This window comes from Phalangium opilio, unplaced genomic scaffold (genome assembly GCF_054372755.1).
Source record: "Phalangium opilio isolate 3A_F unplaced genomic scaffold, DU_Popi_V2 ptg000013l_1, whole genome shotgun sequence".
NCBI lineage: Eukaryota > Metazoa > Arthropoda > Arachnida > Opiliones > Phalangiidae > Phalangium > Phalangium opilio.
Genome location: NW_028324148.1, coordinates 15,366,478 through 15,505,592, shown reverse-complemented (window position 1 = coordinate 15,505,592; position 139,115 = coordinate 15,366,478). Strand labels below are relative to the sequence as shown.

The following is a 139,115-nucleotide window of genomic DNA, read 5'->3' as shown; positions in this document are numbered from 1 at the left end:
AAAAAGAACAACTGTTGTACTTGAGGAATCTCGGCGCTTACGCCGGCAGAATAGATGACACTAAACACTGGGCATTTTTCCTCACCAAAAGCATCGTACTCTTGGTGGGACCGGACTTGCTCGGTCTGAGCGAAACTGACAAGGTCCACGAGGGACCACCCATCTTCACGGTCAACTTGGGACCCGTGCACTCGCCCAATTTAACCGCCACTTGCAAGGAACAACTCAACCGGAAGTAAGCGATAGTTGCATTGTCAGTCACAGCTAGGTTTCTTCTAACAACATTCGCGTATAGGTTAATCAAAGCTCAAGAAATTAAGTTGATTGAAAGTGAGACAAAAGAGGCAGCCTACAAATTGGACCAATACACATTCCGTCCAACATTGGAGCAAGATGCGGAATCTGTTCTCAGTTTTTACGAGGCAAAATCAACACTGGTCATACTGGCCATTGGATACGTCGCCTCGATCACTTATTTCACCGTTCATTTAATATTCGCGTCTAGAAACGCTCATCAAAATCGTTCTAAAGTTTGCCGGGCTAGAAGACGACGACCTGTACTCCCACTACATAATTGGTCAGCTTGTTAGGGTCAATTCTTTGGAAAATGTAACAACTTGTCAAATAAAAAAAATATTATTAAAGACCTTTTCAAACGATGCAATTTTTGACTCAAGTAGATGGGTCAAGTGTTGAGACAGCAAAAATTGGTCAGTGATCAATTTATAATTTGGTGATTCAACTAGTCCAATAAACTCCTGTTCAGACGTCCCAACTATTTTTCTCAACTCTAGTTGACTCATCTAAATAGGTCAAAATGTTTTATCGTCTGAAAGGGCCTTAAGTTGGCGGTTTAGAACTTCAGACTCAATTCGGGAACTGACGAAGAGAAATGCATCGATACCAAACTGTGCTTGAACTTTGACACAATATGGATTTTAGTATGCAGCTTAAACTAATTGTATATTTTTGTAAAATCAAAAGTTTGAAAAAAATAATAAACTTCGTTAATGAACATACATGCTTAACTAAAATATTTATTTTTAAAGTTGAATATAGGTATCAATTTTAATTAGTTTTCTGATTTTCAAATTTCGTACGCCTACTTTTCGCTTCAACCAAAATATTGTATTCCAATCGAAGTTCATTACGTCTCATAAAGACGTATTGTCTCGTGTAAACAAGAGAAACTTGCGTTCCTTTCGAAAAGTAAACGAAGGAAATTCGCGTGTGATACACATTGAATAAAATCAGAAGGGGATAATAGAAGAAGGATGACACTCTGTATCCTATTAATACATTAGGATGATTCTTCCCAGGCTGACCCCCTTTTTGTTTGCTTTCCCGCTCATCAAACTTCAGATGGGTAGCTATCGCACCGTGATAGGGTGAATTCCCTAACTGTTTGGTACTAAATCCTCTGCAATCAACCCACAATGAACCTCATCTTGACGTGGGAGAAAAATCTGCAGAAGCGCATGCGCCTTGGCAAATAGTTAAGCAGCGCTAATTGAGTAATGATGAGCTAGGAACTCTTTATCGCGTATGTGATTCGGTTTAGTAACCTAGCTTGTGCACTCCAAATGTTTTAGCTGATGTTGGGAATAATCATGTTACAATTACCCCTCCCGCTTTGTGGTGGTACACTTCTCCCGAAGAAGAGAAGTATTACACACTTATGATAAAAGTCACGTATTTGAAAGGGTAAAAGTCAATAGTTCGGACCAAAGTCATAGGTGTACTTGAACATTTAATATAAACAGTGTTATCTGTTTGTTACTAAGAGAAAAATAGTAGTGGCCATACAACCTTAATTATAACTTATTTACTCGAGAAGGCAAACTTGTGAATTTTTGTCCAAGTATCTTGTAGACTTTTGCGTGAGGCAGTTATTTATTTTAGAATCAATATCTAATTACGCGAGTAACTTAGCTGAAAATTATTCCCGCCGTGAATGAAGTTATTCGCAACGTCGTTAGCTTCGAGAAATGTCTGCCGTTAACTCCACCTTCTACATCGGCGTTAGACAGGTAAAAGATAATAAACCTTTTCGATGTAATGAAAGTGGATTGACAACACTCAGTATCGGGACGTACAAGGAGGGTCGATACATTTCCATCCGTCTCTGCGCACTCTCATGAGAAAAAAAAGACTACGGCGCAGGCGTCAAAAAGCGAGATGGAAGGCAAAGTTTTACCCTCGTGTCTTTCACTTTGAGTTACATCGAAATGGTCTATAAGAAATTAATGTTTAAATTGATCAATTTTTGATTATGGATTTTTTATACATTGCACCCGGTTCACTATTAATGCAAAAACTAACTCGATTACATTGTTGTATTATTTCTAACTTCATTGCGAAATAGAATTTAACTATTGTTGGTTTAACTGTGCAGCAACCAATTTTGTTCCCAGGTTCTTTTGGATTACTTGCCCGCCTACAAGAAATGCGTCAACTACGCTAAGGAGTGGGTCACCACTTTGTGTCACCGAGAGTAATTGTTTAAATATACTCGTGCGGTTCAAGAGGGCACTTGATACTGAAGTTGACGCGGAGATAAGATGAGAAGGCTCAACTTAGCGTGTCCTCTAAGCTTCATTGGTGGATCAAGTGTCCTCTCCCTCCATACACAGATACCGACCAAGCTCGGTTAAACCAAACACTTTAATTTCAATAGGGTCGAGGAGGTTTTTTATGAAATCGAAAATGTGGCTTCTGATTTACTGACAATTAAGGACAAAAACATCGTAAGTTAATTGAACAGGTTTAGGTGAAAGGAGAACGATTCCCGAGATGGACACGGAGCACGGTCATGAAAATTTAAATTCTAATTTATGTTACTCTCTCGTAGACGGTCAACTTTTTGCTGGACATGTGGAATCTTAACTTCAAAGTTTTTTCGAAGGTGGGCATGTTCTTCCCATTTGAAACCAGTTCCGTGTTCATATTCAGCAAAAACCCCATCAAAGTTGAAAAAAACTCGTTCCACAACTTCTTACCCATTCAAGGAAACGTAAGACACCAACACGAAAAGGCGCCACTTAATCACTTATGGATCAATCTATCTATAAACTGTATATTACAGGTTTATCTGTCGTTGTTGGGTCTTATGACTCTTGTTTCTTGTATCTTGGTCTTTACTAACAATCCTATTATCAGTTACGCCAAGGTAATTAGATCTGAGACGAGCGAGTTGGCCAACATGGCTGCCATTCTAATTAGACAAGGTAAGTATCCCTCGAGGGATCCGTCACTGGTGAAATCGGTGTACAGGAAATCAGATATTGATTAGCTTCTCGCCACGAAAACAAATTATGACAATATATTGATCTAATTCACAAACAGGCGAAATCAAGTCTGGTACTTCTCTGTCGTACAAAGTTCTCTTCGGTTCGTGGCTCCTGGGTGCCTTTCTCTTCTCGGTTATGACTCAAACGTATCTGAATTGCGAGTTTGCCAATGTCCAGTATATCCCGATGGACAGCGTGGCTGACGTGGCCGACAATTTGGACATAGTGGAGCCCTTGGTGTTTGGAAATACCTTTATTGAAACGTTCTTAAATGTACGCCCTAAATTTCACGACACCCCAATACAGTTGCATTTTGCCTGACGAGAGCTGGTGTTTAATTGACAGACGTCCTTAGACCCGAAAGCCCGCTTTATATGGAGACACTTGAAGGAAAAGGATAAACTGTTGCACATGAATAATCTCAGCGATTCCCTCGACAGAGCATATAACGCTAAACACTCCGCGTTTTTCATTACGAAAAGCGCCGTACTCTTGCTAGGAAAAGAATTGCTCGGTCTGAGTGAATCGGACAGGCTCCACGAGGGACTCCCCATCTTCACTACTAATTTGGGACCCCTACACTCGCCTGACTTATCCCCCGCTTGCAAGGAACAAATCAACAGGAAGTAAGCGATAATTGCATTGTCAGTCACAGCTTGGTTTCCTCTATTAATATCCGTGTACAGGTTAATCAAAGTTCAAGAAATGAAGTTGCTAGAAGGTGAGACAAAGGAGGTAGAGTTCGACTTGGATCAACACACGTTTCGTCCAACATTGGAGCAAGACGAGGAATTTGTACTCAGTTTTGGTGAGGCGAAATCAACGATCGCCCTTCTGACCATCGGATACGTCGCCTCGGTCACTTATTTCACCGTTCATTTCATAATCGCGTCCAGAAACGAACATCAAAAACGTTCCAAGGCTCGCCGGTCAAGAGGAAGACAACCCTTATTCTCATTGTAAAACTCCTATACTACTATAATTTGGTCAGATCTTTGGGGTCAACTTTTAGAAAAGGTAGCAACTTAATGAAGGGGGAGAGTCTGGTTATTACCTTTCGACGATTTACAAAGAGAGTTGTACCGACACCAAACTGCGCTTCAATATCAATAACATAAATTATGTACTCGTGTAAAATCAGAGATTTAAATAAATATCCTCCGTCAATTATAAAAGCGTAATTAGAAACTTCTTGGGCTCGACATTAATTCTCACTTTCATCAAATACATTCAGCGGACGATTCTTTCGACTTAGCCGAGCGGATTTGGACTTGCGACCATTAAAGGGATGTACAACGTGTTATGTAGGGGCGGGACCTATATCAATATTATCTTCCATCAAGTAGAGCTCTACTGGGCATGAGTGGATAACTTCGATATTATCAGTGCATAGAGAATGGGCCTCGTCATTTCCCTTGACGCTGTCCGCCGAGTCGATACACGTTTACGGTCAAGTGACATTTCCTAAACACTACTCCGGGAAAGCTACTACTTCAAAATATGGTTCTTGACAACGGATTGTACAACCCTTTAAGAACTTAACTACCAAGTTTCCAAAGTGTCATATCAGTACTACGTCACGTCAGTTCTTTGTCATGGTAGGAAACCTACTACCTAGCAGAAGGGATAGTTCATTCTAGTAAAAATTTATCATAAATATTAAAGTTAATTTTCTCAGTCTGTAATACCAATACTGTAGTCAAAATAATCGTGAATAGACCAAGTCATTTACGAAAAAGGCTGAATATCATATAATACTTTTTCTAACCCAGTAGAAAATCCATAGAGTTTCGTAACCCATTATTGCAGTAAAAATCCATACTATCTCATGTCCAGGCACAATTAACTCGCGCAATCTAGACAACCTGTTTTTTTTCCTTTCAAGACACGCATAACCCACCTGATCTTGAGCTCAAGACTGCGAAATACTAGAGTATTCAATCGGTCAAGGAACTAGAACACAGGATTATATCCGGGAAATTCAAGAAGTACGGAAATTATTATTTCTAGTGGTCCAAAAGCATTGCAATTTTAAGGAGAGGGGCATTTCAGCGTATTATTTTATACTAAAAGCGTATATAAGTTTCACAGGTACTTTGAAATTGCAAACTAATTTTCACGAGCGCACGAACGAGTGGGCTATGAGTGTAATTTAACATAGAAAATTCAATAATAGTCATGCCTTGCATTTGGCAAATTCAATAGTACCGACCAAATCTACGCCGGTACCTGAGCACATGCTGAGCAATAACGAGAACTGTTACAGTTTCACAGCCAATATTATTCAATTTACTCGAGAAAGGTGTATTTCGTTGGAATATTTTATCGCTTTTTCTTCTTGGGAAACTACCTAGTGTCATTTCGTTGACAGTTAAAACCAAAAAGGGTACACGTAGGTTAAAAGTAATTATTCGCGGCGTCGATAGCTTGGAGAAATGTCCTCCAATAAATCCACCTTCTACATCGGCATTAGCGAGGTAAAAGCCAACTAGAGAATTAAAGCTAATATCGTATTATCACTTGCAAGGAAAGTCAATAGCAACCAGAATCGTAGTCGTCTGACGACGTCCCCAAGAGACGTTACGTTTTAAAACTTTAAAGATTTAGCGACGCAATCTGTCTTGGACAATTATTCTTAACACAAAATTAACTGGGATGAACGAAATGAAGACTAAAAAAAATTAACTTTCTTTAAAATTATTTGAGGAAATATAACATTGTAGTATTATTTTTAATTTGATTGCTCAAGAATTTTAATATGTCTGCATGATAGCACCCAATGTGTACAGAAATTAATTTTCCAGATTTATTTGAACTTAATGCCAAGCTACAAGAAATGCGCCGACTACTTTACGGAGTGGGTCACCACGTTGTGTCACCGAGAGTAATTGCCTAATTAGATCCGTGTACTTCAGGAGGGCAGTTGACAACACTGAATTTTGTTCCGAGACGGGATGAGAACGCTCATTTTAAAGTGTCCTCTGAACTTGACGAGTGGATCAAGTGCCCTCCTTGCCCGGACAGCGACTGACCTTAGTTAAACGCGACTCTTAATCATTCCAATAGGGTCCAGGAGGTTTTGTTTGATACCGAAAATGTGGCTCCCGATTTACTGACAATCAAGGACAAGAACATCGTAAGTTCTTTATAAGATTTTGAGAGATGGTTATCCGCGTTGTCACCCTCTCTTAGACGGTGAACCTTATGCTTGACTTGATTCACCATAACCTAAAAAAATTTTCGATGGTGGGAATGTTCTACCCATTGGAAACCAGTTCCGTGTTCATATTCAGCAAAAACCCCATCAAAGTTGAGAAAAACTCCTTCCACAACTTTCTGCCGATTCAACCAAACGTAAGACACCAAGACGAAGATGCGTCAGTCATGCGACAATTGTTGAATTATATATTACAGGTTTATCTGTTGTTGTTCGGTCTAATGGTCCTGGTTTCTTGTATCCTGGTCTTAACTAACAATCGAATTAACAGCTTGGCCAAGGTGATTAAGGCTCAGACGAGCGAATTGGCTAACATGGCTGCCATTATAATTAAACAAGGTAAGTATCCCACGAGGGCAATTTAATGATGTAACTCAAGCACTGTGCATGTGCAGGTGAAATCAGTTCGAGCAGATCTTTGTCTTACAAAGTCCTTTTCGGTTCGTGGCTCGCGGGTGCTTTTCTGTTCTCGGTCATGACTCAAACGTATCTGAATTGCGAGTTTGCCAATGTCCAGTATATCCCGATGGACAGCGTGGCTGACGTGGCCGGCAATTTGGACATAGTTGAGCCCATGGTTTTAGAAGATACCTATATCGAAACGTTCTTAAATGTACGCTTTAAATCTCGTGACGTCCCAATACAGTTGCATTTTAACCGACGAGAGCTGGTGTTTAATTGACAGACGTCCTTGGACCCGAAAGCCCGCTTTATATGGAGACACTTAAAGGAAAAGGACCAACTTTTGGACATGAACGATATCGGCCAAACCTTCGACCGAGTAAATAACGCCAAACACTTTGCTATATTCCTCACTAAAAACGTATTGCTCGTTCTGCAATCGGGATTGATGGGTCTGAGCGCATCGGACAAGGTCCACGAGGGACCACCCATCTTCACTGCCAGCTTGGGACCCTTGCATTCGCCCGACATATCTCCCGCTTGCAAGGAACAAATCAACAGGAAGTAAGCGTGACCTCAAGTGTAAGCTTAAGTTGGTGTTTGCTAATGCAAATTTCCGCGGACAGGTTAATAAAATTGCAAGAGATAATGTTTCTTGAAATGGAACGAAAGGAGTCAATCTACGATTTGGACAAATGCACATTTCGTCCAACATTGGAGCAAGACGCGGAATTTGTTCTTAGTTTAGGCGAGGCGAAATCAACACTGGGCATACTGGCCATTGGATACGTCGCCTCGGTCACTTATTTCACCGTTCATTTAATATTTGCGTCCAGAAAAGATCATAAGAGACGTTCCAAAATGCGCGAGGCTAGAAAACGGCAATCTCTATTCCAGTTACGAACCTCAGATCCTGTTTAACATTTCTAAGCTCGGGAGGCTCAATCTTTCGGACAAGGTGGCAACTTAAGAATTGGTCTGGGTCTTATCCCAGGCTATCTTTATTGATTTACGCGGCTAGATCCTGTGATACTAAACTGCGCTTGAATTTCGACACTACACGATTTGTTATCTGTAGCCATTTAAAATCTAAATAAATATAAATGATTTATCAAAACCTTTATTTTTGAAATCTATCGGTAATAATAACCACGAGGATGTATTGTAAGATACAAACTCCGCGAAATAACTGTAGAATTCTGTCGAATTTGATGAATCGTTGGAAGGGCACCAAGGTGACAGCAGTGAGCACAAATTGAAGTAGGCTCGGAGAGAGACCAAATTCTTCGTCATCCCCCCTTCAGGGAGGGAGGTCCTAAAAGGGGATTAATCTCTTGGAAATATTCTACTTACAGGTCAGGTAGATCTATTCAACTTTAAAATTCTGGAAAGGTAACGTGGTTAGGGGAGACAATTTTGGAGAGGTGACTGATAAATTCCTTTTTCGCGAGAGGCAAGTAGCCCCACGATGTACCCGTAATCCTTACTTCGATAAATTTATGTTACAAGCTAGTGTGTATTTTCTTTTGCTTTTCAATTTTCCACTTGATTTCTGGAGAAATAGACGTAACTTCGAATAATAAACACTGCCTTAAGACTATTCTAAAAATAACATCAGTATATATTTGCTTTTGCCATTAAATTTCCCTCGATTTCTACGAATGTTGAAATAGGGGAGCGGGAATGAAAGCCTAAAATCCTTTGTCGACGGGTGAGAGATACTTTAAATTGAGTGTTACAGCTTGTATTTAAATGAGGTCAATACTATAATCCTCTCTCTCGCTTTAAATATATCCAGCAAACGAAAAACACAAGTCACAATGATAACCTTACTAGTACAATTAAATGCAATGCTTAAACTTACTATTCTAATCCCCATCCTTTTAAAATACACGAACGAAAAATATCACTTTCACCACAATTCACTCTCCCTACAAAAACGAACGAAAAATTTTATACTGCCAAAGGCGCTATTGTGACACCCCTACTACTACAACAACAGGGCAGGTCAAACTAAGAGCCTCATCGTAGATGTACATCATATACGATGAGGCTAAAAAAAGTGTTCCCCCTTAAGTGAATGAAATTTATCACGAGATTTGATAAAATTTTCGCGCGACGTGACAATCTTGGCGCGAGAATTTTTTTAAATAAAAAGGCAGGGCGTTACGCGATTGGTCGGACGTCCTTGTTTAAAATTATCCATAAAATCGGAACCTAATTTGAATTTTAAAATCATTCGGCAGTATTTCCCGAATGTTTCACTATGCAGACAGGTCTTGTAATTAGTAGAAGAACCGATAAAAAAAAATCACTTGATTTTCTACTTCACCCTCCCTTCAAGCACTTACTATAGTAAAAATCCATACCATCTCATGACCAGGCGCAATTACCTCGCGTAAACTAGAAAACCTGTTTTTTAGCCATATCGTAGTATACGATAGGCTCTTAGTTTGACCCGAGCCGTAATAGTAGTAGTAGTAGTAGTAGTAGTAGTAGTAGTAGTTGTGGCCGGAGTTTTCGCTTCGTTATCGTCAGATTTTAGCTTAAAAGGAACTTTATATTATCACAACCCACCCATAGGGGTTACTGGGCTCGGTTAGAGATTTAATTTTAATTAAAATTTTTTCAGGTCAGACCCGGGATTCGAACCCGGGCCTCTGGCGTGGTAGACAAACACTCTACCCACTCAACCATAGAGACTTGATAAAAACCTCGACTTTTTTATTATTTATTCTTATCTCTAAAATGTCGGGGTGATGTGGGGTGGGGTACCTCTTAATCTGTGGGGTCGGAAACTTTTGAATTTTTATCTGTGGGGTCGGATACTTATGAATTTGTATGTTTGGGGTTTTTATATTTATTTTTTTTATGTATGTGCTAATTAAATAGATAACGATTTTCCCCGTTTCCTACCTCGCTCCTCATGTGTTTCGTTCTCGTTCGGTAGCTATCGTCATCTATGTTATGTTTGACTGGAACGTTTTGGCGGTTAATTCAAATGTGGGTTTAGATAGAGCTAACATAGTGTTAAATGGGCGTTATGCGTCTGATCATTTTAGCATTGCTAAAGGTAATTCGAGGGGATAATCACTAAAATGCGTAATCACTATAACTAAACTTTCTCTTTCAAATGTTTCTGGGCATAAGTCCTTGTTAGAAATTTATAAGATGCGATAAGTGTGCATCGGCATAAGTCTATGTTGTAAACTCATCGAGGGGATTATCACTAAAAACTATCTGTTCTTCGATTCGCCGGAATATTAGAATTACAGCATAAGTAAATTTATACGGTTATAATTTAATCACTGTTTAGAGTAGGGAATCGAGGGGCTATTCACTCTGATTTTATGCACGGTAAATCATTTAAGCATTGAAAAAGATAGCGCTATTCACTCATTAGGGTAAGGTATAGAGGGGTTATCCACTCGTTAGGGTAGGTATAGAGGGGCTATTCACTCGTACGATATGGCTACTATTACGAGCCCTTGGGCCGTCTTGTTGTGTGTGTTTTCGCAATTACGTGTAGCCCACTCGATCTCGCGCAACATTTTAATCACTTTATTTTGACAATATCTTCGGTTCTACAGGCTCAATGTCCCGTAATTTTCATCAGAAGCGTGTTTCAATATATTCCGTGAGCGCGAGATTGAGAGGGCTACGCGTAATTTAACTAGGCATGTTCGCGGTACATGAGCACTTTATGAACGGCATGCATGGTGACAGTAAAATTCAATAGTCTCGGTCAAAGCTAGACGCGAACCCGACCAATATTGTAAACAGTTAGAGTCTCGCAATGCAGTGGCGATATAATCTTTGATTGTAATGAATTTACTCGAGAATGTAGGTGTATTTTTGCCAAAATATTATCTATATTTTGCTTGGGGTACTTAGTAGCCTTTCGTTTACAGTCAATATTTAATATAGAAGAATATTGGAATTGTTCGAAACCATAGTTAGCTTGGATAAATGTCAGCCAATAACTCCACCTTCCGCTTGGGAGTTAGAGAGGTAAACAAGAATTTAAAGCCATATTCGATTACCATTTTTAAATACGGTCGACCAAGACTATAATTGTAGCCAAAATTGTTGGGGTAACAATGTTGTTTCCAGGATTATTTGGATTTCTTGCCAAGCTACGGGAAAGGCGTCAACTACGTTAAGGAGTGGGTCACCACGTTGTGTCACCGAGAGTAATTGTTCAATTAGACCAATGTACTTCAGGAGGGCACTTGATCCTTTGATCAGCCATAAGAGCACAAAGTATTCCGTTAAAAGATGAGATCAAAAGGATAACATTTTGCGAGAAAATGAATCGTAACACCTTAAATTTAGCTTAGAGCTTGATGTCTGGATCAAGTGCTCACCTGACCCCCCGATGATCCGAAACCGAGTGAACCCGTTTAAACGAGACCAAGGGTGCGATTCAGCAGGCATGCGTTATGGCTTTAACGCAAGAAAACTGGCGTTATGATATCACTTTGCGTTAAATTTCAAAAAACGCGATTCACGTGTCGGCGTTACGATATCACGCGTAATCATAACGCCAAATGTCGGGGATACCGTATCGCCATCCGTTTGCTGGCGTTATAGGTTTATCACGAACGTTATAAAACGTTTTCCCGATATTTTACCAGCAAAAATTCAAAATGGCTGCCCTCCGTGATGCTTGTTCATTTATTTCGCGCTGATTAAATTGAGGAAAAAACAAATTTAAATAGAGAAAGAGTTTTTAGAGATAATACCCAAGCGTTTGAACTGCCGGAAAAAATATTTTCGGTTAACTACCACTGACCATAGTTTAATTGAGGCTCTGCGAGAGTCTTACTGGGCCAAGGCCCACAAGTATTTCAATCGATAATAAAGAAAGCATTTGTTTTCTGCTTTTATTGAAGAGTAAGTTCAATACTTATAATAGATTTAAAATGTTGCTATTTTATTATAAGAAGCTATTTATTATAGTACTGAATGCGCATATTACATGCAGGGAAACAAACTACCAGGGGCGAGCCTCCATACTGGATAATTACCCTCACGCCTAGAGAGACACCGCTAGAGTTGGCTAGCCTCTCACATGCAGTGACCTTGGGCTCCCTCTAGTGGTGTCTCGTGGCGTGAGGAATATTGCACAGCATGGAGGCGTGTTCTTGAAAGTTTGTTCCACTGCACGTAATATTAGTATTGGCATAAGTTTATAAGATATGTTCCATAAGTATGACACTGCCTATACTTCGTAAAGCTTACTGAGAGGTAGTTCGAGAACAACGTGATAATTCACCAGTTTAGAGTTTCAAGCTGCGCATGACCAGAGACTGCAGCACCCCTATCGGTGAACGTTTGAAGCCCTTAGTATGTAATTTGTGGCGTCTGCTAAATTTGGCATCGAATAGATCTCTCCCAGTCAATAGGTCATAGACTTCATTTTTAAAGAATATACACGCGGTTTAGCAGTCAATCTTCCTTTTTAGTCTGTATTAAGCCTTTGACAGCCCTTCACCGCGTCGCTTTACGAGAATCTATGACGTTTCCCCTACTTCACTTCATGACAAACTCTCAGTAACCAGTGACAAACTTATAGAACATATTTTATGAGCTTATGATATTGGTCAATGGCATACTTTTTTTCCACTGTTGCACTACCTTCGTGCCGCGAGTTTCGTTGCGGCATAAGCGGCTAAATGTGCGTTTGTTTTTGTTCAAGTTTTATCAACGGAATAAATTTCCCCTTTTCCAATGTATTACTAAATTGGATATTTTTTTACCCTTTAATGTCGCTACATTTTCCAAATTAATGCTAATTAGCTCATTTATTGCAACCCTTTCCACAATATTGCTATTTTAGTTCCTTTTTACACTAAAAAGAGGCGCACTTTTAGCCACTCGCGTTGCGACTAGCTGATTCCAACTTTAATCATAATTAATTTTCGAGAATTTCAAAGTTCCTATTTTCCTCCCTAAAACTTAGCAACATATTCAGTTGCTCTTCATAAACCATTTTCCCACTTTTTCTAGGCATTGTTGGCATTTTTAAATGTGGTTTTTCCCTCAATATTGTTGAAATTTTCGCGAGCAGACGATAAAATTCAAATTTTTGGCGCCAAAAACTATTTTCTTTGTTAACGCTTTAAATTATCCCCGCTAGATAGCGCAAATGTCGTTGAATCGCATTTCGGAGTGATATTTAAAATTTGCGTTATGAGATTTGCGTTACGAGCGTAACGCTGAAAAATCATAACGCGTGATACAAAAAATTTATCACTGTGCAGATGAATCGCACCCCAATTATTTTAAACAGGGTCGAGAAGGTTTTGTACGATAACGAAAATGTGGCTCCTGACTTACTGACAATTAAGGACAAAAATATCGTGAGTTGTTAAATGGGTTTTGGAGAACACTTCCCGAGATGAAAATTGAAATTATAATTAATGACACTCTGTCGTAGACGGTGAACATTATGCTGGATGCGTGGCACTATAACTCCAAAACATTTTCCAAGGTGGGCATGTTCTTCCCAATAGAAACCAGTTCAATGTTCATATTCAGCAAAAACCCCATCAAAGTTGAGAAAAACTCGTTCCACAACTTTCTGCCGATTCAAGCAAACGTAAGACACCAATACTTGGCGAAACCAGTTACGGGTCAATTGATCTGTTATATATATTACAGGTTTATCTGTCGTTGTTGGGTCTAATGGTCGTTGCTTCTTCTATCCTGGTCTTAACAAATAATAAAATTATGGGCTTGGTCAATGTAATTAAATCTCAGACGAGCGAATTGAGCAACATGGCTGCCATTATAATTAAGCAAGGCAAGTATCCTTTGAGGGACACGTCACTCACCGCAATCGCTGTACAGGGAAACAGCTTCTCGCCACGAAAACAAACTATGACAATATATTAATCTAATTCACATACAGGCGAAATCAAGTCGAGCAGATCTTTGTCTTACAAAGTCCTTTTCGGTTCGTGGCTCGTGGGTGCCTTTCTCTTCTCGGTTATGACTCAAACTTATCTGAATTGCGAGTTTGCTAATGTCCAGTACATCCCGATGGACAGCGTGGCTGACGTGGCCGACAATTTGGACTTAGTGGAGCCCATGGTTTTCGGAGATACCTACATTGAATCGTTCTTAAACGTACGCCCTAAATTTCACGATATCCCAATACAGTTGCATTTTAACTGACGAGAGCTGGTGTTTAATTGACAGACGTCCTTGGACCCGAAAGCCCGCTTTTTATGGAGACACTTGAAGGAAAAGGACCAACTCTTGTACATGAAGAATCTCGGCGAAGCCATCGACAGAGTGCATGACGCTAAACACTGGGCATTTTTCATCATCAAAAGCGCTTTACTCTTGGTAGATACGGACTTCCTGAGTCTGACCGAAACCGACAGGGTCCATGAGGGACCACCCATCTTCACGGCCAACTTTGGATTCCTACACTCGCCCGACATATCTCCCGCTTGCAAGGATTACATTAACCGGAAGTAAGCGAAAATTGCATCGTCAGTAACAGCTAGGTTTCCTCTAATAGCATTGGCGTACAGGTTTATCAAAATGCAAGAAATAAAGTTGATTGAAATTGAGACACAAGAGATGCAGTGCAAATTGGACCAATACACATTTCGTCCAACTTTGGAGCAAGACGCGGAATCTGTTCTGAGTTTTTACGAGGCAAAATGAACATTTGCCCTCCTGATCATCGGATACGTCGCCTCGGTCACTTATTTCACCGTTCACGCAATATTCGCGTTCAGAAACGAACGTCAAAAACGTTCTCAAGTCCGCCGTTCAAGAAGACGGCATGCAATTGTGAAACTTTGAAACCGTTTTAAATAGGTCAGCTCTTTAGGGTCCACCATTTAGAAACGGTAACCGTCTCCTTTTTGGGTATTTACAAAGAGAGATGCACCGACACCAAACCAAACTCTGCTTCAGTTTTAACACTATAGCTTCAATAAATTATGTATTCGTGTAAAACTAAGAATTTAAATAAAAATTAACTGTCATTAATGAATATAAAAATCTGTCATCAAATACACTAAGCATACAACTCTTTATAGCGAGTCATTTGGACTAGTGACCTTTAAAGGTCATTTTAAAAATGTAAAATATAATTCTTCCAAAGCGACGATTATTTTTCTCAATTGTGAGGCTCTTGGTAGTACTACGAAAAGCTACCAAAAGGGGGAGGTCACAAAAGGGGCCGATTTTAGTAAAAATTAAAAATATTTTTTTTTGGTCTATAATACTGTAGTCTAAATAATCGAGAATGGGTCAAGTCATTTACGACAAAGCCAAAATATTGCAGCATTTGAATAACAATACTATAACACAAATAGTATATATTGTTAACCCAGTAAATATTCATAGTCTTGCGCAGCGTAACTCCTTGTAATAGTTAAAAAATCCATACCAACTCTTGCCGACGTATAATTATCTCGCGTGAACTAGACAACCTGTTTTTTCCCAATTTGGCATAGCCCACCTGATCTTGAGCTAACGATTGCGAACTTCTCGCCTATTCAATCGACAAAGAAGTCAGAACCTCGGCTTATCTCCGGGAAATTCAAACGTTTCAGAAATTACCATGGGAGGAAGTGGTATTTATGATGACTCTGGTGGTTCAATAGAATCAAATTTTAAGGTATTATTTTAAACGTATCAAAGCTTCAAAAGTATTTTTAAATTGGAATCGAACTTTCACTAGCGCTAGAACGAGTGGGCTATGCGTACAATGAAAATTCGCGTGCATACAATATTCAATAACCGTCATGCATTGCAATTGGCAAAGTCCATATTCTCGACCAAACCTACGCAGGAACTTGTGCAATAATGTGAACTGGAGTAACAGCTTCACAACGCAGTGAAAAAGCTAATTGTAATCAATGTATTACGTTTAAATATGTTATCACCAGGGATAGATTTAATTTTAGAAGTAGGAATGGAGTCTAACGGTTAGTATTTACTTCAGTCCCTCCGACTCATAGCCCACCCAGGATAGAGCCCCTCCCTCCGTCCAACACGTAACGAATAGTTTAAATTATCTTATTGGCTTAGTTTTAAACTACGTTTTGATGACGTTGCTGACGGGGACGGCGAAAAATACGTAATTCCTTTTTACCTCTGTCGCTATGACCCTCTCGCCTCTTCTTTCATACCCCCCTAACCTCGTCCCGTGGAAGGGGGTCCGGGACTTTGACGCGCGCCCCCACATTACTCTGTTCTCCATTCCTACTTCTAGTGATTTAATAATAAAAATAAATGCTTAATTAAAACATTTTTGAAATCTCATTCGTACAGTAATTTCTATCGATAATAAGGGTATCGTATCATACATACTCCGTGTAATAACTGTAGAAATTTTAGTTAAAGCCTTTTCTCCCTTGACTGACGAAAAATGATTAAATTTGAAAATAATTTTTCCCGATGTGATCTAAATTGTAGTCAGCCTGAATGTTAATTGCACCATTTTGAATGGCAATTTAAATATTTCAAGAACTCATTTTAGTCGACCTTGTTTACAGAAACGTTTTTAACCCGAAAATGGTGAATAGAATGGCTATCCAAATAAAATAATCCATAACGTTTCTTGACCACTTATTATGGCAAAAATCCATACTATCTCATGACCACGGGCGATTATCTCGCGTGAACTAAACAAGCTTTCGTTTGTCCTTTCGCAATTACGCGTAGCCCACTCGATCTTGCGCTATAGAAGCTTTCACAAATTTGGATAATCAACTATAATAAAAAATATGTAGCCGAGTGAAAAACAAAGAGTGAAGGCATTTTCCCCTACCTTGGGAACTAAATTTTAAAATTTCCTAGTTCAAAGGTTACGAAAATTAATATTGGAGGTATGTCACTTAACGCAATGTCTTCGGTTCTACAGGCCCAACTGCGCGAGATTGAGTGGGCTATGCGTAATTTAACGAGGCAAATTCGCAGTACATAAACACTTAAAAACCGTCATGCATCGCGGGTGGAAAATTCCATAGTCTCGAACAAAGCTAGGCGAAAACCCGGACGACAATGTAAACAGTTACAGCTTCGCAATGCAATGGCGATTGTAATCTTACTTGTAACGAATTTTCCCGAGAAGGTAGGTGCATTTTTGTAGAAATGCTATCTAGATTTTGCTTCTTGGGTACTTAGTAGCTTTTCGTTCACAATCAATACCCAATTTAGAAGAATATTGGAATTGTTCGAAGCGCTCGTTAGCTTGGGAAAATGTCAGCCAATAGCTCCACATTCTACTTGGGAGTTAGAGAGGTAACGAAGAAGTGTTCAAAATTGAATATCGCTTTAAAATATAGTCCATGCGAGAAGTGAATCCCTCTTGCATTATAAAACACTACAGTATTCTAAAAATAAACGAGATTAAACTTAAATTACCGCCCTTCTATAATCATTTTTGCAGTAATTTTAACTAGATTACTAAAGTATTTTACAAACATTAGGGTAAAAGCAGAAGTCCATTGCTAATTTAATGGACTTCTGGTAAAAGCCACGTAAACGCGCAATGTGTTGCCATTTTGGTTTTCCAGGTTTTTTTGCACCTCTTGCCAACCTACGGGAAAACCGTCGACTACCTTAGGGAGTGGGTCACCACGTTGTGCCACCGAGAGTAATTGTCTCCGTGTAGTTCAGGGGGGCACTTGACACCGAAATTTGTTCCGAAAACGCGAATTTCAACATGCCTTCTGAAGTTGATGGGTGGGTCAAGTTAAGTGCCCTCCTTGTCCTGACACCGATAGAACTTAATTGGTAAACAAGATTCTTAACATTTTCCAAAGTGTCGAGGACGTTTTGTTTGATCAGGGAGATGTGGCTCCGGATTTACTGACAATTAAGGAAAAAAATATCGTAAGTTTCTTCACGGTTCTTTTAGTTAGAGTTCATTCGCGATGACACTCTCTCGTAGACGACAACCGTGATAATGGACGTGTTGCATTACAACTTCAAAAGATTTTCGAAGGTGGGCCTGTTTTTCCCAATGGAAACCAGTTCCATGATCTTGTTAAGCAAAAACCCAATCAAAGTTGAGAAAAACTCGTTCCACAACTTTCTACCCATTCAAGCAAACGTAAGACACCAAAACTAGGAGACAAAAGCCACTTATAGGTCATTTGACCTATTATAAATTACAGGTTTATCTGTCGATGTTGGCACTAATGGTCCTTGTTTCTTTTATACTGGTCTTAACTGATAATAATATTAAGGGCGTGGGCAAGGTAATTTGTTCTCAGACGAGCGAATTGACTAACATGGCGGCCATTATAATTAATCAAGGTAAGTATCCCTAGAGGGCAGTTGAGGACATTTTCATGATATAATTCAAGAATACTGCGCATGTGCAGGGGATATAAGTTCTAGCAGATCTCCGTCGAACACGGTCCTTTTCGGGGCGTGGCTCTTGGGTGCTTTCCTCTTCTCGCTCATGACTCAAACGTATCTGAATTGCGAGTTTGCCAATGTCCAGTACATTCTGATGGACAGCGTGGCTGACGTGGCCGACAATTTGGACACAGTGGAGCCCATGGTTGTAAGAGATAATTACATTGAAACGTTTTTGGAAGTACGTCCTGGATTTCATTACGGTTTAATACAGTTGCATTTTAATGGACGAGCTCTGGTGTTTAATTGACAGACGTCTTTGGACCCGAAAGCCCGCTTTATATGGAGACACTTGAACGAGACGGATCAACTCTTGACCATGGATAATTTCATTGACCACGCACAAGAGGCCAAACACTTCGTTATGTTCATCACCAAAAACATCCTGCTCGTTTTGGGGCCGGACTTGCTCGGTCTTAGTGAATCGGATGGGGTCCACAAGAGCCCACCCATCTTCACTGCTAATTTGGGACCCGTGCACTCGTCCGACTTATCCCCCGCTTGCAAGGAACAAATGAACAGGAAGTAAGCGATAATTGCTTTGTCAGTTACATCTTGATTTCTTCTATTAATAACGGTGTACAGGTTTGTCAAACTTCAAGAGATTAAGTTTGTTGAAAGCGAACGAAAGGAGACAGCCTACAAATACGATCACCACACATTCCGTCCAACATTGGAGCAAGACGCGGAATTTGTTCTCAGTTTTTACGAGGCGAAATCAACTTTAGCCCTTCTGACCATCGGATACGTCGCCTCGGTCACTTATTTCACCGTTCATTTAATTTTCGCGTCCAGAAACCGTTCTAAAGTCCGCCTGTCAAGAAGACGGCGACCTGTAGTCCCATTGTGAGACTACGATACCATTATAAAATGGTCACCTCTTCGGGGTCAATCTTTTAGAAACGCTCGGGAACAACATATTAAAGGGGGAGAATCAGGTTGCAATGTAAGCGCCCTTTTAGGGGTTTGCTAAGAGAGATGCACCGGCCGGCACCAAACTGCGCTTGAATTTGGACACACGCTTTAATCAATTATGTATTTGTGCAAAATCAAAGATTAAAATAAATAATCAGCTTCATTAAAGAACATAAACACTTGATTAAATGATTTATTTTTTAAGTTGACTATATTTTGAAGAAGTAGAGTACCTCGACCACGTCCCTACCCTTCGGTAGGCGATTGTGAAGTACCGCCGAGTAGCGCCATTGTATCTGTATGAAAACTAGCTTATTTTTTTTAAGACAGATGGGGCGTTCTTTACGATTTCGTACCACTACGACCCTACCTAAACGCCCACCGAGGATGCTGAGAGGGCTTCGCTCATGTTCCGTAGGTGTTGGTTTCAGAGGCAACGTCATAGGTATGGGGGTTTACGTGCCATGCCCGGTAGAGCCCTAATTGGTGGAAGGTAAGCTTGATATCGGGCCCCGGGCCCTACATAACGGATTGTATATCCCTTTAAAACTGGACCGTGCAAGGGACTACAATCCTTTCTAGTATATCAAGGTCACTTCCAAGAAATTAATTTAAAGTAACAGACACTTTCTTAAGGATGAGGGGGTTCCAGTATCGTCTGCATGATAGGGTTGAGACGGAACATCGATTGGGTACGTATGATAGGGGTGTTCAAGGTTACCAGTTCCGCCCCAAAGTCCCTTTTCGTTTGAAGTCATATCTGCCGTCTACATACCCAATCGATGTTAAAAAAAATTCTTTGCAATTGTAGACCGCCCGCCATTTTTCCAGGCGAACCACTTCCACCGGGCCTAAGTTTTTTCGGAAATATATTGGTATGACAATACCTTTACCTGGTATTTCTACAGAGCTAACACGAGAACGACGGAAACGAGAATTGAAGTCGACTACACTCGGTGGTGGTTAATTTTCAGTCCTTCCATCAAGCTCCTATTTAGTCTGCATTACTAAGCCCCCTTTGGCAGCAGCGCCCCCCTCACCAGGCGTCGCTTTACCCAGAATCTATTACCTACCTCACTTACTTCAAGTCAAGCTCTAAGTATCCAGTGACTAACTAACTTATGGAATGAACATATCTTATGAACTTAAGCTAATATCAAGGCGATTGTTACATACATATCTATCAGTATATCATTTGTAATTCGTTTATGGGTATCAAATTTCTTCCGCATTTTTTTTATTCGATTGAACCAAAATATTGTAAATATAATTTCTATCGAAGTAAAAGTTCATTAGCTTTCGTAACGACGTATTGTCTCGTGTAAACAATAGAAACTAGTGTTTCCTTTCGAAAAGTAAGAGGAAATTCGCGTGTTATACGCGGTTAATGAAAGTCACCTATAAGAAAGGGAGAAAGTCAATAGATCGGACCAATAGGTGTACAGGAACGATAATATAAACAGTGTCGGTTACTTAACGAAAAATAGTACATGGTTTCATAACATAGACGCGATACAACCTTTATTATAGCTTATTTACTCGAAAAAGCAAGTTTTTTTCTCGTTCCAATATCTTATGGGCTTTTGCGCAATGCAGTTATTTATTTTACAATCAATATCTAACAACGCACGTAACGAAGTCGAAAAATATTTCCATTGTAAATGAAGTTATTTGTAGCGTAGCATTGGAGATATGTCCGCCGATAACTCCACCTTCTACATCGGCGTAAGAGAGGTAAAAGCTAATTAGAAATTTAGCCAAATTATTTAAATTTGTCAAAGTAGAGCTAGCGATGGGTTACTTATACGCTGCATCCCGTCTACTATTAACGCAAAAATTAGCTCGATAACATTGTTGTATTATTACTTCATTGCGTTAGAATTTAACTATTGTTGGGGCATCTATCAGGCAACCAATTTTGTTCCCAGGTTTATTTGAATTTCTTGCCAAGCTACGGGAAGTGCGTCAACTACGTTAAGGAGTGGGTCACCAATTTGTGTCACCGAGAGTAATTGCCTAAATTGACATATGTACTTCATAAGAGCACTTGACACTGTACCCTCTTTGCTTGATGGGTGGATCAAGTGCCCTTCTTGGCAAAATAAAATTAGTCTTTTTAATTTTAATAGAGTCGAGGAGGTGTTGTATGACAACGAAAATGTGGCTCCTGATTTACTGACAATTACGGACAAAAATATCGTAAGTTGTTTTGAAGAAGGATACCCAAGCTGAACGCCGAGCACGTGCGTGAAAGATAATAATCTAATTAATGTCACTCTGTCGTAGACGGTCAACTTTATGCTGGACATGTGGCATCTTAACTCCAAAATTTTTTCGAAGGTGGGCATGTTCTTCCCATTTGAAACCAGTTCCGTGTTCATATTCAGCAAAAACCCCATCAAAGTTGAGAAAAACTCGTTCCACAACTTTCTGCCGATTCAAGCAAACGTAGGACACCAACACGAGGAGGCGCCAATTATGGGCATTTGATTTATTATATATTACAGGTTTATCTGTCTTTGTTGGGTCTAATGATCCTTGTTGCTTGTATCCTGGTCTTAACTAAAAATGGAACTAACAGCGTGGTCAAAGTAATTAAATCTCAGGCGAGAGAATTGGCTAATATGGCTGCCATTATAATTAAACAAGGTAAGTAAAGCTCGAGGGCACTTGAGGACATTTTCTTGATGTCATTCAAGCACATTGCGCATATGCAGGGGAAATCAAGGCAAGCAGATCTCCGTCGAACACAGTCCTTTTCGGGGCGTGGCTCTTGGGTGCTTTCCTCTTCTCGGTCATGACTCAAACGTATCTCAATTGCGAGTTTGCCAATGTCCATTATATCCCGATGGACAGCGTGGCTGACGTGGCCGACAATTTGGACTTAGTGGAGCCCATGGTTTTTGGAAATACCTTCATTGAAACGTTCTTAAACGTACGTCATAAATTTCACGAATCCAGTTGCATTTTAACCGACGAGAACCGGTGTTTAATTGACAGACGTCCTTGGAGCCGAAAGCTCGCGTCTTATGGAGACACTTGAAGGAAAAGGACCAACTCTTGTACATGAACGAAATCGGCAAAGCCATCGACAGAGTACAAAACGCTAAACAACCCGTATTTTTCATCACCAAAAGCGCCATACTCTTGCTGGGAACGGACTTGTTGGGTCTGAGCGAAACTGACTTCGTCCACCAGGGACCGCCCATCTTCACGGCCAACTTCGGACCCGTGCACTCGCCCGACATATCCCTCGCTTGCAAGGAACACATCAACAGGAAGTAAGTGAAAATTGCACTGTTCGTTTCCAATAATAATGATATCGGCGTACAGGATAATCAAAGTTCAAGAAATGAAATTGGTTGAAAGTGAAATGAAAGAAATACTCTACGACATGGGTCAACACACGTTCCGTCCAACATTAGAGCAAGACGCGGAATCCGTTCTCAGTTTCAACGAGGCGAAATCCACACTGGTCATACTGATCATCGGATACATCGCCTCGGTCACTTATTTCACCGGTCATTTAATAATCGCGTCCAGAAACACCAATCAAAATCATCCCAAAACGGCTTACTCTATTCCAATTACGAACCTCTGATACTATTTAAAATTTCTTCTTTCTTCTATCTTTCGGACAAGGTGGCAACTTTTATTAAAGAAAGTCTGGGTATAATCCAAGGCTCTCTTAGGCGATTTACTGTGATACCAAACTGAGGTTGAATTTTGAAACCATACGATTTGTTGTCTGTAACTTTCATTTATTGTGTAGTCACGAAGAATCAGAAATTTTGAATAAATATAAATAATAATAACAACTGAGACTCCAGGAAATTACTGTACAATTCTGTCCAATTAGCCGCATGGTTGGAAAGGGCACCAAGCTGGGAGGAGGTTCCGAGAGAGACCAAATTCTTCGTCATCGGCACCCATTCAAAAGCGGGACTGGTGATTGGCGCATTTCGAATGACAATTCAAATATTTCATTCACACTGGTCATACTAGTCACTGGATACGTCGCCTCGGTGACTTATTTCACCGTTCATTTCATATTCGCGACCAGAAACGATCATCAAAAACGTTCCGAGGCTAGAAGGGCTCGAGGACGGCGATTTGTTTTCTCAATATTAAAATCCGATCCGGGGTCAATTTTTTGGAAACGGTAGGGAGCAAGCAACATATTAAGGCTCCCTTGGGGCTTTACGAAGAGAGATGCACCAACACCAAACTGCGCTTGAATTTGGACACTATCTTTAATCAATAATGTATCTGTGCAAGGCCAAGATTTAAATAAATAATCCGGTTAATTACAGCATATAAATACTCGATTAAAATATTTATTATTAAAGTTGACTTGTGGCTGTCTAATATCAAGGCGATTACCACCCAAATTAATATCGGTGTTAATTCTAATTAGTTTTCCTATTTTTAAATTTCTTTTACCTATTTTCCGACTCAACCAACATATTCGACTAAGTCTCATAACGACGTTTCATTTGGTAAACAATATAAACTAGGCCTAGTGTTTCTTTTCAAAAAGTAAACGAGGAAAATTCGCGTGTTATCCACATTTAATTAAAGTTCCCTTTCAGAAAAAGTAAAAGTAAATAGTTCTGACCAAAGCAGTAGGTGTTCGTGAACAGTAATATAAACAAGGAGGATGTATAAGAGTGGAGACTCGTTCTGGAAAGGTGGGAGGTAAACAACACGAGGCAGATAGCGCATTCAGCGGCGCGCAAGCTGTTGGTAAAGGCGGGCGTTATTGGAAACGAGGGGTATTCAAAATTTTAAACAAGCTCGTGAGGCTAGAGCAAAGAGGCTTGAACGCATGCCCGAGTTTGTACGTTCTCTTGCCGTGAGGGGGGGTAGCGGTAACCATGGTAACCCCGGGGAACGGCACAGTATCGTTTTAGGAACGGGGGGACTACGTGCACGGTGCATTTTGTCTGACTCCCCCTCTTGTACATTCTCCTTGATATTAAATTTTCTCACTTATATTATGGTGAGCGAAAAACAATAGTTAATAGTTTCGTAAGATAGTTTCCATGAAACCTTAATTATATCTTATTTATTCGCGAAGGTAGAATTTTGCGTGAGGCAGTTATTTATTTTACAATCAATATCTAACTATGCAGTACGTAACGAAGTTGAAAAATATTTCCATTGTAGATGAAATTATTCTTAGCGTAGCGTAGCATTGGAGAAATGTCCGCCGATAACGCTACCTTCTACATCGGTGTTAGAGAGGTAACAGCTAATTAGAAATTAAAGCTAATTCGATAATTGCGCTTTAAAATACGGCATAGACGACAACTATCATTTTGGCCAAAGCATTGAAATTTTTCAAATAAGAGCTCTTGACCCCCTTTATTATTATTAACCAAAAAAATTAACTCGATTACGCTTAAAATTAGTATCGTCTGCTAAATCGAACCATGCACTTACCCCTAAGGGATTGGTTGAATTCTTAGAGGCTAAGAGAGGTAAGGGTAATATAGGGGTATGAGGTTCGCTTTAGCAATTACCACTCGGCTCGAAACTCGACCGAGTACTCGCACACCACTGTACTTTTACTATCGTATATTTACCTAGATTGCGGAAATAGTACATTGTTGTATTATTTATAACTACATTTAGAATTTAACTATTATTGTGGAAACTGTCAAGCAAGCAATTTTGTTTCCAGGAATTTTTCGGCTATTTGGAAAGCTACAGGAAATCCGTCAACTACGCTAAGGACTGGGTTACCACGTTGTGTCACCGAGAGTAATTGTCCCATTAGACCCATGTACTTCGGGAGGGCACTTGACCCGTGTCAAGATGAGATGAAAACTTTAACATTCTGCCAGAAAAGGAATCGAGCCACCTTAAATTTTGCTCTGAGCTTGATGTCAGGATCAAGTGCCCTCCTTGCATTGACTATTTGACACCGATTTAAAGTCTGTTAAACGAGACTTTTAATTTGTTCAATAGGGTCGAGTTAGTTTTCTTCGATACCGAAAACGTGGCTCCTGATTTACTGACAATTAAGAACAGAAACATCGTAAGTTGTTTGAGAAGGTTTTGCAGAACGATTCAAGAGATGTACACGGAGCATGGGCAAGAAAATTCAATTTCTAACTTATGCCCCTCTCTCGTAGACGGTCAACTTTATGCTGGACATGTGGCATCATAACTTCAAAACATTTTCGAAGGTGGGCATGTTCTTCCCATTGGAAACCAGTTCCCTGTTCATATTCAGCAAAAACCCCATCAAAGTTGAAAAAAATTCGTTCCACAACTTTCTGCCGATTCAAGCAAACGTAAGACACCAATACTTCGCAAAACCAGTTACGGTTCAGTTTTACATTTTTTCATCTATGTATTACAGGTTTATCTGTCATTGTTGGGTCTAATGGTCCTTGTTTCTTTTGTCCTGGTCTTAACTAACAATCAAATTAAGGGCGTGGCTAAGGTAATTATATCTCAGATGAGGGAAATGGCTAACATGGCTGCCATTATTATTAAACAAGGTAAGTATCAGATATTAATTTGATTCTCGCCACGATGACTTTTCTTGACTTAATTCACATACAGGTGAAATCAGGTCGAGCAGATCTCCGTCGTACAAAGTCCTTTTCGGTTCGTGACTCCTGGGTGCTTTTCTCTTCTCGGTCATGACTCAAACGTATCTAAATTGCGAGTTTGCCAATGTCCAGTATATCCCGATGGACAGCGTGGCTGACGTGGCGGATAATTTGGACATAGTGAAGCCAATGGTTTTTGAAGATAATTACATTGAAACGTTTTTGAACGTACGCCCTAAATCTCATGACGTCCCAATACAGTAGCATTTTAACCGACGAGAGCTGGTGTTTAAATGACAGACGTCCTTGGACCCGAAAGCCCTCTTCATATGGAGACACTTGAAAGAAAAGAACCAACTCTTGGATATGAACAAATTCGGTGATTCCGTCGACAGAGTACACGAGGCTAAACGCTGGGCATTTTTCATCACCAAAAGCATCGTACTCATGGTGGGAACGGAATTGCTCGGTCTGAGTGAATCGGACAGGGTCCACGAGGGACCACCCATCTTCACGGCTAACTTGGGACCCGTGCACTCGCCTGACTTATCCCCCGCTTGCAAGGAACAAATCAACAGGAAGTAAGCGATAATTGCATTGTAAGTCATAGCCAGGTTTCTTCTAATAGCATTCGCGCACAGGATAATCAAAGTTCAGGAGATGAAGTTAATTGAAAGTGAGACGAAAGAAGCACACTACAAACTGGACCAATACACATTCCGTCCAACATTGGAGCAAGACGCGGAGTCTGTTCTCAGTTTTTACGAGGCAAAATCAACATTCGCCCTTCTGACCATCGGATATGTAGCCTCGATCACTTATTTCACCATTTATTTAATATTCGCGTTCAGAAAGAAACGCCCATCAAAAAGCATCTAAGTTCCGCCGATCTAGGACGACCCACGCTTCTATTGTGAAACTCTGATACTGTTATAGGGTCTTTGCGCGTGACGTCAAGTTACCTACCCCCTTTCCTCTCCCCTTGCCGGCTGCCCGCCCTGGCCACGTTAGGACGCCATGTTGACATCCCCTGAAAACCGGTTTTCGCCCCCTATTTCTTCTCCCTTTTTACTCTCGCGCAAAGACCCTATAAATTGGTCAACTCTGTAGGGTCTATCTTTAGAGGGAGATAATCAGGTTGCCTTTTTAGCACCTTTTGGGGATTTACAATTAGAGACTCATCGACATCAAATTGCGCTTCAGTAATTAATTACGTTTTCGTGTAAAGTCAATAATTAAAATAAATATTCACCGTCTTTAATAAATATAAAAGCTTAATTTTCACTGCCGAGTGGTTGTAACTTTTGATGCTTTAAAATGATGTACAATGCCTTAATTAGGGAACGGGGCTTATCTTCCATTAAATAGAGCTCTACTGGGCATGCCCAATCACTACTCCAGGAACGCTACTACTTAGTTATATATAGTTCTTGACACTCTCCCTACATAAATATTGAGATTTCATTTTAAAATAATTTAAAATAAGGCTTCCAAAGTGATAACGATTTTTGCTCGATAGTGTCTTGGTAGTACTATGCCAAGTAACGTACGTAACGTCACGCCTATATCTAATTTTTCAAGGTGTAGCCTAAATAATCGTCAACAGGTCAAGTCACTTACGAAAAAGTCAGAATATTTCAGCATTTTAACGACAAATTATAACACAAATATTATAAATATAATTTCAGGTAAAATCCATAGTGACGCCTAGCTCCAATTTGCTTAAAATATCCATAATGTTTCATGTCCGGGTATAATTACCTTGTGTAAACAAAACAGCCCGTTTTTGCCTTTTTGTAAATACGCATAGCCCACCTAATCTTGAACTCACGATCGCAAACTACTCAGGTCCTCAATCGACCAAGAAACGAGAACCTCGGATTATATCCCTTGAAATTAAAAGGTTGCGGAACAAAATGGGTTCATTTACGGTAATTCTAGTGATCCGCATAGTTGAAATATTAAGGAGAAGGGCGTTCCATCGTAAAATTTTATACTAAAAGCGTATCAAAGTTTCAAAGATATTCTGAAATTGAAAAATAATATTCACCAGCGCAAGAACGAGTGGGCTACGCGTATAACTTAACGAGGCCGATTTGCACGCGTATACATTTTTAAAAGCGTCATGCATCGTGTCTGACAAAGTCAGTACAATAGAGTTTACGTGGGTTAAAAGGATTTGTTGGCGGCGTCGTTAGCCTGGTTGAAATGTCCGTCAATAAATCCATCTTCTACATCGGCGTCAGCGAGGTAAAAGCTTATAAGAAAATTATCGATTATCACTTTCAAGTTAAGTCGAGATCGACCAGAATAGCCGTATGACGACGTCCCTAAGTTAGCGACAGGATCTCTTAGCGCAAAATTAACCTGGACAAACGAAATTAAACCTAAAATAAGCCTCAATTTAACGTCTTTTTAAAGTTAATCGAGGAAATATTACATTGTTGTATTATTTTTAATTAGATTGCTCAATTAGTTTAATAATTTTCGGGTAACAGTCAAGCACCGGTGAGATAGCGTCACGAATTTTTTTTCTAGGCGTTTTTGGACTCAGTTCCGAGCTACGCGAAATGCGTCGACTACTTTACCGAGTGGGTCACCACGTTGTGTCACCGAGAGTAATTGCATAATTAGACTCGTGCAGTTCAGGAGGGCACTTGACACGGAATTTTTTTCCGAGACACGATGAGAAGGCTCACCTTAAAGTGTCCTCTGAGCTTGATAGGTGGATCAAGTGCCCTCCTTGCCCGACCTACCGATTGAACTTGGTTAAACGAGACTCTTAATCATTTCAACAGCGTCGAGAAGGTTTTGTACTCTAACGAAAATGTGGCTCCTGATTTACTGACAATTAAGGACAAAAATATCGTAAGTTGTTCGAAATGAACAGAGAGCACGGACATAAAAATGTACAAACCAATGTTACTGTCCTTTCGTAGACGGTCACGATTATGCTGCACATTTATAACTATAACCTAAAAATTTCTTCAAAAGTGGGCCTCTTCTTCCCATTTGAAACCAGTTCAATGTTCATATTCAGCAAAAACCCCATCAGAGTCGAGAAAAACTCGTTCCACAACTTTCTACCGATTCAAGCAAACGTAAGATTCCATGTTGCCTTAAGCTGCTACTTATAAAATATATATTACAGGTTTATCTGTCGTTGTTGGGTCTAATGACTCTGGTTTCTTGTATCCTGGTCTTAACAAAGAATCCAATTAGTTGTTTGGCCAAGGTAATTAAATCTCAGACGAGAGAATTGGCTAACATGGCTGCCATTATAATTAAACAAGGTAAGTATCCCTCGAGGGACCCGCCACTCAGCTCCATCGTCGTACAGACAAACAGATATTAAATTCTCGCCACAAAAATAAACTATTACATTTTCTTGAACTACTTCACATACAGGCGAGATCAAGTCGAGCAGATCTTTGTCTTACAAAGTCCTTTTCGGTTCGTGGCTCGTGGGTGCTTTCTTCTTCTCGGTCATGATTCAAACGTATCTGAATTGCGAATTTGCCAATGTCCAGTATATCCCGATGGACAGCGTGGCTGACGTGGCCGAGAATTTGGACTTAGTGGAGCCCATGGTTTTTGAAGATACCTACATTGAAACGTTTTTGAACGTACGTCCTAAATCTTATGACGGCCCAACACTGTTGCATTTTAACCGACGAGAGCTGGTGTTTAATTGACAGACGTCTTTGGACCCGAAAGCCCGCTTTATATGGAGACAATTGAAGGATAAGGACCAACTGTTGGACATATATAATTTTGTCGAATCCCTCGACAGAGTACATGACGCTAAACACTTTGCATTTTTCATCACTAAAAGCACCCTACTCTTGCTGGGAACGGTCTTGCTCGGTCTGAGTGAATCGGACAGGGTCCACGAGGGACCACCCATTTTCACGGCTAACTTGGGACCCGTGCACTCGCCCAACATATCCCCCGCTTGCAAGGAACAAATCAACAGGAAGTAAGTGATAATGGTTGATTATAGCCAGGTTTATTCTAATAGCATCCGCGTACAGGTTAATCAAAGTTCAAGACTTAAAGTTGTTTGAAACTGAGACAAAAGAGGCAGTGTACAAATTGGACCGATACGCATTTCGTCCAACATTGGAGCAAGACGCGGAATTTGTTCTGAGTTTTGGCGAGGCAAAATTAACATTCGCCCTCCTGACCATCGGATACGTCGCCTCGGTCACTTATTTCACCCTTCATTCAATATTCGCTTCCAGAAAAGATCACAAGAGACGTTCAAAAGTCCGCTGTTCAAGAAGACGGCAATTGTGAAACTCAGATTCCACTATGAATTGGTCAGCTCTTTGGGGTCAATCTTTTAAAAAGGTAGCCTTCTCCTTTCGGGGATTTACAAAGAGAGACGCACCGACACCAAACCAAACTCTGCTTCAATTTCGACACTATAGCTTCAATAAATTATGTATTCGTGTAAAACCAAGAAATTAAATAAATATTAACCTTCATTAATGTACATAAATTTTGTGTTTAAATTTTAAAATAATTTAAAATAAGGCTTCCAATTCCAAAGTGATAACGACTTTGCCTCGATAGTGTCCTCGATGCCAAGTAACGTCACGCCAGGTCCTCGTCATGGTAGGAAACCAAGCTGAAGGGGGGGGGTGTCATAAAAGGTGCCAATTCTAGGATAAATTAATAATATATCTAATTTTTCTAAGTGTAGCCTAAATAATCGTGAACGGGTCAAGTCAGAATATTGCTGCATTTTGAACGACAAATTATACCACAAATATTATAGATAGAATTTCTATTCAGGTAAAATCCATAGTGACGCCTAACCCCTATTTGCATAAAATATCCATAATGTTTCATGTCCTGCTATAATTACCTTGCGTAAACAAAACAACCCGTTTCTGCTTTTTCTGTAAATAGCCCACCTGATCTTGAACTCACGATCGCATACTACTCAAACTAAGAAACAAGAACCTCGGATTATCTCCCTTGAATTTAAAAAGTTTCGGAAGTGGGTTCGTTTGCGGTAATTCTAGTGGCTCCAAAGAATTGAAATTTTAAGGAGAGGCCGGGTATTCCAACGTATTATTTTACACCGAATCAAAGTTTCAAAGGTATTTTGAAATTGAAAACTAATATTCACCAGCGCAAGAACGAGTGGGCTACGCGTATAACTTAACGAGGCCGATTTGCACGCGTATACATTTGTATATGCGTCATGCATCGCGTCTGACAAAGTCAGTACAATAGAGTTTACGTGGGTTAAAAGGAATTGTTGGCGGCGTCGTTAGCTTGGTTGAAATGTCCGTCAATAAATCCATTTTCTACATCGGCGTCAGCGAGGTAAAAGCTTATAAGAAAATTATCGATTATCACTTTCAAGTTAAGTCGAGATCGACCAGAATAGCCGTATGACGACGTCCCTAAGTTAGCGACAGGATCTCTTAGCGCAAAATTAACTCGGACAAACTAAATTAAAGCTAAAATAAGCCTTAATTTAACGTCTTATTAAAGTAAATCGAGGAAATAATACATTGTTGTTTTATTTTTAAATTAATTGCGCAATTAATTTAATAATTTTGGGGTAACAGTCAAGCACCGGTGAGATAGCGTCACAAATTTTGTTTCTAGGTGTTATTGGACTTTGTTCCGAGCTACGCGAAATGCGTCTACTACTTTACGGAGTGGGTCACTACGTTGTGTCACCGAGAGTAATTGCCTAATTAGATCCGTGTACTTCAGGAGGGCACTTGACAACACTGAATTTTGTTCCGAGACACGATGGAAGGCTGACCTTAAAGTGCTCTGTGAGCTTGATGGGTGGATCAAGTGCCCTCCTTGCCCGATTGAACTTGGTTAAACGAGACTCTTAATATTTTCAACAGCGTCGAGAAGGTTTTGTACTCTAACGAAAATGTGGCTCCCGATTTATTGACAATTAAGGACAAAAACATTGTAAGTTATTCGAAAATGTTGGGAGAACGATATTTTCAAACCAATGTCACTGTCCTTTCGTAGACGGTCAAAATTATGCTGGACATTTATAACTATAACCACAAAATTTCTTCAAAAGTGGGCCTGTTCTTCCCATTTGAAACCAGTTCAATGTTCATATTCAGCAAAAACCCCATCAAAGTCGAGAAAAACTCGTTCAACAACTTTCTGCCGATTCAAGCAAACGTAAGACACCAATTGGTTCCATGTTGCCTTAAGCTGCTACTTATAAAATATATATTACAGGTTTATCTGTCGTTGTTGGGTCTAATGACTCTGGTTTCTTGTATCCTGGTCTTAACAAAGAATCCAATTAGTTGTTTGGCCAAGGTAATTAAATCTCAGACGAGAGAATTGGCTAACATGGCTGCCATTATAATTAAACAAGGTAAGTCTACCTCGAGGGACCCGTCACTCAGCTCCATCGTCGTACAGACTTTACAGTTAAATTCTCGCCACAAAAATGAACTATGACGTTTTCTTGAATTACTTTACATACAGGCGAGATCAAGTCTAGCAGATCTTTATCTTACAAAGTCCTATTCGGTTCGTGGCTCCTGGGTGCCTTTCTCTTCTCGGTTATGACTCAAACGTATCTGAATTGCGAATTTGTCAATGTCCAGTATATCCCAATGGACAGCGTGGCTGACGTGGCCGAGAATTTGGACTTAGTCGAGCCCATGGTTTATGGAGATACCTACATTGAAACGTTTTTGAACGTACGTCCTAAATCTTATGACGGCCCAACACTGTTGCATTTTAACCGACGAGAGCTGGTGTTTAATTGACAGACGTCTTTGGACCCGAAAGCCCGCTTTATATGGAGACACTTGAAGGACAAGGACCAACTGTTGGACATATACAATTTTGTCGAATCCCTCGACAGATTACATGACGCTAAACACTTTGCATTTTTCGTCACCAAAAGCGTCGTACTCTTGATGGGAACTGACTTGCTCGGTCTGAGTGAATCGGACCGGCTCCACGAGGGCCCACCCATCTTCACTACTAATTTGGGACCCCTACACTCGCCTGACTTATCCCCCCTTTGCAAGGAGCAAATCAACAGGAAGTAAGCGATAATTGCATTGTCAGTCACGCTTGGTTTCCTCTAATAGCATCCGCGTACAGGTTAATCAAAGTTCAAGAGATGAAGTTGATTGAAACTGAGACAAAAGAGGCTGTGTACAAATTGGACCGATACGCATTCCGTCCAACATTGGAGCAAGACGCGGAATTTGTTCTTAGTTTTGGCGAGGCGAAATCTACATTCGCATTTCTGGCCATCGGATACGTCGCGTCCGTCACTTATTTCACCGTTCATTTAATATTCGCGTCCAGAAACGCCCATCAAAAACGTTCTAAAGCCCGCCGGTCAAGAGGACGGAGACCTGTATTCTAATTGTGAAACTCGGATTCCATTATGAATTGGTCGGGGTCAATCCTTTAGAAAGGTAGCCGTCTCCTTTCGGGAATTTACAAAGAGAGATGCACGGACACCAAACCAAACTGGGCTTCAATTTCGACACTATATAGCTTCAATAAATTATGAATTCGTGTAAAACCAGGAATTTAAATAAATATTGACCTTCATTAATGAATGAGAAAGCGTGATTAGAAAATTCTTGAACCCGACTTAAATTCACACTGTCATCAAATACACTAAGCATACAACTCTTTATAGCCGAGTAGTTGGGACTTGTGACCTTTAAAGGTCATTTAAAAATTATGTAGTTTTTCTCAGTGTGTAATATTGTAGCTTAAGTAATCGTGAATAGGTCAGGACATTTAGGAAAAGGTCAGAATATTGCAGCAGTTTGATTGACATTATAAATAGAATTTCTGACTAGGTCAAAATCCATAATATCGCATTGCATTAATAATTCATAGCGTCTCATGTCCAAGTATAATTACCTCGCGAAAAACTTGACAATCCGTTTTTGCCTTTCCGTAAACACGCAAAGCCAACCTGATCTTGAGCTCACGAACGCAAACTAAATTTACTACTCGAGTATTCAATCGACCAAGACGGACAACCTCGGGTTATCTCCCTTGAAATACAAAAGTTACGGAAGGAAATGGGTTTATTTACTGTAATGCTAGTGGTTCAAAAGCGTCAAAATTTTAAGTAGAGGCGCATTTCAGCACGTATAAATTTATATTAAAATCGTATCGAAGATTTAAAGGTATTTTGAAATTGAAAACTGATTTTCACGAGCGCAAGAACGAGTGGGTTATGCGCCTTATTTAACACGCAAAATTCGCATGCATAACCGTCACGCATTGCAGTTGGGAAATTCAATACAATAACTGCACGTTGCGGTTAAAAGGAATTATTCAAGTCTCAGTTAGCTTGGAGAAATGTCCACCAATAAATCCACCTTCTACATCGGCGTTAGCGAGGTAAAAGCCAAGTAGAAACTTAAAGCTAATATCGATTGTCACCTGCAAAAAAGTCTAGATCGACCAGAATGACGACGCCCCTAAGTTAGCGACGGGGTCTCCCTTTCATTATTATTCTTATATCAAAATTAACTAGGATAAACGAAATTAAAACTAAAATAAGCCTCAATTTAACGGGGATTTTTAAGTTAATGGAGGAAATATTACATTGTTGTATTATTTTTAATTAGATTGCTCAATTAATTTAATAATTTTCGGGTAACAGTCAAGCACCGGTCAGATAACCACTTGCAGAGGTTAACGGTAATAGTTAGCATAGGGCGCTGTCGGTTAGCTGTGGCATAGGGGCTAGCCACCACCCCTCTATGCATTGTAAAGGCGTTAGATAAGTGGCAATAAGTCGCAAGATGACTTGGTCCAATTAGCTAGCTGAACTTATAACGTCACGAATTTTTATTTTCTAGATTTACTTGGACTTAATGCCGAGCTACGCGAAATGCGTCGACTACTTTACGGAGTGGGTCACCAGGTTGTGTCACCGAGGGTAAATGTCTAATTAGACTCGAGCAGTTCAGGAGGGCACTTGACACTTAATATGGTTCGGAGACGCGATGAGATGGCTCACCTTAAAGTGCTGTGTGAGCTTGATGGGTGGATCAAGTGCCCTCCTTGCCCGGACAGCGACTGACCTTAGTTAAACGAGACTTTTAACCATTTCAATAGTGTCGAGAAGGTTTTTTTTGATAACGAAAATGTGGCTCCTGATTTACTGACAATTAAGGACAAAAACATCGTAAGTTATTCGAAAATGTTTGGAGAACGATATTTTCAAACCAATGTCACTGTCCTTTCGTAGACGGTCAAAATTATGCTAGACATTTATAACTACAACCACCAAATTTCTTCAAAAGTGGGCCTGTTCTTCCCATCGGAAACCAGTTCGTTGTTCATATTCAGCAAAAACCCCATCAAAGTCGAGAAAAACTCGTTCCAAAACTTCTTGCCTATACAAGCAAACGTAAGACACCAATTGGTTCCATTTTGTCTTAAGCTGCTACTTAATATATATATTACAGGTTTATCTGTCGTTGTTGGGTCTAATGGTTCTCGTTTCTTTTATCCTGGTCTTAACAAACAATAAAATTAAGGGCGTGGTCAAGGTAATTAAATCTCAGACGAGCCAATTGTCTAATATGGCTGCCATTATAATTAAACAAGGTAAGTATACCTGGAGGGACCCGATACTCAGCGCAATCGGTGTAAAGTGAAACAGTTATGGATTAGATTGTCGCCAAGAAAAAAAAAAAGATTACATTCTCTTGAATTAATTCACGTACAGGCGAAATCAAGTCGAGCAGATCCCCGTCGTACAAAGTCCTTTTCGGTTCGTGGCTCGTGGGTGCCTTTCTCTTCTCGGTCATGACTCAAACGTATCTTAATTGCGAGTTTGCCAATGTCCAGTACATCCCGATGGACAGCGTGGCTGACGTGGCCGACAATTTGGACGTGGTAGAGACCTTGGTTCCAGGAGATACCTTCATCGAAAAGTTCTTAAACGTACGCCCTAAATTCCATGACGGTCAAATACAGTCGCATTTTGACTGACGAGATCTGGTGTTTAATTTACAGACGTCTTTAGACCCGAAAGCCCGCATTATATGGAGACACTTGAAGGAAAAGGACCAACTCTTGTACATAAACAATATCGACGATGCCATCGACAGAGTACAAAACGCTAAACACTTCGCCTTTTTCGTCACTAAAAGCACCATACTCTTGCTGGGAACTGACTTGCTCGGTCTGATTGAATCGGACAGGGTCCACCAGGGACCACCCATCTTCATGGTTAACTTCGGACCCGTGCACTCGCCCGACTTAACCCCCGTATGCAAGGAACAGATCAACAGGAAGTAAGCGATAATTACATTGTCAGTCACAGTTAAGTTTCCTCTAATAATATCGGCGTACAGGTTAATCAAAATACAAGAGATGAAGTGGGTTGAAAGTGAGACGAAAGAGACAGTCTACGAATTGGACCAATACACATTCCGTCCAACATTGGAGCAAGACGCGGAATCTGTTCTCAGTTTTGGCGAGGCAAAATCCACGATGGTCCTTCTGACCATCGGATACGTCGCCTCGGTCACTTATTTCACCGTTCATGCAATATTCGCGTCCAGAAACGAACATCAAAAACGTTCTAAGGTCTTCCGATCTAGACCGAACTGTACTTTTATCGCGAAACACTGATGTTCTTCTAAATTGCTCAGCTCTTTAAATAAATAAATAATTTAGAAAAAGTAGCAATTACTTATTTAAGCTTCTTTTACCGAAAAATTATGTATTCATGTAAAGTCAAGAATTTAAATAAATATTCATTTATATATAAACATTCTTGAAATCGATTAAAATTCACACACTGTCACGAAATAGATTAAGGGTGGAACTCTTTAGAATTAGCCGAATGGTTTTGACTCGCGACCTTTAAAGGGATGTACGAAGTGTTACGTAGAGGACGGGGCTTATATCAAGTGTACAGGGTGTTTTTGCAAAGTCCATCAAAAATTAAGGGGGAAGTTCTTTGGGCGAAATGTTCTACGACATTTTGCAGTCCGGGCCACTGTTTTCGAGTAACGATTTGAGTGCAAAACCAAGAATTAAATAAATATTCACCTTCATTAATGAATACGAATACTTAATTAAAATGTCAGTGATTTTTAGAGTTGACTCTAATGTCCACCAATATCAAGAAAATTGTCACCCCTAATTACAATCGGTATTATTTACCGTACACTTTTTCAAATTATCTTAATTGCAAGAGGCAAGAACCCTTAGAAAGTACAGATATTTTTAACTTACATTTTCAAGTTGTTAAGCCAAATTTCCCACGATGCGCGACTAATACCACTTAATCATTAACGATAATCCGTAATTATAGACTAAACGCCACAATAAAAGCGGCATTTTTGGGGCGACTGAACCGGGACCGAGGTCGACCGACGTCTACTGAACTTGAAAATTGATTTTAATTGGAAGGGTGCCAAAAAGAGTGGGAGGGGCTCCCTACTGCTTGACATAAAAAAGTGAAGTCAGTTGTTGAAACATTATAGGCCTATAGGAAAGAAAAAAAAAATTCATTTTCGACCTTCTTAGAAATAGTTCAAAAAATTTGGTTTCCAAGCAACATGGATCTTATAATTATTCCCTAGAGGGGACAGGCAAGCTGGCTAAGTGATAACCTTTGTCCACACAAAAAAAATAACGCGTTATGAATGGAGGGGGGGGGGGAGGGTGTCAAGAACCATTACAAAAGTGACGCATGCCCAGTAGAGCTCTCTGTTTGATGAAATATAAGCTTGATACACACCCCGACCCCCTACATAACGGATTGTACAGATACATCCGTTTAAAACTAGGCGCGTGTAATGGGGACGGACGTAAACAAGGGTCTGCATCGTTTCTGGTATATCAAGGTCACTTTCAAGAAACAAATTATTTTTTAAGGGGAAGCAAATAATGTTTTCTCTTTATAATTATACGAATTTCGTTTTTGCTGGTCCTCTTCAGAACTACGAAGTCCATGATATGACCGCGTTTCTTCGTTTGTTGACTTACTTCCCGCGTGTCACTGACAAGGTACTTGTTGTCGTGTAAAAGTAATAGACAGTCTCAAAGTGTTTTAGGGGTCTAAATGGGTCAAATATTTTTAAAGTTGTTAACAATTATCCGAATAGACCAAAACTGAGCCAATTCTATCTCTCCCCCCCCCCTTCGCGGGTCCTCCTTTCAGATTCCGTTGCCAAAGTGTTTATTTTACATTGAAGAACAGAGTGATAACGTTGCCTCTGTAACCGCCCCCCCCCCACATGTAGCCTGGCCTCCTGGTGTAAATGGTATCCATCCTCCTAGTCTGAAAACTACGTAACTGGAATTCCCGTAACACTTAATGATTAACACCTAATTAAGCTTGAAATTTTTATTGAAATTCAAAATTCAAAAAAAAGGTTAGTTTCCAAAAACATAATCAGAGGAGATGTTTTAGGGTTAGTGTGATACCATAGGTTTATAAGACATGTTCCTTCCATAAGTATGACACTTCCTATACAAGTTCGCAATGCTACTGAGAGACTTACAGCTCGAGCTAGTTCGAGAAGGAGAACGACGGAAGCGAGTCAATTGAAGTCCTACACTCGGTGGTGTGGGACTTCCATTTAGTTCCTGTTTAGTCTGCAGTACTAAGCCCCCTTTGGCAGCAGCGCCTCACCAGGTCTCCCTCGCTTTACCCTGAATCCACGACCTACGTCACTTCATAACAAGGTCTAGTTTGTAACTTATGGAACATATCTTATGTACTCAGGGTGATAGGTAGATATTAAACTTCCCCTTTGACGCCGGGTCCTTTTGATATATTGAAAAATACTTCAATACTATCTCAAGGTGCGTTTTCAAAGGCGCGTGTTGAGGGTATTTTTTAGCGAGAAGCGGACCGCGCGATTTTTTTTTCTCGCCAAGAAATTTTCTTTTTTCTCGCTATCGCTTGCGCTAGCGATACTTTTTTGCCAACCGTTTTCATGTGCGCGATAAACGTGCATAGAGAGATCGTTAAGCCTAATTTTTCAGTAAATGTTTTACATTCATTTTCTAAATAATAAACATTTAAGCTGAAGAAAAACACCTACCTATATCACAAAAAAACGTACTATTCATCTCCATTTTCGTCGCTACATCCATCCATTTATTCTCTTTAAATCTGTGTGGCGATAAGCTCCATATAGGCCTAATGTCTCTTTTTCCAACTAAATTACCAATTTTTCTTTCTTTTCATCTAAAACTCTTTTATTCTCAGCTCGAATTAGTCATATATTTTCGTTTATTAAGAATTGTTTACCCATTTTTATATTCACTTTTAAAACTCGGAATAATTAGGCTTAAAACGTAGACTTTTTAAGTCTCGCGCTGCACTTAAAACACGCGCCAAAGTTTTCGACGCTCCCATTGGCTACGAAAAATATGACATCACAAACATTAAGCGAGAAAGAAAAACGCTTAGCGAGAATATCTAATTGAATCTGATCGGAGCGGGTAGCGATTTTTTTCCCCGCTCGCGGTTTTTACTCGCACCCGCAAAAAATATCGCTTTAATGAAAACGGTTGCTCGCGGAGCGGGTGCGAGAATTTTTAGTTTTTTCTCGCACCCGCTCGATTTTTACCCTCAACACGCGCCTTTGAAAACGCACCTTTAGGATCGTTTACGAAAAATACCACTCTGTCAAGGTTATTTCAAAGAGCCGTTCAACTGGTTTCGAGTCACGTGTTTAGATAGGTACCGATAGGTACTCATACTCTATCGTAGTATAGTTTCTTTCTTTCTCTCTCTAGAACCCTAATAAGCTCGGATGATTGACGGCAAAGTCCAATCAATTATTTTCAATTTAAATAAACAATTATAACCCGAGCTATTTGTTCTTGACCCACTCTGCGGGGCGACGACTAAAACCTTCAATTCTACCACGTTATTCCGGAGTGACGTGGGAAGGTTAAAAATTGAATCGTTTTCTTTTAGTTTACGTTACATAAACATTCTGGTAACTTAACCTTGTCAGCCTTACTATCTAATCGGAACTACCAGAGTTCTTTAGCAAATGGTTAAATTGCCAATGTATTTCAAATAAAAATACATTTCATTATTTCCGTTGATATCACGAGCGCTTAAATACTCAAAACACACGTGACCGTTAGGTTCATACAGTGTCAAATACCGTGTTACCACAAGGGTGTTACTGATTGAGCCAACAAACGAGCTGCGAGAGAGTCGGAGGTTGTTTTTTTAAAGGGAGAACGAAGTGTTCACCCAACAATTTTTTTTATTTTATTCGGTACTAGCTGTTATTCCCGCGGCGTCGCTCGCGTGTCATAAGAACTTCCATCAAAATGTTATAAAGAATGGGTAGATTTTACTGATTCGACTAATATTTTTGTAGCACCCTAGGAGCGAAGGCACTCGGCGTTGCCCGTCAGCCTTTTCCAACGCTAAGCGTAACTCTCGTTTTATTGAGAAACGAATACTGGCCCCTCCCCTCTCCCCCAATAAAAATCGTAGTGAACAATAGTACTCAATTAGCAACCATCACCTCACGTGATTTATTCCAAGTTTCTCTTCGTTAGACAAAATTATTTTTCTAAAAATTTCAGTCTCCCTTTAAGACACTATACCTTTATGTTCCTATGGTATCAAATACACTATTGATGACAACCAACTTCTTGCGTTGGGAAGTTAGTTTGGTTGTCGTAAATAATATTTAGCATAATTAAATGAAGAAATTCATCTTCCTTATAAATTGTGTTTTGCTTTTAACCATTTGTCTTTGAACACTAACGTAAATTAGCTTTAGTCGCCTTGTTCAAACGTTTATTTGTAAGAAGCGTAGTAAATCTCCGTATATGTTTCGCAGCAATTAAACATTCGCAGATCGTGTGTGGCAATACAAGCGTGTCTAAGCAGCAGTCAGTAAGCGTCGCTCAAACACTCGTCCTAGCATTCAAGGCAAGTGTCGAGCGGGCTGCTTTTTTTGACTTACCACGTGTTCATCAGTTTTTCAAACAGCTGGTATGGCTGATTAAAAAGTTTAGTTTTTGCTTTTGTCGGCGTTTAAAAGCGTCATTCGTTCGCGATATGGCGGTCGGATGCAAATGGGCACTCGCGACTCTCGACTTCGTATTAAGTCGGAATTCCAAATTAGATTCCATTTTTTCATGGTTTATCGCCGTTTGCGCCTGTTTTTACGTCACTTTCACATCCGGGTTCTTTCTGACGTCAGGAGTGCTTTTCGTCTTGATTCAAGATCGCTATGACGTCAATAAACAGCGGGCTTCCTATCCAATCAACGGGCTTACTTCGTCCCAATCTATCTTTGGTAATTATAGCGTTTGAGAGCCTTGGATCATCTCCCCAAAAAGAAAACTGTTTTTAATTTTGATTTTTGGGGTTTTGCAAGTCACTTAAAGACACGTGACAATATATATTTTGGTAATTATAGCGTTTGAGCGTCTTGGATCATCTCCCCAAAAGCAAAGATTATTTTTAAAGATTTTAGTTTTTGGGGTGACATTATATATTTGGTAATTATACCTCTTGAGCGGCAAAGATTTTTGGGAGTTTAGCAAGTCACTTAAAGACTAAACTTATTCGCAATATATATTTGGTTATTTAATTATAGCGCATGAGCGGCTTGAATTACTTCTTAAAGTATTTTCCAATGTTGTTCATGGGGTATGGCAAGCCACTTAAACACTCTAAACTTCGTCGCAATATATACTTAGTAATCATTGCGCTTGAGCGGCTTGGATTACCCCAAAAAACTGACTTTATTATGTTTTTGGGGTATATTTAGCAAGTCACTCACAGACTATAATAAGTTTATTTCCCTTAAGGGGCTAGGGAAAATTCCACCCCCTCTCTCAGCTTAAAGTTTAGTGCAGTGTTGTCAGTAAGTTAAGTTGGTCAAGTACTTTGGTCGAACTGAACTGAGCCGCAATATCTTGACTCACAAGCGACCTGGCAACACTGGGGGAACGGAAAATAAAACCCCCTTTAAGTTGATAATTTGTTTTAAATAAACTAAGTTTATTTAATGTTAATGTTAATTTTAATTTTACAGGTTTCTTAAGCGGTCCCATTTTGCACCGCTTAAAAACTCGCAAAACTTTGATGTTATCCGTTGGACTGGGAATATTAGGGTCATGCCTGGCAGTTAAGAGCCCTTTTGAGGACACCATTTCATGGCTGACCTTTTGTATGGCCATCAGAGGTTAGCCCCTCCCCCTTCTAATTGTTATTTCATTCTTAAACACGATTAAAAATATCTTTAGGATTTGGTTCGAGCTTATCCTACCCCGTCATAATCCAAGCTATATCGTCGCATTTCACGCGTCATCGTGGTAAGGCCTTCATGGTCTTGAGTCTCTTCATTCCATTGGGCGGACTAGTCTTGCCGTCAACCGTCCGTGTGTCCGCGGAGGAATACGGCTTAGAATCTTCCTGGTTCATACACGCCGCTTTCTACGCGCAGGTCTTGCTCCTGGCCTTCATCATCAAACCACGTGACGCAGTTCAACCAATCATCGAGAAAGAAACTCAACAGGAACTTGAATCTTTCATTAAAAACGAAACTCCGCCAGCGGAACGTCAGGACACAAAATCCACGCAAACTTTAACGGATTTATTCAAAGGTGAGATCATGAGATGTCCTTAGTTTAAAATTCAGTTCTGGCGCTAAGCAACTGACTGTCCCACGCAGGTTTACTGTTAGACAAAGCCTTCCACGTTCTTTGGTTGGCGCATTTGATCATTATGTTATCGAACATATCTTTCCGGACGACCATAGTGGACTACGGTCGCGACACCAACCTGAATCCGTCGTTGAACAAGTACATCTTGGAGATGATGTCATTTTGCGACATTATTCGCATTCCGACTGCTATGGCCATCGATAAGAGGTTCGCCTTTGAGGAGACCATCTTGACCTTCGCCACCGTTGTCGCTTCAATGTCTTTATTGATTCTGACGCAAACTTCGGGTGGATTATACGTCATGGCTGTTTGTCTGTACTCAACGTGTTACGCCGTCAGTGCCTCGGTTATTTACCCCATTTTCGCCACTCTGGGAACCGCGCGATTGGCGCTCTCTTTCGGACTTGCCATGGCTGTTTATGGACTCGTTCAATTGGCACTGCCATCTTTAATAGGTAAGCAACTCTAATTGGTCCGGGAATAGAGCCTTTTTAATCAGGGAGTTTGAAAATGGGCGTGACCAGAAGTATATAATACTTCTCTTCGAGAGAAGTGTACAACCATGCACAAAGCGTTGTAATTGTAACATAATTCAACATTATTCCCAACATTTGGAGCAAGGTTACTGAACCGAATCACATACGCGACCTAAATAGTTCCCTCATCATTACTCTATTAGCGCTTAACTATTTGCCAAGGCGCATGCGCTGGTGCAGATTTTTATCCCAGCACGTCAAGACAATCAAGGTTTGTGGGTTGATTGCTGAGGATTTAGCACCAAACCGTAATTAAAGAATTACCCCTAACACGGTGCGAAGTTACCCATCTGAAGATTGATGAGCGGGACAGCAAACAAAAAGGGTAATTCCCTCGCCTGGGAAGAATCATGTTACATAACTAAATTATTAAGAGGATACAGAGTGTCACCCTTATTCTATTATCCGCTTCTGGGGACGAGTCAGGAAACTGGTCAATGAGGAATTGACCATTTGTTTTCTTTCAGGTTTCTTTCGTGACGTTCACGGAAGCTACGATTATTTATTCTACACGTTCGCGTCACTGAACATTGTTCTAGCCTTCGTTTTGGGACTGAGTCGAACACGACGCTGGTTTAACCATCAGGACTAATTCTTCGTTAGACTTAATTTTGCTCTCAATAGAATGTTTTTAGAGTTTTAGTCTTTTTAGAAAGAAACCGAGACCGACACGAATCCGTCACGTGTTTCAAAATGGCCGCGACAAATATTTTTATAAGAAATGACTTATTTATTTTTATATAAAAAAATTATTAGGAATATTTGAAAGGCGAACAAAGATTTCTTAGAGACGTTATCCAACGTTAGATAACTTTGTTTATATTTTGTTTTGATAAAGAGATAAAGCCACTGCGGAGGGTTACATAATAATATTTCAAAACAGTACTTACCCTGGACGTAGAAACACGCTGGAATTGTTATATTAAAGATACTGGGAATAAATTTGTCCAAACCATTTTAATTTAACCACGGAATTCTCACTCACACATATCACAACAAAACATCATTGACGATCGTTTAAATGTTTTGTAGAAAACTAGAAACCCCGACTAAAAGCCAACTTCTTAGCCAAGGCTTAATTTACACCGTTCCGACAGAAGCAGACGTGAGTCACGTGAGCCATTTTCGCTCCCAAAAGCCAAAATCACAAGATAAAAATAGTGCTAACAGGGCTCGACATAAGGATATTTTTTTTAGTAGTCAGCCTGACTAGTGAGCCCCCTATCCCAATTTTTTTTAGTAGTCACTGACTAGTGAGACGCATGGTTTACGAATATTTGGGACATTTTTTTTACTAGTCAAGTTGACTAGTGAACCCCCAGATTTCGATTTATTTTAGTAGTCAAGGCATTTTTTTTAGTAGTCAAATGCCTTGACTAGTGCCTTATGTCCAGCCCTGTGTGCTAAACCGGAAGTGTGTAAGTTAATGCGCGTGGGCGCTAAAAAATGGGGTAACTATTTCTTTGGGAGTTAAGCGGTGTATGAATCCGCTGAGCTTTACGGCGAAACTTTGTTGTTACGGGCTTTTTAACCAGTTTCGTACTTCGGGTTATTATGAACTCCTGATTACATTATACGATGTGGCTAAAAATGGCAAATTCTAACCAAAACAGCGAGGCTCGCGCCCCGAGTTGCGCAGTAGAGATTTTACACGCATTTCCCCTCTTGGATACAATTTAGTATTTACCACTCCTTGTTCAATGTTCATCCTCCTAGTCCTGCCCTAACCATATTTTGACCAAGGCTTAAGTTAGTAAGCCAGTAGGCCTAAATTAGGGGTAATAAATTATGATTTATGCCTATGTAATCAACTTTAATTAATAGGGGGTCAATAAATTTCAATGAATAAATAAATAAATTGCAATTTTTTTTTTTTCAATTTATTACAACTTAGAGAAAAGCGCTTCTAAAATAATTGACCAAACACAAAGACTGATTAATTTTCGATTGAAATTGCGTCCATTTTCTGGACTGACTCTCTTCAAGGTCAGCCAAGGCTTGGCGCAATTTCGGGGAACTACTTAAGGTACCACCGTGAAGCTATGAATGAGGAACACGAGTTCATAGTTTAAAACAAAAACGGACAGTGATATTTCAGTAGGGAAGGGGGCGGGGCCTTACCTTTAAGAATAATCCCAAATAGGCTTGAACCAGTTCAAAATCTTGGCTGTGATTTAAACCATAGTCCAGGGCCAGTAGGAAATATTCCATCAATTCCTCCGACCCTCCGCTATCAGGGGAAAGGGTGCGGATTTCAAGGTCAATCATGGCCGGACCCATCTCACGCAGCTTAATTAGCGTTGCTTCATCTAAAAGGCCACATTAAATAGGAATATGGTAATAGGGCCTAATAATTAATGTTCTAAACATAATAATTGATAAATATAGTCCAATTAGGTCTAAACATAAGCAATAGTAGTCCAATTGGGTCTAAACATAATAGTAGTCCAAACATTGAGTTGAGAAAATTACCACTAGAGTGGCCTTTCATCCGCAAGCATGTAGACCGAAATGAACTCTATCACGCGCTTGTGGCGCCATCGTGGTGCAAAAAAGGGAACTAAAACAAAAGGCGGGAATTTTGACTAATTTCAAGAATACATTTTCAATTCAAAGTTCGTTTTCGAGATGGCGACACCATCGTTTGATAAACTTGGTGCCTGTCCGTCCGTCCCATTGCTTTAAAAGTTGTCCCCCCGTTTCCCCAATAGGCAGGTTAACGCAAAGGCCACTCTAGTTTTTTTTTTTTTTATATTGTGGAGGTTTCAAGGCAAGTAGGGCACATAAGCCGCGGCCAGGATGTGATTATTCAGGGTCCAGTATGAGTTTAAGCAGGGAAGGAATTGAGGTTTACTTGGGAGGCGACGGAAGGGGAGTGGGGGTCAAGTCGCCTCCGGCGGACACGGGGCAGTCGGCACCTGTAGGGTAGGATCGCCGACATGTGTCGTATTCCCTCAACCTTTGCCGCCCAGAAGCTTGGCTTACAGGAGTGCGCCACACTCCCGGCTTACGCAAAGGCCACTCTAGTGGTAATTTTCTCAACTCAATGGGTCTAAACATGAGTAAATATAGTCCAATTAGGTCTAAGCATAAGTAAATATAGTCCAATTAGGTCTAAGCATAAGTAAATATAGTCCAAATAGGTCTAAGCATAAGTAAATATAGTCCAAATAGGTCTAAGCATAAGTAAATATAGTCCAAATAGGTCTAAGCATAAGTAAATATAGTCCAAATAGGTCTAAACATAAGTAAATATAGTCCAAATAGGTCTAAACATAAGTAAATATAGTCCAAATAGGTCCAAACATAAGTAAATATAGTCCAAATAGGTCTAAACATAAGTAAATGGTCTAAACATAAGTAAATATAGTCCAATTAGGTCTAAGCATAAGTAAATATAGTCCAAATAGGTCTAAGCATAAGTAAATATAGTCCAAATAGGTCTAAGCATAAGTAAATATAGTCCAAATAGGTCTAAGCATAAGTAAATATAGTCCAAATAGGTCTAAACATAAGTAAATATAGTCCAAATAGGTCTAAACATAAGTAAATATAGTCCAAATAGGTCTAAACATAAGTAAATATAGTCCAAATAGGTCTAAACATAAGTAAATATAGTCCAAATAGGTCTAAGCATAAGTAAATATAGTCCAAATAGGTCTAAACATAAGTAAATATAGTCCAAATAGGTCTAAACATAAGTAAAAATGTCTAAAAATGCAAAAATATTATAATTTCACCTAAAAATTAAAAATATACCGAATACAAAACTTACAGTTTTGGGTTTGACCACATTGTAATAGAAGTTGACCAAAAGCGGAAAGAACACTGAATTTTGATAAATTCCTCCCTGTACCATCTTGATCCTAGTTAACCCCCCAATTATTACAATTTAATTTAATTAAATTTAAAATTAAATTTAATTAAATTTTAATTACCTCATTCTGATTTTGGTTGACGTCAAACTTGGGCGTTAAACCCGCGATAGTTGGCAAGAAAAATGGAACATTTGTTGGCGTTTCAACCGCCTTGGTCGGTTTGTTACGTTGCTATAATACCAATTAATTATTAAACAATTAACGATTGCTAATTAAGAACACGCAAATAAATAAACATTAATATTTACTTTAATAACGTCAAGATTTAATAAATTCCTCCAATGAGAATGCGGAAGTAAGGATAGGGTAACCAAATCATCAGAAATCTCAGCTAAGCCTCGTGATTGGTTCCCCTTTTCAATATCCCGCATTTCTTCGTCGTCCACGTTGTTGGTATCCGTGGTCTCCTCCGCTCCTCCTTAACAATTTAATTTAATAAGGGGTCACTCATAAAACACTTTGTCTTTTGACTCAAAATGTCCCACTGTCTTTGAAGCCCCACTGGATTTTGAAGAATTAAACTAATCTTACCATCAATAACTACGAGTGGTAAGCGGGCTTCGGTGGGCACGTAATCATCTGGCAAGGAATTTAAGGAAACGTGAGAGTACAAGGTCGTGTTGCACCATAAATAAATGCCCAGGTTATCCACGTGTGTCGTGGCCAGGAAATCGCCAATGGGGGACATTGATAAACTAGTGCACGTACTTGGAACCATGAAACAATCCACTAATCTATTATACGCAAGTATAATAAACACGCGCCATAAATTTAGATAACGTTGACGAAAATGGAATTAAAATTAATTATTTTCTCTTTGGTTAATTAAGCTACGGGCTAATCAAGATGACCAAAGTATTTGGCATCGTATAGAGCGTAAATGGTCAAATTTTGGTTAAAATTGACAAAGCCAATTCTGAGAAAAATCGACTTTTGTTATTTTTTTTTTTGAGACCCAATGAATTAACATTGGCGTAAGTGATATTTAAAATAACTAATTACTTTTAAACAAATTAATTGATCATCTAACTATTACGACAGAAGTATTTGGCACATTATTTAGTATGCATGATCAATATTTGGTCAAATTTGACCAACCAAATCCCGAGAAATAAAGATTTTTATGAGACCCGTAAAATTAACATGGGCGTCAATGATATTTAAAATAATTAATTACTTTTAAACAAATTAATTAATCAGCTAGAAGTACTTAGCATGATATGTAGTATACATGATCAATATTTGGTCAAATTTGACCAACAAAATCCCGAGAAATATGGATTTTTCTGAGACCCATAGAATTAACATTGGCGTTTATACAATTAAAAATAATTAATAACTAATAACCTAATTAACCGAGCAACTAATTATGATGACTGAAGTATTTGGCATGTTAAGTAACATAGCTGACCAGATTTTGGTCTAATTTGACCAATAAAATTCCGAGAAAATCAGACTTACATCAATAGACAATCGCAAAATACAAAAAGTAAAGCAAAATCACTCACCTTCCAGTTGGCAAGTCCCAGGTGCGTATTAACCTATCCATCGTGGCTGTAATTAGCCATCTCGAATCGGGACTAAACGTCTTTTAATTAAATGGTTTAATTACGAAATTAACATAATTAAAATTAACCTTGAAATTAGTGCTATATTGTATTATACCATATCATTAATTTTGCTGGTTTGTTCCATAAATTTCCTAACAACTTTGCGGGTTTCATGATCAATGATAAAGATACTCTGATTATCTTGCGACACCGCAATCATACCACTAATTAATTACATTTAATTTATGTTAATTAAGTCTTGGAAATTAACTTATTTAATTAAAAACGGGAAATGAGTTAATTAACTTTATTAAAAACGGGAAATGAGTAAATTAACTGGATTAAAAACGGGAAATGAGTAAATTAACTGGATTAAAAAACGGGAAATGAGTAAATTAACTTGATTAAAAAACGGGAAATGAGTAAATTAGCTTGATTAAAAAACGGGAAATGAGTAAATTAACTTGATTAAAAAACGGGAAATGAGTAAATTAACTTGATTAAAAAACGGGAAATGAGTAAATTAACTTGATTAAAAAACGGGGAATGAGTAAATTAACTTGATTAAAAAACGGGGAATGAGTAAATTAACTGGACTAAAAAACGGGAAATGAGTAAATTAACTTGATTAAAAAACGGGAAATGAGTAAATTAGCTTGATTAAAAAACGGGAAATGAGTAAATTAACTTGATTAAAAAACGGGGAATGAGTAAATTAACTGGACTAAAAAACGGGAAATGAGTAAATTAACTTGATTAAAAAACGGGAAATGAGTAAATTAACTTGATTAAAAACGGGAAATGAGTAAATTAACTTGATTAAAAACGGGAAATGAGTAAATTAACTTGATTAAAAAGGGTAAATGAGTAAATTAACTTGATTAAAAAGGGTAAATGAGTAAATTAACTTGATTAAAAAGGGTAAATGAGTAAATTAACTTGATTAAAAAGGGTAAATGAGTAAATTAACTTGATTAAAAAGGGTAAATGAGTAAATTAACTTGATTAAAAAGGGTAAATGAGTAAATTAACTTGATTAAAAACGGGAAATGAGTAAATTAACTTGATTAAAAACGGGAAATGAGTAAATTAACTTGATTAAAAACGGGAAATGAGTAAATTAACTTGATTAAAAATGTAAAATGAGTAAACTACGATAATTAAAATGTAAAATGAGTAAATTACGATAATTAAAATGTGATTACCTTTCTCGGTGCATTAAAATGGCGGAAATCGGGCTTTCCATGGTAACTGATTCTATAAGTTCACGAGTTTTGAAATGCCAAAACGACAACAATTTATCGCTACCTCCCGTAACTGCTAATTGGCTGAGACCATCAATGGCCACACCCCTAACAGGTCCCGAGTGCGCTATCATTTAAAAAAACCGATTCTATCAGAAAAACGGATACTAAATTGAATTAAAATTAAATTAAATGAACCTTTATCTTTTCCGTAACTTCCTCGAAATATTCCAGATTGAATATTATATTTTTCAACTTCCCCGCCACTGTAGCCAATCAGAACAAAGTTCCCGCAAGGGCTAAGTGTAATACACTAAGCAAATAATTGCCAGAACATGAAATTACTATTAATTAAGTTTCAAAGTGTGCCCCGTTTTCCCCGAATTATTTTTAGGACCAATTAAAAGCTAAGGCCTAATTGAAGAATATTATTGTTTATTATTAACTACCTTCACTAATTATAGTTGTATCTTCCCGGGATTCTATAATAGAGTCATGTGACCGTATTCAATGGATAGAGGGATATTCAATCTACAAGATGAGCCCTTAAACTAATCATTTGAAGCTCAAAAACTTAAGTTATGTCCATTTTAAGGAAAAGTGTTCCATATTAGACACCTGTTCCAACTAAGGGCTACTGACTCTAGGCCTTTGCCGGATTATATCTTACCCGTCCATTTTTCAAGGAAGTAATTAAGGGATATTCAATCTACAAAATGAGGCCTTAAATTAATCGTTTGAAACTCAGAAACTTTAGTTATGACAATTTAAATAAAAGTATTCCATATTAGACACCTGTTCCAACTTAGGGCTTCTGTCTCTAAGCCTTTCCCGGGATATATCTAACACATTAACTTTTCTAGGAAGTAATTAAGGGCTTTAAAAAGGTCAAACATAACTATTATTATACACGGGTGTGAAGTAATTTAGAAGATTAGAGAAATTTACGGAGATAAACCACGTGTAATTAGAGTTAAATAATAATTTATTTAAAACATCAAATTAAAAATGAGACGTTTCGAGCCGCGGCTCGTCGTTCAGTCTAGTGAACCATAGTGAGTTTCACATTAATAAGCTATACACTAAAAAACAATATATCTAATTAAGGGCTATTCAATCTACAAAATGTGCCCTTAAACTAATCATTTGAAGCTCAAAAACTTAAGTTATGTCCATTTTAAGGAAAAGTGTTCCATATTAGACACCTGTTCCAACTAAGGGCTACTGACTCTAGGCCTTTGCCGGATTATATCTAACCCGTCCACTTTTCAAGGAAGTAATAAAGGAATATTCAATCTACAAAATGTGCCCTTAAACTACTCATTTGAAGCTCAGAAACTTTAGTTAACAATTTTAAGTGTTCCATATTAGAGCTGTTCCAACTTAGAGCTACTAATCCATTCCTAAGCCTTTCCCAGGTTATATCTAACCCGTCCACTTTTCAAGGAAGTAATAAAGGAATATTCAATCTACAAAATGGGCCCTTAAACTACTCATTTGAAGTTCAGAAACTTTAGTTAAACAATTTTAAGTGTTCCATATTAGAGTTGTTCCAACTTAGGGCTACTAATCCATTCCTAAGCCTTTCCCACGTTATTTCTGAACCGTTATCAATTCGAGGAAGTAATTAATGGTTATTAAATCAACAAAATGAGCCCTTAAACTACTCATTTGAAGTTCAGAAACTTTAGTTAACAATTTTAAGTGTTCCATATTAGAGCTGTTCCATCTTAGGGCAACTAATCCATTCCTAAGCCTTTCCCAGGTTATTTTTGAACTGTTAACGTGTCAAGGAGATAATTAAGGACTTACCAAGGCCACATTTTTGTTACTTCTATCAGTCTGGCTATTGAGTTTGTGTTCCCCCATCCTACATTTCTCAAATGACCAAGTGGTCACAACATTCTTGCTTCGATGGCACGCGGCCACGCTGTCCCATTCCTTTTCCCTCGTTGTTTCTAAAAACTCAGATTATCAAGCCGCCTTAGAAGAAACATTTCACCAAGTGTAGCTAAGCCTATTTACCGCAAGTAAAGTCCGTAATGGGGGTCAACTTGAGAGGGTCATGGGCTATTCCTTTTTTCTTGGCCAACTTGCGATTATAAGAAGCTTGTCCCAAATTCTTGTTCAAGTTATCTCCTTTGGTGGAGAAGGCCCTGAGTGTGCTGTCCAATCCGGCGCTTAGAATATGGTTTCCATTGGCGCCGTAAAACCTGATCTTTGTGGGCGTGGCCGAATGCCCCTCCCTCTGTTTTAGCAATCGTCCACTGCCATCCGATTGGTCAAATATCCAGATTTTAAGGGAATTATCCGGACTGGATGTGGCCAAACAGGGTTCATTCGCCAGGAATTTTAGACCAGTCACGGCTCCCTTATGAGCGTCACGGATTTGACTGTGCAGTTTTTTGTTTTCAAGGTCCCAGATGGCCACGTGACCTACTGGACTGGCCGTCGCCATCTGAGGGGTGTTGTCTGTAGAAATTTGCAGTAAAGTTTTGTTAGGCTACATTTCAGAATTTCTTGAAAAAGGTTAGATCATTAAATTCCCTGACTTTTCACATAACCTTTTTGGCCTATTTATATTTTACCCGTCTTTACCATAACCTTTTTGGGCTATGTATATTTTACCTGACTGTCCCTGACCTTTTTGGTCTATTTATATTTTACCTGACTGTCCCTGACCTTTTTGGCCTATTTATATTTTACCTGACTGTCCCTGACCTTTTTGGCCTATTTATATTTTACCCGTCTTTACCATAACCTTTTTGGGCTATTTATATTTTACCTGACTGTCCCTGACCTTTTTGGTCTATTTATATTTTACCTGACTGTCCCTGACCTTTTTGGTCTATTTATATTTTACCTGACTGTCCCTGACCTTTTTGGTCTATTTATATTTTACCTGACTGTCCCTGACCTTTTTGGTCTATTTATATTTTACCTGACTGTCCCTGACCTTTTTGGTCTATTTATATTTTACCTGACTGTCCCTGACCTTTTTGGTCTATTTATATCTTACCTGACTGTCCCTGACCTTTTTGGTCTATTTATATTTTACCTGACTGTCCCTGACCTTTTGGCCTATTTATACTTTACCTGACCTTTTAGGCCTATTTATATTTTACCTGACTTTCCATGACTTTTTTGGCCTATTTTTAAATTCCCTGACTTCAGCCTTATCTTTTTGGCCTATTTTTAAATTCCCTGACTCCACCCTTGTCTTTTTGGCCTATTTTTAAATTCCCTGACTCCACCCTTATCTTTTTGGCCTATTTTTAAATTCCCTGACTCCACCCTTATCTTTTTGGCCTATTTTTAAATTACCTGACTTCAGCCTTATCTTTTTGGCCTATTTTTAGATTACCAGCCTTATCTTTCACCTTTTTTGGCCTATTTTTAGATTCCCTGACTCCACCCTTGTCTTTTTGGCCTATTTTTAAATTCCCTGACTCCACCCTTGTCTTTTTGGCCTATTTTTAAATTACCTGACTTCAGCCTGATCTTTTTGGCCTATTTTTAAATTCCCTGACTCCACCCTTGTCTTTTTGGCCTATTTTTAAATTCCCTGACTCCACCCTTGTCTTTTTGGCCTATTTTTAAATTACCTGACTTCAGCCTTATCTTTTTGGCCTATTTTTAAATTCCCTGACTCCACCCTTGTCTTTTTGGCCTATTTTTAAATTCCCTGACTCCAACCTTGTCTTTTTGGCCTATTTTTAAATTCCCTGACTCCACCCTTATCTTTTTGGCCTATTTTTAAATTCCCTGACTCCACCCTTATCTTTTTGGCCTATTTTTAAATTCCCTGACTCCACCCTTATCTTTTTGGCCTATTTTTAGATTACTAGCCTTATCTTTCACCTTTTTTGGCCTATTTTTAGATTCCCTGACTCCACCCTTGTCTTTTTGGCCTATTTTTAAATTCCCTGACTTCAGCCTGATCTTTTTGGCCTATTTTTAAATTCCCTGACTCCACCCTTGTCTTTTTGGCCTATTTTTAAATTCCCTGACTCCACCCTTGTCTTTTTGGCCTATTTTTAAATTCCCTGACTTCAGCCTTATCTTTTTGGCCTATTTTTAAATTCCCTGACTTCAGCCTTATCTTTTTAGGCCTATTTTTAAATTCCCTGACTTCAGCCTTATCTTTTTGGCCTATTTTTAAATTACCAGCCTTCTCTTTCACCTTTTTGGCGTATTTTTAGATTCCCTGACTTCACCCTGATCTGTTTGGCCTATTTTTAAATTCCCAGCCTTCTCCCTTGACCTTTTTAGGCCTATTTTTAAATTCCCAGCCTTCTCCCTTGACCTATTTTTAAATATTACCTGTTCTGAAGGAGATTCCAATAACAGGGCCATACTCCTGCGTGAATTTCACTACCGTTTCATCAAATTTAAGATTATGTAAGTAAATATCACCAGATGCCAACCCAATAGCGACAACATCAATTGCGGGCGCCTAAAATTAAATTCAAAATAAAATATCACTAATTATTAATTATTAATTATTAATTATTGAAATTTAATTTTAATGAACACTAACTAACCTGTTCTAAAACAAGTACTTGACTTTTCCATCCTTTGAACGTGTAAAGAAGAGTTAAGGTTCTGATGTTCCATAATTGCAACGAACCTTGTAAACTACCCAGTAATATCTTATTCAAATATGTACTAGGATGCAATATTGCCGTTACTTTAAAGACTTTCTTTGGCAAATGCCATTCAGTTACACATTCTGAACAAAAATAAATAGTGATAAATTTAATTAATTTATATTAAGATCAATTTAAAACTAAATATAAATTAGAATCTACCTTCAGAGTCAATATCCCAAATTCTAATTTCATTTGACTCGTCTACTGATAACAGATGAGCCGCGAACGGCAATAGTAAATGAACGGGTCTTTGGTGACCAGTGTATTTATGTTCCAACTAAGCCATTTTGGATCGTTTTAATTTGTAAATACGCGTAAACAAAGTGTATCTTTAATTAAAATTAATCTACGAACCTCAGTTCCCCTTCTCCACGCGTAAACAGTTTTGTCACAAGCTGTGAAAACGAATCTGTTGTCCCCAGCGACACACGTAATATCAGATTCGTGTGGATTACTTATGCTTAGTAGCTTTAAATGATCGCTCTATCAAATATTAGGCGTTAATTGGGATTATTACAGACTAATTTTAATTAAATTTGGGTCTAAATAATGTGGATAATTAATAACTCACCCCATAAGTGTGAAAACATCTATCAACAACCGTTGATAATAAATGTTCTTTGCGAATTTTCACGAATCTTACGACTAAAGGAACGTGATTACTAACGTAACCCAACGCTCTATAACTCTGAAATATTTTACTCGCGTCCATTTTGTGTTAATTTACAATAATTTCATTATTAATTCGTAACTACAAAGATTGAAATTGATTTAAAGGGACTTATGCCGCCGAACACGTGCTTATCGAGCCTAAAGTTGGCAGACAATGTAGCAGACGACAGCTTTAGAATTTATGCGGAGTAATCTTATTGGAGTGGAAGTAAAGGTTCCTTGAATATTGCATTAAACATAGCTATTTCTCTTTTGATACTACTCCATGGGAGCAGATGGTTAGCAGCCAATGGAAAACTTTATTACTAATAATGGGAAATTGCCGGGAGTGTGGCACACTCTAAGCCAAGCTTCTGGGCGGCAAAGTTTGAGGGAATAAAGGCCGGTTCAGACGACACTATTTTTCTTGCTACGCTCGCTGTGCTGAGCTCATCAGATTTTCTGGCTTCACCAGCCTTTAGAAAATTCACTGTTCACACGAACAAAATTTCCTCACCGAGGTCAACAGTGAGAAAATTTTGTCCGTGTGAACAGTGAATTTTATAGAGGCTGGTGAAGCCAGAAAATCTGATGAGCTCAGCACAGCGAGCGTAGCGAGAAAAAGAGTGTCGTCTGAACGGGCCTTAAGACACATGTCGGCGATCCTACCCTATAGGTGCCGACTGCCCCGTGTCCGCCGGAGGTGACTTGACCCCTACACCCCTTCCGTCACCTCCCAAGTAAACCTCATTTCCTTCCCTGATTATTCACATACTGAAACCTGAATAATTGCATCCTTGTCGCGGACCCTTATAAGCATAGATGGGCACTATCATATCATTTGATAGTTTTACCACTTGATACGATAGAAAACTAAATCTGCCCCTATCAAAGTATCAATTTTGATAGTTATTTTCGAGAAAAATTTGAATTATAATGATCGATTGAGTTTGATAGCTTAGAAAGTGCACTCGAAGTTGATATGATTCATTGATTCGTTGAAATCTTCTAGAGAAAAATATCGATTCTCAACGTGATCTGGCTACTAACCCCATCTTTTAGAAATCATAAAAAATGATAGGCATTAATCCTTGAGAAATAAATTGATTCTTTGAGTGAGTTTATTTGGCGACATCTGTTTTCTGATTTCATTTTAAAAAATTATGTGCTAATCTTTGATAGGCAATTTTGATAGTTATGAAAATTTCTGGAAAGATAAGTCGTTTTTTGAATGATATCGAAGTTTTTAATATATTTGAACGTTAGCAAGTGTAGGTTTATTCTATAAGAAGATTCTGTACTTGGTGGTCGTTATAACCCTCTCAAACAAATAAATAAAAATAAAATAAACGATGGTTCAACAGTTCAAACTGTGAAGACGGAGCTTCTTGTATATAGAAGCTCCGTGCTGTCACTGATGTGAACGACTACTCGAGGAGGAAGAACGATTCCACGAAATCATCCAAACGTAGAATTAGATAAATTAAAGTGTAGATTTTCTGATTTTTATTACCCACAGTTTTAATTGCAATTTTTGCCTTTAATTATTATTAGTTAACCGTTTATAGTAGATGGTTTAGATTAAATCAAGGGCGAATAATTTGAAAAAGTTTGGATAGTAGCTTTTGAACTATAGACAGTTAAAAGTCAAACTTGATAAATGAGATTATGGAAATTATATGAATATATGAAAATATTAGAAATTCTACAAAATCAGGAAATATCAGGAATCGATTAAACAGAGTAAAAGTAGGTAGAGCCCAAATCAGTTTGATCGAAAACAATCAAATTTAAAGTCCGGAAATTAAATAATCGATTAATTTAGTCGTTCCTAAAGATTTAAATTTGATTTGATAGGCAAAAAATCTATCTAACAATGAGAGCCAATCTAACATATTGAAGGAAGATTTGATAGTTTCACCATCTATGATTTGTTGAGAGGGAAAAAATCTATCTAACAAATAATGCCAGTCTAAAATATAGCTAGAAGAATTGATAGTTTCGCCAAATATGATAGTTTGAGAGGAAAAATATCTATCTAACCAGCAATGTCAGTCTAAAATATAGTCAGAAGAGTTGATAGTTTCGCTATCTATGATAGTTTGAGAGGAAAAATATCTATCTAACCAGCAATGTCAGTCTAAAATATAGTCAGAAGAGTTGATAGTTCCGCCATCTATGATAGTTTGAGAGGAAAAAAATCTATCTAAGAAGGAGTTCCACTCTAAAATATAGCCAGAAGAATTGATAGTTTCGCCATCTATGATAGTTTGATAGGAAAAAAATCTATCTAAGGAGGAGTGCCCAACTCTGCTTATAAGGGACCCAAATTACATTGAAACCCCTCAAAAAAAAAAAAATGGGAAATTGGGCATCATTCAAAACAGAGACGGTGACAGCTTGAATCATTTAAGATTGAATAACTTTCTTAATTGAATTGAAAACCATTTGTTAAACTTTCATAAAATTTCAATTTAATAAACGAAAATATTTCACATAAAATGAGAAATTAAATTTAGGCCCAACTAGGCTTTGGTCTTAAATAATCCGACAAGTTAATAATAGGGTGACGTAATGTCGGCGTCATTATTGTCAAGACCTGATGGCCGAGTTGTAAAATCAGGTGCATCAGTCAAGTCATTTGATGTTGTAATGTCCCATTCTTCGGTATAGAAATTCGGCCTTGAAGTAATGTCCCATTTTTTGGTATAAAATTCAGGCTTTGTTGTAATGTCACCTGTTTCGTCTTCGGTTGTAGTCATAGGTTTCTTGGTAGTTGTAGTCGTAGGTTCCTTGGTAGTTGTAGTCGTAGGTTCCTTGGTAGTTGTAGTCGTAGGTTCCTTGGTAGTTGTAGTCGTAGGTTCCTTGGTAGTTGTGGTCGTGGGCTCCTCGGTGGTTGTAGTTCTAGGTTCATTGGTTGTAATCATAGGCTCTTCAGTTGTAGTTGTAGGTTCCTCTGTTGTTGTAGTCGTGGGTTTCTCGGTAGTGGTAGTCGTGGGTTTCTCGGTAGTGGTAGTCGTGGGTTTCTCGGTAGTGGTAGTCGTGGGTTCCTCGGTAGTGGTAGTCGTGGGTTCTTCGGTAATGGTAGTCGTGGGTTCTTCGGTAGTGGTAGTCGTGGGCTCCTCAGTTGTTGTTGTAGTAGTAGTGGTAGGTTTTACAGTTGTTGTAGTAGTGGTAGGTTTTACGGTTGTTGTTGTAGTAGTGGTGGGTTTTACGGTTGTTGTTGTAGTAGTGGTAGGTTTTAGGGTTGTTGTTGTAGTTGTGGATTTTCGGGTTGTCGTGGTTATTGTTGTAGTAGCAGGCTCTTCAGTCGTCGTTGTAGTTGAAGCTTCATGCTCTTAAACCCGCGCGCAATAAGATCAGAAACTATGACTTAAATTTGGTTGTAGTTGAAACGAATCTTACTCGGAACACATTCTTTACGACCATCATCGAGAAGTTTTACTACATATTCATCATCGATGGTCCCTACGGTAACGTTAACGCAAACACAACCGTTCTCTTTGCAACTAATCCTTTTATAATTGCCATCACTGCTACACCTAGCGTCTTAAATTCAAGCAAATATTACGCGACCCTATGAATTTTTAATTACGATTTACCTCGAGATCCGTGCCAACGGAAACACAGTTGATTATCGTCATAAAACTCTAAATGCAAATTCCAATTAACCTTTATAACTCTCAAAGGATAGTTAATCTTAACTCTAATTTTTAAAATAACTAAAAAGGGCCGGGCTTTGAGACGAAACAATACTAACTTGGTAGGCACGTTTTTCTATCGTTATAGAATTTAACTTCGTAATCGGGGTCCGGTATTCCAGTCGTAATGTTTACGCAACGACACGGACTTGAAGTTGAAACGCAATTAACCCTTTTGTAATTCCCATCTTGACTACACCTCGCGTCTTAATTATGATAACCAATATTAATTAACTTCTTCCATTTTTAATTATTTTACTACACGCGGTTTACCTCGCGAACCATGCCATCGAAAACATAGTTGGTTATCTTCGTAAAACTCTATAAACAACTTGACTCGGTAAGTCCAATTTAGAATGGTGGTTCAATTGGGTTCACCATACTTACTTGGCAAACAAGTTTGTTTATCGTTATAGAATTTTACATCGTAATCGGGGTCGACCTCACCACTGGTAACGATAATGCATTTGCAATTCTTTCCCTGGCAAATAATCCTTCGAAAATTGCCATCGGAGCTACATCTCGCGTCTTGATTCGAATTTTAATTACAATTCGTACAAATTATAAAGTTTTCCAAAAAGGCAGGGTCATTATAGGACCGAAGTAAAACGATTTTGGGTAGAAAATGTAACATATTTGTGACAAAATGTCATAGGAAATTTTCGACTCAAAACTGATTCCCCATAGAACCATCCCACTGAACTTCGGCCCTATAATTACCCTGCATTTTCAAGGGATTACCTCGTCGACCAAAGCTTCTAAAACACTTTTTATCACTTTCCGCCGTTAATGAATTTATACTAATTAAGACGATAATTAAAATTAACAAAAACGAAACGCCGCTACGACTTAAGTTCGACATTATTTCGCGATTAAAATTTGCATTTCAAATAACCGATTTTTATATTTAGTAATTACAATGGATGAATAAATTAATTTTTAAATAACATTATGATAAATTTGACAGCACATTCGGAAAGAGCGTAGGCGTATTAAACCTATACTCTGTTGAAACGCATTCAAATATTTGACAGTGATACCAGAGAGAATTAAGTAGGGAGCGGAAGCTATAGCCTTTGACAGTGCAAAACGGGATGTAGCGCAAAACAAGTGGGCTACGTTGCTATTTTCTCTGTTTCTGTACAATCTCTTTTCCGGTCACATGACTTTGTTTTAAAAGCAAGTGTTTTACTGGTTGTAAAGTGTTGGGGGTGTGGCACTGTGTGAACCAACCAGCAGCAGCCTCTGGCAGTAGCAGACCTGAGCGCGTAACCATCGAAACCTGTCGGTTCGTGTTTCAATCACATTTAATTTCTCAAATGTTAAAACTAACGTTTAATTGTAACAAGTACTATTTAGAAGATAAAAGGTGACGTTGTAATTACTCCTTATAAAAAGAAGTTAATATTTAATAGTAATTCTAACAGGGGTTAATCGTTGGAAAAAGGTTTTGTAAGAAGTCCAAGGCTTAGAGTAGAGGCTTCTGACAGTGACAGAGAGTGTCGCGATATTTGGATTTTTGACACGGAATAACGTTAAAACTTACGTTTAATCGTAACAAGTACTATTTAGAAGATAAAAGGTGAAGTTTTAATTACTCCTTATAAAAAGAATTTAATATTTAATAGTAATTCTAACAGTAGTAATTCTGACAGTGACAGAGAGCGTCGCGATATTTGGATTTTTGACACGCAATAATAATGCGAATTGTTTGTAAATATGGCTCTTGCTCGTCTAAACAAACTTCAAGCATTAGGGAGGTTAGAGGAGCGCCTGGAGTGTTTTTTGTGAAGTTTCCATCTTTAAACAACGAAAAAGAAAAGTGTCAACGATGGGTTAATGCCTGTAGTCGAAAAGATTTCACCATAGACAAGGTCTCTCGTGGTTCTTATATCTGTTCGAGACACTTTTATGGTTTCAGAGGTCCAACTCCCGAATATCCAGATCCTATTCCGTTAGCATCTGTTTGGGAACCCATTCAAGTAACCTAGTTTATATTATTTGTTTATCTCTGGAGTATTGAAAAACATATTTTTCAGGAAGAAATAACACTTATCGCAGATGTTGAAGAAACACAGGAAATTAATGATACACAAGAAGCTTCTAACAAAGGATATGAAGAATGCAATGTAAGCAGGGATTTGCAAATAGTGAAAACTGCAAGTTATTTACATTATTGTCATATAGGTGTCTGATCAGAAGGGATCCCAAGATATCTTAGACTTGAAAGTATTATCACCACCAATGTCTTGGTCGATGGAAAAAGTAAACCAGGGTGTTATGTTCATAAAACACATAAATGGGAAGATAGTTTTATCATGTTCATTTGTGGGAAATGGACCTGTTACTGTGACAATCACTGCGTTGGGTAAAAACATACCGAGTGATAAAATTGAAAAACATCTGGACATTAAAACAAATCGTGACGTTTACAACTATTTATCACAACTTGATAAATTTAAGATCTGCCCAGGAAATAATGATGGTGAACTTGTCAGGCTTTACAATGTGAGACGCCCAAATAACCACAAACGAAATAGCAATTATTCCAGTGCTTTAAAAGCTGTTTACAGCAATAGATGCGAAGGCCTAGTTCCGGTTAGTAAGAATCGTTGTGCTTCATGCCAACAATATCGGTCAAGTTTAAGAACATTGCGTTGTCGTTACCAAGCAATAAGTAAAAAAGTAACTAAAGATATTACAATAAAAGACAAAACTAAAAGGGCATCCAAGACGAAATTACTCCTATCTGAGAAAGGTAAACAAGACTTATCAACATTGAAGAGACTTTTCAAAGAGAAACTTAAAAAAGAGAAGCCAGGATCCTTCATGGCTCTTTTTATTAAACAACAGTTATTAGCATTGGAGAGATCTAAATATGGCATGAGATGGGACTCATTCTTCCTTAAATGGTGTTCCTATATAAAAAACAAATCCAAATCAGCCTACAAAGCTTTAGAATTGTCTGGAATTATAAAGCTACCCACGACAAGAACATTGTATCATCATGAGCACACTATAACAAACAAATCAGGATTTAATGAAGATGCTATCAATGAAATGATAAATATTACAGACATTGATAACCTTCCAGAACATAAGAAGTACTTTGTTCTTCTTTTGGATGAAATGGCTATCAAGCCAGACCTAATTTGTCATAAAGATACTGGGTACGTCACTGGTTTTATCGATGTCTTGGACCATCATAACTCTCTTAATGACACTGTGATGAGAGAAAAGGGAACAACTGTGCCACCTTTAGCAACAAGCATTCTTCAACTTATGCTTCGTGGCATAACAAGCAATATTAAAATTCCATTTGCCCATTTTCCAACAAAAGGAGTAACGAGCGCTGAATTATATTCAATTGTTTGGGAAGCCATTTCTTTGTTGGAAAACAATGGATTTAGAATTTTAGCGGTTGTTGGAGACGGAGCTTCAATAAACCGTAAGGTTTTTCGCATGTGCGCTGATCACCAAGGAACCAAAAATGTACCTTTTGCCACTAGTAATATACACGCTGCTGATGAAGAAAGGGACATATACTTCCTGTCAGATGCACCTCACCTGATAAAAACAGTGCGTAACTGTGTAAGCAACAGTGGGGCAAATTCCAATTCTCGTAGCCTATGGATAAATGGCGAAGATATTTCCTGGAAAGTTATCTTGCGCCTTTACTACACGCAATTAAGAATGAAAGGCCAATTTAAAAATGTTTCCAAGCTAACATACAGTCACGTTTTCTTGAATGCATATTCAAAGATGAAAGCCAATTTAGCTTGTCAAGTTCTGAGCGAGACAGTTGCGTCTGCGATAGAAGTCCTTTTCGGAGAAGATAAATACCAAGAAACGGTTAAATTTATTAGGACATTTGACAAGTTTTTTGACTTGTGCAATGTTGGAAATTGTTTTGAAGCCTTGGCAAAGAGAAAACCCAACAAAAGAATATATGAGCATGAGCATGATGAACGATTGCAGGTATTAAAACTAATCATGGATGGTTTAATCAAATAATCATGTTATATAATTTGTCATTAAGTGGTTAGAAGTTGACTTTATAAAATACTTGGATGACTGGGAGAGTGATGTATTAAATCGCCCAGGAGACTATTCTAAAACAGAAAGGAGCAACATGCTTTTATCCGCAACAACTATTGAAGGGCTACGAATGACAGGTAATTAATACGCTCTGAATGTAATATAAGCCACATTTAAATATTGTCAACCTTTTCTATTACAGCCCTTTCAACAGTCCAAATAGTACGATTTCTTCTGAAGAAAGGTGCGAAATATGTTTTAACCCAACATTTGAACCAAGACCCCCTGGAACAGTATTTTGGAAGGCAGAGATGCTCAGGAGGTCGAAACTGCAATCCATCAGTTTCACTATTTGAAGCGAACATGGATAAGCTGAAAGCCTTAAAGGGTTTGGTTGTAGAAGCAATTCATGGAAATACAACTATTTCTGAAAAGACGGTTCTTTAAACGTTTATTAGTTAATAAATATTATTAAACTTGTTTGTAACCAGATTTTAAAGTTTAAGAACATGTATCTTGATTTAATCACCAATTTTTGACCATATTAATGCACAAATACAACATAATGCACTGATACAATCATGGAATAGGAACACAATTATAATACTGTTGGTTTACTACAACGAAATCAGCCAATTATTGCTGTGATTACCTTCAATTTTGAAAACTAACGTAGTGTTATATCACTTACTCTTTAAGGCAAATTAAAAAACAATTTCATGAACCGTATCACATTTGTTTTCCTAGATATATAAATTATGTACATTTGTTTCAAATTTATGCTAATTATTCTAAATAATAACAAGTTGTGTGTGAGTTAAAGGGTTGCATGTTTTAGGAACATTTGGTCACGAATGAATTGAAGTGAATATCACATTGGCTTGCTTATTGAGGTAAAAATTGCACAAATAGATCAAGGTCAGGATCATTATTCAGAAATGAATACTCTGAATGTTCATTTATGTTAACTAATGTCTTTGTTGATGTGTCAGTATCGGTAATCTGAATAGTTGGGGTTGGATCTTCTGGTGGTATGAATTGTAGGAATAGATCTAGATCAGGATCACCATTTAAAAATTTGTATTCAGAATGTTCATTGAATTTAACTAATCTCTCTGATGACATTTCAGTATTAGGAATTTGAATTGTCGGGATTTGCCTTTCTAGAACTTTTACTGGTACTGATAATCTTGACTTTTTGATATTTGGTTTCATTGTACTTGTGGGTTGAATTTTAGACTCCTGACTTTTTTCGAGCAAAGATTTTCTTAAAGCTTTCTTAGCTTTGAGTGTTTCTTTCGTTTCGTATTGGTATTGCTCCAATAAGTCACGAACTAACACTTTACCCCTCGTGTTTAAAAAACAATCCACAAGTTTTAAAAGCCATTTTCTACTGTCATTTTCACTGTACATTGAATTCCAGAGTTCATTGATTTCTGAATTTTGAAAAATGTGTTGGATAGTTCGGGTTTTTAAATTTTGGTTCCTAATTTTTGACACATCAGTCACATAGATTAAGTCCGATATCTTTTTAATTAATTGGATTAGGTTAAACATTTCATCTGTAACTGAGATTAATCCCCCCCTAGATAATTTAACAATCCAAGCCCCTGTTTTGTCTGGTTCTGTAACATCGAGAGAAGACGGGATTTTGTCCTTGACTATCATTTTGACTAGGTTTGGTGGACATTTTTTGTTCTTAACCAACTGAAAGGCACAGTACCCTGCTACATATCTTGTCACAGGAGTATTTTCAGTAATTACTTTACTGTTAGTGATGTTGGCAAAGGGGTTTCGTTTCCGATGTTGCGATCCAAGCAGCTCCACCTTTTTCCTTTCCCGTTCCACTTTAGCATTTTCCATGCTAACAGCATTGTCAACCCCAACTTCCATCTTGACCATAATTTCGAGAAAGAAGTATTGAAGAATGCGACTTACAACATTCCTTTTCATTGGTTGTGGGAGATCGTTAAACATAGGGCAAATTGTACATAATAGATGCCCCATTTCTTGTTCCTTCCTTTCTATTTTCATTAAATCATGCGTTTGTTTTAAAAATTCTTCCCTAGTAGATTTAAATTGTACGCATTGAACCTTTGTCACAAGGTATGGTATAAACTGCTCTCTAATGCCAGCGCTGTCCAGATGAGAAAAAAACACTCTCACAGCTTCTTTTTCAAAGCGAAATACGAACATCTGGGTCCTGATCTTCTTTACAGTTAATTGAAAACAATGGTTTACAACACCTAAGTATTGTAATAATTATGAATATTTATAGGACCTATAATTAAAGTAACAAAAAAAGAATAATTACCTTTCAACTGAATACCCTTTAGGGAAGCCATGGCTCCAGCAGGGTAGCGCTAGCGCGTGGCACCAGCGCGCTTGAAATTTGAAATGATTTCCCCCGCAATCCCCAGCCCAACGGTCTTATTAAACCCGCCCATAAAGGAGGTGCCTGTCTACGTCAAACCGGAAAACGGTTTGTACTACAATTTAAGTCACGTGGTTTTTAGAGCTACATTTTTCAACCAGCCTTCCGCTCCCTACTTAATTCTCTCTGGTGATACCTTGACGACACGTAAATTTCCAAAGGAAAATTAAGGCCAATCCAATTTAATTATATATTTTGAAACCAAGTTGAAAATTTTCATTATCAGCGCAATGTTGATACCTGATTTTGAATAAGTTGACATCAGACGAGCTACCTGATAATAACAAAGGCAAACAAAGATAACGGGAAGTAAGGCGCGTAGAAATAGAAAATAGGAGGTCGTTGAGATTAGAAATGAAGTGGGTCACTGATAGGCCGAATGAGAATGAGAAGCTAAAGAGAAAGGTTAACATCATACTGGGTACTACAGAAATCTTCCATCCACTCCAGTACCACACTCACTTTGTCATATTTCTATTTGTCTTTGATAATAATCGTCAAATCATCTTAATTCATTCTTAATCTCTAGCTAAACAAATCAAAGAGTAAATCGTGTTTCTATTCTTTATAAATGTAAATTTATGTAGAAGTAAAAACTGCTAGGTACCTAGGTATAACGAATATATTTCAGTTGAAAAGTATGGCATATTTTGAAGCAAAAATACATACAGTTACTAGGAATCATTGCGTAGCTATTTTCATTTAACGTATCTAGACGGATTTTGTGGGACGAGCTATAGACTAATCATTACGCGTGACGAATAATCACTATCTCGCCTCACGTTGAACCTACCAACCAATGAAATCGGAGTTAGAAAGAGTACGCCATCAGACTTACGAAGCGTGACGGATAGTAAGTTCTCAAGCCCGGTATACCCACAAGACCCGAATTCATAGAAATTTACATGGGAGCATAATTATTCCTAGTAGCTGAATGTATTCCTGGTTGAAGTATTATTTAGACGAGTCAAGATTTAAAAATAAAAAGGAGTAAAAATACGGAAATATTATTGCAAACATCGCGGTTCTGGCTGAAAAGTGAAATATTTCTTCTACTTTATCCCTAGTCATGGCTAGACGTTACAAAGCGATACTATAACGCTACACCCGAACCAACCCAAGTAACGGCTTGGATCAAACGTAGATTACGTAGTTTACTTGTTGTGTAAGAATACATCACACTCGTAAATCTATCAAGTGTCTTTCTGCGTTCGATGGGACACTTAAACATAGCTATACACGCGTCAACTCTTGTTTAGGTTAACGGTGTCCTTTCTTCATAGTAAATAAAGACAGTTTAAGTACGACTTTACATTCTCAATGTTACGTCGTACACCTGTAATCATAATTCCACGAGTAACAAGCAACTCCCTATCTAAGGAGTACCCGTTTTGTTAAAGAACGCATGGGCGGGTGAAATACGTCACAGGCACCACGTGACGCCAAGATACAAACAGTCCACGTGTAGGGACACCTAGTCTTTGTTTTTAGCGAGATTGCGGCGCCAATTCCCTGACTTGATTGCTTTTCAAATATAACGAACGAAGCTTCGTTGAAGCACGCCTTTCCTCAGTCACGTGACTAAGACGTATTTCAAATAAGTTTGCCTTCTTTTGAGTGATTTAAACAATGTTTTAACGGATATTTTAGGCGAGTCATAAGTTCGCACTTGATTTACGATAACCTCTGACAAGATTTAGAATTGGGTCATGGATAATCGGGTAACTTGATGACGTCACCATTCCTCCTGATCCCCACCCTGGAAAAATCCTGATGTGGTAAAGATTTCGTGGCCGCGAAATCAGTGCAATTCCATAATTAAAATGTTTTAAATCAGCTCATAAAGACCACTACGAGCTCTGCCTTTACTGCGACTCTAGGCACGCACTCCTGGGAAAGAGAGTGGAATATCTATTGCTCCTAGTGTATAATAGCTCGTGTTTTACCGTGACACAACCGTATATTTACGTTTACCTTTTTCATAGTTCAGTATTAACGGTTTTGTCAAAACGTATAGTTTCCCACTGTAAACGTTATCGTACAGACCATTCTTGAACTAAAATGAATGATGCTTCTGCACGTTTCTGAATAATAAAACATTATTATCTAGAGATAATCGTGTATAATTAACGATAATTTTTTTATCCATTATCTTCGGATTATTTTTAGTTATCTCGAGTAGGAAGCGAACGCTCAAGAGAGAGTTTATTGCGGTTTTCCCGCGCTCTAAATCTCGTACACATAGTGGACGAAATGGCTAAAATCACGTTTTCAGATGCGCCCAAATGTAAGTCATCATTTACGAAATTATATTTTAGTAGAGTGAAGAAAGGGTTACGATTTAAGACCAAGACGGTCAAAATCGGACCATAATGAACAAAGTTAACGAGGGTAAAGTATTTAGATTAAACTTAGAATTAAAATTAAAGATGACACACGTTTCATGCAAATTTCTCAATTTCACGTGATGAGCGAAAAATCAGCAGAACATCTACCTACATTTTCATATTTTCTTCAAAATGAAAACAAAACGCATTTACACTGAGATGGAAATCAAATTGGAATTAAATTTGAAATTGGATTGTAATTTAACTTAGTTATTTCTTGTCCGATATTGACCTAATCAGTCTCATTTTGAAGCCCAAATTACGCTCTACGCAAGACCACATCCAAAAATGTTTTAATTATTTTAATTTAATTTTAATCAGGGGTTTTTCGTCAAATCGGTGTCCGGCATTTCATAGTGATGTTAAACTTCTTGACCAATCTGTACATGATTAGTTTTCGTTTATGCATGAGTGTCGCCTTAGTGGCTATGACCACGAAACCAAGTAGGGCCCACTTAAGTCTAAATGACACTACTGACCATTGCCCGACATTGTCCGATGCTGCTAACTCAACTGACGATTTAATACCGGTAAATATAAAATAGCCGCGAGTATTATCATAAGTTTGTAAGTGATATGTTACATCCATAAGTATGACACTACCTATAGAAGTTCGTAATGCTACTGAGAGACTTACAGCTCGAGATAACTAGTTCGAGAATGAGAACGACAGAAGCGAGTCAATTGAAGTCATACACTCGGTGGTGATTAATTTTGCATGCAGGACCAAGTTCCATCTAGGTCCTATTTAGTCTGCATTACTAAGCCCCATTTGATAGCAGCGCCTGACCAGGCCACCCTCGCTTTACCCTGAATCTATGACCTACCTCACTCACTCACTTCAAAATTACAAGCCATTCAGTTTCTAAGTTACAAGTGACAAACTTATGGAATGAATATATCTTATTAACTTATGGTATTTTAAATGAAATTCTTCTTGGGTTATTTAACTCGAGCCAAAAAGCGCCGCTAGAGGCGTGTAGTGATTACTCGGGAGTTGCCTCTTAGTTGGCGCCAAGGAAATGACCCAATAAGGTGACCTTAAACGCCCCTGTGGCGTTGGCTTCTCTACAAGTACTTAATAGAATGGTCTATTGATGTTTAAGATGAAAAAAGAGTTTCATTGGAACAACTACGAACAAGGCGTGATACTCAGCTCGTATTTCTACGGGTTCATCTCGACTCAAATATTAGGGGGCGTATTGTGTCAAAAATGGAGCGCCAGACACACGATGACCATTTCAATAACTCTATCGGGATTATTGACTTTATTGACACCTACAATCGCTCGTTATGGAGGCTACGAGGTTTTTGTGGCCAGTCGCGTTGTCTTGGGACTATTCTCGGTCAGTTACTAGATTTACAGGGTGGTTCCGATAATGGAGATTAATTAACCGGAAGTACAGTGGGATGGTTCTATGGGAAAGTCCAAAATATTTTGACCAGCCGATTTTGCCACCACAGTATAGAACATTTTCGACCCAAAATTGATTGAACCAACTGCACTTCAGTTAATTTGCCACCATTTTTTGTTAGGCCTTGTAGATTTAAATTGGGTTGTTTCAGGGTTGCATTTTAGCAGCTGGTTATTCGTACATGGGTTTTTGGATTCCGATTAACGCCCGTTCGTTCGCGGCTTCCGTCATATACTCCGGAACTAATTTCGGAGCCATTTTAACCCTTGGTATTTCCGGTTATTTGAGCAACCTTGAAGAAAACGAAGCCGGATGGCCGTACATCTTCTATTTCATTGGTAAGTTGCCAAACAGAACCCACAGATTTCAACAAGTTTTTAGAAAAGCATTTTGAAACTCCGTGACCTTTTTTTGGGGTCATTTTTAAATTCCCTTACCCTGGTCAAATATTTGTTCCCGTGCAGGTACCATATCAATATTATTCATTCCCGTATGGCTGATTGTTGCGTTCGACCACCCGGAAGACCACCCTTTCATATCTCAATGGGAATTGGATTATTTGAAAGAAGCAATTCCAAGCACTCACTTAGTTCAATACGTAAGAACAAAGTTATATTTAAACTAAATTTTAACAAGAAAATGTCACCTAGGACATTCCGTGGAAACGGATATCCGTCTCTCTTCCATTTTACGCAATGGCAATTGCCAATTTTGGGCATAATTGGATTTTAGACGTGCTTCAACTTCAAATACCGACATACATGGCGCAAGCTCTCAACTATAACATTGCCAGCGTAGGTCTTAACAAAGCGTTCAATGGCATCTTTAAAATGAACCAGGGATAGATTTAATTTTAGAATTAGGAATTGAGAACAGAGTAATGTGGGCGCGCGTCAAAGTCCCGGACCCCCTTACCCGGGACGGGGGGGGGGTTATCAAAGAAGAGGCGGGTCATAGCGACAGAGGTAAAATGGAATTACGTATTTTTCGCCGTCCCCGTCAGCAACGTCATCGAAACGTAGTTTAAGTGAGCCACCAATAAGATAATTCAAACTTTTCGTTACGTGTTGGTTGGAGGGAGGGGCTCTATACTGGGTGGTCTATGAGTCGGACTGAAGTAAAAAATACTAACTGTTCCGTTCTCCATTCCTGCTTCTAAAATTAAATCTATCCCTGAATGAACCAAATAACGTTCAAATCGGACCAAAACCAAGAAAGTTACGAGCATGCAATCTTTGAAAAGTTGCCAATAACATTGGACCGAATTTGGCGTTGTTCTTTGGTTTCATTTTCAATGTATATTTCCAACCCTTCTCTAAAGTTGATTAATTTTAGAACGCTTTGCTATCAGCAACTCCGTTTGTCCTGAAAGCCTTCATGAACTTCTTTTCCGGATTTATATCCGATATCTTATATAAAAGATTGAACTGGAGTACTAACTTCATTCGAAAGTTTTTCAACAGTATTTGTAAGTACTTATAAGATCATTCTCGAGTAAACATAAGGCCCAATATCCGACTCTATTCTTATATGCAGCATTTTTCGGAGGGGCGATATTCATATTGGCCTTAACACTCAGCGGATGCGATGGTCCACTCAACGTGGCGCTTTTATGCCTGGCCACTTTCTTCACTGGCATGTGCAGCGCAGGTTTTATCACGACCTACGTTGATTTGTGCAGAGAATTATCGGGTAACTCCATTAAAGCAATTGCCAATTGCTGGCAATTATTAAACGAGCAACTAAGTACGTCGTTTAATTTGACCCACAGGTTTGATGTTGGGACTAAGCAACACTATAGGCAATATTGCCGGTCTTATATCGCCGCATTTAGTCGGATACTTGACCAACGAAGGGGTACGTGAGTGTGTACAGGGTGCAGTGTTCCAATAACGGAGGGTGTTAGGACAGTGGCATATGGTTCTTCTAAGGTCGAAATTGCTCAAGGGACAAATCTCAAATAGAACCATGTCCCATCCCACTGTACCCGGTCCTATAGTGACCCCCCTTTCTGGAGCACACATTAGGGACAACTTAGCAAAATAAAACCTAAACCAGTCTTGCTTATATTTACGCAGAGTTCCCTAAGTCAATGGCGAACGGTGTTTTACTTAACAAGTGCAGTATTTGTGGGCACGGGAGCGTTTTTTCTCGTATTTGGTTCGTCGAATGACCAAGGTTACTTAAAAAAGAGGCGAAATAGCGCCTAAGGTCATAGGGTCAGAATAAATTTAGTTTCGTTTAATTAAAGTGTCGTTACCAAAGAATATGTAATTATAATATTTTTTCATACAAGACAATATACTCTTAGTAAAAGTAGGGATAGATTTAATTTTAGAAGTAGGAATGGAGAACGGAACGGTTAGTATTTACTTCAGTTATTCCGACACATAGACCACCCATTATAGAGCCCCTCCCTCCAACACGGATGACGAAAAGTTTAAATGATATCTTATTGGCTCAATTAAACCCTACGTTTTGATGACGTTGCTGATGCGGGGACGGAGGGGAAAATAGTGACGTAATTCCTGTTTTTACCTCTGTCGCTATGACCGTACCACCTCTTCTTTCATCCCCCCCTCGTCCCGTGGAAGGGGGTCCGTCCGGGATTTGACGTGCCCCCAGATATTACTCTGTTAGTAACTCCATTCCTACTTCTAAAATTAAATCTATCCCTGGTAGAAACTAGAAAATGCCTTGTTCACACACATATGTAAATCAACAAAGTACTATAAGTGTAAATACGTCACGTGATAGGCCTATGAATGTTGTTAATAAAGAGAGACAAATGTTTTGGAAAAATCATGTTATTATTTCAACTATAAACAATAATTTCGTTGCGAGTATAATAAAAATACTATAATTTCGTTTGGTTTTTTTATCGAAATAGGTCAGGTGATAATTCTTTCTTGGCGGGAAAACTCATTTGAGTTCCTTCGCTCTGAACAGAGACGCTAGCGACGACGCAAGCCCGCCTGGTCACCTCCTCCAAGGATAACTGACCGTAATTGACCAGGAAATAGGCGAAACTCCCCATAAAGGCGTCACCCGCGCCCTGAGACAAAAATCACCGCCATTTTTAGATCGCGAAATTGCTGAGTCACCCTTAAAGCTTTGTATTTTCATTTCATTTCCTCTAATTATCAAAACTTTCAAAAGCTATAGCTGTCGATGTTAAACCGGTATGTTTAAATGACCTATTGACCTAGTTGTGAATTCCCTGATCATTTTGGTTTATTTTTAGATTCCCTGACTATTTCCGCCTATTTTTAAATTCCCTGAGACCCTGACCATTTGAGACTATTTTAATCTTCCCCGAATTTTTGGCCTATTTTCAGATTACCTGACCATTTTTGGCCTATTTTTAAGGTCATTGACCATTTTTGGCCAATTTTTAAAGTCCCTGACCATTTTGGCCTATTTTCAGATTACCTGACCATTTTTGGCCTATTTTTAAGGTCATTGAGCATTTTTGGCCAATTTTTAAAGTCCCTGACCATTTTGGCCTATTTTCAGATTACCTGACCATTTTTGGCCTATTTTTAAGGTCATTGAGCATTTTTGGCCTATTTTTAAGGTCATTGAGCATTTTTAGCCAATTTTTAAAGTCCCTGACCATTTTGGCCTATTTTCAGATTACCTGACCATTTTTGGCCTATTTTTAAGGTCATTGAGCATTTTTGGCCAATTTTTAAAGTCCCTGACCATTTTGGCCTATTTTCAGATTACCTGACCATTTTTGGCCTATTTTTAAGGTCACTGACCATTTTTGGCCAATTTTTAAAGTCCCTGACCATTTTGGCCAATTTTTAAAGTCCCTGACCATTTTGGCCTATTTTTAAAGTCCCTGACCATTTTGGCCTTTTTAAATATCCCCTGACATTTTTGGCCTTTTCAAATATCCCCTGACATTTTTGGCCTATTTTTAAGGTCACTGACCATTTTTGGCCAATTTTCAAATTCCCATACATTCTCATCTTCTCCCTGAGCTATGGCCACCCTAAATACAGTTGCGCAATCGCACACGCAAAGTCCGAGCGCAAAAGGCAAATAATTGTCGTACTCACCGTGGTATCAATGGCCTTGACCTTTGGAGCTTGGACGTGAATTGGTTCTGGGTGCTCTTTGGACAAAACGAGAGCTCCGTTTCCGCCCAAGGTTAGAATCAAGGCTTTGAAACCTCCCCGGGCGAAAAGGGACTTGGCCGCGACCTCGGCTTCATCTTTTGTCGAAACTTTTTGACCGCAAACAAATTCAGCTTCGATTTCGTTAACGCACAGAATGTCGATGAACGGGTACAGTTCTTCGTAGGGTTCAGGACCGCATGGCGCCGCGTTAACAACCGTTTTCACTGGGGAGAGGACAAGTATCGGACAACACCAAAAACTTAATCTTTAAAGGATATGTTCAGCTAACAGCAACCTTACATTCTACCTTAATTAAAATAAAGGCCCTTCTTTTAAGGTATAATCTGTTATATTAAATAATTAAACTTTTCCTTTAAAAAACGGGGCTTTGGATGGAGGGAACTTAGTTAAAAGGACTGCTAATCCTAGATAGATGAATTTTCAGAAGATTTTGCTTAATTACTTGGGACCTAATTGTCGTAACCACGAGTCTATAGTATGGTTTGATGGGGGGCAAATAGGACTAAAACATACTCAAAGGGCATCCCCGTATCTCTAGTAGAACCAGAGTTATTAGCCTCCAAAGTTAGGTGTAATGTTAATCCTATGGAGGGTATGTTTTATTGAAGATTTTAGTTAATTACTCGGCCCCTGTTTGTCGTAGCCCTAGGTTTTTAGTATGGTTAGATGGGGGGCAAATAGGACTAAAACATACTCAAAGGGCATCCCCGTATCTCTAGTAGAACCAGAGTTATTAGCCTCCAAAGTTAGGTGTAATGTTAATCCTATGGAGGGTATGTTTTATTGAAGATTTTAGTTAATTACTCGGCCCCTGTTTGTCGTAGCCCTAGGTTTTTAGTATGGTTAGATGGGGGGCAAATAGGACTAAAACATACTCAAAGGGCATCCCCGTATCTCTAGTAGAACCAGAGTTATTAGCCTCCAAAGTTAGGTGTAATGTTAATCCTATGGAGGGTATGTTTTATTGAAGATTTTAGTTAATTACTCGGCCCCTGTTTGTCGTAGCCCTAGGTTTTTAGTATGGTTAGATGGGGGGCAAATAGGACTATAACATACTCAAAGGACATCCCCGTATCTCTAGTAGAACCAGAGTTATTAGCCTCCAAAGTTAGGTGTAATGTTAATCCTATGGAGGGTATGTTTTATTGAAGATTTTAGTTAATTACTCGGCCCCTGTTTGTCGTAGCCCTAGGTTTTTAGTATGGTTAGATGGGGGGCAAATAGGACTATAACATACTCAAAGGACATCCCCGTATCTCTAGTAGAACCAGAGTTATTAGCCTCCAAAGTTAGGTGTAATGTTAATCCTATGGAGGGTATGTTTTATTGAAGATTTTAGTTAATTACTCGGCCCCTGTTTGTCGTAGCCCTACGTTTTTAGTATGGTTAGATGGGGGGCAAATAGGACTAAAACATACTCAAAGGGCATCCCCGTATCTCTAGTAGAACCAGAGTTATTAGCCTCCAAAGTTAGGTGTAATGTTAATCCTATGGAGGGTATGTTTTATTGAAGATTTTAGTTAATTACTCGGCCCCTGTTTGTCGTAGCCCTAGGTTTTTAGTATGGTTAGATGGGGTGCAAATAGGACTATAACATACTCAAAGGACATCCCCGTATCTCTAGTAGAACCAGAGTTATTAGCCTCCAAAGTTAGGTGTAATGTTAATCCTATGGAGGGTATGTTTTATTGAAGATTTTAGTTAATTACTCGGCCCCTGTTTGTCGTAGCCCTAGGTTTTTAGTATGGTTAGATGGGGGGCAAATAGGACTATAACATACTCAAAGGACATCCCCGTATCTCTAGTAGAACCAGAGTTATTAGCCTCCAAAGTTAGGTGTAATGTTAATCCTATGGAGGGTATGTTTTATTGAAGATTTTAGTTAATTACTCGGCCCCTGTTTGTCGTAGCCCTACGTTTTTAGTATGGTTAGATGGGGGGCAAATAGGACTATAACATACTTAAAGGACATCCCCGTATCTCTAGTAGAACCAGAGTTATTAGCCTCCAAAGTTAGGTGTAATGTTAATCCTATGGAGGGTATGTTTTATTGAAGATTTTAGTTAATTACTCGGCCCCTGTTTGTCGTAGCCCTACGTTTTTAGTATGGTTAGATGGGGGGCAAATAGGACTATAACATACTCAAAGGACATCCCCGTATCTCTAGTAGAACCAGAGTTATTAGCCTCCAAAGTTAGGTGTAATGTTAATCCTATGGAGGGTATGTTTTATTGAAGATTTTAGTTAATTACTCGGCCCCTGTTTGTCGTAGCCCTACGTTTTTAGTATGGTTAGATGGGGGGCAAATAGGACTATAACATACTCAAAGGACATCCCCGTATCTCTAGTAGAACCAGAGTTATTAGCCTCCAAAGTTAGGTGTAATGTTAATCCTATGGAGGGTATGTTTTATTGAAGATTTTAGTTAATTACTCGGCCCCTGTTTGTCGTAGCCCTAGGTTTTTAGTATGGTTAGATGGGGGGCAAATAGGACTAAAACATACTCAAAGGACATCCCCGTATCTCTAGTAGAACCAGAGTTATTAGCCTCCAAAGTTAGGTGTAATGTTAATCCTATGGAGGGTATGTTTTATTGAAGATTTTAGTTAATTACTCGGCCCCTGTTTGTCGTAGCCCTACGTTTTTAGTATGGTTAGATGGGGGGCAAATAGGACTATAACATACTCAAAGGACATCCCCGTATCTCTAGTAGAACCAGAGTTATTAGCCTCCAAAGTTAGGTGTAATGTTAATCCTATGGAGGGTATGTTTTATTGAAGATTTTAGTTAATTACTCGGCCCCTGTTTGTCGTAGCCCTACGTTTTTAGTATGGTTAGATGGGGGGCAAATAGGACTATAACATACTCAAAGGACATCCCCGTATCTCTAGTAGAACCAGAGTTATTAGCCTCCAAAGTTAGGTGTAATGTTAATCCTATGGAGGGTATGTTTTATTGAAGATTTTAGTTAATTACTCGGCCCCTGTTTGTCGTAGCCCTACGTTTTTAGTATGGTTAGATGGGGGGCAAATAGGACTATAACATACTCAAAGGACATCCCCGTATCTCTAGTAGAACCAGAGTTATTAGCCTCCAAAGTTAGGTGTAATGTTAATCCTATGGAGGGTATGTTTTATTGAAGATTTTAGTTAATTACTCGGCCCCTGTTTGTCGTAGCCCTAGGTTTTTAGTATGGTTAGATGGGGGGCAAATAGGACTATAACATACTCAAAGGACATCCCCGTATCTCTAGTAGAACCAGAGTTATTAGCCTCCAAAGTTAGGTGTAATGTTAATCCTATGGAGGGTATGTTTTATTGAAGATTTTAGTTAATTACTCGGCCCCTGTTTGTCGTAGCCCTACGTTTTTAGTATGGTTAGATGGGGGGCAAATAGTACTATAACATACTCAAAGGACATCCCCGTATCTCTAGTAGAACCAGAGTTATTAGCCTCCAAAGTTAGGTGTAATGTTAATCCTATGGAGGGTATGTTTTATTGAAGATTTTAGTTAATTACTCGGCCCCTGTTTGTCGTAGCCCTACGTTTTTAGTATGGTTAGATGGGGGGCAAATAGGACTATAACATACTCAAAGGACATCCCCGTATCTCTAGTAGAACCAGAGTTATTAGCCTCCAAAGTTAGGTGTAATGTTAATCCTATGGAGGGTATGTTTTATTGAAGATTTTAGTTAATTACTCGGCCCCTGTTTGTCGTAGCCCTACGTTTTTAGTATGGTTAGATGGGGGGCAAATAGGACTATAACATACTCAAAGGACATCCCCGTATCTCTAGTAGAACCAGAGTTATTAGCCTCCAAAGTTAGGTGTAATGTTAATCCTATGGAGGGTATGTTTTATTGAAGATTTTAGTTAATTACTCGGCCCCTGTTTGTCGTAGCCCTAGGTTTTTAGTATGGTTAGATGGGGGGCAAATAGGACTATAACATACTCAAAGGACATCCCCGTATCTCTAGTAGAACCAGAGTTATTAGCCTCCAAAGTTAGGTGTAATGTTAATCCTATGGAGGGTATGTTTTATTGAAGATTTTAGTTAATTACTCGGCCCCTGTTTGTCGTAGCCCTACGTTTTTAGTATGGTTAGATGGGGGGCAAATAGGACTATAACATACTCAAAGGACATCCCCGTATCTCTAGTAGAACCAGAGTTATTAGCCTCCAAAGTTAGGTGTAATGTTAATCCTATGGAGGGTATGTTTTATTGAAGATTTTAGTTAATTACTCGGCCCCTGTTTGTCGTAGCCCTACGTTTTTAGTATGGTTAGATGGGGGGCAAATAGGACTATAACATACTCAAAGGACATCCCCGTATCTCTAGTAGAACCAGAGTTATTAGCCTCCAAAGTTAGGTGTAATGTTAATCCTATGGAGGGTATGTTTTATTGAAGATTTTAGTTAATTACTCGGCCCCTGTTTGTCGTAGCCCTACGTTTTTAGTATGGTTAGATGGGGGGCAAATAGGACTATAACATACTCAAAGGACATCCCCGTATCTCTAGTAGAACCAGAGTTATTAGCCTCCAAAGTTAGGTGTAATGTTAATCCTATGGAGGGTATGTTTTATTGAAGATTTTAGTTAATTACTCGGCCCCTGTTTGTCGTAGCCCTAGGTTTTTAGTATGGTTAGATGGGGGGCAAATAGGACTATAACATACTCAAAGGACATCCCCGTATCTCTAGTAGAACCAGAGTTATTAGCCTCCAAAGTTAGGTGTAATGTTAATCCTATGGAGGGTATGTTTTATTGAAGATTTTAGTTAATTACTCGGCCCCTGTTTGTCGTAGCCCTACGTTTTTAGTATGGTTAGATGGGGGGCAAATAGTACTATAACATACTCAAAGGACATCCCCGTATCTCTAGTAGAACCAGAGTTATTAGCCTCCAAAGTTAGGTGTAATGTTAATCCTATGGAGGGTATGTTTTATTGAAGATTTTAGTTAATTACTCGGCCCCTGTTTGTCGTAGCCCTACGTTTTTAGTATGGTTAGATGGGGGGCAAATAGGACTATAACATACTCAAAGGACATCCCCGTATCTCTAGTAGAACCAGAGTTATTAGCCTCCAAAGTTAGGTGTAATGTTAATCCTATGGAGGGTATGTTTTATTGAAGATTTTAGTTAATTACTCGGCCCCTGTTTGTCGTAGCCCTACGTTTTTAGTATGGTTAGATGGGGGGCAAATAGGACTATAACATACTCAAAGGACATCCCCGTATCTCTAGTAGAACCAGAGTTATTAGCCTCCAAAGTTAGGTGTAATGTTAATCCTATGGAGGGTATGTTTTATTGAAGATTTTAGTTAATTACTCGGCCCCTGTTTGTCGTAGCCCTAGGTTTTTAGTATGGTTAGATGGGGGGCAAATAGGACTATAACATACTCAAAGGACATCCCCGTATCTCTAGTAGAACCAGAGTTATTAGCCTCCAAAGTTAGGTGTAATGCTAATCCTATGGAGGGTATGTTTTATTGAAGATTTTAGTTAATTACTCGGCCCCTGTTTGTCGTAGCCCTACGTTTTTAGTATGGTTAGATGGGGGGCAAATAGGACTATAACATACTCAAAGGACATCCCCGTATCTCTAGTAGAACCAGAGTTATTAGCCTCCAAAGTTAGGTGTAATGTTAATCCTATGGAGGGTATGTTTTATTGAAGATTTTAGTTAATTACTCGGCCCCTGTTTGTCGTAGCCCTAGGTTTTTAGTATGGTTAGATGGGGGGCAAATAGGACTATAACATACTCAAAGGACATCCCCGTATCTCTAGTAGAACCAGAGTTATTAGCCTCCAAAGTTAGGTGTAATGCTAATCCTATGGAGGGTATGTTTTATTGAAGATTTTAGTTAATTACTCGGCCCCTGTTTGTCGTAGCCCTACGTTTTTAGTATGGTTAGATGGGGGGCAAATAGGACTATAACATACTCAAAGGACATCCCCGTATCTCTAGTAGAACCAGAGTTATTAGCCTCCAAAGTTAGGTGTAATGTTAATCCTATGGAGGGTATGTTTTATTGAAGATTTTAGTTAATTACTCGGCCCCTGTTTGTCGTAGCCCTAGGTTTTTAGTATGGTTAGATGGGGGGGCAAATAGGACTATAACATACTCAAAGGACATCCCCGTATCTCTAGTAGAACCAGAGTTATTAGCCTCCAAAGTTAGGTGTAATGTTAATCCTATGGAGGGTATGTTTTATTGAAGATTTTAGTTAATTACTCGGCCCCTGTTTGTCGTAGCCCTACGTTTTTAGTATGGTTAGATGGGGGGCAAATAGGACTATAACATACTCAAAGGACATCCCCGTATCTCTAGTAGAACCAGAGTTATTAGCCTCCAAAGTTAGGTGTAATGTTAATCCTATGGAGGGTATGTTTTATTGAAGATTTTAGTTAATTACTCGGCCCCTGTTTGTCGTAGCCCTACGTTTTTAGTATGGTTAGATGGGGGGCAAATAGGACTAAAACATACTCAAAGGGCATCCCCGTATCTCTAGTAGAACCAGAGTTATTAGCCTCCAAAGTTAGGTGTAATGTTAATCCTATGGAGGGTATGTTTTATTGAAGATTTTAGTTAATTACTCGGCCCCTGTTTGTCGTAGCCCTACGTTTTTAGTATGGTTAGATGGGGGGCAAATAGGACTATAACATACTCAAAGGACATCCCCGTATCTCTAGTAGAACCAGAGTTATTAGCCTCCAAAGTTAGGTGTAATGTTAATCCTATGGAGGGTATGTTTTATTGAAGATTTTAGTTAATTACTCGGCCCCTGTTTGTCGTAGCCCTACGTTTTTAGTATGGTTAGATGGGGGGCAAATAGGACTATAACATACTCAAAGGACATCCCCGTATCTCTAGTAGAACCAGAGTTATTAGCCTCCAAAGTTAGGTGTAATGTTAATCCTATGGAGGGTATGTTTTATTGAAGATTTTAGTTAATTACTCGGCCCCTGTTTGTCGTAGCCCTAGGTTTTTAGTATGGTTAGATGGGGGGCAAATAGGACTATAACATACTCAAAGGACATCCCCGTATCTCTAGTAGAACCAGAGTTATTAGCCTCCAAAGTTAGGTGTAATGTTAATCCTATGGAGGGTATGTTTTATTGAAGATTTTAGTTAATTACTCGGCCCCTGTTTGTCGTAGCCCTACGTTTTTAGTATGGTTAGATGGGGGGCAAATAGGACTATAACATACTCAAAGGACATCCCCGTATCTCTAATAGAACCCGAGTTATAAGCCTCCAAAGTTTAGCGTCAATTGTGTTTGTGAGAACTGTCACTCTTTTGCTATTTTACTTAATCAATGACATCTATTTATAAAAAGTGTCATCACTTACATCCTGGAACAGTCTTGGCCAATTTAAGAGCGTGTAGTAGCGTTTCTCGGGGACACTCGTAAGTGCAGATTAGTATTTTGCAGCCTTGAAACAAATCAGCGGCCTTATCAATATCAGCGGGAGACAGATAGTCAATGGCCCCAAAGACATTAACGATTGTATTTTCCCCTGATAAGGTAACCGCGATGTTAGCCGTACCAGTGTGAGAGCTTTTCTCTACAGTTAGATGATCTAACAATAAAATATTCAAAGAAACAATCCACGCTCTTTGTTAAAAGAGCAAAAGACACGAAATTTTCAGGTTAGGCTTAATGTAACTAAGGCTTAGCAACGTGAACAACGTACGTGGTGACTTACAAATTAAGCTAGAGCTAAAATTACAATTACAATTACAATTACACGTGAGGTAAATCGAACATTAGCTAATTAAGACTCACCGTGATTAATTGAAAGAGATTTGAAAAGAGTATAAAAATCATCGGCAAAACTGTCATTTCCAACCTAAAAAATGATCGGCCATTTTTCACTATCTTTTGTGTTAAGCCTAACTTCATTTAACTTCTCGAGTCATTTTAAAGAATAAAACAGATTATATATTTAATCCCCAATTTACTTGGCTTTAAAATTACTATTTTCGTTAAAATTCCTAGCATATAAATTGACCAAGGCTTAATGACTAAGGGTTTCTTTTTCTTTCAAAGAATCAAAGTTCAAACTAATTTTTGACCAAGGCTTAGTAGGTTTTCTTTTGTCATTGGTAATTGGATGGTAAAGCTAAGCTAAAGGGTTTTTTATTTCGGAATAGACAAAGGCTTACAAACCGCGCGAAGATTTTTCTTTTTCGTTTTTAATTTTAAAATAATTTTCTTCTAATTATAAATTATAAATTAAATAATTAAATTTCTTACCTTAGCAATCATAGCAACTGGTTCTCCGAGTAGTGCAACCATAACACATTGATTAGCTCCTTTTCCGCCATTAGCTTTGTGAAATTTCGATCCAATTAGAGTTTCACCGGGATTGGGGAACCTCGTTACGTAACTAGAAATAAAATTAACAAAACAGTTAGCATTAATTAGCACTTAAATTGCGCATAACCGTTTTAGAAATATGAATTTCAAACAAGAAATTGATGTTTACCTGACTAAATCAACGATGCATCCACCGATAACAATAACGCTAGGTTTAGAATCGGTACTTGAACTATCAGAACTCATTTTTGTATTGATTTTAATTATATTAATTAGATTTTGCTAATAACCGGTAATTGCAACTCCACTCTCACCGGCCAATACCGTCCGAATCTCGCAGAAAAAAGAAATGAATTTAAAGTCGTCTGCTATTCAAGCCCAATGCCAAAAACTAGTTCAGTTCACCTCAGTGCGTTTACGGACACACAGGAAGTTCAGAACTTCAGGGCAGGGTGAGAAATAAGGCACTGGCACTGGCCAAATGACCAGTTTAAAAATTGCTTATACCAGTTTATTTATTAAATGCCTGGGGGTCCAGTGGTCACCGTGACCACTTTTTAAATTCCCCTTCTTTAGTAAAAAATAATTCCCAGTAGTGGGTTATAGAAATTAATGCTTAAAAAACAAATAAACATTATATAAAACCATCCCTAGAGCCATTTCAGTGCAGCTCTGACAGTATGTAGAAATATTAAGTGGTAATTGACCAGTTTTTTAATTAAAACCCTTTGGGCTCTACTGGTCAAATGACCAGTTTAAAAAATTTCCTTATTTCTCACCCTGCTTCAGGGTACAACCGTTGTCCCTTGTCTGCTAGAAATCTCCACTTTGGAAATGGAGAAATAATACAGGAGACCTAACTAAAACCTAATGCACTTTCATAGAAAATATAACTGCCACAACCATAATACTACTCCATGGTAAAATTTTATTATCAATAAAACCATTGAACTCAATGAATAAAACTGGCTTGACCAAGGCTTATTCCTCAACATAAAATTATAGTTCGCGTTTTTGCAGACGCCTACTTTTTCGGTTGTATTTGAAAGTTTTTTGCGGGAAATTAGACAGTTCTTGCAATTGCAATTAGTAATTAATTTAGAAAATAAGCTGAAAAGCCGCTGTATCATGACAAAGAGGGGACATTCCGATGACGAGGGAGATAGTTTTCTACCACAATGCAAATGGCATGTTGGAGTTAGGGAAGCAAATGCATCTAGTTCTGAAAGAATGCAAAGAGTTTATGGTAATTAATAACTTTTAATTCAATTAAAATTAATTAATCTTTGTTTTAATTGCAGATAGAACTCGTCGGCTTTTAGTGGAGGGTACAAAATCGCTATTTAGAATGCCAGTGAATCCTGAGATTGGCAATTCTACTTTGAACCCGAGTAATTAACATTGCCTCTAATTTTGATGTTAATTAATTGACTTAATTTTAATTATTTTCAGTCAATTCTAATTGCCAATCATGTAGCAGTTTAAGCAGCGCGCATAATTGCTCATTTTGCGACCATTTTGTTTGCAATTCTTGCATTAGAAATTGCTTTAAATGCAAGAAAGATTTTTGTCATTTATGCTCAATGTTGAGGTATAAAGAGCAGGAAATTGCGATTTGCTTGTCTTGCTGCTGATTCCGCAACACTTTTTCCCTGCAATATTTTAAAATGGATTTATTTAGGCACATATTTATTCTGTTTTGGGTTTTTTATGATAAATTTTAAGAGATTTGTAAATTTTGCAAAAGAATTTGAATAAAGTTTTATATTTAAAATTTGAGCTTTGTCCCAAATATTTTTAAAGTATTGAAATCAGGCCTAATTAAAATGAATATTGAAATCAGGCCTAATTAAAATGAATATTGAAATCAGGCCTAATTAAAATAAAGACTGAAATCAGGCCTGATTAAAATGAATATTGAAATCAGGCCTAATTAAAATGAATATTGAAATCAGGCCTAATTTAAAAAAAATATTGAAATCAGGCCCAATTAAAATGAATATTGAAATCAGGCCTAATTAACATGAATATTGAAATCTGGAATTAAAATGAATATTGAAATCAGGCCTAATTAACATGAATATTGAAATCAGGCCTAATTAACATGAATATTGAAATCAGGCCTAATTTAAAAAAAATATTGAAATCAGACCCAATTAAAATGAATATTGAAATCAGGCCTAATTAACATGAATATTGAAATCAGGCCTAATTAAAATGAATATTGAAAACAGGCCTAATTAAAATAAATATTGAAATAAGGCCTAATTAAAATTAATATTGAAATCAGGCCTAATTAAAATGAGTATTGAAATCGGGCATAGTTAAAATGAATATTGAAATCAGGCCTGATTAAAATAAATACTGAAATAAGGCCTAATTTAAAATGAATATTGAAATCAGGCCAAATTAAAATAAATATTGAAATCAGGCCTAATTAAAATAAAATATTGAAATAAGGCCTAATTAAAATAAATACTGAAATCAGGCAATTGAAAATAAATATTGATATAGGGCATTAAAAAATTAAATTCTGCACAATTAAAAATCAGTAAAATAATTAAAATCATAAATTGGAACAAAACTAAAATATGTATGTTGAAGGGACAATGAAATGTAATGTGTGATAACATTTTTAATCCACAATTTATTTGTTTATGAACATCAATATTTATACACCATGTACTTAAGTCTAACAGATTTTAAACTTCCACTGTTTTTTTTTTGTAGTTTTTTTTTTTCATTTTTGTTTTTGAAATTTTTTAATTTTTAAATTGTTTTTTAATTTCATTTTATTATCACTTAGTTATGTTAGTCTTTCTAGGACACAGAATTCAATTATATTTTGGTTTTTTTTTAATATCTAAGTGACATACAATTGCTTTGTTGTTTTTTTAATCATTTTTAATTACATTTAAGTTTGTTTATTTAATTTTTTGTTTTCTTTGATATTCAAATTGTTTTAGAATTTTGTAAAACACAGCAGGCATTGTTTTTATGAATTCTTTTTTTCATCCATTTTTATTAATTATAATTATTTTATCCAAATTAGGCACCATTAATTTTACATTATTCATTTTTATGTATTTGACTAGCACAGATAATTTACATGGGAAATTTAATTAAGCTTTAATTAAAACTAATTAAAAAAATATCGGGGGGGGGGGCTTTTCTGATTTTATTGCCATTCACCTCTATTTTGTTTTTAAAGTTTATCCATCTCATTTATTAATTTAAAACTCCAGATTAAAAATAATTTAATTTTAAATGGGTTTTAATGTTTTTTAATCAATTTTAAATGGGTTTTAATGGTTTTTTAATCAATTTTAAATGGGTTTTAATGGTTTTTTAATCAATTTTAAATGGGTTTTAATGTTTTTTAATCAATTTTAAATGGGTTTTAATGTTTTTTAATCAATTTTAAATGGGTTTTAATGTTTTTTAATCAATTTTAAATGGGTTTTAATGTTTTTTTAATAAATTTTAAATGGGTTTTAATGTTTTTTAATCAATTTAAAATAGGTTTTAATTGAATTTAATCAATTTAAATAGGTTTTAATTGAATTTAAATAGGTTTTAATTGAATTTAATCAATTTAAATAGGTTTTAATTGAATTTAAATAGGTTTTAATTGAATTTCAATGGTTTTAAATGGGTTTTAATTGATTTTAATATGGAATAGACAACTGAGAGATCATACCTGAATTATTTTGACATTAACTGAAATTTTAATTAAATTAAAATTAAATAAAAAATACTGAGCTTTCGGTAAAAAATAAATTTTAGTATAAATGCAGTTTTTAAATGACTAGAAAGAAAACCAATTAATTTAACAAATAAAATTTAATGACAGACTAGATTTGAAAATTATTAAAAAAAAACAAGAGAAATAAATAAAAAAAAATGACTAGAAAATTAGAAATTGGGGTTATTAAAAAAAATGGACTACAGTCAAATTAATTAATCATTATTAAAACTTTAACAGGGTTTTAATTAATATTAACACCATTTTTAATTGACCTCTGATATTAAAATAATTGACGCAAGGTTCATTTGTGTTTATGTGTGCGATTGAGGAGAAGTTTCATCTGCAAGTACTTACAATCTCTAGCCCTACAAGTGTTTAATTAGTTCGCGTACTGTTTTTAATCACCAGAGGTCACCAGTTTAGTTACAAAGCCTGCTCTCTTTAATTGCCATTAATATGAAGCTCGATAATTAACTATATTTAATTATTTACAATATTAGTTAGGCCTTCTTCCCAGAAAAGTGCGGGTTTCAAAGGCAAATGCAAATGTAGTAATTTTTCCCCCATAATCCTTTGCAAATTAAATAGGTATAAACTAAGGTGGCGCCATCTAGTGTAGAAAATTGTAACTAAAATTAAAAATATATTTTTTAATTGCCTTTGAAAATTGCGCTTTTTTTAACTATATGACCAGAAAGTTTTAATTTTTCAAAGGCAAATTTAGAAATTTTTCCCATAATCCTTTGCAAATTAAATAGGTATAAACTAAGGTGGCGCCATCTAGTGTAGAAAATTGTAACTAAAATTAAAAATATATTTTTTAATTGCCTTTGAAAATTGCGTTTTTTTAACTATATGACTAGAAAGTTTTAATTTTTCAAAGGCAAATGTCGTAATTTTTTCCCATAATCCTTTGCAAATTAAAATAATAAGGTGGCGCCGTCTAGTGTAGAAAATTGTAACTAAAATTAAAAATATATTTTTAATTGCCTTTGAAAATTGCGTTTTTTAACTATATGACTAGCAAGTTTTAATTTTTCAAAGGCAATTTTTTTAATCATAAATGCTTTGTTTGAAGAAGAAATTAAAAATATAGGTTAAAAAGTTAAGTGGCGCCATCTAGCGTCCAAAATTAAAATTAATTCAAATTATTTTAAATTTTGCCTTTGAAATCGCACTTTTTAAAAATATGACTAGTGTTGAACATAAAAATAAAAATTTATAGTAAAAAATAAATCATGTAATATGAAACCAAAAAAATTAATTATTAAAAAATTATAATTATAATTACGATTAACTAATTAAATATATTAATTTTTTCTTTTTGGAATTTTCATTAAAATAATTTGGTCCATTATTTATTCATTTCAAACGTCTTTTAAAAAGGCTGTGATATTATTTTTTAAACACCAATATATTAATTAATTAACACTAATTATTTTAACTATTTGGTCCTTAATTATTATTATTTTAAAATAATATCATTTTTAATTAATTTACCAAATGGTTAATGTTGTAATTTTCACCTACATTATTTGGCACACGTGTTAAAAAAAATGTTTAATTAAATTTTAATTAAGTGAATTTTTTTTTGAATATTGAATATTCAATATTTTGACTAGATCTATGTTATTTTTGTATTTAAAATTTCTTGCATTAATTTAATTTAAATTAAATTAAATTATATTACAACCTCTTTAATGTAGTTTGAATAAATAAAATTATGTAGAAATTCAATGCAAAATCTCAAATAATTTTCGCTCGCTGTTTCTTATTTTTTGGAATCAAGTATAAATAGATCAAACCCTGATACTTTTAAAGTTTTCAATTTTGTTTTGAAACCCGCGTTTTTAGACCCAATTTTGGACCAAGGCCTAGCTATCAGCCTAATTTCAAATTAAAAGATCAGAGTAGGCGAAATTTAGACCCGATAAAAAGAAAAATAGACGAAATTTAGACCAAATTATAAGGAAAGTAGACGGAATTTAGACAAAATTAAAAAGAAAAGTAGGCGAATTTTAGACAAAATTAAAAAGAAAAGTAGGCGAATTTTAGATCAAATTATAACGGAAGTAGGCGAATTTTAGATCAAATTATAACGAAAGTAGACGAAATTTAGATCAAATTAAAAAGGAAAGTAGACGAAATTTAGACCAATTAAAAAGGAAAGTAGACGAAATTTAGACCAATTAAAAAGGAAATTAGACGAAATTTAGACCAATTAAAAAGAAAAGTAGGCGAATTTTAGATCAAATTAAAAGAAAAGTAGGCGAATTTTAGATCAAATTAAAAGAAAAGTAGGGGAAATTTAGACCAAATTAAATTTTAACTTAATCCTAATTAAATTATCTGACCATCTTCGTGGTTGACAAATTTGTTTTTCAGTTTGTGGTACAAATTTGAAAATTTGTAAAAACACAATGATCTACTACTTTTTTTTATGACTTTATACATTTTACGGTGGAATGTGCTATTTTACTTCTATAGTTACGCACAAAATGTGTGCTTTCAAATACTGAAACGTTTTTTTTTAATTTTACCACCTTTTAACCCACACTCTCAACAACACACTTATGTTTACTCCATCTCCAAACTCGGGGTCGGGCTTTAGTAACGGGATTTTTAAACTCAAATATTGAAGGTCAGGAAATGGACCAATCAGAGATGCTCCTTAAGAAAACCAAGGGCAATAACGGCGCCTGAAGCGACAGATTCTAAATTTTAATGAGATTTTTTAACCGAATTTTGAAGAGATTGTGAAGAGATTTTTAACCGAATTTTGAAGAGATTATAAAGAGATTTTTTAACCAAATTTTGAAGAGATTTTAAAGAGATTTTTTAACCGAATTTTGAAGAGATTTTAAAGAGATTTTTAACCGAATTTTGAAGAGATTTTAAAGAGATTTTTTAACCAAATTTTGAAGAGATTTTAAAGAGATTTTTTAACCAAATTTTGAAGAGATTTTAAAGAGATTTTTAACCAAATTTTGAAGAGATTTTAAAGAGATTTTTAACCAAATTTTGAAGAGATTTTAAAGAGATTCCTTAACCAAATTTTGAAGAGATTTTAAAGAGATTCCTTAACCGAATTTTGAAGAGATTTTAAAGAGATTCCTTAACCGAATTTTGAAGAAATTAAGAAATTCCTTAACCGAATTTTGAAGAAATTAAGAAATTCCTTAACCGAATTTTGAAGAGATTTTTAACCGAATTTCGAAGAGATTTTTAACCGAATTTCGAAGAGATTTTTAGACCGAATTTTTAAGAGATAGGAAAGAGATTTATAACCGAATTTTGAAGAGATTTGAAAGAGATTTCTTAACCGAATTTTAACGGAATTTCGAAGAGATTTTTAGACCGAATTTTTAAGAGATAGGAAAGAGATTTTTAACCGAATATAGAAGAGATTTGAAAGAGATTTTTTAACCGAATTTAGAAGAGATATACTAAATTGAAAAATAAATTTTACACCAAATTAAAACCATGTGAACTTTTAAATTATACTTTAGAAATCTCTGATTGGTCCTTGGAGTTTGAAACGTTTGTCATATCTACATTTGCTACTGAGATAAAGGCAATTTGTTTTTTGTTTGTTATTTTTAATTGACATTAGTGTTAATTATTGTGGATTAATTTCGCCTATATATTTATATATATATATCGAGATAAACTTTCATATTTATATAACGTTTTTGGGAAAACATTTTTTTTTCAATTTTCATTACGTTTAAATTTTACCGAAAAATCTTCAAAAAAAAAAATTTAATTTTTCGAAGATTTATCTTTTAATTTTTGTTAAAACCCGGGCTGCATTAACAATATGCATTAATGCAATGTGTATTCCTGTCTCTCGTATTTTTTGCACAATTAAAACTCATATATTTCTTCCCATTTATGGACATTTTTTAAATCTCTAAAATGTTTTGGGCCTTTACGCTAAATTCATCGGTAACGTAACGTTTAAAAACCACAAAGTGACTTTTTATTCATTTCGGGGGAAGGTTCAAATTAAAATGCAAATTTTACTTAAAATCATTTCCTGAATGTTTCACTACGCAGATAGCTAAAAAAAATCACTTTTTCATTTCACCCTCCCTTTAACGCAAAACGAAATATAAATTTCAATAAATTCGACTGGGGTCTTAATTAATTAACTAAATTAAATTATTTTTTATTCAATACGGGGGAAGGTTCAAATTAAAATGCAAATTTTACTTAAAATCATTTCCTGAATGTTTCACTACGCAGATAGCTAAAAAAAAATCACTTTTTCATTTCACCCTCCCTTTAACGCAAAACGAAATATAAATTTCAATAAATTCGACTGGGTTCTTAATTAATTAACTAAATTAAATTATTTTTATTCAATACGGGGGAAGGTTCAAATTAAAATGCAAATTTTACTTAAAATCATTTCCTGAATGTTTCACTACGCAGATAGCTAAAAATAATCACTTTTTCATTTCACCCTCCCTTTAATGCAAAACGAAATATAAAATTTCAATAAATTCGACTGGGGTCTTAAGTTAATTAATTAATTAACTAAATTAAATTAAATTAACTAGTGCAGTCTTATAATTAATTACCTTTGGAAACACGTACGCTAAGGCTGTGTTCATTATTTGATTGGAAAAAACGAAGCTGCCATGGTGATAATATTTTTCTACGTCTACGAAACTGATTTCATTATTTTTTTAAACATTGAATTTTTACGTATAAATTTATTTTTGTTTTTATAAACTTTTGTTGTGGTCTGCAAGTTTATAAGTAGTTTAAAGTCAAATTTGTTTGTTTGTTTGTTTCAAAGAGCTGACGATTTATATTTTTGTTTAGAAGATTTCAACTGCGACTATAGATGGCACCCATATATATAATGTTGTGTTTTTTTGGTTCAAATGGTACGGTAATATGTCTACAGCTATTTTACCAGTAAAAGGGCAATTTTCAATAAAGATTAAGGTTGGTAATGCTTATAGCTACAAAATGAGCTCAATTAGGTCAAAATCGGACCACAATTTCAAAGTAAAACTTAATTTTTAATATCTGCCCCTTCAGAGCGTAAAAATAAATGTTATATTTAGTTTAAAAATAAAATTTGTATAATATCTGCCCCTTCAGGAGTTAGAATCGTGAAAATAATTTTTTAATATCTGCCCCTTCAAGAGTTAGAATCGTGAAAATAATTTTTAATATCTGCCCCTTCAGGAGTTAGAATCGTGAAAATATTTTTTTAATATCTGCCCCTTCAGGAGTTAGAATAGTGAAAATAATTTTTAATATCTGTCCCTTCAAGAGTTAAAATCGTGAAAATAATTTTTAGTATCTGCCCCTTCAAGAGTTAGAATGACAATTTTTAATATCTGCCCCTTCAAGAGTTAGAATGACAATTTTTAATATCTGCCCCTTCAAGAGTTAGAATCGTGAAAATAATTTTTTAATATCTGTCCCTTCAAGAGTTAGAATCGTGAAAATAATTCATAATATCTGCCCCTTCAAGAGTTAGAATCGTGAAAATAATTCATAATATCTGCCCCTTCAAGAGTTAAAATCGTGAAAATTATTTTTAATATCCGCCCCTTCAAGAGTTAAAATGAAGTAAATTATTTTATTAATATCTGCCCCTTCAAGAGTTAAAATGAAGTAAATTATTTTATTAATATCTGCCCCTTCAAGAGCATAAAAAAATTAATATTCTTAATAAAATAATTAATTTTTAAACCTAATAAACTCAAGTTAAAAACTTGAAAAAAATTGTAATTAAGTGGTCCCATTTTGACTAGAGTTACGCGTGCATCATTTTGGCATTTAAATTAAAAAACTTTTAGAGGAGAAAATTGCCCTTTAAAACAATGAATTAATAAACATTTCAGCGTTTTTAAAACAGACCTAGTCTCAAAATAATAATATATTATTATAATTTGGTAATTTCTAATAATTAATTCCATGTCCCCATTCCCCTTGGTTTGTTTGTTTGTTTTTGGTTGAAAGAACGCTAAACGTTATTTATTATAGTTACTTTTAAAGGAAAAAGAATTCAGAGTAGGTTAGAAGATATTTTTAGCACTGGCAACCGCCGTTAGGGGGCGCGGGATTTTCCGTCAAACGGGTGCCTTTGGAAGCGCTGACGAGTGTGGGGTCAGAGTCTAAGCTTTCGGACATTTTGTCGCAAATAATGTCGACCAGACGCTCAAAGACCGCTTTGACGTTCACATTCTCTTTAGCTGAAGTCTCGAAGAATTCCAATCCCAGTTGGTCGGCCAGTTGTTTGCCTCGTTCCGTCGACACCACGCGCTCGTCTTCCATGTCGCATTTGTTGCCCACCAAAATCACTTGGGCGTTGTCCCAAGAGTACGTTTTGATCTGAGTTACCCTGAAAATTTCGTCACGTTTTACCCCTATGCAACTTTGACCTACTAATTCTAATTTTTTAATATTGTCCATTAAATGTGAGGATTTTAACCAAATTAAACTGGTTTCTCTCTTATAATAATAACCGCTCCTTCTAGGCCTTAGATTACGAAAAAATAACCGCTCCTTCCAGGCCTTAGATTACGAAATAATAACCGCTCCTTCCAGGCCTTAGATTACGAAATAATAACCGCTCCTTCCAGGCCTTAGATTACGAAATAATAACCGCTCCTTCCAGGCCTTAGATTACGAAATAATAACCGCTCCTTCCAGGCCTTAGATTACGAAATAATAACCGCTCCTTCCAGGCCTTAGATTACGAAATAATAACCGCTCCTTCTAGGCCTTAGATTACGAAATAATAAACGCTCTTTCTAGGCCTTAGATTACGAAATAATAAACGCTCCTTCTAGGCCTTAGATTACGAAATAATAACCGCTCCTTCAAGGCCTCAAATTACGAAATAATAACCGCTCCTTCAAGGCCTCAAATTACGAAATAATAACCGCTCCTTCAAGGCCTCAAATTACGAAATAATAACCGCTCCTTCAAGGCCTCAAATTACGAAATAATAACCGCTCCTTTAAGGCCTTAAATTACAAAATAATATCAGACCCTTCCAGGCCTTAAATTACCAAATATTACCCGACCTATACAGCCCTTAAATTGCCAAATAATATCCGACCTTTCAGGCCTTAAATTACCAAATAATATCCGACCCTTCCAGGCCTTAAAACTTATATAAGAACCCGTTTCAGACAAGCCAAATTCCCCCCACAGCCATAATTTATTTGAAAGCAAATGAAATTGCAAACTCACCAATCTTGTACACTATTGAATGACTCTTCATTTGTGACATCGTACATGAGTATGAAGCCCATGGCTCCCCGATAATAAGCGGTGGTGATAGTACGGTATCTCTCTTGTCCAGCTGTGTCCCAGATCTGTAGTTTTACCCTCTTGTCCTGTCTGAAAACTGTCTTGACCTTGAAGTCGATTCCCACCGTGCTGACAAAGGCCGACGTAAACGAATCATCCGCGTATCGGAACAGGAAAGACGTTTTACCAACACTGCTATTACCAATGATCAGAATTTTGAACATGTAGTCAAAGTTCTGATCGGCCGCGTCTTTTTGCCATTTCTGATCTTGACCAGCTGCCATGTTCTATACAAGTAATTCATTTAACAATTAAAATTAACAATAATTAACTTAATTTTAATGAACAGGGTTCAAAAGGAAAATTTTTTAATGAAAATCCCTGACTTTTCCAGCTTATCCCTGACCAAATTTTGACAATATCCCTGGGACCATTTTAGGGTGTTTATCACAACTGACCCCTATTTAGAAATCATTGACCTAACCCTAATGTTTTAGGAAGAAACTTTAAATCCCTGACTAATCCCCAAAATCCCTGACATTTTCTCCCATTTCCAAAATCCCTAACAGTTTTTCCCATTTCCAAAATTGCTGACATTTTCTCCCATTTCCTCCCATTTCCAAAATCCCTGACATTTTCTCCCATTTCCAAAATACCTGACATTTTCTCCCATTTCCAAAATCCATGACATTTTCTCCCATTTCCAAAATCCATGACATTTTCTCCCATTTCCAAAATCCATGACATTTTCTCCCATTTCCAAAATCCCTAACAGTTTTTCCCATTTCCAAAATTGCTGACATTTTCTCCCATTTCCCTCACATTTTCTCCCATTTCCAAAATCCCTGACATTTTCTCCCATTTCCAAAATTGCTGACATTTTCTCCCATTTCCCTCACATTTTCTCCCATTTCCCTCACATTTTCTCCCATTTCCAAAATCCCTGACATTTTTCTCCCATTTCCAAAATCCCTGACATTTTCTCCCATTTCCAAAATCCCTGACATTTTCTCCCATTTCCAAAATCCCTGACATTTTCTCCCATTTCCAAAATCCCTGACATTTTCTCCCATTTCCAAAATCCCTGACATTTTCTCCCATTTCCAAAATCCCTGACATTTTTCTCCCATTTCCAAAATCCCTGACATTTTCTCCCATTTCCAAAATCCCTGACATTTTCTCCCATTTCCAAAATCCCTGACATTTTCTCCCATTTCCAAAATCCCCGATATTTTCTCCCATTTCCCAAATCCCTAACTTATCCAGGTTCGGTACCAACCCTGAGGAAGGTTTAAATAATATTTTAAGCCTTTAATGTTTTAAATTTTAACTAGAATTTAATTTTTAAGCGTAGAACTAAATTTATGGTGTATTTTTCTATAATTAGGAGGTTTTATTTTATTATTAACAAATTTGTGCACGGAACTTGGCCAACTACTCTAATGACCTACTAAAACACACTCAATTTACAACTAGCATATTCAATTTTCTTAAATTAAACTTTCACGTTTACTAGGCTTAATATCCTGTACAAAAAATTTTAATTTAGGCTATTAAATTATCTTTAATTAGTAAAATTTGAATGTAGGGCAATCTGGGATTAATACTATAAAGTCATTGCTAAGCACATATCATTTCAGCCAAAATTATTAAATTTAACACTTTATTATAGCTCAAATTAGCCCAAGATATGAAAAACACACAGCTAATACATTAAATTTAACTAAATCCGCTATAAATACATTTTATCTAAATTAAATAAATTTTTTCGGGTCAAAAAACTGAAATAAACGTTAAGCCTTGGCTTCATAAAATGTTAGATTATTATCTTTCTAACTAAATTAAAATATTTTTAGCCTTTACTTTAGGCGGTAATTTGGTAGGCTTAATTTTAAATACAGATGCGAGATATAATGTAAATTAGGTTAAAATTCTTTTACCTTATTTTCCTATAAAAATAGAGTTGACAGGTCGATAAACGTTCCACCAATTTTAAGAAGCTGTTAACAGTGCCTGCGCTTGCTAGGCTTAACACTAGGCAGTGTTGCCAGATAAAAATTACCAAATTATCGTACCAAAGTCAAAAAATTATCGATTTTCAACCTAAATTATCGTACGCTCTGAGCGCCTCCAAATAACGGTAAAACCTATGCGGGTGTTCTGATTCACCTTGAATTTATACTAAAATCAGTACAAGGGTCATAAGGAGATAGGATAATAACGTTTCCAAGCGTTTCTCACATCCTGCCTTTGGTCTTAAGTGTATTATTACTATGGGATGTATGTACATGATTCGCAGCCTCATATTTCGCCTTTTTCTACCCCTAGCGAGACTTTTCTGCCCAGATTAGTTCAATTTACCGCTGAATTCGAAATTATCGTACAATTATCGTACGCCTAAGCCGCATTATAGAATTTAGCGTACTATATAGTACAGCCTCAAAATTATCCTACACTTTTTCAAAAAAACTCTTATAATTATCGCATTGTACTATAATTATCGTACGTCTGGCAACGCTAACACTAGGCAGGGGCCAAGAAACAGGCGCACTATGTCCAACGGGTGCAGACGTGTGTGGGTGGGAGAGAAAATACGTGGAGTATTGAGACACGGAGTAGTAGCTATTGGTGCGTTCACCGATGATTTGAACCGGTTGCAAAAAAAAAAAAGAAAAAATACTGGCGGTTCTTTTGACTGGTTATAAAGTCATTGCAGTGTTTATTACAGGAAAAACAAGCGAATTATCATCTAAAACAATTTCATCCTGTAAACTAGATAGCAAAATAATACTGACACCCATGGAGTCGGAGTGAACAGATATCATTATGCATGACGCATTTTGCCAGGCGAATAATCTATCTCGCTGTGCATTGCACCCGACATCGCGTTACTACCAACCAATGAAATCACAGTTAGAAAAGCGTCCGAATTATGAGGCGTGACGGAAAGCATTCAAGCTCGACCCACACACCCCGCATAGAAATTAACATGGAAGATATGAGGACAGAATGATTCCTAGTAGTTAAATGGATTTACTATTAGAAATAGAGCATAAGTTTATAACTTATCGTAAGTTATAAACTTATGATGACAGTTTTGTGGCATAAAAATATTGATCACTACATTTTTCGCTTAAAAATGAATAGTGGGGGAGGGAGCCCCCTATGATACCGTGCTCGAAAGCTACCATTGATTTTGCCGTTGTTACTTGCATTCGTTCTTGACAATTATATAAAGTCCATTAAGAAAAAAGTACAGGTAGTATCTTACATAGTCTATAATTAAACTGACATTTAATTACACTTGACAGGGTTATTTGAAAAGGTGGTTAAGGAACGCTAAATCAATTTGATGGAAGTTCTTATTACACGCGAGCGACGCCGCGGGTAGCATCTAGTGTTAAATAAAGCAATTTGAAAAAAATGATAACAAGAAGGCCCCGGCTGAACCTTTATTTTCGCGCACTAGCGGCTGGAAGAATAACAAGACTATGATCATGCTCAAGAGCTATCATTGATTATCCCGTACATGTTTTCTATCCTTAATGAAAATTATGCAAAGCTCACTGGGGGAAAAAGTGTACGTACATTGCCCATGATTAAACTGATGTTTGTTTATGTTTATACTTTACTGTTATTATAATTATACTTGACAAGGTTCAGTGAAACGAAGCTCATTAAAGGGCACGTCGCATTTAAAATGTACTTTTTAAATACAATTTAATGTTGTAGGGGGTATTTTTCTCATTAAATTAAGACAAATTTCGTTTAAATCGGTTAAGATTTCACCAGAAGTATATGAACCGAAGTTATCAAAGAATGAACTATATACATTGGCCCCGTCGAGGGTGATTGAAACATTGATGCATTTGTTCTCCATTTTATACTGAGAAAGGTCGTGCAATGGTTGATGGGATACTATACCTTAATTAAAATTTTACGATTTTAATGTGACTTGACCTTTAACCATTATTTCAAGTAACCTTACACTTCGTTATTGATTAGCAAGAAATGGTTTCATCAGAAGGGAATAATGACACAAGGATGGCACTTGATACATCATCCACAATGCTTTAAATTGCCTACCCTTCCCTGATTGGCTAACGAGCGTGCTATTCACAATGTAGCGGACAACGCCTGAGGAAAGGTAAAGTGGCGTGACGTAGGGACTATTTTTCGTGTAAGTTGGTTTACGCTGTGTAGTTGCGCGAATTTTCAGTGTATTTTTGAGGCTGGTCGGACTCAACTCTACCCTTCTCTTATTATTCCCTTCTGGTTTCATGTTTAACTCGCGACAAACGTTCTATTGTACGGCCTAATTGCGTTAAGGCTTTGCGTGAGAAAGAACAGTGCAGTGGGTCTGCAATTCAACGTAGTTACGACGCACAGAGGTACTTGTGACCATTCGGTTTGAGATTAATAAAATTATATGCTTAAAATTTGGAAATGTTTCGTACAAAAATTAAAGCAATTTTCTTCAAAGTACTTGCAATATATTACAGTTATCAAAGACAAATAAAAATAACCGGAAGTGAACTACTAGGTACTGGAGAGTACACCCTTGGAGTCTTTCTTTTTAGTTAGAAAAATCAGCGCTGTATTTAAATACGACAATTAAGATACCAATTTGAGTAAAATGGCCGGAGAATGACGACTGAACGTGAAAAGTCAACAGTTGATACGAGAGACAAAACGGACATTACAGTAATTTCTTGGGCGTTGGCGAAAATGAACGCGGATCAATCGAACAAAAGTCTTTGTCATAGATTAAGGTCCTAGTTGGGAATCCATAATACTTTTGTATTTATGCATAGTTAAGTTTTAACATACATTTTGTTGTATTTATTGATATTCAGATTTGAGAACTTGAGGTCGCTACATTTCTCGGATTACGGGGTAATATTTGCCGAATTCATAAATAATAATTCCATAAACATTTTAATTAAACTATTTATCGCGTAGTACAACTTTTTAGATGAAACGTTTTTGAAAAATGCTTACGAGAAAATTATGAATATCAGGTTTGAATCTCTTTTATTGTTGGCCATGATTTGTTGTTAACTGCCTAATAACCCGGAAATATTAATTAATGCGAGTTCAGTTTCGAACGCACAATGTGCGTCGATGGTGACACGGACTTTTACCCATGCGACGTAAGCTAACCACTTATAAATAAACCAGCAGCTAACGTAGCTTCTAACCAACAAGATGGGGGAGAGGGTGCAATTATTCCACTATTAAATCCGTAATAGAATATGGATATTTATCCGGTTAAATTGCTGCCTTCTTTCGAGAATTTCGACGTCTGGTACCCAAGATCAGTTTCGAGACCAACGGATAAAATTATCATTTCGATTCCCAAGAGGATAACGGAAAAAACGTTGGCAATTATCAACATGGACAAAACGGTAATTAGCGCCTCCTATGTGCTTCCCTTCAACTCCTAAATATTTGGCGCGTATTTCAGACTTATTTCCTTTTACTTTTGAGCTTTACCGTTTTCTCAGTGCTATTTGCGATATCGTACGCGGTTTACGGGAAATTTAAGAGTAGAACTCGTCAAGGACGATGTCTGGAACTCGTGAAATATTCGCTGGTAACTGCTTGGAACTTTACAGCTCTACTCTTCATCGAACGTAATTTCGATTCTCACATCTTGGTAGCCAAATTAGAATTTGGCCTCAAAAATACTTTTCAATTTCTTTAAATTAGCGTTTCCATCTCTTTCCATACTGAAGTTGAGCGAACGGATTTTGGTCAATACATGGTTATTCGTGCTTATATTTTTGTCCGCTATCATCAACTGCAACCTAAAATCCGAATTCTGCAATGAAAAGTATCTTTTATACGAAACCGAGGACGACATTGACAAATACCGAGTTAGGCCATTGTTTTCAAAAAGCGAAACATCATTTTACGACAAATTCGTAAGTTAAATATTCAGTCATGAATAAAATGGCTCTCAAAACGAATTGACTTCAATTGTCAGGTTTCGCGTCATCCGTGGGTTTCTAAGTACTATCCCGATGATATAATACATTACGTGACTTCGGCCGAAGAAATTCTACCCTTATTGACATCGACTGATGTACCAACTGCCTTAATACTCAGCGAAAATTCCATTCGTACCAACAACGTTTTTAACCGTGTGTTCAAGGGGGCGGGAATAACGTATCACGTGGCTAAACTGCAATTCGAATACAACGTCTACGGCGTCAACAAAAGCCTTATTGCCGATCCCGAACTCGACGAACATCTGACTCGTGGATTTCAAATCATTTTTGAGACTAAGCCTTTGCAGCCAAATGAATTGAAAGGAAACTTTTTGGCCGAGCGTGTTCTTTGGAAACCGCCCGTTAAAACCATTGCCGTCATTAAACTGACCGACATCAGTCAGTTTTTCACAGCCTACATCTACGGCGTACTAACAGCGTCTCTAATTTTACTGCTAGAACTAATAACTAAGTTTTGTATCTAAGCCTTGGCCGAGGAACTGAAATTTATGTCTAACAAATTTGCAATTTCTCTTTGTTCAACACTAAAACCAAAAATAATAACAATAACAAGAAGACCCCGGCTAGACTCTTCTTTTTCGTCCATTAGTGACTGGAATTTCATTAATATTTAATTTTAACTATTGTTAAATTTACTATTTCGATATAGTAATTATATTATATAGTATACGATTATTCCACTTTATTCAATTATTATTTAAACGACCAATTAATTGAAAATTTAATAAAGTACTAACCATTTGAGAATGACGATATCAATTTGTCCTTACACTTTTGAGTACGTTGATTTCAGTTTTTAATAATTTTCCGTTTTAAATCTAATTTTTTTGCTTCTCGCTAGATGGCGAGAAAAAGTGAAAACTATTTACTTTGCAGTTTAATTACCACTTTAAAAATACGGTATGGTATGAATAGGTAATTTACAGCGGCGTTTGGTAAATAATAGGTAAGGATCGAATCATTTTTTTTAATTCATTTGAGCACGATTCAATATCTAGGTTAAAATACTCTTACTGCAACACGCGAGAAACTATTCGCAATATTGCATTAATTAAACGAGTCTGTTTATCCTTTAGTTAACAGGGTGTTTCGCTGCAAAAAGGGAGGTTAACTGAAAAAGAGGTTTACTGGAGTACCTCCCAACAAGGGACACCCCCTGTTTCAAGTTACGACCATTGGAGGAGTGCTATTTACGGATGGTCCCCTTAATTGCCATGGAACCATCCCACTCATGTACACGTACTCACTTCTATAATTACCCTCCCATTTTGCAAGTTTCAACACCCTGTATAGTATCACTTCGTTGTAACGGGGTAAACAATGGTTCCTTATTTATCGTGGAAACCAATCTATTTCCAAAGTTAACTAACGTTCCCAAACAAAGTTAATTAAGAGATCTTATTAACTCCATTGAAAAAACTAATCAAACAATGACTAGCCTACATACCACAAACGTGAAATAATTTCTTTCAGTTTATTATTGCACAAAGGTAACATTTATAAGTTTATTGCAATACGGTTGAAGAAAATTGCGATTGAATTCGACTTTTTGTATCGAATTTCAGCAATTGTTTGTATCACGCTATAGCCACGTTTTCCAGTTGAGTTCCTGAAACCGCTTCGAAGCGCTTCTTATTTGTAAGTAGGATATTTTATAACGAAAATTAGATCTCGTAGCATTTGGAATGAAAGAGGACAGAATCATTACGCGCATCGTACAAGTGGAAATCAATTTCAGGGGTAAGATTTAAAGGTACGTTTTGCATTAGAACGCCACAGGTTGTTGTAATAGAGACCGACCTCGTTTTCGCGTAAAGGATTACAACAAGAAGCAATTGCCCCGGCTACGAGCAAATATGAACAAAGAAAAATGCAATAATAATAACAACAGTATTTATCATAGATTAAGGTAAGAAAAACTGCGAATTGCTTATTCCGTATGTAATAAATGAATAATGTAAGAACCCGAGCGTGGAATGATAAGATCGGATTTGTTTATCAAAGGTAATCACTCGTAGAATTGCACGAGCGTTTGCCATTTCAACAAAATTTAGAGATTTAAAAATGTTTGACAGATATTTTAGAATTTTTGACCGAGATTTAAGAATTTTTGACCGAGATTTAAGAATTTTTGACCGAGATTTAAGAATTTTTGACCGAGATTTAAGAATTTTTGACCGAGATTTAAGAATTTTTGACCGAGATTTAAGAATTTTTGACCGAGATTTAAGAATTTTTGACCGAGATTTAAGAATTTTTGACAGAGATTTAAGAATTTTTGACAGAGATTTAAGAATTTTTGACAGAGATTTAAGAATTTTTGACAGAGATTTAAGAATTTTTGACATAGATTTAAGAATTTTTGACATAGATTTAAGAATTTTTGACAGAGATTTAAGAATTTTTGACAGAGATTTAAGAATTTTTGACAGAGATTTAAGAATTTTTGACAGAGATTTTTGAAATTTTGACTGATATTTTTGCAATTTTGAAAACGAATCCAAAACCTCACTCAACGAAATTTCTGTGAGATATCGCTATGGCATTGCCACGATTTTTTGAACGCGTAAGCTAAGCGACACTAACACGCAGTAAGAAATTTTGAACCGGCAATTTTACTTACTAAGATATAGCCTAGGCATAGATCAAGTCTCAATATAAATAAATAATTTCGTTAAGTGACACGTCATTAAAAATAATGATTATGTCCACATAAGGCGTATTATTATTTCATGATAAATAAAACGGTACATTAGACACGCGTGAATTTTTGATATCCAATTTAAAATGAAGCGGAGGAAAATCAAGACTAAGGTACGAGTAAGAAATCGACCGCCTATCATTTAGCTGCGAGCGTTTATGACAAACCACAGCGCGGCCGGTTAGTTTCGCCTGACCACTGTCCACTCTAGACAGACCCTTACGCTATTTAGCAGCGCTCGATCAAAAATGAACCGAGCTAACCTTAATGACATTGTTTATCCTAAATTCAGGTAAGAATGTGGTTCAAGCGTGGAACAATTAGGCCTAGTGATCAGAGTCAAGTTACTTATGTTTGTAAGCGCTTATTTACTTATGATAGCTTTGTTTGCAGATTTGAGGAATCGAGGCCGCTCGTGTTTTCCGCGTACGGGGTAAGCTTATACCAAAATTAATTTAAATTTTAATTTTATATTTAATATTATCAGGGATAGATTTAATTTTAGAAGTAGGAATGGAGAACAGAGTAATGTGGGCGCCCGTCAAAGTCCCGGATCCCCTTCCACGGGACCGGGGGGGTATGAAAGAAGAGGCGGGAGGGTCATAGCGACAGAGGTAAAAACAGGAATTACGTCACTATTTTTCCCCGCCCTCCCCGTCAGCAACGTCATCAAAACGTACGGTTTAAGTGAGCCAATAAGATATGATTTAAACTTTTCGTTACGTGTTGGAGGGAGGGGCTCTATACTGGGTGGTCTATGAGTCGGAATAACTGAAGAAAATACTAACCGTTAGACTCCATTCCTACATCTAAGATTACATCTATCCCTGATATTATATTTAATTTTATATCTATTTCATAGAACAAAGACGACGATATCCCATTATTGCAAAAAGCTTACAAGAAAATTCTAAATATCAGGTTTGAACTTTTTCTATTATCGCGTTTCATTTAGCGTTATGTCCTGAGGGACACTGTACGTTCAGATTTAATCAAATGCAAATAATAAGACGCCGAAAGTGTGCTAGGCACTAGCGGGAATGCATACAGCTAATAGGAATCATTGTGGAGCCATCTAGGGGGCTTTGAGGGAGGAGCTAATATCTATGATACTAATTTTGCCTCGCGAATAGTTAATCTGCTGACCTTGCGTTGCTACGTCACAGGCACATGGGCTCGCGTTTGAATTCCCCACGTGCTAGGAATTTAAGAAAACCAACGAAATCACGGTTAAAAATACGTCAGAATTGTGACAGAATTCGTGCCCCGCCCATAAAACCCGCTCAGAAATTAATACTAATTAAGCTATTTCTATTAGCTTATGGATTCCTTGCATTAGAAGTTGTGAAACTCCATATTTATGTTTAGAATGTTTACCTTCCACATTTTCTCTGACCAATCAGCGCCGAGTACATTAACATTAATATTAATATTTACCCTTATTTGAATTTCTCTAAGAGACAAAAATAGACAATTCCGATTGTTCATTTGAATTTTGTGACCAATATTGATCAAATGAAAATGAGTTAGAAATGACATGACATTCTTTTGGTTTTGGGGGATATTCCTAGGCCCCTAGTTGTACATTATTTACATTCCTATAAACACTAGGCCTAGTTATTATTAATGACGTGCGGAACAAGCCACGGAAAGTGAAATGAGATTTGAAGGCTTATAGTATTGATCGAAATGCTAAGAGAAAAATAAAATATTAAAACTCAAATAAACCCTAGAAGAAAATAGAGTTAACACCTTAATTATACTTTCTGAGAGAAAAATCATTAAATTTACATTTTGCATTTCCAGTTTTGAGCACGTTTTTTGCATAGATGCCGACCCGGAACAAATCTGCGAAGTAAGATGACCTTTTCTAAATCAATGTTTATTCCACTTTGCGTTGACAATAATTTAGGGAACTGCTAGTATTATTCTACTATAATTTTAGTAGTTTCATACTATTGTTTGGAGGAAATGTTAATAAACGTATTTTAAATGCGAGACACATGGACAAAAATAGTATTAAAAACTCTACAACAGTTAGGAGGATACTAATAAATGATACTTGGATAATACTACCGCCCGTCTATACAGGGTGTTTCTGATAATTTTGCCACAACTTTAAGGGTCATATAGGGTCAAACTGCGTGGTAAAGTGTCACCAGAATATGGGGTCCACAACATTCAGTTACGAAGATACGGGCTCCCAAACATTGATTGGGCTCTAAAAGAAAGAAACAAATGTGGAGTAAATAACTTTACCACACGTCCAGCAACTACACGGTGTAGACCCCATGTTCTGGTGACACTACCCCCTCAGTTTGATATCTTAAGATATGACCCTTTAAGTTAAGACAAACTTATCAGGAACACGAGGAATATTGAACAAAAGTGGTTGTATCCGTAATATATTAGAATGTGGATATCTATCCGGTTAAATTGCTGTCGTCTTTCGAGAATTTCGATGTCTGGTACCCAAGATCAGTTTCGAGACCAACAGATAAAATTATCATTTCGATTCCCAAAAGGATAACGGAAAAACCATTGGCGATAATCAGTATGGACAAAGCGGTAATTAGCGCCTCCTCTGTTGATGTTTTTCCCTTCAATTCTTAATTATTTTTCAATTATTTTAGACTTACGTCCTTTTACTTTTGAGCTTCACCGTTTTCTCTGTGCTATTCGCGATATCGTACGCGGTTTATGGGAAATTCAAGCGCAGAACTCGTCGGAGGCGACATCAAGAACTGCTTATATATTCTTTGGTGAATGCTTACAACCTTTTTGGTTTAATCTTCAAAGAACGTAAGTGTCGCGTCTCCACTTTGATCGAAAGAAACTCAAATTCCCAATACACAATATGAATTTGGACAGGAATGCATACAGCTAATTGGAATTATTGTGTAGCTACCCATTTTCTCTCATGTTATCTAGGCGGATTTTGTGGGAGGAGCTACAGACTATTTTACCTCGAGAATAATCACTCTCTCGTTGCGCCTTACACGCGTTTTGAAACTCGCGTTGCTACCAATGAAATCACGGTTAGAAAAACGTTAGGATTATAAGGCGTGACGGATACTTAGTTCTCAAGCCCGGCCCACAAACCCTCATAGATATTAACATGGTATATTTGTGAGCGTAAGAATTCCTATTGAGCTGTGTGTATTACTGGTTTGGCTTATTATGAAGTTATTTTTCAATGTCCCTTAGCGTTTCCATCTCTTTACAAGCTGAAGTTCAGCGAACGTATTTTGGTCAATTCCTGGTTAATTGCTCTAATATTTTTGTCCGCAATCATCAACTGCTACCTTAATTCCGAATTTTGCAAAGAAGAATATCTTTTTTACGAAACCGAAGACGACATCGAGAATTTCCGAGTTAGACCATTGTTTGCGAGAAATGAAATGTCATTTTATGACAAATTTGTAAGTCACTTCTTCTATCACAAGTAAATGAGCTATCCACTAAGACGGAAGTATCATGGCCCGTCCCTCTTACCATCCCAAGAGAAATACATACAATCATAAGTTTATATGTCCCATAAGTATGACACTACCTATACTCCGTAATGTTAGAGACTTACAGCTCGAGCTAGTTCAAGAACGACAATCGAGAATTTTAGACTACATTCGGTTTTGCAGTCCATATTCCTATTTAGTCTGCACTACTATGCCTTTAAAGAAATACTAATTGACATTATTTAATGGCAGGTTTCGCGTCATCCTTGGGTTTCTAAGTATGACCCAGAAGTGATAATAAATTACGTAACTGCCGCTGATGAATTTATAAACTTACTGAGCTCGCCTGACGAACCAACGGCCTTAATCCTTAGCGACAATACCATTCGCACCAACGAATATTTCAACCCGGCTTTCAAAGATGCGGGAATCACGTATCACCAGGAGCAGATGACAAAGGAGTCTCGGACGCTAGCTTCCACAATATAGAGGGCAATGGCACCCGCGTACGTCACAGCTGTAGCGGTATCGTTTGCCATAGACGCGCTATCAGACATTATAGCAGACGATGCTTTTGGTGGATTATATCTGGCATCAAAGTCTGCTGGGAATTTGTTTTGTAATAACGAACTAACGGTGGCTACTGAGGTTCGTCTTATCCGATCGCGACATAAATATACACAATATAATTATACTTTATTGATTCAAACAGCTGTAACCGTTGGTATTAAGATAAAAGATAAGACTATGCCTACATTTTGTGACTTTAAACCTACTAAATAGTAAATTAAGTCGAAACTAGCAGAGAAACCCAGGTAAGCCAAGGCTTAATTAACAATTTGTGCCCACTGGAATGATTGGGCTCGGGTTTTCAAATTATAAAGCAAGGTTTTAAAAGATGCCGAAACACAATGTTATATACGTGTTTTTAGGGCCAAAATATTCCGTATGTTTTTGAATTAATTGACTGCTACAAGAGGTTGGAAACGAAATCACTGTCTCTTACTTTTTGGGTTTTAAAAGATCGTGAGTGATTTCTTTTCCCAACCTCTTGTAGCTATCATTTAATTCAAGACGAAATTAAGAAAAAATTGGCACTGAAACACATTTTAGTTTTTTAATAGTGTACATACGTTACTCGCTGGGCTTTTCATTACCAATTTTAGTCTAAAAAAAAATATTAAAAAGCCGTTGAAATCCATTTTTAACTCTAATACTCGTTAAGCCTAGGCTAATTATAAGCAGACGATACGTATTTTTAAAGAGAGGCTCCAGACGCGATTTCCCAGATCTCCTTTCGAGACTTTGCAGCCACGCTATTGGTTGGAAAATAAAGCTCAAATTTCCTACGAGAGGGGGCACTGGCGTAATGATTTTGGTTAATAACCGTGACGTTCGCGGATCCCATTGCCCTCTACATTATGGAAGCTAGCGTCCGAGACTCCTTTGTCATCTGCTCCTGGTATCACGTGTCTAAACTGCAATTCGAATACAACGTCTACGGTATTAATGCAAGTCTAATTGCCGATTGCGAACTCGACGAACGTTTGACACTCGGATTTCAAATATTTTTCGAGACTAAACCTTTAACTCCGTTTGAAATGAAACCGAATCTTTGGGCCGAGAGTGTCCTTTGGAAACCTCCAGTAAAATCCAATAGCGCCATTAAATTTAATGATATTTACAAACTTTTTAACGCCTACATTTACGGATTGTTAATAGCGTCGTTAGTTTTAATTGTCGAATTGTTAATTAGGTTTTGTACCTAAGCCTCGGTCTAACTCAAATTTGAAATGTTTCAAATTAAAAACAGATTAGTTTTACTTAATTAATAGTGTTACCAGAAGGTTCTTGCGCGTAATGAGACGACTAACACCGCGATTACAATGAAAGACTTTGAAACCAAACCGTTTTGAATCGTTTTGGACATGGCCTTACCCATTTTTTACTTTTGCGCTCTTTGAAGCTGGGCCCTTACGGCTGGCCGACTTTAAAAAAAAAGAGGAAATAAATAATTACATTTTCTTATAAAAATGTCTTCATGTTAAATTTTGACCTTTTCCCAAATCGTTTCGAAACGCTTTCAAAGTGTCTAGTCCCGCGCCTTAAGTGAAACCATGAATAACATAGTACTTATAAGTAAGACACTTTCCATTCATTATGTAATTTCTTAATCAAGGTTTGTTGTCAATCATGGTATAGATATTACCCAATAGGAATAATTGCGCCTCCATATCTCCCAGGTCAATTTCAATGCGGGTTTTGTGGGCAGGGCTTGAGTACTATAAGTCACGCCTCATAATTCTGACTTCTTTCTAAGTTCCGTGATTTCATTGGTTGGTAGTAACGCCAGTTTCTAGACACGCGGAAGGCGCAAGGCGCAACGAGATAGATTATTCGCGAGGTTAAATTAGTCTAGCTTTTCCCCGCAAAATCCACCTAGAGTAGATACGTTGAAAAAATGTTACAAAAGTATTCCTATTATCTGTATTTATTCCTGAACTTAGTTTGGCTCAACATGAAACATTATTAAGATACGGAGACACTAAAAATACATTTATGGCTTAAAAACATTACGCATTGTTTAAGGAAGCTAGAAAAATAAGGAATTATATAGAGTGGACACTAGGAATCCTAATGAAAGTTGATGATAGGGGCAAGTAATTTAGTAAGCTCGCGAGAACATTTGAACGAAGTTGAAGATAAATCATCCCTCATCTAACAGTAGTATAGTATGGCCCAACAATTATTCCACGTGTCACCTCTATATATCCTATTGTTGCGAAAACAACCGGGTTTTTTTAATGCGACAAAGTAAACAATGAAGTTAATGTAAAAGTGTGATAGATGTCATATACGTGAGTTTTATATCAAATATAAAAACAACGAGAAAGCGTAATTAAGTAATCGATTCCTTGAGAATATTTCGTGGAGTCCGAGGTTTCCCATTAGAATGTTTCCGGAGAGTGGTCAGTGCTGAGCGGCATTGCGCTCCCGTCATTGACCACGTCATAAAATATGAACGAAGTTGAAGGCAACAACAGTCTTTATCGTCAATTGCGGTAAGAAAATGATCTAAATATTCCTGACAGAATGAGTTAAGTCAATATTTGGTCAATACTCCTTGAGCAAATAGAAGTGAAATAAGGTGAGCTAGGCACTAGAGAGTTCAAGGAGACAACAAAACTTGTAGGACTGTTCACGAGCCGAGCTTTTTAAAAGCTCGGCTTGGTTAACATATATATGTTTAACAAAAATTGCCACTACCAACGTAAGACTTGAGAACGACTAGAAATGCTATCCCATGTTAAGGAATGTAGTGGTTCTGTAAAACCCGCTCGGTAAAATGTGAAGAAATCATTATATGGTCAAGGTTAGAGGCGAGAGAAAGCAAATTTTCCCACGCTTTATTTCATGTAAAAATACAACGGAACGCACTATTGGTGGAGAGAAGAAAGACTAAGCTCTATTTGAGTGACTAATACTTATTTCAAGCACCTAAACTTAAATTATGACTGTTTTAAGAAAGATGTTCCAAATTAGAGCTGTTCTAAGTTAGGGCTACTCAGTACTGACCCTGCAGGTGTATTTCCAGTAAAATTAAATTTTCGACGTATTCCCGAGAATTGATCTCTTCCTCTCTAGCTTCAATGGTCAACCAATATTAACAATAATCACTTTCTGATATTTCCTATTTGTCTTTGTTACTACTTAATAGTAACGTCGTGTTGTATCCAGTTCTAGCTTAATAGGCTAATACCATATGTTTATAAGATATGTTCCCATAAGTATGACATTACCTATACTTCGTAATGCTAGAGACTTACAGCTTGAGCTAGTTCGAGGGAGAACGACGGAAGCGAGAATTGAAGTCCTACACTCGGTGGTAGTTAATTTTGCTATCCATCTAGGTCTTATTTAGCCTGCATTACTAAACATTTGACATATAGCGCCTGACCAGGCCTCCCTCGCTTTACCCTGAATCTATGACCTACCTCACTCTATTCGTGACAAACTCTCATTAACCAGTGACAAACTTATGGAACATATCTTACGAACTTACGCTAATACGTAATTTGTTTTTTGTTTTTTTTTTTAGGTTTGAAAAATCCAGATCTTTGCAATTTTCATCTTTTGGGGTAAATTATGAAAAATCAATGGTAACTCTATTGATAATTTGACGACATTTTATCTTTCGCGTATACATAGCATAGCTCTGACCACGACTCATTTTTGAAAGCAGCCTACGAAAAAATTCTAAATATCAGGTTTGAACTGATTCTACGGTATGATTTGTTGTTTGTATCATGGATACATTAGCCTGTGTATTCTTGTTTGTATTTATTATTTCCCCATTTAATTCATCCGCGAGTAAACAGTTTAACAGTCCCCGTATCGTAATTAAGAGTTAATTAATTAATCGCTTATATCAAATTATAGAGATATGGTCTAAATTTAACAGTTCAGAAACAGTTCAATTTAGGAGAACCATTGAAGAGAGGGTGCAAAAGAAAATAATGTGATTTTTTATCGATTCTTCTACAAATAATAAGACAGTAAGCATAGTCAGGAAATACCTCCGAGTGATTTTACGTAGAAGTTAGTTTGAGATTTCACGGATAATTTTAAATTTGCTCCTCCGACCAACAGCGTAACGCCCTGCCTTCTTGTTAACATATTTCCATGTTGAATGTAATTTCACCCTCCCTTTAAAATGAAAATTATATAAGACTTCAGTAATGACAGGAGCAGATGGTAATGACTTCTCAAACACCAGGAGACTGTGTATAGAGCTTTAACCCCCTGTATTGATCAAATCAGTAAACATTGAAAATACACGAAAAGGGCGGAATTAATTATCTGAAATAAAAATAAATATTGGGAAAACATCTAATGCATTCTTTCAGTTTCCAGGAACTATATTGCATCGACGGAGAGACGGAGTATTTTACATGTGAGGTAAGTTATACTTACGTGACCACGCGTTTTGAAATCAAAATCAATGTCAACTACACTTAGCAACAATAGCGTGGCAATTGGGATAGGGGGTAGTATTGTCATGGTATTGTTAATTTGTCATCTAGAGGTAATATCAGGGAGGAGAGTAATGATGTGAATAGGCTAAGTCGGTCTCCGCGGACTCCGCGCGCATGCGTCAAAATTTAAAAACCGGCTTTGAACTGGAAGTGGGAGCTGGCGGTAGTGTAAAACCCAACGCCACTCGCGCGTGCGCGTTAGCTAGAGTCGAGAGAAAGAGATAGAAATTCCTTGCCTCCTTTTTTCCCCCTGCCATTTATATTACTGTTTCTTTAACATCACAGCGAGACTCCCTCTCACCTCCCTGGTAATATTAGGAGAAAATTATTAACAGCTAAGCAAACACGTAACATTTTCAAATTTAACACGGTTAGATAGGGGAATACTATTAGATTATGGCCGCCAATATTGAGCTGAAATACTTATGGTGTTTCTTATTAAAACGTTGACGTATTAGAATGTGGATATTTATCCGGTTAAATTGCTGTCGTCTTTCGAGAATTTTGACGTCTGGTACCCAAGATCAGTTTCGAGACCAACGGATAAAATTATCATTTCGATTCCCAAAAGGATAACGGAAAAACCGTTGATGATTATAAGCGTGGACAAAGCGGTAATTATCGCCTTCTATGTACTTCCCTACAATTCTTAATTAGTTTGAACGTATTTCAGACTTTTGTCCTTATACTTTTGAGCTTCACAGTCTTCTCCGTATTATTCGCGATGTCGTACGCGGTTTACGGGAAATTCAAGCGCAGAACTCGTCAGGGACGATGTCTAGAACTCTTGAAACATTCGTTGGCAACTGCTTGGGACTTTGCGGCCCTGCTCTTCACCGAACGTAATCCTACACGCAACTAAATTCCCAATATGACAATATTCAATGTGCTTATTGAGTTCTTTTCAATGTCTATTAGCGTTTCCATCTCTTTACAAGCTGAAGTTCAGCGAACGAATTTTGGTCATTTCTTGGTTAATCGCGCTAATATTTCTGTCCGCAATCATCAACTGCAACATGAAATCCGAATTTTACCAAGAAGAATATCGTTTATACGAAACCGAAGATGACATCGACAAATACCGAGTTAGACCATTGTTTTCAAGAAACGAAAAATCATTTTACGACAAATTCGTAAGTTATATCCTAAGTTTATAAGATATGTTTCGTAAGTATAACACTTCCTATACAAGTTCGTAATGCTAGAGACTTACTAAGAGCTAGTTCGAGATCGACGCAAGAATTGACTACACGCGATTTTCGCAGTCCATCTTAGTATTTAATCTGTACTAAGCCTTTGTCAGCGCCTGACTAGGCGTCGCTTTTACCCTGAATCAATGACCTACCTCACTCACATAATGACAAGCTCTCATTAACCATTGACAAACCTATGGAACATATCTTATGACCTTATGGTAAAATCAAGATTCAATTACGCGTCAAGCAACTCGAAAGCTGATACCATTTAATTGTCAGATTTCGCGTCATTCGTGGGTTGAAAAGTTTGATCCCGAAAAGATATTAACTCAAGTAACTTACGTGGATGAAATTATTCTACCCTTATTGATCTCGAGTGATGAACCAACTGCCCTAATTCTCAGCGAAAATTCCATTCTCACCAACGAGGTTTTTAACCCAACGTTCATAGAGGCGGGAATCACGTACCACGTGGCTAAACTGCAATTCGAATACAACGTCTATGGCGTCAACAAAAGCCTTATTGCGGATCCCGAACTCGACGAGCATCTGACTCGTGGATTTCAAATCATTTTCGAGACTAAGCCTTTGCAGCCAAATGAATTAAAAGGAAACTTCTGGGCGGAGCGTGTTCTTTGGAAACATCCCGTTAAAACTCATGCCGTCATTAAACTGGCCGACATCAGTCAGGTTTTCAACGCCTACATCTACGGCGTACTAATATCGTCGCTAGCTTTACTGCTAGAACTAATAACTAAGTTCTGTATCTAAGCCTTGGCTGACCTATAGCCCGGCTCCATTAAGACCCTAATCTTCTACACACATTTTTACCTTGCGTAAGGCAGGAACCAATCGGGACCCCGTACACGCGAACGAAGCTAAAATTAGCCTTTGCCAATGTTAAGACGCTGTGAATCAGACTTTAAGGGGCCCGAACTTTAAACTTGAAAAAAAAAAAAATCTTACCTTGCAGTGCTTTGATTTAAATGTTAAATGAAAACCATGTCTCTTAAACGTTACGGATTAATTCGACACGTTTAAAATAAATTATATAACAATTGACCCAAAATAGTAGTACAGTAAAGATGAACAGCGTTTAGAACATCGAGCACGACCTCAAGAGCCACAAAAACTCGGGACAATACCAGACGCAGTCTCACATTCAAATGACACTTATTAGGCCCAAAACGTTTTCCTAAAAAAGGAGGGGGGGGGTGATAAAGTGATGAATAACGACAGGCTTGCCTAAAATAGCACTGATAATTATTGACATCTTAAATTGGGCATAGTTTAAAAACTATAGTTAATTTTAGAAAGTAAAAACTAAGTGTTTTTAATCTGATTTTCAAATATTCTAAAATATGTTAAGATTTGATGAAAATGAACGCCACTAATTGGCTAATATTACGAAAAGAGTGATTAAAGTGTTTATTGGGTCCGACTTGACCACTTTTTTGCCTATAATGTCTCTTGGTCCCCTTCTGCGGCGATTATCACACACGTGCATGTTGTATTCTTTTTCCTTGGAGGAAAGAAGTGAGACGGAGTAGAAAGATTCTTCGGCCATCCGCGGCAATATGAAATTCATTAAAGAAGAAAAAATAAATAAATTTTAAACAATTTAAGTGTTTAATTACAGAAAAATAACAAATAATTTTTCAAATATTTTTAACGCGAGATAAAAACAACTTGGATTTGCAAAGGTTTTAAGGCTTGATCAAATATATAATAGTTCCAATTAAAGCGATTACAACCGCGAGAAGCATACCGATTAACGTTTTGTACAGACCATGGTTACTATTCAGAGTTACACCTGGTCCAGTTATCTAAAATTTAAGGAAATTTTGGTAAAATTGGTTGAATTAGGATCAGATGCACGGGAAATGAACGCCACCATTTCGGCTCTCATCATTCGGGACCGTGATTTCATTACACACTGGAGACTGGACTTAGAACTAAGGAGCTGTCAGTGAAATTGTAGCACGGAGAATGTATAAGAGAGGAGACTCGGAGTCAGACCCGTAATCCTCCGTTCCTAAAACGATACTGTGCCGTTCCCGGGTCACCATGGTTCCCGCTACCCCCCCCCCCTCCCCACGACAAGAGAGCGTACAATCTCGGGCATGCGTTCTAGCCTCCTTGCTCTAACCTCATGAGACTGTTTACAATTTTGAATGTCACTCGTTTCCAACTACTATCACGTGATGCGCGTCGAAGTTGCGCGCCACTGTATGAGGTATCGGCCTCTTTTTTACCTCCCCCTCCCCTTTCCAGAACGAGTCTCCCCTCTTATACATCCTCCTTGATGGTAGCTTTGGCCAAATTTCCATCTACATCTATTTAACAACGTAGAATTTCTAGGAGTCAATCAGACAATGAACTCCTCGAAAGCTAACTTAGTTTCTTACCACAGTTCCAACTCCCGGGCCACCACCTGCAGCGAGTTATGCCTAAATTAACATTCATAAAAGTTTAATACATTAAGACTTATAGCCCACTTACTGATTGGGCTATCCGAAAAAACAACAGGATTGGTGCCTTTAGCCATAATTTCCTGAAAAAACAACACAAGTCAAAAACCAAATTATTTTTTCTCTAGCGTAATCTAAAGGACTCATTTCATTGGTTCATATGATGAGTGTCCATAATCCACAGACACTCTAACTACGCAATAAAACCAAAAATATCTCAGGACATATGGAGCAGATATTGTAGAGAAAAACTGTCGACATATCTCTCTATGACGTTCACCTTCAAGTGGTCAATGAGAAAATTTTGTTCTTACCATGGTTCCAACTTTCGCTCTACCACCTGCGGGGTAATTAAACATTTACGGGCGTTTGAATGAAATATATGATTAATTACAGGTTCTTACTGATAGTGTTACCCACGGCAACTGTGGGGTTTATGCCTTCCGCTTTATTTTCCTGAAAAACATCACAAGTCAGAAAATAAAGTAACAAGCATCAGGGATGGATTTAATTTTAGAAGTAGGAATGGAGTCTAACGGTTAGTATTTACTTCAGTTATTCCGACTCATAGACCACCCAGTATAGAGCCCCTCCCTCCAACACGTAACGAAAAGTTTAAATCATATCTTATTGGCTCCCTTAAACTACGTTTTGATGACGTTGCTGAGGGGGACGGCAAAAAATACCCGTAATTCCTTTTTACCTCTGTCACTATGACCCTCCCGCCTCTTCTTTCATACCCCCCCCCCCGTCCAGGGGAAAAGGGGGTCCGTGACTTTGACGCGCGCCCACATTACTCTGTTCTCCATTCCTACTTCTAAAATTAAATCTATCCCTGCTCGCATAAAAACGGGAGCATAATTATAATATGCAAGGTTCGTACAAATTCTGGAAATCTATTTTTTTTGTACTTTTCTTTATTATGGAATTCAGTAAGATTTTTAAACGTACCTTTTTATTGTTATTGAGGTTTATCACGGTTTTAGGCATGGTCCCTACTAGAGTCAACGAAAACGTTTCTCCCGGTACTTGGTCTCTACCAAATCTACATGGCAATTAAAATTAAATAAACGTGGAAATAAAAATTAATTTTAAACCTTTTAAGTTTCATCAGAAGTACATGAACCGAAGTTACTTAAGACTCTAAAAACTGTCCAACACATTTGACATAACGCGGGGCTTTAAAAAAGCAGAACCTTTCATCCCCCCCTCGTCCTTGGCAGAATTATTGCAGAGGATTCTGGGACCAAAGACTATAAGTGACTGTGCCATTTAAGCCCGACTATATAGTCTTTGTTCCGGTATTTCAGTTGTTTTGGAAAAGTCGTCTGCTTGATCAAATTGATCTTGACGTCCAAGGCTTAGGCTTAGTACCTTTTGTTTACTTGCCGTTTCGGAACTGCATACCGATGGTTTCTGATTCAAATCGATCCCGAATTAAAAGCAACTTCAATTATGGCCAAAAACTTAAAGGAGAAATTGAATATTTATCTAAAAAATATTAAACGACCCTTCGTTATTTCAAGATTCCAAAATTACAAAGACATTTTGAACTCAGCAACAGGCTAAAAGTATATTGAAATCCGCCATTTTAAAATATACAAATTTCCGACAACCGACTTCCGTTTCCACACAGCAACCGTTTGGTGGCGTTTTTAGAATAACGGCGCTTGAGAATGGGGTGCAGGAATGGGGGTTAAATAAGGGGAATTATAAGTAACTTGTGTTTAGCGAAGAAGCAATGGGACTCCAGTAACTTCGGTTCATTTACTTCTGGTTTCATAATAGAAAACTAAAAATATTACTCGAGTCTTACCTGAAAACTACCTGTTTTCGGTTTAAACGTTAGGTCTAGTACGAAAGAGTTTTGCTTTCGAATTGTAATCTCAAATAGATAGCGTACGCTAAAGGGGCTAGCAACACCCCCCCCCCTGGCTCTTAACTTGTAGATAGCGGTTGAATTGCACATGTCGCAAATGACTGGCACACTAATCCGCGCACTAATTACTTGGTTTGTTGCCAATCATGGTATAGATATTACCTAATAGGAATAATTGCGCCCCCATTTATCCCAAGTCGATTTCTATGCGGATTTTGTGGGCTGGGCTTGAGTGGTATAAGTCACGTCTCCTAATTCTGACTTCTTTTTAAGTTCCGTGATTTCATTGGTTGGTAGTAACGCGACTTTCTAGGGACGCGGAAGGCGCGGTAAGACAGGTTATTCACGAGGTACAGCTCCGTCTAGACACGTTGAAAAAAAATGGCACACAAATATTCCTATAAGCTGTATTTATTCCTGTTATTAGTTTGGGTCAACATGATACATTAAGATACGGAAACATTAAAACTATATTACCAATGGCATAAAAATAATGTCCATCGTTCAAGGAAGCTAGAAAAATAAGGTATTATATAGATCGGACACTAGGAATCCTTACGAAAGTTGATGATAGGGGCAAGTAATTTAGTAACCTGGCGAGTACATTTGGGCGAAATTGAAAACAATGAAGTTAATGCACAAGCTTGATAGATGTCATACTGCCTGCGTGAGTTTTATATCAAAGATAAAACAAGTTGGGAAAGCGCAATTAAGTTATCGATTCCTCGAGTATATTTTCTGTAGTCCGAGGTTTCCCATTGGAATGTCGCGGGAGAGTGGTCAGTGCTGAGCCCCATTCAGGTTGATTTCTTGACCGCGCTATAAAATATGAATGAAGTTGAAAGCAACAACAGTCTTTATCGTCAATTACGGTAAAGAAAGTGATCTAATTATTGCTGATAGAATAAGTTAAGTCAATATTTGGTCAATACTCCTTGAGCAAGTAGAAGTGAAAGAAGGTGAGCTAGTTTAAGGAGTCAACAAAAGTACCTATCTCAATAACGAGTTAATTTTGGGCCTAACCTGGCGTTCAATTTGAAGAAAAACATCCGAAGTTTCCATCCGTTACTTTTGTATAAGCGTCGTGAAAGCGTATTTCACGAAACCTTTATTTTAAGTAAAATCAGAAGTAAGGGACTAGAAGTACTGAGGTAACCAAATTCTTCACTTGGCGAAAGTGAATATTCTTGATAAGACACCAACGGTTGGCCCTCTGGTAGCGGTTTCTGAAAACGTGAGACGCTCGTGACGGTAGACTCGGCCGAACTAGATTCAAGCACCCACGTCCGTGTTCCGCGGCTTTAGGTTGAGGGGAAGGGGGTTGGAAATATTTTTGGAACTCGATCAATTTTTTTCTCTCTGGTGTAGGCGCGATGGAAGCGGCATAAAATCCTCAAATTTGATCACTAGTGCCAGGATCAATGCTAGAGCACTTTACTTCTAGTCCCTTATCCTACTTCTTGTAAAATCAATTATATGCACAATATGAGGTTGTCGAATTGTGGTTGAATCGTTTCTGGATTTTACGTTAGAGTCTCGTGGCCCTATTCTATGGATAGATGGATTTTTAATCTTCAATTTCACGCAGTCAAACTTAAACTATGACTGTTTTAAGAAAGGTGTTCCAAATTAGAGCTGTTCTAAGTACTCAGTACTGAACCTATATTTGAATGTTTACGACGTATTCTAGAGTCTTGATCTCTTTCTCTCTAGCTTCAACGATCAACCAATAGGCGCTTTGTAATAGTCTAAAAGTTAGAGAACTGGAATGGTCTTAGTTCCAGCCTAAGACCATTAACAATTGTTAATGGTCTTAGTTCCAGCTAATACGTAATTTGTTTTTTAGATTTGAAAGTTCCAGATCTCTACATTTTTCAACTTTCGGGGTAAGTTTCCGAAATTAATCGTAATTAATTTTAATTGTTGATTTAACGAAATCTGTTCCATCGCGCAGCATAACTCTGAGCATGAGAAATTTTTGAAAGCAGCCTACGAAAAAATTCTAAATATCAGGTTTGAACTGATTCCACGGTATGATTTGTTGTTTATATCATGAATACATTAGCATGTGTATTCTTGTTTGTAATTATTATTTCCCACTTAATTCATCCGCGAGTAAACAGTCCCCGTAACGTAATTAAGAGTAATTAATCAATCGATGAGTTTGATCTGGGTTCCCTTTGTTTACGGTTACGGTAAACAACCGAAAATGGTTTGCCTTAAAATATATCAGAGCGCCATCAGTGTTTAGCAAAAGATTCCATCGAGCTATAGAAATACGTTCTTAATGTTACAGTTCAAAAACAGTTCAATTTAGGAGAACAATATAAAAGAGAGGGCGAAAAAGAAAAATCAAGTGATTTTTTATCATTGATTCTTCTACTAATTAAAAGACCTACCTGCATAGTGAAACATCCAGGAAATATCTCCGAATGATTTTAAAATTAAAGTTACTTTGAGATTTCATGGATAATTTGAAATTTGCACCTCCGACCAATAGCGTAACGCTTTCCCTTCTTGTTAATAAAATTCCAGTGGCACGTGGCTCCTTGGCGAATGAAACATCGTGGCGCGTGATATAGACCGTGAAACGGGTATTACGTTTACGAGAAGGCGGGGCGTTACGCGATTGGTCGCGGGTGCAAATTTCAAATTATCCAAGAAATCTAGTCTCAAACTAATCTGAACTTCAAAATTATTCGGAGCTGGTATTTCCTTTAAGGTTTCCCTATAGGGAGCTAACAACTGGCTAGGGGGAAGAGATAGTCTGACGTCACGCAGCCCCTCTCTGGTTGGCATTTTTGTGCGTAGAATACTGTTTCCAACCGTTAGGGGGGGGATGAAACTCCAGTAAGAGATAGAAGGGTGTGACGTTTCAGGGTCAGAACTGTTAGCTCCCTATGGAGATTGGTCTTATAACTAGTACAAGAATCGATTAAAAAATCAGTTGATTTTTCCTATTCACCCTCCCTTTAAGAGGATAATTATATCAGACTTCAGTAATGACTTTTCAAACACCAGGAGACTGTGTCTAGAGCTTTAACCCCCCGTATTGATCAAATCAGTAAACATTGAAAATACAAGAAAAGGGCGGAATTAATTATCTGAAATGAAAATAAATGTTGGGAAAATATCTAATGTACTTTCAGTTTCCATGGACTATTTTGCGTCGACGGAGACACGGAGTATTTTCCATGTGAGGTAAGTTATACTTACGTGACCACGCGTTTTGAAATCAAAATCAATGTCAACTACACGTAGCAACAATAACGTTCCCCTATACAAAATATGTAGCCGGGGAAAAAGCAGAGATGGAAGGCATTTTTCCCCTCCCTAATTTCTGCGCACGCACCTGTGAAACGTCATTTTTAAAATCGCCTATTGTGATAGGGGGTAGTATTGTTCATTTTTCATTTAGAGGTAAAATCAGGGAGGAGATAGGTGAGAGGGGAGATGATGATGTGAATAGGCGGGTTGGTTCGCCTCTCTCCGGCGCTCGCTCACGACGCTCAGGAAGTCTCCGCGGACTCCGCTCGTATGCGTCAAATTTAAAAACCGGTTTGGGACTGGAAGTGGGAGCTGGTCGTAGTGTAGTAACCGACGCCACTCGCGCGTGCGCGTTAGCTAGAATCACACGAAAGAGATAGAAATTCCTACCCTCCCTTTTTTCCCCTGCCATTTATATTACTGTTTCAGTGTTTCTGTAACATTAGAGAGAGACTCCCTCTCACCTTCCTGGTAATGTTAGGAGAAAATGATTAACAGCATAGCAAACACTAATACTATTAGATTATGGCCTCCAATATTGATCTGAAATACTTATGGTGTTTGTTATAAAAACGTTTACGCATTAGAATGTGGATATATACACGGTTAAATTGCTGTCGTCTTTTGAGAATTTCGACGTTTGGTACCCAAGATCAGTTTCGAGACCAACGGATAAAATTATCATTTCGATTCCAAAAAGGATAACGGAGAAAACGTTGATGGTTATCAGCGTGGACAAAGCGGTAATTAGCGCCTCCTATGTTTATGTACTTCCCTTCAATTCTTAATTATTTTGTACGTATTTCAGACCGTTGTTCTTTTACTTTTGAGCTTCACCGTTTTCTCTGTATTATTCGCGATGTCGTACGTGATTTACGAAAAATTCAAGAGCAGAACTGGTCAAGGACGATGTCTAGAACTCTTGAAACATTCGTTAACAACTGTTTGGAACTTTGCGGCCCTGCTCTTCACCGAACGTAATCCACGCAACTAAAATTGCCAATATCCAAAGCACATTTGGCTTATTGAGTTCTTTTCAATGTCTATTAGCGTTTCCATCTCTTTCAAAGCTCAAATTGAGCGAACGTATTTTGGTCAATTTCTGGTTAATCGCGATAATATTTCTGTCCGCAATCATCAATTGCAACATAAAATCCGAATTTTACCAAGAAGATTATCTTTTTTACGAGACCGAAGAGGACATTGACAAATACCGAGTTAGACCATTGTTTTCAAGAAACGAAACAAGTTGGGAAAGCCAAAATATTACCTCTCCGAGTGGAGATGACTTTCACTACCCCTTAAACAACCTAAATATATGCATCTATCGCTTTTTTTAATTCTTTGCAAGTGCAGGAATGCAATTTTAAAATAGTCAATTGTTCAAGCCTTTTCAATATCTCTCAATTGCTGTGGAAACTATAGTCTCTCGCTATACCTCAACCGTATTCTTAGTCTACCAGTACGATTTGTAATATTTGTCCATATCAAAGCTGAATCATACCTCGCCACACAAAAAGCAAATGTCCCAAAACATGGAAGCCACAACACAATCACACATAAGCTAGGCTCCCACTTAACCAAAATACTTACTAAACAGTTAAATACTTACACAGGTTGGCAAAATCAATCTCCTTCAGTAATACGTAAGGCTTAATTATATTATTTGCCGAACAAAATTAATCGAGCAAATTTAACACTTAACTGCTTCCTTCGAAATTCTATCAAAGAATGAATCAACTGTTTAAAAAAAGGTTTTCTTCGCTAATAGGGCGCTATCATACCAACAGCAATTCCGTCATATTTAAAAAATATACATTGCCAACACTTTTTTCAAATAAAGAATGATCAATAAAAGTGCGTAAAAAAGGTCTTTCACAAATAGGCCTAGGGGGCGTATAAACTAAACAGCAACAACGCTCTACAGCTACACTAATCTTACACAAACAAGGAGTACTATAAACCCACTACTGGAAGCGGTATTTTTATTCAAAGGTAAAACAATTTCGCTTAAGCTTAACATCTCTAGACATCGGTAAAAATGTCTCTATCACTCCTAGGTAACTGTATGCACAGGATTTTAGGACATTATAACTCAAATTCATCTGATTATGTTTTAACAAGGTTAAATCTAACTGGGAGTAAGATGAAAGGAGTAGAAGCTTATCTGTCTTAGGAAATATGAAATTTTATCTTAACAGTTCGTTAAATCATAAGTTTATAACGAAAAAACGCGGAAGGGGAAAACGAGCAGACAACAGCGATTTTTGGGGGTAGAAGGTTAAGAGCGCCATCTGTCGTCCGTGCCAAAGTTGAACTTCCACTCGAAACGCAATGAGAAAGTGGATAAAATAATGCCATCAGCTATTTAACTGCGTCGATATATTTAACGACTTGACCCATGACATGCCCATAACACTGGCTTCTATGAATCCTATTTATTCTTGGATGCTAGGAAACTTGGTAGACGTAACAGTCTGTACCAAGTACCCAAGCATCCTTCAATAAACGCCTGGCAACATTGTGGTACGCATGGTACAACTAAAAAATAGGATGTGTATCTATCTTTCCAGTCACTCCAAGTCGTTAAGCCCTCATTACAGAGGATTTGAAACACTATCGTAATTCCAAGTGTCTCGAATCTCTACGTTCCTGTCCATTATGAACAGTGCTGAGAGAATGATACATCAGAAAGAGCCATTCAAATCGAATTGCCGAAAATATTATCCATATTTTCATTTCATATAACAGAGAAAACAAATTATTATGGTTCTGAGAGGAGCTTCCCATTTTGGTTGTTGTTCTCAAAAATATATCGCAATGCACGGGCCTCGATAGATATAGGAGGCAATGAAGGAAATATATCACAATGCGTGGGCCTTGATAGATACAGGAGGCAATGTAGGAAATATAACGCAATGCACGGGCCTTGATAGATATAGGAGGCAATGATTTAACGACTTCGGTACTTGGGTTTATCTTTAATATTTAAATAAATATAATTATTTTTAATTATTTTAATCGCCAGTAAATAACTTTAAAAATAGTTAAATCGTTTAAAATAAAGTTGTTCCTATTATCTTTCGAAACTTTGCTAATATTGACGTTTAAAGTGAAGGGTACCCCTCTTGCCCGCTTTTTTCAAATTTTGGGGTATATATACGTTTCGTTTCCATTATAATAATAGATAAAAACGCATTCGCGTGAACCTTTGGTGGAAGCCCTGCCATTGGGAGGCTAGACGTTTCTCGTAACCCTAGCCGATCGCCGCGTATATCTTAAAACCAAATAATAGATAAAAACGCATTTGCGTGAACCGATGGTGGAAGCCCTGCCATTGGGAGGCTAGACGTTTCTCGTAACCCTAGCCGATCGCCGCGTATATCTTGAAGCCAAACGATGACGGAGGAAAAGAAGCCAGAATGTACTGACTGGCGTCCATGTGGAATGGACAAAAGACCTGAAGATGGTGGTGCATTGAAGCTGGTGTCAATGTGGAATTGACGAAGAACAGAAGATGGTGGTGCTAGGAAGCCAGCAAGTACAGACTAGTGTCCATGTGGGATGGACAAAGAACAGATGATGGTGGTGCATAGATGCTGGAGTCAAGGTGAAATTGACGAAGAACAGAAGTTGGTGGTGCTTGGAAGCAAGCACGTACAGACTAGTGTCCATGTGGGATGGACAAAGACTAGCAGATTGTGGTCCTTAGAAGCCAGTTAGTAAAGACTGGTGTTGGTAGATGGATGACCAAATTTCCGTGAACCGCGAACGCGTTCCGGAAATCGGGTATTTGTTTGCTCCGAATTGTAAACTGCGAACGCGGTCACGTGGGGTCTGACAGACGGACACACAGACAGACACACACACAGACAGACACACAGATTGACAGACACACAGACAGACACACAGACAGACACGGCCGGTGTAATACCTCTCCGTGACATACGTCACTCGGAGAGGTAAAAACAAGTTGGGAAACCAAAATGAACCTCTCCGAGCCGAGACTAATTTACTTTCTAAACACAGGTCCACCAGCCAATGAGAAAAACCGGAAATACATAGTTCAAATTGGCGAAATATTGCCAAGCTCTTTAGCCAAGGCTTAACAATTTCCTTTGTATCCTCAATAATTCTAATGAGGACCTAAATTGTGTCACTGAAGGGTGTATTTAACTTTCAGCTCACTCTGAACCGTTAACACCTCGTATAAGAGGAGGCGAAACAAGGTCAATTCTAGTTTAAATCTAGGGTATCTTATTTCACAGACCCAATCGTTTCAACACTTTTGGATAGATGAAGAATTAACATCCATATTATCTAACGAATGTAAAAAAATGCGATTACACTATATATAAATGTAGTAAAGCTGAATTAAAAAGTAAACACCAAATTTGAAATGTTAATATCTAAAGATGTTCTTGGAATATTAAGATGAAACAGAGCTTTATAGCTACACAACTACTTAAAGAATCGTAATGCCGAAAAATATTTAAAATATTTCCATTTAATATTCTGCAAAAAGGAAATGTTATCGTTTTGTAAGAGATCTTATCATCCTACTCGCTTTATATTAACTTTGATATGCGTGTAGTGTTTTGATTCGGATGCAATCTTCATTACTCGTTCTATATAAACTCTCACTTGTGTCATTACATAGAAATAAGTTTTTCTTAAATAATTAATTAAATATAAATGATATTAATTATTTTAATCGCCAGTAAATAACTTTAAAAATAGTTAAATCGTTTAAAATAAAGGTGTTCCTATTATCTTTCGAAACTTTGCTAATATTGACGTTTAAAGTGAAGGGTACCCCTCTTGCCCGCTTTCTTCAAATTTTGGGGTATATATACAATTCGTTTCCATTATAATAATAGATAAAAACGCATTCGCGTGAACCTTTGGTGGAAGCCCTACCATTGGGAGGCTAGACGTTTCTCGTAACCCTAGCCGATCGCCGCGTATATCTTAAAACCGAACGATAACGATGGAGAAGAAGCCGGAATGGACAAAGACCTGAAGATGGTGGTGCATAGAAGCTGGTGTCAATGTGGGATTGACGAAGAACAGAAGATGGTGGTGCTTACGAGCCAGCAAGTACAGGCTGGTGTCAATGTGGGATTGACGAAGAACAGAAGATGGTGGTGCTTCCGAGCCAGCAAGTACAGGCTAGTGTCCATGTGGGATGGACAAAGACTAGCAGATTGTGGTGCTTAGAAGCCAGTTAGTAAAGAATGGTGTTGGTAGATGAATGGCCAAATTTCCGTGAACCGCGAACGCGTTCCGGAAATCGGGTATTTGTTTGCTCCGATTTGTAAACTGCGAACGCGGTCACGTGGGGTCTGACAGACAGACAGACACACAGACAGACACACACACAGACAGACACACAGATTGACAGACACACAGACAGACACACAGACAGACACGGCCGGTGTAATACCTCTCCGTGACGTCATCGTCACTCGGAGAGGTAAAAACATTTTATGACCAATTCGTAAGTCATACCATAAGTTTTTAAGATATGTTCCATAAGTATAACACTTCCTACACAAGTTCGTAATGCTAGAGACTATTCCTATTTAGACTGTACTAAGCCTTTGACAGCGCCTCACCAGGCGTCGCTTTACCTTGAATCTATGACCTAAGTCAATCACTTCATGACAAGCTCTCGTTAACCAGTGACAAACTTATGGAACATATCTTATGCACTTGAATGGCAACACGAAAGTTGATGCCATTTAATTGTCAGGTTTCGCGTCATCCGTGGGTTGAAAAGTTTGATCCCGAAAAGATATTAACTCATATAACTTTCGCGGGTAACATTCTACCCTTACTGGCCTCGAGAGATGAACCGACTGCCCTAATTCTCAGCGAAAATTCCATTCGCACCAACGAGGTTTTCAACCCAGTATTCATAGAGGCAGGAATCACGTACCACGTGGCTAAACTGCAATTCGAATACAACGTCTATGGCGTCAACAAAAGCCTTATTGCGGATCCCGAACTCGACGAACATCTGACTCGTGGTTTTCAAATCATTTTCGAGACAAAGCCTTTGCAGCCAAATGAATTAAAAGGAAACTTTATGGCCGAGCGTGTTCTTTGGAAACCTCCCGTTAAAACTCATGCCGTCATTAAACTAACCGACATCAGTCAGGTTTTCAACGCCTACATCTACGGCGTACTAATATCGTCGCTAACTTTATTACTAGAACTAATAAATAAGTTTTGTATCTAAGCCTTGGCTGACCTAACCCGGCTCCATTAACGCCCTTACCGTGCAGGTTCATCTTCTACACACATTTTTACCTTTCCAAAGACTCGGACAAGCGGGCGAAGCTAAAACAAGCCTTTGCCAATGTTAAGACTCTGTGAATCAGACTTTTAAGGGGCCCGAGCTTTGCTTTAAAATTAAAAATAAAAACATTTCTTACCTTGCAGTGATTTGATTTAAATGTTAAATGAAAACCATGTCTCTTAAACTGTATCGTATTAAAAATAAATTACAAAACAATAAACTTGACTCAAAACAGTAAAGATAACACCGTGCACAACCTCAAGAGACCACAAAAATACACGACCATACCAGACGCGGTCTCACACTCGAATGAGAGTTTTTAGACCAAAATATATTTTTTCTTCGTAAAAAAAGGGGGATGAAGCGATGAGTAACGATAGGCTTGCCTAAATTAGCTCTAATTATAATTGACGTCTCAAATAAGGCATAGCTTAAAAAATATATTTAACTTGATGTTACCCGCGGCGTCGCTCGCTTGTAATAAGAACTTCCATCAAAATGATACAAAGAATGGGCAGATTTTACTGATTCGATTAATATTTTTGTAGCAGCCTGGGAGCGAAGGCACTCGGCGTTGCCCGTCAGCCCCTCCCTAGGGACACGCATTTTTTTATTTCTTTTCACTCGGACATTATTCCATACAGAAGGGTTTTTAAATTTCTGGCCGCCATTTAAAAAGATGGCAACCCAAAAGACCATTCAGGTTAAAGGAAAGCAGTGTACTAAATATTTGCGAAATCGGTTGAAACGCACGGACTTTGTTGCATAGAGAAGATTTTTTACATTTCTGGGCGTCATTTATTAAGATGGCGGCGGATTGGGGGGAAATATTTCTTAGTACGCGCCTACTACTTATGATTAACGTTCCTGCAAATTTTCAGCCTTCTATGTAGGCAAGCGGTTTGGGCTGGGCGTTGATTATCAGTCAGTCTGTCAGTCAGGACTTTGATTTATAAAGATAAAGATTGAAAAACGCCAACATTTCGACTCTCTTAACTTGGTTTGTTCGTAACTTGCTTAGCGTCTCCAAACTTAAAAGATGTAAATGACTCTAGAGTAACGGTAGACGTTGATGAGGCGCACGTTTTTTCCGCAATTTCTTTCATCGAAAAGCGTTCGAAAATGACTAGGCATAAATTAACAATTTAGATACCTATAATTTTTCGTGTTTAAAATTCCTTTCTAAGACTTTTTTAATGAGTGTTCCAAACAACACGAATAAATATTTTTCAACAAAAATATAATAATTATCAAAGAAACGGCAATAACGACGAGAAGAGCGACTATGAAAAATTGCAATACGCAATTCGCTGCAGTTCCATCCTGAAATTTAAGGAAATTTCATTAAGATTGGATAAATTAGGTAATCAGATCAAAGATGATCCTTGGGCAGGTGCTCGAGAAATAAACGTGGAGTTCAAGTTCGTATCTCGCTTAAATTTCATTGGTTCATTAGGCACGTCTACGTAGTCGTATTTAATCCATGGTGAAGCGAAGGGTCATATAGGAAAATGGAGCCAGCTTAGTTTCTTACCATGGTTCCAACTTTCACTCCATCACCTGCGAGTTAAATTAAAGTTCATGAGGGTTCAACTGAAATGCATTAACAATTACTACAGGTTCTTACCGAAAGAGTTACTATCAGCAATAGTGGGGTTTATGCCTTTCGCCTTATTTTGCTGAAAAGCATCACAAGTCAAAAAGTTAAGGGAATTCAATTAAAATTGCGAAATCGATATTAAAATGCCATTTTATTATATCAGAAGGAGATAATAGGAGAAGGCTGACACTCTGTATCCTCTTAATACTTTAGTTATGTAACATGATTCTTCCCCGGGCGAGGGAATTACCCTTTTAGTTAGCTCTCCCGCTCATCAAACTCAATTCAGATGGGTAAATATCGCACCGTGCTAGGGTGAATTCTATAATTACAGTTTGGTGGTAGTAAATCCTCAGCAATCAAGCCACAAACCTCATCTTGAAGTGGGTCAATAATCCACAAAATAGCTAAGCGCTAATAGAGTAATGATGATGAGGGGGAACTATTTACATGACGTAGGTGCATGATTCGGTTTAGTAACCTTGCGCACTCCAAATGTTTTAGTTATGATGTTGCGATTAAGAATCGTGTTACAATTACCCCTCCCGCTTTGTGCTTGGTACACTTCTCTCGAAGAGGACTAAGATATATTTCTGATTATATCAAGAGAAAATAGAAGAGAGTATAATACTTCTGTCCCCGCAAGCTGCGCTTCGTTTGAGGCGTTAGATTTCCACCGCTCGAGGGTCGAGACCCCTACGCACAGCTTTTAGAGAGAGAGAGAAATAGTTCCCTCAAAACAGACTACGGGCTCAGAGACGGCCGACGAGGAGCGGCTCCCTCTCCCAGAATTCCATGAGAAGCGCTTCTATCCAAAAACACGTTCTAACCTCTAGCCTTCTGATTGGCTACATGAAGTTTTAAGGGGGGGGGTGGTAAAAACTGGACTGTCCTCAAACAAGGTAGAAAGCCGGAGTGAGATTTTGACCCAAGTATTATACTCTCTCCTATTTCCTCTTGATAATATATATTCTGGAAATCATTTTCTTTTTTTTTTAATTTGTGTTTGTTAAATGGCATTTCACAAAATCATAAAATTTTTAAACGTACTTTATGTTTGTTATTCACTTATAGAAAGTTTTTACCCATGGTTCCTTCCAGTACTTGGTTTCTACCAAATGTACATCGCAATTTAAATTAAATAAACGTGAAAATTAAAATTAATTTTAAACCTTTAAAGTTTCATAATAGAAAACTAAAAATATTACTCGAGTCTTACCTGAAAAGTACCTGTTTTGGATTTAAACTTTAGGTCTAGTACGAAAGAGTTTTTCTTTCGAATTGTAATCTCAAATAGATAGCGTACGCTAAAGGGGCTAGCAACACCCGTCCCCTGGTTCGTAACTTGTAGATAGCGGTTGAATTGCACATGTCGCAAATGACTGGCACACTAATTACAGTTCAATTAGTAAATATTTAAAGATAACTTTAATCAACTATGTTCATGGCGATCGAAATAATTTTATTTCTTCATCTTCGTTAGTTGGGAAGGTGAAACGCAGTTATAAGCCTATTATGGACGGTCCCCCTAAGTCAGAAACGATTACAATGTGAAATGGATCAGATCAAGGCTTATTTCAAATCGCAATACTGAAAACAATTAGAAAAAAGGAAAAAACTGGCCATTTTTCACACATTTTAATATGATTTTAAAAGAACGTGAACAAATATTCTTAAATGTTGTAAAACTTCGTGAAAAGCACTCCCACTACAATGCCAATTACTAAAACGAACGCATATGTGACAAAGGTTGAACTTCCACCTTCTTGTCTATCCTAAAATTGAAGAAAACTTCAATAAGATTGCTCGAGAAATAAACGCCACCATTTCGGCTCTCATCTTTCCCGCAATTCAGGACCATCTCTGATTGGCTCGTAACTCGCACTTATTTCATTGGTTAATAAGACGCGTCTTCATAAGTCCTTAAAGACTTCAAATGTCAAATACTCTCTAACCAAGGTTTAAAATAGCACTTGAACTAGTTAATGACCTCTCATCGAGTGTCCTTGAGAAACTTGTTTTAGAGAGAAATGGTGTCCCCTTTATAAAATGTCTATTTATGACGTAGACAGACGTTCGGGGAGCCAATCAGACAACGCTCCCGTTGGAAGCTACAGCTAAGTTTCTTACCATGGTTCCAACTCTCGCTCTATCACCTGGGAGTTAAATTAAACTTAATTAAGGTTTAACTATAATACATTAACAATTATAGAGGGCGCTTACCGAAACGGCTATTCTTCAAAAGAGTGGCGTTTGTGCCTTTCGCAACGTCCTGAGAAACTTCAAACTAAAATTTAATCAATCAATGCGTTTGTCAAGATATTATTTATTCCCCTGATACTTTTGGTATGGGCGAATCTGGTTAACACTTAAAAACTAAGTCTTTTCATTCGTGTATTGATCATTAAATCGTAAAACGTACATTGTTTTGCTGGTATTTCGGCATTCTCTCTGCTTTGGTCGACAGCAATATCCGTTCAATGAACGCAAGACTAAAAACTGAATTTTAAAAAATTTAAGTTTAGGTCTAATAGAATATCAAACTTTTAATAAAGACTTGCCTGGACGAAAGTCAGTTGAAATTGCAGCCTTTCTTGTTCAACTTCATTAATCTAGCGAAATTATCAGTGACATGATAGTGAAGGTAAAAAAGATAAATTATGATTTTAATGTGTTAGTTCCTCTTTCACTTTGTTATCTCAAATCTTACGAGAAAGAGGTGGATAATTTTGATCAAAGCCAAGAATAAGGGAAATCGTTCAAATTTCAATTCTCCATTTCGGTGTGTGGGCGGATTTTCAATTTTGCACTAAGTCTTATTAAATCAGAGACGATCTAATAAGTATAGCAGACTAGTGAAACCAAGGAGGATTTATAAGAGGGGAGAATAGTTCTGGAAAGGGGGGGGTAAAAACGGGGCTATGGTATACAGTGGCGCGCAACTTGGTCGCGCAAGCCGTTGGTATAAAGGTTGGAAAAGAGGGATTTTCAAAATGATATAGAAGCTCATGAGGTTAGAGCAAGGAGGCTTGAACGCATGCCCGAGAATTTAAGCTCTCTTGCCGTGAGGAGGTAGGGGTAACTATGGTAACCGGGGAACGGCACAGTACCATTTTAGGAACCGGGGACTACTTTGTGCATTTTGTCTGACTCAGAGTGAGTCTTCACTCCCTCTTATACATTCTCCTTGGTGAAATAGTGAGAGTATAGGCCTACAATTGGAAATAAGAGTGACTAATGGCTTTGATTTTAAAAATACTTTGCAATTATAATCTAATTGGATAATTAGGAATTATAGGTATAATACAAAATGAACAACAGGGTGAGAACACTCGAAAGATAAATATATTTGTTTGAATTAAAAATTTAGAGCTAATAAAGTTTATTAATATGTCAGTCTTAGGTCTTTTTGATGATGAACCCCAGAAAAAAAGCAAACAATAACTGGAATTCAATAGACGCTTTTAAATTTATTTAAATGATTCTCTACACATACGTTTAATTTTAACGCTGGTCAGAGTGGTACTGGCAAGGGACGAGTTATTTTTTAACCTGATCTGGGCAATTAAGGTTCAGCTTCAATCTCAATTTGTTAACAATATCGGGTTCTTGACGGTAGGCAAGTCGCTTCGATCTGGTTACAGATGTTTTGAAATGCGGTTGTGACATGGTTTTCTCGTTGACAATATCGAGAATCGAGGCCAAGTCCTTGCTGTTGACGTGTTTCCTCAGAGCAAGAACCAGGTTTTGACCGAAGTACGTGCCTTTAAACGGGTCCCTGTAAGAGACGTATTCTTCCTTAGTCGCGAAGGCGACGAGAGTGTCGTCTGGCACGGTGACGTTATCCGTTTGATCACCACTCATCAGCTTACGTTCTGAAATGGAAGGGTGATTAAAATAATCAAGACATAAGTAACGTAACAACGATACGTGTATGACCACTTCCCATTGGCATAATGCTAAATTGGTTATGGAAACTAGTTTGCTTCTAATTGACAGATTGAAAACTGGATGGGCTATTTCATACTGGTTCTGTCTCACGGGGGATTCGTCGCTTCTACGAAAGCTAAACATACTTTTAATCGGCAAATAACAGGTTTGGTCGGCGGAAATCATGTCATACTCATTCTCGTTACATTACTCGTGAGATTTATAAGCGGTATTGCGGCTTACTATGACCTCGGCAACACAGCATGAAGAAAAGCTTGGGTTTTCCTTTGAGCGTGGGGCAATTTTTGTCGCTGAACATGCCGAAAATTTTCTGGTACTCCAAGACTTTTCCGTCCTTGGAATAAACTCCTTCTTCGCATCCGTGACTACTAATAATCAAGACCATGACGTCTACGTTCGAATAGTCGTAACTCCGAAGATCAATTAGTTTTTCTTCCATATCCTACGAAGTATAAACACGCGCGTTCATTTCGAGAAGCGAGTGACGTCATCCCTAAATTATTACTGTACTGTACCTTGAGAGTCAAACTTTCTTTGTACTTAATAAAGGAACCGAAATTTAACTTCTTCCTGAAAATGTATCGCAAGTTTCTCGCGTCGCAATAAGCTCCTTCTCTCTCAGTTTTGTTATCAAATTCGACGTTGTTAATGATGAGACCGCGACCCCTCCTTTCACTCTTCATTGGATAACGTTTCTAAAACGAACGAAAACACTATTTCACGTTCTTTCCCTGGACTGCCCAATGAAGTATTCTTACGGCGTTTTCCTTTGGGCAGATATTTTACTGCCGGAGGCGCTCGAAAAACCTTTGCGTATTCCAATGGTTTAAGCTCAGTAGTGATGAGACGCTGTGCGTGCTCCATTGGAAAAATTAGCCTTGAACTCCCAGCGCCATAAACTTGCCAACACGGCAATAATAATTCGAAACATGGCGCTTAAAAAGTCCATTGGAATCAGGGTGAGAAATAAGGCGGTGGCACTGGGCAAATGACCAGTTTAAAAATTGCTTTGACCAGTTTATTTATTAAATGCCTGGGGGTCCAGTGGTCACCGTGACCACTTTTTAAATTCCCCTTCTTTAGTAAAAAATAAACTCCCAGTAGTGGGTTATAGAAATTAATACATATAAAACAAATAAACAGTATATAAAACCATCAATAGAGCCATTTCAGGGCATCTCTGACAGTATGTAAAAATATTATGTGGTCATTGACCAGTTTTTTTATTGAAACCCTTGGGCTCTACTGGTCAAATGACCAGTTTAAAAACTTTCCTTATTTCTCACCCTGATTGGAATACGATTTCATGGGCTATCGTTTCATAATTATCGTCTGCTCGAACGTCGGCGTGCTAAGTAGTGATGTAATGAACGCGGAGCCATCGTGTAATTATCAGGCATATTCATGTCCCTAGAAAAAAATGTAGATGGCGTTGTTAAAGCCAAGGCCCAGTTGGATATCCACAAAGATCCCAAAGGTCGAAAAGCAAAGTGGGTGTGGTAAAGTGCATCAAAAATGATCAAAGAATGGCACTGCGCAAGCTCTAAATTGAGTAGAACTGAACTGAACTACTTTTCGGAAGGGAAATTCGGCTTTCACGCTTTTGTTCCGGCATTTAGGGCGATGGGAATGTGACATTTTTCCAATGGAATATGCATACTACAACATTTATTGTGTCGTCACGATCACGTGATCGTAACACCAATGGATTTACATGGCAAACTTGCATTTATCGGTTCTTAAGGGGCATTTTCCACCCTACCAATGGAATACGCACTTTGTACTAGTATAAGATCGGACTTCTTCCGAACATAGCTATTTCGTACCAAAGTCGAACGAATAGTGTGTTCCATTGAAACAAGATTAAATATGTTTCTGTCATGGGTATATTCCATTGACATTTGAAGATGTCGATAATTTGTTTGATCCTGTAACAGCATTACGCGAAATTGGGTTTTTTTGCCGCCAGCGCCGGCAACACAAAATTGGCCCAAAGGAAAACGGTATAAATGAATATTTTTCCTTCATAAGTTCCTAATTAGCCCGAAAGGCGTAACCGTCAATTTCTACTAAAAACAATAGTGTTACGTTTAAATTAAATTTTAGAAAGCTGTCTAAAAAACCGTATTTTGCTTAAACATTATTTTCGGTTAATTTGGAATCTAATCAACATGGATTCGTTTACAGTAGAAATGAAGGCGTCGGGTTAACTTATTATGGCGGAAAGATATCATTAACTTATGATAGAAATAGTACGGAACAAAGTCTACCTCTCCCTTCGGAATTTTTCCATCTATCAATTCGACCTCTTCTTGCCAAAAATTAAAATATTTAACTTATTGGAAAGGATATTATTAACTTATGATAGATACAGTTCAAAACTAAGTGAAACTAACGCCTTTAATATCTTCTTTCGGAAATACTCCCGGTGTAACGAAATATTAGACCAAAATTTAGACATAGCAAAAAATATATTTTAATTGTCGTGTTAAGAGACTATATTGTGTAAAAAATAAGAATGAGAATAAGGAATTTTTAAAAAAAAGTAGACTATTGATAAGCATTTTCTTTTTTATTATAGTTAACATTTTAGATCTAAGCGGGGAATGCTTATCAGTTGTACCGAATTTGTTAATCGAGACAGTCACTGTACTTACAGTAGCATTAAAAATAAATTGTTGATTTTTAACTGTTAATAATGGTTTTCCGCTTGTGTTGATTTCAATCCGCCAGACATAAATAGATTTCAGTTGTTAGAGCTTTCTAAGTATTCGATTAGAAAAAATAACACCCGGATCCAACTCGACATCTTTTTGCCAAACAAAGCCTTTCATATCTGTACAAAGACGGCGGCAATTTAAAATACTATGAAAGATGCAGGTCCACGGAGATGTAGGCTTTACCTGGTTTAATAACATCTTGATTCCATAGGGAAAGCGAACTTTCGCCTGGCTCTAGAAAATAAAATCAAGAAAATTCTAGAAATACGCAATTAGAATTATATAATCTTCAACATTAAACCTACTAGCAACTGCCTCGTCTTTAGCGGCATTCTTGTTTGTCTATAGATAACGGAACAAATGAACTTATGAGAAATAAATATATTCGATTTCAGTCAACATTAGCTATCAAGGAGATCTCGAGTAAAACCCTGTTTTCATCTAGTTGCGTTTCCCCTTCAATAACAGTGGGAGAAAACCACCAAAATGCGATAGAATAATACTATCAGCAGAAGGGGATAATAGAAACAACTGGTCATTCGATAAATATTAAATGGATAAACTCCGTACCTTATTTCCAACATGAACGTTGGTACCACCAACTAGAAGAAAACCAAGTTTAGTTTTCAGAGAGACTTTTGACTCGAAAGGAATTCTAGGTCCACTTTTGTTTGGAGCTAAGCGCGGCTTGCTAAGCCTAAATTGAGTATTTAGGCTTAACAAAATCCTTCGTATTGACCAAGAACTCCTTTTAGCGAGTGTACAGGATAAAATTTGGTTTGGTTCTTACTGATTGTGGTGTCCATCACAAAAGATGCACTATCCCCAAAGGTCGCGTTCTGACAATATTCGTGTTTCCCAAAAGAAGTTTTATTTCGTTATTTTAACTATTATTTTATTAAATTGCGTGTATTAGTTAAACTTACGGAAAACTGGTTTCCTTTTTCTATGAAAATTCGAAATCAAAGTGGAAATACAGGGTGTATCTGAAATGGACGTAGGAGCGGAAGTATTTGGGTTCCTGGGGCCAATATAAGGCGAAACTGTGGTATGACATTTTGTCGTATGCCAACCCATTTGGAAGTTACTTGAACCTAACACTTGCTAGTTTGCATAAATCACAGCATGTTGACTTCGTCTAAAACAGTAGGAATTAAGTTCAAGATAGGATGATTATTGCACATTAGTGGTTGCCAGCTAAAACAAAAAAAGCCTCATAGCCATAGAGTTTATAGTCAATTTTTAAGGAGTAGAAAGTTGTACAGTTGGTGACTCATAAAGAACATCAATGTAAAACAACATGTTTCGATTTAGTGTGTTGAAACAACTGACCGATACTAACGGGAAACTGACAGCGATAAGTAGCGCAGTCTAATAAGAAACACCGACATTTTGCTTCATTCTTCAAACAATCGAAAGGTTGCATTTAGTTTAAAGATTAGGTTAATGTTGCAACTTATCGAAAACGGTATTCGTGAATAAATGTTAGTGGGCGAATGTTTGGAATGTTGGATTGGGCAACGCCTGTTAAGGATTAAATTTTACAAATTAATTTGTAAAATTTAATCCTTATAAAAATCAACAAATAATAAAGAAACCTTAATGTTGAAAATGAAATAAAATTTGTTCTGGTTCAAAGTGACCAAAAATGGGAACATTCCTTTCTCCAAAAAATTACAGTGAGAGAGTAATGGCGTTTTTCTTGGAGCCTCACCCGAAACTTCACCCGTAACAAATTAGGTACGCTATGTTGAATAGCTGGGCTTCATGAAATCTAGCATTCCCTCTCAAGGTCACACACTACTAACTTGTTCAAGAAAGGGTTGAAAGGCTCGTGATTGGCCTACACTGATTACGAGGTACCACCAAAAGTAATAGCAGAGAAAAATTTTAAGAAGAAATTTTCCTTAAACTAAGAAAAAACTTCGCAAATAAATTAATAATCGATTAAACCTTAGTAAATTTTCAGACCACCTTAAAACTTTAGACTAATGACGTTTACTAACTGGTAACAATCTGCCAGCGTTGAGAACGACAGGAGACCTACGTGCAATGCGAGAAGCAATGTAATGTACCAGAAGAAAATAGGGGAAGTACGTATTCGTACCTTTAGCTAGTGCAAGTCGTCCTTCTCTCCCAGAAACAAGCTATCGCTTTAAATTGGCCAATCAGAGATAGGCAGAGAACCGATAGAAATTTTTGAAGGTGCGCCACCATACCGTGAGAAACCGAACTACAGAGTATAGACGACGATTTCCGTCCTTCTTTCGCCCGGGTAGATTGACATTGAAAGTTATCGTTCAATTAAGAGTTAAAAATGGATAGTTCTGTCCAGTGTAATTTAGTATATCGTGAAACTAGTGACAAGAAAAGCCAGACAAGTTTTAAAGGCAAAACTAAAGGTATTCAAGTAGAATTTTCGCCAAATTCGAGTGACTCGTTAAGCCTCGGCCATAGTAAACTCAAGAAGTCAGGTACCAAAACAAAATCAGCATTCAGCTGGATAGCAGACGAACCTTCGAAGAAAATAGTTTCTTGTATTCATCCGCGGTTTCCCGCCAAAAAAAGCGGATAATCAGTGGCGCGAAAAAACCGATAAAGTGACGTCTCGCGAAATAGCTAAGAATACGTACTTCCCCTATTTTCTTCTGAATGTACCCATAAGGAAATGTACATTCTTACTCCTTAGAATTATTCTCTGAAAATTGCCAATAAAAACGGTAAAAAAGGTTCTTCTTTTAAAGGTTCAAGGCATGTAAAAAATAAATTTGCTAATTTAATGGAAACAAGACGTCGCCGGATATGTAGTCTTGTACACAAACCAAAATGAACGCTTTTACAGCCTTTCGATTGTTTGAAGAATGAGGCAAAATGTCGGTGTTCCTTATTAGCTTCCGCTATTTAGCGCTGTCAGTTTACCGTTAGTATCGGTCAGTTGTTTCAACAAACTAATCGTAACATGTTGTTTTACAATGATGTTCGTTATGAGTCACCAACTCACCAACTGTACAACTTTCTACTCCTTAAAAATTTACTCTATGGCTAGGGTTGGTACCGGTAATTGTGAACGATTCTAAATGTGAATTTTTGGGCTGCTCAAATTCCTTTTAAAAGGACTCAATTTGTAGATTGAATATCGAGGATTACGATAAAAATGGTTAGAATATTGTAGGAATAAGTTAATGAAAGATACGGACCAATATACGCACCAACTAGGGCTGATCAACTTAAGTTGATGGCAATTTTAGGTGTTTCTTAATACAATACCATCGGGGAATAAGCTTTAGCGAGAGTTACAATAATCCCACGATAACAAACCTTTAACCATTAGGCCTAGATAGATCACGTTTTTTGCTATAAATTTGATATTAAAATCTCTGGTTTCGATTCGGAATTCGATTCAAAAATAGAGTTGGAAAAAACCAAGTAAAAATTGCAAATGTGAACACGACGTTTCAAGGTTAATTAGAATTCTTTTTAAGCTATTTTACTAAAGAATTAAACGTAACAGTGGTGTAAACAAGCTACTTTCGGATAATATTAACTTTAAAACAAGTTGGGAAAACCAAAATATTACCTCTCCGAGTCAAGAGGTCTACTACTACAAACTTATTTACCTAGATATGGAATTATTTCTCTTTTTTGAAGTAAAATTTACGAAATATTGAAGCAGTATTCCAATACATTTTACATCCAATATGGATAAATCTTGGACACATGGAAATCAGTCAATGGGGAAAAGAACAGGAAATGAAGTCTACGCTTCAGCTGTTTACCGTATATACTGATAGCTACATTCACAACTGGTTTGCAGTGTAAACACTGTCGTCTCGTCTCACCTCAACAATATTCTTAGTTTGCCAACATGAATGTTAACGTTAATTAACACCAAAGCTAAATTGTAGCTAGACGCACTAATAGTCAATGCGCACCATAAAGAGAATAAAAAGTCTGTAGCTACTACCCGTTTACCATTAGCCCTTTTACTATTCCACAAGGTGAATAATCTAACACCAAGGACCTAACTTTCCAGGTTAGGAATGAGGGTAATGTGTGTCCGGTTCTCTCTAACGAACGTCTCATCTCGAGTGTTCCTAAAACTTGATATCCCAAGGCTAGGCCGAAAGCATCTACGGTAGAGTAAATGGTAGTTGAACACCCAAAGTTTTTCTCTCCTAACATTTTTTCTCGGCGCCAACTAACATCAGCCGCGGAAAGCTGGCTCTCACTAAAAAAATTCCACCCCCCTTAAAAAAGGTACGAAACTTCAATTTTTGGATTGGAGGTTGGGTCCGCTTGCGATGAGCTTCTCGCCCAATAGAGAGACGGAGATCTTATTAGACGATCGGAGTTTACGTTACGGCGGAGCAAGTTACAAATAACGAAACGGATTTAGGGCTCTCAAAACAAACTCAGTATATCCGTGCCAGAAAAAAATAATTCTGTCGGCTTCTAATTTATCCATTATGTCGACTTAATCACCCTCTTTAAAAACGTTAGCACTCCACACGATACGCCGTTGCCATAAAAAACGTAAACACCGTGGATGAACCCTCCATGCTTGAACTTACTCAGATAAAAAAAATTAGCTCCGCCTGTTTTACTTCACTCTCCACCGCTGTGGAGCGCTGCTTCAAAAGCTCGTTCTCGGTCGTGGCCGAGATTTTAGAAATTTTATCTCTCCATTCACGTGAGCTCCGTTGGAAACTATAAAAAGCTTAACGTCAGAACTTTCAGACACAGAGGCTACGGCAAAAAATCTTACATAGGAACTTGGTGTAAGATTATTCTACTTATGCTATTCTAATTGCCACCACGATCTTTTCTTCTATTATAAAATCTTAACCTGATTATTTAAGAGTGTATTTAACTTTCGGCTCACTCTGAACCGTTGATGTCTCTTCATTTCAAACACGAAAATCAAAGCCCAAAGTTTGCTTCACCTCAGGCCTCAATTATTTACTCTTTGTTTCACTAAGCCTATTGCGAATAATACTTGATATACCCGACGGACTGTAGGTCTTAGTTTTCTTCATGAAATCACTAAACCAAGGATTATTCTATATACAGTTGTAGTATAGCTTAAGTAGTATACAAACAGTCATTTCAAATAATAATATTAAAAAACATCCTTGAAATATCAAAATGAAACAGAGCTTTAAAGCTACAAAAGTACTAAATGCATCGTAATTACGAAAAAGATTTCCACTTATTCACTTTATATTATGGAAAAAGTGAATATTAAGGTTCTGTAGGATTTCTTAACACATCAAAACAAAGCGAACTGCTAACTCGGTGCACTAGTGTGATAACGGACAGACACACACAGACAAAAAAATAGACTGCTTTTTAACTCTTTCCGTATTAATTTTGAATTAATACGGAAAGAGTTAAATCTTAAATATTAAAATAAATATAATTATTTTTAATTATTTTAATCTTCAATTATTAACATTAATAATAGTTAAATCGTTTAAAATAAAGTTATACCTATTATCATCTCAAACTTTGCTAATATTGGCGTTTAAAGTGAAGGGTACCCCTCTTGCCCGCTTTCCTCAAATTTTGGGGTATATATACGATTCGTTTCCATTATAATAGTAAGGAAAAAGCGCAATTGCGAAAACCTTTGGTGGCGATCCCACCTTAGGGAGGCTAGACGTTTCTCGTAACCCTAGCTGATCGCCGCGTATATCCTAAAACCTAACGATGATAATGGAGTAGAAGCCAATGATACAGATTGGTGTCTATGTGGAATAGACGGAAGACCAGTGGATGATGGTGTTAGAAGCCAATGATACAGATTGGTGTCTATGTGGAATAGACGGAAGGCCAGTGGAAGGTGGTGTTAGAAGCCAATGATTCAGATTGGTGTCTATGTGGAATAGACGGAAGACCAGTGGATGGTGGTGTTAGAAGCCAGTGTAAGTGCAGACTGGTGTCAATGTGGGATTGACAAAGAATAGAAGACGGTGGTGGTGGAAGCCAGAAAAGTACCAGACTGGTGGTGGAAGCCAGAAAAGTACCAGACTGGTGTTCATATAGGATGGACGAA

General features: G+C 37.5%; 15 protein-coding genes and 3 long non-coding RNA genes across 25 annotated transcripts; 11 read left to right on the top strand and 7 right to left on the bottom strand.

Moving 5' to 3' along the window:
- The first annotated feature begins 5,559 nt into the window (after positions 1-5,559).
- Positions 5,560-8,019, top strand: LOC149709544 (uncharacterized). Its single transcript, XM_089863790.1, has 7 exons — positions 5,560-6,147; positions 6,357-6,426; positions 6,483-6,644; positions 6,705-6,846; positions 6,903-7,120; positions 7,193-7,473; positions 7,536-8,019. The coding sequence occupies exons 1-7, from the start codon at positions 6,110-6,112 to the stop codon at positions 7,828-7,830; spliced, it is 1,206 nt and encodes a 401-aa protein (XP_089719916.1). The 5' UTR covers positions 5,560-6,109; the 3' UTR covers positions 7,831-8,019.
- A 2,404-nt stretch (positions 8,020-10,423) lies between these two features.
- On the top strand, positions 10,424-14,879 carry LOC149709543 (uncharacterized). 2 transcript variants are annotated; one of them, XM_089864901.1, is made up of 9 exons: positions 10,424-10,752; positions 10,837-10,920; positions 11,023-11,102; positions 13,205-13,274; positions 13,352-13,513; positions 13,576-13,717; positions 13,826-14,043; positions 14,116-14,396; positions 14,457-14,879. In XM_089864901.1, the coding sequence occupies exons 2-9, from the start codon at positions 10,879-10,881 to the stop codon at positions 14,590-14,592; spliced, it is 1,131 nt and encodes a 376-aa protein (XP_089721027.1). In that variant the 5' UTR covers positions 10,424-10,752; positions 10,837-10,878; the 3' UTR covers positions 14,593-14,879. The 2 variants fall into 2 exon arrangements, with proteins under 2 accessions (XP_089721027.1, XP_089721026.1); XM_089864900.1 differs by having other exon boundaries at positions 10,821-10,920.
- Positions 14,880-17,483: 2,604 nt separating this feature from the next.
- Positions 17,484-19,498, top strand: LOC149709542 (uncharacterized). Its single transcript, XM_089863789.1, has 7 exons — positions 17,484-17,539; positions 17,709-17,778; positions 17,837-17,998; positions 18,063-18,204; positions 18,273-18,490; positions 18,563-18,834; positions 18,895-19,498. Exons 3-7 carry the CDS (start codon positions 17,852-17,854, stop codon positions 19,157-19,159), a joined length of 1,044 nt encoding a protein of 347 aa, XP_089719915.1. The 5' UTR covers positions 17,484-17,539; positions 17,709-17,778; positions 17,837-17,851; the 3' UTR covers positions 19,160-19,498.
- An 8,223-nt stretch (positions 19,499-27,721) lies between these two features.
- Positions 27,722-28,885, top strand: LOC149709541 (uncharacterized). Its single transcript, XR_016380401.1, has 3 exons — positions 27,722-28,408; positions 28,589-28,658; positions 28,730-28,885. It is a non-coding gene; the product is annotated as an uncharacterized LOC149709541 (long non-coding RNA).
- A 327-nt stretch (positions 28,886-29,212) lies between these two features.
- Positions 29,213-30,205, top strand: LOC149709540 (uncharacterized). Its single transcript, XM_089863788.1, has 3 exons — positions 29,213-29,416; positions 29,489-29,769; positions 29,825-30,205. Exons 1-3 carry the CDS (start codon positions 29,279-29,281, stop codon positions 30,087-30,089), a joined length of 684 nt encoding a protein of 227 aa, XP_089719914.1. The 5' UTR covers positions 29,213-29,278; the 3' UTR covers positions 30,090-30,205.
- Positions 30,206-40,701: 10,496 nt separating this feature from the next.
- LOC149709539 (uncharacterized) lies at positions 40,702-43,833 on the top strand. Its single transcript, XM_089863787.1, has 5 exons — positions 40,702-41,098; positions 41,843-41,992; positions 42,054-42,413; positions 42,482-42,928; positions 43,477-43,833. The coding sequence occupies exons 1-5, from the start codon at positions 40,858-40,860 to the stop codon at positions 43,599-43,601; spliced, it is 1,323 nt and encodes a 440-aa protein (XP_089719913.1). The 5' UTR covers positions 40,702-40,857; the 3' UTR covers positions 43,602-43,833.
- Positions 43,834-44,867: 1,034 nt separating this feature from the next.
- Positions 44,868-55,257, bottom strand: LOC149709538 (WD repeat-containing protein 36). The gene is made up of 17 exons (XM_089864899.1): positions 54,905-55,257; positions 54,688-54,816; positions 54,493-54,610; positions 54,226-54,413; positions 54,005-54,137; positions 51,707-52,153; positions 51,494-51,639; positions 49,880-49,994; positions 49,643-49,808; positions 48,553-48,661; positions 48,396-48,475; positions 47,419-47,621; positions 47,136-47,305; positions 46,948-47,058; positions 46,785-46,875; positions 45,131-45,318; positions 44,868-45,049 (listed from the first exon to the last, which is right to left on the bottom strand). Exons 1-17 carry the CDS (start codon positions 55,043-55,045, stop codon positions 44,900-44,902), a joined length of 2,685 nt encoding a protein of 894 aa, XP_089721025.1. The 5' UTR covers positions 55,046-55,257; the 3' UTR covers positions 44,868-44,899.
- Positions 55,258-57,431: 2,174 nt separating this feature from the next.
- On the bottom strand, positions 57,432-59,547 carry LOC149709537 (uncharacterized). Its single transcript, XM_089864046.1, has 6 exons — positions 59,406-59,547; positions 59,073-59,213; positions 58,745-58,891; positions 58,587-58,634; positions 58,390-58,533; positions 57,432-58,321 (listed from the first exon to the last, which is right to left on the bottom strand). The coding sequence occupies exons 1-6, from the start codon at positions 59,545-59,547 to the stop codon at positions 57,540-57,542; spliced, it is 1,404 nt and encodes a 467-aa protein (XP_089720172.1). The 3' UTR covers positions 57,432-57,539.
- Positions 59,548-59,730: 183 nt separating this feature from the next.
- Positions 59,731-63,452, top strand: LOC149709536 (uncharacterized). Of its 5 annotated transcripts, none has more exons than XM_089864896.1 (7): positions 59,731-59,973; positions 60,113-60,267; positions 60,341-60,667; positions 60,725-60,814; positions 60,873-62,663; positions 62,725-62,860; positions 62,926-63,452. In XM_089864896.1, exons 3-7 carry the CDS (start codon positions 60,386-60,388, stop codon positions 63,168-63,170), a joined length of 2,544 nt encoding a protein of 847 aa, XP_089721022.1. In that variant the 5' UTR covers positions 59,731-59,973; positions 60,113-60,267; positions 60,341-60,385; the 3' UTR covers positions 63,171-63,452. The 5 variants fall into 5 exon arrangements, with proteins under 5 accessions (XP_089721022.1, XP_089721018.1, XP_089721020.1 ...); XM_089864892.1 differs by having other exon boundaries at positions 59,731-60,054; XM_089864894.1 differs by having other exon boundaries at positions 59,731-60,054; positions 60,329-60,667.
- Positions 63,216-65,288, bottom strand: LOC149709535 (uncharacterized). 2 transcript variants are annotated; one of them, XM_089864898.1, is made up of 3 exons: positions 65,038-65,288; positions 64,493-64,969; positions 63,216-64,430 (listed from the first exon to the last, which is right to left on the bottom strand). In XM_089864898.1, the coding sequence occupies exons 1-3, from the start codon at positions 65,066-65,068 to the stop codon at positions 64,423-64,425; spliced, it is 516 nt and encodes a 171-aa protein (XP_089721024.1). In that variant the 5' UTR covers positions 65,069-65,288; the 3' UTR covers positions 63,216-64,422. The 2 variants fall into 2 exon arrangements, with proteins under 2 accessions (XP_089721024.1, XP_089721023.1); XM_089864897.1 differs by having other exon boundaries at positions 63,216-64,969.
- A 1,805-nt stretch (positions 65,289-67,093) lies between these two features.
- LOC149709534 (putative inorganic phosphate cotransporter) lies at positions 67,094-71,176 on the top strand. Its single transcript, XM_089864045.1, has 10 exons — positions 67,094-67,444; positions 67,866-68,074; positions 68,651-68,890; positions 69,111-69,297; positions 69,424-69,563; positions 69,610-69,753; positions 70,295-70,427; positions 70,496-70,651; positions 70,731-70,816; positions 71,038-71,176. The coding sequence occupies exons 1-10, from the start codon at positions 67,411-67,413 to the stop codon at positions 71,167-71,169; spliced, it is 1,461 nt and encodes a 486-aa protein (XP_089720171.1). The 5' UTR covers positions 67,094-67,410; the 3' UTR covers positions 71,170-71,176.
- A 573-nt stretch (positions 71,177-71,749) lies between these two features.
- Positions 71,750-81,785, bottom strand: LOC149709533 (ribokinase-like). The gene is made up of 6 exons (XM_089864891.1): positions 81,601-81,785; positions 81,369-81,501; positions 80,898-80,961; positions 80,461-80,691; positions 73,027-73,310; positions 71,750-72,014 (listed from the first exon to the last, which is right to left on the bottom strand). Exons 1-6 carry the CDS (start codon positions 81,675-81,677, stop codon positions 71,838-71,840), a joined length of 966 nt encoding a protein of 321 aa, XP_089721017.1. The 5' UTR covers positions 81,678-81,785; the 3' UTR covers positions 71,750-71,837.
- Positions 81,786-82,441: 656 nt separating this feature from the next.
- Positions 82,442-83,210, top strand: LOC149709532 (uncharacterized). The gene is made up of 3 exons (XM_089863786.1): positions 82,442-82,677; positions 82,733-82,822; positions 82,884-83,210. The coding sequence occupies exons 1-3, from the start codon at positions 82,560-82,562 to the stop codon at positions 83,063-83,065; spliced, it is 390 nt and encodes a 129-aa protein (XP_089719912.1). The 5' UTR covers positions 82,442-82,559; the 3' UTR covers positions 83,066-83,210.
- Positions 83,211-84,058: 848 nt separating this feature from the next.
- Rab3 (RAS oncogene family member Rab3) lies at positions 84,059-94,557 on the bottom strand. Its single transcript, XM_089864890.1, has 3 exons — positions 94,407-94,557; positions 92,407-92,753; positions 84,059-91,549 (listed from the first exon to the last, which is right to left on the bottom strand). Exons 2-3 carry the CDS (start codon positions 92,748-92,750, stop codon positions 91,237-91,239), a joined length of 657 nt encoding a protein of 218 aa, XP_089721016.1. The 5' UTR covers positions 92,751-92,753; positions 94,407-94,557; the 3' UTR covers positions 84,059-91,236.
- Positions 94,558-96,390: 1,833 nt separating this feature from the next.
- LOC149709530 (uncharacterized) lies at positions 96,391-99,197 on the top strand. The gene is made up of 8 exons (XM_089864044.1): positions 96,391-97,238; positions 97,323-97,362; positions 97,429-97,487; positions 97,568-97,619; positions 97,719-97,874; positions 97,934-98,102; positions 98,179-98,393; positions 98,456-99,197. The coding sequence occupies exons 1-8, from the start codon at positions 97,114-97,116 to the stop codon at positions 98,942-98,944; spliced, it is 1,305 nt and encodes a 434-aa protein (XP_089720170.1). The 5' UTR covers positions 96,391-97,113; the 3' UTR covers positions 98,945-99,197.
- An 8,457-nt stretch (positions 99,198-107,654) lies between these two features.
- LOC149709529 (uncharacterized) lies at positions 107,655-111,648 on the top strand. The gene is made up of 8 exons (XM_089864043.1): positions 107,655-107,698; positions 108,736-108,796; positions 108,846-108,904; positions 109,544-109,595; positions 110,131-110,286; positions 110,346-110,514; positions 110,591-110,805; positions 111,148-111,648. Exons 1-8 carry the CDS (start codon positions 107,655-107,657, stop codon positions 111,637-111,639), a joined length of 1,248 nt encoding a protein of 415 aa, XP_089720169.1. The 3' UTR covers positions 111,640-111,648.
- A 901-nt stretch (positions 111,649-112,549) lies between these two features.
- On the bottom strand, positions 112,550-113,417 carry LOC149709528 (uncharacterized). Its single transcript, XR_016380393.1, has 3 exons — positions 113,371-113,417; positions 113,277-113,302; positions 112,550-112,694 (listed from the first exon to the last, which is right to left on the bottom strand). It is a non-coding gene; the product is annotated as an uncharacterized LOC149709528 (long non-coding RNA).
- Positions 113,418-113,598: 181 nt separating this feature from the next.
- LOC149709527 (uncharacterized) lies at positions 113,599-115,210 on the bottom strand. Of its 2 annotated transcripts, none has more exons than XR_016380391.1 (4): positions 115,156-115,210; positions 114,291-114,384; positions 113,744-113,795; positions 113,599-113,679 (listed from the first exon to the last, which is right to left on the bottom strand). It is a non-coding gene; the product is annotated as an uncharacterized LOC149709527 (long non-coding RNA). The 2 variants fall into 2 exon arrangements; XR_016380392.1 differs by lacking the exon at positions 115,156-115,210 and adding an exon at positions 114,714-115,065.
- Positions 115,211-139,115: the final 23,905 nt, after the last annotated feature.

Excerpts from the sequence above, each read along its gene's own strand:
- LOC149709535 (XM_089864897.1), bottom strand. The coding sequence starts at position 65,068 with ATGGCTTCCCTAAAGGGTATTCAGTTGAAAG. Across the intron at positions 64,970-65,037 it reads AAAGGGTATTCAGTTGAAAG|GTGTTGTAAACCATTGTTTT; the intron begins GTAATTATTCTT and ends TACAATACTTAG.
- LOC149709534 (XM_089864045.1), top strand. The coding sequence starts at position 67,411 with ATGGCTAAAATCACGTTTTCAGATGCGCCCAAAT. Across the intron at positions 70,428-70,495 it reads AAAGTTTTTCAACAGTATTT|CATTTTTCGGAGGGGCGATA; the intron begins GTAAGTACTTAT and ends TCTTATATGCAG. Across the intron at positions 70,817-71,037 it reads GATACTTGACCAACGAAGGG|AGTTCCCTAAGTCAATGGCG; the intron begins GTACGTGAGTGT and ends ATATTTACGCAG.
- Rab3 (XM_089864890.1), bottom strand. The coding sequence starts at position 92,750 with ATGGCAGCTGGTCAAGATCAGAAATGGCAAAAAGACGCGGCCGATCAG. Across the intron at positions 91,550-92,406 it reads TTCAATAGTGTACAAGATTG|GGTAACTCAGATCAAAACGT; the intron begins GTGAGTTTGCAA and ends CGAAATTTTCAG.
- LOC149709536 (XM_089864896.1), top strand. The coding sequence starts at position 60,386 with ATGCGAATTGTTTGTAAATATGGCTCTTGCTCGTCTAAACAAACTTCA. Across the intron at positions 60,668-60,724 it reads CTGTTTGGGAACCCATTCAA|GAAGAAATAACACTTATCGC; the intron begins GTAACCTAGTTT and ends CATATTTTTCAG. Across the intron at positions 60,815-60,872 it reads AAGGATATGAAGAATGCAAT|GTGTCTGATCAGAAGGGATC; the intron begins GTAAGCAGGGAT and ends ATTGTCATATAG.
- LOC149709538 (XM_089864899.1), bottom strand. The coding sequence starts at position 55,045 with ATGGACGCGAGTAAAATATTTCAGAGTTATAGAGCGTTGGGTTACGTT. Across the intron at positions 54,611-54,687 it reads CGTGGAGAAGGGGAACTGAG|TTGGAACATAAATACACTGG; the intron begins GTTCGTAGATTA and ends AAAATGGCTTAG. Across the intron at positions 54,414-54,492 it reads TTGGGATATTGACTCTGAAG|AATGTGTAACTGAATGGCAT; the intron begins GTAGATTCTAAT and ends ATTTTTGTTCAG.
- LOC149709543 (XM_089864901.1), top strand. The coding sequence starts at position 10,879 with ATGTCAGCCAATAACTCCACCTTCCGCTTGGGAGTTAGAGAG. Across the intron at positions 11,103-13,204 it reads ACCACGTTGTGTCACCGAGA|GGTCGAGAAGGTTTTGTACG; the intron begins GTAATTGTTCAA and ends TATTTTAAACAG. Across the intron at positions 14,044-14,115 it reads ACATTGAATCGTTCTTAAAC|ACGTCCTTGGACCCGAAAGC; the intron begins GTACGCCCTAAA and ends TTTAATTGACAG.
- LOC149709540 (XM_089863788.1), top strand. The coding sequence starts at position 29,279 with ATGATTCAAACGTATCTGAATTGCGAATTTGCCAATGTCCAGTATATC. Across the intron at positions 29,417-29,488 it reads ACATTGAAACGTTTTTGAAC|ACGTCTTTGGACCCGAAAGC; the intron begins GTACGTCCTAAA and ends TTTAATTGACAG. Across the intron at positions 29,770-29,824 it reads AAGGAACAAATCAACAGGAA|GTTAATCAAAGTTCAAGACT; the intron begins GTAAGTGATAAT and ends ATCCGCGTACAG.
- LOC149709530 (XM_089864044.1), top strand. The coding sequence starts at position 97,114 with ATGACGACTGAACGTGAAAAGTCAACAGTTGATACGAGAGACAAAACG. Across the intron at positions 97,239-97,322 it reads AGTCTTTGTCATAGATTAAG|ATTTGAGAACTTGAGGTCGC; the intron begins GTCCTAGTTGGG and ends ATTGATATTCAG. Across the intron at positions 97,620-97,718 it reads CGGACTTTTACCCATGCGAC|AATATGGATATTTATCCGGT; the intron begins GTAAGCTAACCA and ends AATCCGTAATAG.
- LOC149709542 (XM_089863789.1), top strand. The coding sequence starts at position 17,852 with ATGGACGTGTTGCATTACAACTTCAAAAGATTTTCGAAGGTGGGCCTG. Across the intron at positions 17,999-18,062 it reads TTCTACCCATTCAAGCAAAC|GTTTATCTGTCGATGTTGGC; the intron begins GTAAGACACCAA and ends TATAAATTACAG. Across the intron at positions 18,491-18,562 it reads ACATTGAAACGTTTTTGGAA|ACGTCTTTGGACCCGAAAGC; the intron begins GTACGTCCTGGA and ends TTTAATTGACAG.
- LOC149709544 (XM_089863790.1), top strand. The coding sequence starts at position 6,110 with ATGCCAAGCTACAAGAAATGCGCCGACTACTTTACGGA. Across the intron at positions 6,847-6,902 it reads TGCCATTATAATTAAACAAG|GTGAAATCAGTTCGAGCAGA; the intron begins GTAAGTATCCCA and ends GTGCATGTGCAG. Across the intron at positions 7,121-7,192 it reads ATATCGAAACGTTCTTAAAT|ACGTCCTTGGACCCGAAAGC; the intron begins GTACGCTTTAAA and ends TTTAATTGACAG.
- LOC149709539 (XM_089863787.1), top strand. The coding sequence starts at position 40,858 with ATGGCGGTCGGATGCAAATGGGCACTCGCGACTCTCGACTTCGTATTA. Across the intron at positions 42,414-42,481 it reads TTTAACGGATTTATTCAAAG|GTTTACTGTTAGACAAAGCC; the intron begins GTGAGATCATGA and ends TGTCCCACGCAG. Across the intron at positions 42,929-43,476 it reads GGCACTGCCATCTTTAATAG|GTTTCTTTCGTGACGTTCAC; the intron begins GTAAGCAACTCT and ends GTTTTCTTTCAG.
- LOC149709537 (XM_089864046.1), bottom strand. The coding sequence starts at position 59,547 with ATGTCGAACTTAAGTCGTAGCGGCGTTTCGTTTTTGTTAATTTTAATT. Across the intron at positions 59,214-59,405 it reads TAATCCCTTGAAAATGCAGG|ACGCGAGATGTAGCTCCGAT; the intron begins GTAATTATAGGG and ends ATTCGAATCAAG. Across the intron at positions 58,534-58,586 it reads CCGTTGGCACGGATCTCGAG|ACGCTAGGTGTAGCAGTGAT; the intron begins GTAAATCGTAAT and ends CTTGAATTTAAG.
- LOC149709533 (XM_089864891.1), bottom strand. The coding sequence starts at position 81,677 with ATGAGTTCTGATAGTTCAAGTACCGATTCTAAACCTAGCGTTATTGTT. Across the intron at positions 80,962-81,368 it reads CAGTTGCTATGATTGCTAAG|GTTGGAAATGACAGTTTTGC; the intron begins GTAAGAAATTTA and ends ATCATTTTTTAG. Across the intron at positions 80,692-80,897 it reads ATCTCTTTCAATTAATCACG|ATCATCTAACTGTAGAGAAA; the intron begins GTGAGTCTTAAT and ends TTTTATTGTTAG.
- LOC149709532 (XM_089863786.1), top strand. The coding sequence starts at position 82,560 with ATGACAAAGAGGGGACATTCCGATGACGAGGGAGATAGTTTTCTACCA. Across the intron at positions 82,678-82,732 it reads AAGAATGCAAAGAGTTTATG|ATAGAACTCGTCGGCTTTTA; the intron begins GTAATTAATAAC and ends TTTTAATTGCAG. Across the intron at positions 82,823-82,883 it reads CAATTCTACTTTGAACCCGA|TCAATTCTAATTGCCAATCA; the intron begins GTAATTAACATT and ends AATTATTTTCAG.
- LOC149709529 (XM_089864043.1), top strand. The coding sequence starts at position 107,655 with ATGAACGAAGTTGAAGGCAACAACAGTCTTTATCGTCAATTGCG. Across the intron at positions 107,699-108,735 it reads AGTCTTTATCGTCAATTGCG|GTTTGAAAAATCCAGATCTT; the intron begins GTAAGAAAATGA and ends TTTTTTTTTTAG. Across the intron at positions 109,596-110,130 it reads CGGAGTATTTTACATGTGAG|AATGTGGATATTTATCCGGT; the intron begins GTAAGTTATACT and ends TTGACGTATTAG.